The 114,364-nt window shown below is 45.2% G+C and overlaps 1 protein-coding gene across 1 annotated transcript; it reads left to right on the top strand.

Annotated features, from left to right (window-relative positions):
* The first annotated feature begins 20,006 nt into the window (after window positions 1-20,006).
* On the top strand, window positions 20,007-89,237 carry LOC147609801 (putative ribosomal large subunit pseudouridine synthase SVR1, chloroplastic). The gene is made up of 10 exons (XM_086786961.1): window positions 20,007-20,495; window positions 21,689-21,768; window positions 51,250-51,350; window positions 51,500-51,572; window positions 51,723-51,816; window positions 51,954-52,002; window positions 68,375-68,525; window positions 68,605-68,661; window positions 69,068-69,123; window positions 88,732-89,237. The coding sequence occupies exons 1-10, from the start codon at window positions 20,105-20,107 to the stop codon at window positions 88,805-88,807; spliced, it is 1,128 nt and encodes a 375-aa protein (XP_086643087.1). The 5' UTR covers window positions 20,007-20,104; the 3' UTR covers window positions 88,808-89,237.
* Window positions 89,238-114,364: the final 25,127 nt, after the last annotated feature.

Here is a 114,364-nt window from a genome sequence, read left to right as displayed (position 1 = left end):
GAGGATTGATTTTTGTTTGTTTTCGCTTAGTATGAGCCTTGGTTGCCCTTAGATCTATGAATTGCTTCAAGTTGAGAGCAAGAACTATTCAAAGTTGCAGAAAGTAGGTTGCTTTTCTTTTTCAAACATGCAACTCTCTCTACTCTCTCTCTCTCTCAATGCTCACACACAAGAAGGTGAAAATATGGATAAAAACACAATGAATCTCTCTCTATCACTCCACACACAATGAGAGAAGAGAAAAACACTTAAAGACTACTTTGTTACGTAGTGTGGCCTGCCTTGGTGGACATTGGAGCTAATCACAACATATTTTCCATGAGTGTAATATAGTTCCATATGTATTGTATCCCCTGGTAACCGGTTTTGTACGTACCTCCCAAAACGAAACTCATTAGGCCATATGTCCTTAACACCATTTGTAACTACCATGAACAAGGTAAACCATTACCATTGATTGTTTTTTAAAAGTAGAGTTGTTTTCCATCGCAACTAAACCTGTCTTGCAAGTTTTATGTGACCCCTGCAAGCAAAATGAAAGAGAGCATCATTCTCACGGAAGAGGATGGATTAAAACCACTAATTATGTAGTTAAAGAAGAAGCACATTGATAGTGTCATTAGTTGGCAAAGAACCACCACACTCGAGCTTCTCCATAAGAGAGTTATACCCTTGGTGGTGGATGATGACCCTTGATCTTCTCCATGAGATAGTGTGCGCTTTTGCCGCACAAGTCGTAGCTGGGGACTTGCCGGACACCGTATGCGAGCCACGAATGGCTGCAAGCATACAACCAGGGAAGGAAGCTCAAAATAGAATGCAAAAGGTGTGTCACTCACCGCTTAACTGCCGCCTTGAAGGATTCCCGCGTCGCAGCTATGAAGGAGGAGCCGCCGTCGCCGCTCTACCGCCTCGCCGCCGCCGCCATGCCGCTACACAGTGCGCTCGATCGCTCTCTCACTCTCTCTCTCTCTCTCTCTCTCACACACACACGCAGGAGAAGGAAACCAAGGAGATAAGGCAAGAGCACTCTTGTATTCACAACACATGAGAATGAGGATTTTAGGGTTACATTTGACTCTTATAGGTGACTTGGCCGTTCGCACTTGGGCGCCCATACATGGCCGGCCGATCCTAACCCTTATCCTACTGACATTCAAGGTGCGCCTCTCATCGGCGATCACCCAATCCCTTTATCCTTAACATATGGTGCCGACAAGCCCGGCCCATGACTCAGAATATTTAAATAAATGACGTAAAACATAGTACATCTCAATGTCCGTCATGGGTTAACATGCCCCCCTTCCTGATGTAGATTCCGTCCTCGGAAGCTATGGTATGGTAAGCTCGATAGGGTTGTTGTGGTGGACCGTCTGCAAGATAGGAAAGTAGAGTGAAAGTATGCTGGAATTCAAAAGATATAAAGTGTGTAAATTCAAGCATGTTAAACCACAATGGATGTTGCTATGAGAACTTAGTTTAAGGGTCACATGAATGAGCTAGTGTAGCAAATTAACAGGAGTTTAAAATTATTGAAAGTAAATCAAGAGTAAGCAAGGTGTCAAAGGTTAATCAAGGTTTATAACTGGCCTAAGTCAAGGAAAATAACCAAGCTTAATAAATAAACAGATGACCACACTGTGTCTACTCTAAGAACAAGTTAATACCACAAGCCTTGGGACACAAGAAACATCAGAGTTACAGGAGCTTTTTGCCTTCTTCTTTTTTTTTTTAATGCACGTGACAATTTTTACACACAATGGCCTCTCGCTTGTATCTTTTTAAGCTCAGCTTGTTCTTTAGCTGCCTTCTTTTGATGGATTGCATGTAACTCCTCTTGGCTCAGGGGGTCATAGTATCTTTTGAATTTACTCCCATTAAGGAATCCAATGGTTTCAACTCCGTCGAGAGTCTCCACTCTAATGGTACCTTGCGGGGTAATTTCACATACTCTATACGGTCCCTTACCAGCATATTTGAGCTTCTTCTTTTCGTTACGCACTCCATACATCAGGACTTTATCCCCAACCTTGATGTCCTTGTCCTTTAGGTGGCAATCAAACCATTTTTTCCTTCTATCCTTCTCCACAAGAGTATTGTACACAGCCAATTGTCTTTCTTCATTTAGCCGCTCAAGGATATACAGACGCTCTGCTACGGGATTACCATCCCAACCCTCTTGAGTAGCAACACGAAGACTAGGAATGACAAATTCCCACGGCATGACTGCTTCTTGGCCATATACCATTTTGAATGGTGTGCAATTAATAGCCACTTTGTACGTAGTACGATAGGCCCATAAAGCTGTCGTAAGCTTTAGATCCCAATCCGTGCGGTGAGCTTCAATTGTTTTTGTCAAAACAGAGATTAAAGTCTTGTTGGTACTCTCAGCTTGGCCATTCGCTTGCGGATAGTAGATTTATGATGGGATATCATGAAATTTGTTGTGAGCTCCTTAATCACTTCATTTATAAAATGTGTACCATTGTCGCTCACAAGTTCAAAAGGACAACCGAATCGTGTGATTATATTTTCAAAGAGGAACTTGGCTGTTGTCCTCGCATCTGCCTTACGTGTCGCTTTCGCTTCAGCCCATTTGGTCATATAGTCAGTGGCCACAATAATAAAGCGAGATTGTGTGTTTCGGGCCGCTGGACTAATTGGACCTACAAAGTCTAAACCCCACTTTTCAAATGGTTGGTTTACTTTGATCGGATGTAGGGGCATCTGATCTTTCCTCTGGGGTTTCTTATATCGTTGGCATTCATCGCAACCCTTCACAAAGAGTGATGCGTCTTGGAACGTAGTGGGCCACCAATACCCTGATTGTAAGATCTTTCACGCAGTTAAGTCTCCTGAGAAGTGACCACCGGCTACACCCATATGTGCCTCTTGCAAAATGTATAGATACTCATCCTCTCGGGCACAACGCCTAAGAACGTCATCCTTTCCTCTTTTATAAAGAGTCCCTGCTATCAGGCAATAGGGTTCGCATTCTTTGATTAGCTTTCGAGCTAGATCTTTACGAAGCTCTTTGGGTGGAAAGCCATTAACCAAAAAGTTAACAATCTTCTCACTCCATTCAGGCATTGTCTCCACCATGAACAGGGAAGTGTCAGGTAAGTCATCATCAACTCCCGTAGGAGCCTCACCATTAGGTATGCGAGACAAATGATCAGCCATAACATGTTTTTTGCCAGGTCTCACAACAACAGTGAAATCAAACTCAAGAAGAATCAATAGCCATCGTGTGATTCTTCCTGTGGAGCATGGTTTGTTTACCAGATACAACAATGCTTGATGATCTACATAGAAAACAAACTTGGTGGCAAGGAGGTAATAACGAAATTTCCTTACTGCATATATCATTGCCAACCCTTCTCGCTCCGTAGTGGTGTAGTTCATCTCAGCATCGTTCAACTGGCGACGACTGGCAAAGCTAATGGGGTAGTCTAGCTTGTGTTCTCCAGGTTGAGTCAACACACACCCAATAGCAAAGTTTGATGCATCAATATGCACATGGAAGAGTAAATCCCAGTTAGGCATTCTCAAGATTGGAGCACTCACCAAGGCCCTCTTTAATAGCTCATAGGCACGGACACATTCTTCGGTCCAAATAAACTCGATGAGAAGCTTATACAATGGTCGAGCTATCTCGGCGAAGAATAGAATAAACCTTCGATAATAACCAACGTGGCCCATAAAGCGTTGGACTCCCTTGTAGTTGGTGGGTGGGGGTAATTCCAGAATGACCTTGATTTTACTCTCGTCAGTGGAAATCCCATTTTTGGACACTATATGCCCTAAGATAACTCCGTGTTTAACCCAGAATTGCCATTTGAAAGGATTCAAGGAGATGCGATATAATCTACACCTTTGAAATATTTTTCGTAAACACATCAAGTGCTCATCCCAAGAGGAATGAACACAAAGATCGTCCAAGAAAGCTTCACAGAAGTCCCTTAGATATTCCTTAAAGGCCGTGTTTATCAATCGTTGGAATGTTGCAGGTGCATTGGTCAAGCCAAAGGCCATGACGCGAAAGGCAAACACTCCAAACTCCGTGATAAATGCTGTTTTAGCTTGGTCCTCGACTGCAATTGTGATCTGATTGTAACCCGAGTACCCATCTAAAAAGCTGTATGCCTCCTTGCCTGCCACTCTTTCAAGCACATGTTCAGAATATGGCAAGGAGTAATGATCCCTTCTGGTGGCTGCATTAACCTTTTTGAGATCAACGTACACTCTAAGTTTCCCATTCTTCTTTGGCACGATGACTATCGGAGAAACCCATTCTGAGTGCTCAATTGGGTATATGAATCCACATTTTACCAGCTTTTCAATTTCCTCTTGTACAATCTTTGCGTACTTAGGATTCATTGGGTAGGGACGTTGCTGGACTGGTTTAGCAGTGCTAATCATTGGAATCGTGTGTTGCACCACCGAGGGTGGAACACCCTTCATATCATGATATGTCCAAGCAAATATGTCCTTGAATTCTTTAAGAAGCTTCGTAAGTGCAGCTTCTTCCGCCTTGGTGAGGTCTTGAGCAATAAAAACTGGTTTAGACTCCTCACCCGGATCTGCTAAGTCTATCTCCTTGACTACCGCAGGGCCATCGTAGACACCGCTACTCCCATTGGTAGGCGTTCGTTGGGCTTTTGTGTAGACTACTTTACGTTCCCTTGTGGTGAATGATTTGAAATGCTCGGGTGCAGGGTGTAAGTCTACTGGTTCTTGTTGTGCTCGATTTTTTTCTTTTAATTCCGTCTCCTTTTGTTGTTGAGCCAACTCTTGGTTTTGCCGCCTTCTTGCAGTACGACTTAGTTTTGGCTTCTCTTCGATTTCTAATTGGGCGACGTCATGAGGTTGCGGAATACACCACATGACACTTTGGAGGTATTGTCCCCAATTATCCGCTATCTTCCGATGAGCGTCAATGGCTCCTACATAACTAAGCCATTCTGCAGTGGATCTCTCCTTATTTATTGCAGTTCGTACATTAGCTCGATAGCGTTGGCGCTTATGTCTCGTTTTCTTCTTACCAAGTTTTTGATTTTTGTTTCTATCCGATTCGGACTCACTTGGTCGATCTTCACTTTCGGATGAACTGCAGGAGGCCACTGTCCTAGGCCTTGAGCACCTTGCTTCCACATTTGGGTGAATATTTAATTCATTTTTCCCATCAGGCTCAGGGTCAGTTTCTTCTTGAGATTCATACTCAGATTTGCATTGGTCAGAGTCTTCGCTACTTTCAGTGTCGGTGGAGTTTGCCACATTCTCGCCATCAGGAGTCAAGTGCATAACACCTATCATGTTTATTGGCACTAACGGTGGCATATCTTGCCCCTCAGGTGTTACCCAACTTGTGCCTCTATTTCCCCATGTGTCTATGGTTGCCGCTAGGTGTACCCAATCCACGTTATCCGACTCAGTCATACCCGGTAGGACATCCATGTAAGGAGAATCTTTCCCATCATCAGTCTCTTTTTTGCATGTATAGCAATACCTTAATGGGGCGGAGTGAACAGTGGTATCCGATTATCAATGATAACCTTGCTTCCTAAAGGATGCGCACGACCATTCTCAAGATCAACTCGAATGACAGAGTCCTGGAATTGTAGATAGACATGGTTTTTCGACCAGTCATGCACCATTTGTGCTTCCCTCATGAAAGGACGTCCTAAGATCATTTGATATGACTTAGGATGCTTGGAGAAATCCATTACAATGAAGGTATGTCTTACCTTGTACCCTAGAACCTTGATCTTAAGGTCCCTTAACATTCCAATAGGCTTAGCAATAGTTCCGTTTGCCATCTTAACCACTATGTTTGTGACTTCGAGGTGAGGTCTTCCCATAGATTCCCAACAGTTTTTAGTCACAATGCTCACGCCAGCACCACCATCAAGGATTCCCTTTAGAGTTAACCCCTTGGTAGTAATGGAGAGGGTTGCATTAGATTCGTCCCCTTCAAAGTACTGTCCCAACCTGTTCACAGGTATTTCAACGACCGAATCTTCATCTAGGTTGGGTTGTAGATCCCAATGTCCCCCTTCATCTTGAAGCGTGTCGGGTCTATCCATATTTGCAAATTGTGGTAGCCCCGCCTTTAGTTCTCCATTGAGAAATGCCCGAAGAGCTAAGAATAGCTCAGGATCTCCGTATAATTTGGATATGATCGTGGTTCTGATTTCAGAGGACATGAAATCCATTAGCTTAGACACATTCAACGGTACTTTTCGAGACATCGCCCCTTGACTAGGGACTGGTGAAGATGGAATCACTTCCTCTTCGATGGGGTCAGGCATTCCCTCACTAAACATTCTTTCAAGCAAGAAGGGTGTTTGCCCACTTCCTGATGTCCTATCCTCACTTTCTTCCCGAATGATACTAGGTATAGCTAACGGTTTATGGTTCCGGTGAGGCTGAACTTGCGTAGGAAACAGTGTGTCTGGAATTTTGATTTTTCTCGGGTTTGGCTCCAGTTCTCTTTGTGTTTCTTCCACCAAACCCCTTAAGTGTTGCACTTGTTCAATCTCCTCAACTGGGTTTGGGTAAGTTCCAATCTTTTTCTTGAGGGTTTTTGGCCCACGTGGCTTGTCTTGGGGAGTCTCAGTCAGTTTGGGTGGTCGAGAGGGCATTAACTGACTTGGTTGTGGGGCCGAGGAAGTTTCCTTCTGTTTCCCCTTATTTATGTACTCGCTTGATTCTCCTTCATTGAGCTCCCGAGTGGGTTCTTCCCTTAAGGTAGTGGCTTTGGTCCCCATGGTTTCTATTGAATCGGAATCATCTTCAGGATCATTCATATACATGGGGTCGTCTCCTGTCCCTATGTTAGTCTTTGAACTAGGCTTGGAGCTCGTGGCATTAAGCGATCTCTTCCGCCGTGTTTTCTTTTTCTTTGCCTGAGCGATTGATGCAGTATCCCTCTCTTCAAGAATGTAGTTTTGATTTTGAAGCATTGACCGTGTAACTACATTCGCGGGTACAACGGGTGTGGTTCCTCGTGCTTGGTTGGTGACCTCAACCAAATTCAATGGCGTAATCTTGGGTGTATTAGGATTATGTGGACATTGAGCAATCAAATGATCTATGCCACAACGATTACATGTAAGTACCGGCATTCCCGATGTGCTCCCTTGATTTGGTTGCATTTGAGTAGCGATCTTCTGTAGCCTATTAGGGCACTCCGCTACACGATGCGGTCCACCACAATCATAGCATTGAAGAGGTGGTCTCCTTGCCATGGTATTAAGGTTTTGCCCTCTTGTGGCGAGAGCAGCCGCTTGATATACAGGCTTGACTTGCCCGAAATGATCCTCCATGTAGTACTGGGAAATCATTTCAAACGTATCAATCCCGTATGGAGCAGTAGGGTCTATCTCCTCTTCATAATCCCCACATGCACTATGTGACTCACAACCCATCTGGTTTATTGGGGTAATCCTTGGATGTGGAGGTTGTGGTCCTAGCACTGGCGGTGGTAACAGCACAGACTGGACTACATTCGGATTCCTTGGAACCATGTGCTGTGACGGTTGCTCGTCAGGTTGTGTAGGCATTAGCGCGGGTACTTGAGGTGTGTTTGACCAAGCTAGTGGTGCCTGGTTTGCCAACATTCGCTTAAGTACTAGGCAATCTTTAGATTGATGGCCATACTTACCACATGCATTGCAATTCCCATTGAATTTGACTCTGAATGTGGGACATTCACTCGTGCTATGTGGTCCTAAGCACACCGAACACCATTGTTGCTCTCTCCTTGGGTACATATGGCTATTCTGAGGAGCTCGATTACCCCTAAAGTATTCTTGGAGAGCCTTAGTAAGGTCGGTCACAGACATTTCAGATATCTTGGTCTCCTTGGCAATAGGTTTTACCGTCATTGGCTCGTGCCCAGATACTTGCGAACTAACGGATTTTGTTTCTGAAGACACCTTTTTACCTGCAATCATCAAGTTGTCTTCTAACTGGATTGCATTGGCAGTGACTGCTTCCCACGTTGTAAGACCTCTAATGACTAGGCCATTGTAAATGTCCTCGTGGCGCAATCCTCGGATGAATCTATCGAGGAGTTGGTTGTTATTGAAGCGTTCATCGGGAGTGCAGCGAGAATTTAGATGCTTCAATCGACTTATAAAGTCTCTCACTGACTCCCCTTCCTCGCGCTCAGCTTTTTGGAGTTGAGATGCTACTCCCCAAAGCACACCCTCGCGTATGTATTCTTTCAAGGACAATCTCTTGAGAGTGGGGTAGTGAGTGCGCTCTTCAACCCTTAAGATTCGATACCAATCTCCGGCCTTCCCACTCAAGGTTAAGCCTAAGGCTTTACACTTATGCAGCTCATTGTGCTCTTCCAAAGAATCACACACGTGTTCAAAGACTTCAATGTGCTTCCTAACATCCTCGTTACCACTGAAGTTTTGAGTGAGCTTAGCCACTTGTACTGCCTTGCTTCTAGGTTCTCTCTCACGCATACCCCGCATGTTTTCCGCAATAGATCATCCGATCGTCTGAGCAAACGCTGCGAGATCACCTAGGTGAGCAGGCATAGCTAGTGGAGGCACTTCTGGGATAGCGTGGCTGGTAGGAGTTGGCGTTGGTCTGAGTATGTTGGCAAATGACGTAGGATATGATATGTGGCTAGGCCTAGCTCCTCTTGGATAATGGTTATGATAAGGTGGTCGTGGAGCATACGCCATTGGCATACTAAGAGGCGTAGGAGCTACATGAGCATGAGTAGCGATAGGTACATATGGTTGATAGGCACTGGCACGCACTGTTGTAGGTACTGTTCCACTAGTAGGTAGCGGTGTCGTACTAACTACAGTGGTAACAGGTGCACTTTCAGCTATGCTCATCATTGGGGTAGGCATTGCGGATTCCCTAATGGAAAGTTGAGCCAAGGTTGGAAAGCTAAAGTTACTACTCGTGGGCTCAACTTGCATTGAGACTCCAGGCAAAACAACATACGAAGGGTCTATGGGACTCACCGAGGGAGTCTCCAATTGTGATAGGGTTGGTTGTTTGGCCTTGCCCGTATCCAAAAACCTCATAGGGCCAGTGGAAACTAGGTTCACTCCCCTATTTTGCCTCTCAATTTGGATAATCCTATGAATAACCTCACATATCATTTGCTGTTGCTCTTCTAGATTAGTGGCGCTAGATGTAGATCGTAGGACTTCTAACCAACCCACATGGTATGTGTAACCCGTGTATAGGTCCGTTAGAGTCTCTGTGTGTAGATCATATTCCCAATTTTCATTGAGAAATATCCCATCCAGACTTGGTGTGCCAAACGGTTCTCTTGAAGTGGACGCAAAGTCACTTCTTATGGGTTGGCTTCTAGGGACCTCTACTTTAGGAAGAGCATCGGAAGTTGGTAGCTCAGTAGGGCCCTCATTAAACGAAGTGGGTAGAATATCCACATGGACACTCTTTGGGAGGGTAGGGTCTACATAAGATGTGAATGGTGAATCTACTACCCCTCCTTCTTCATTTACTTCGCTTGTCGCATGCTCAGAGCGTGTAGCTCTACTAAAGGTCTCTATTAGACGACTAAACATGCTAGATCCAGGTTGTGGGGCCCACACTGGCATGTTTTGGCTTGTCTCCTCAGGGTTCTTGGTAGGGTGTCCTTCCATGGCTTCTGAGTCGGAAGACGAGTCACTATCCACTATTCGTGGATCTTGGGTTGCACTCCCTTGGGTCCCAGCCGAAGGCCAAGATGCCAACGTGGAGGGATGGTGTGAGCCTGCGTAAACTGAAACGCTTTCTAGTGGCTCAGGCTCTAGTACCCGACCAGAACGTAGATGCATGTGACGTGGGTACCCTACGTGCGTTGGTAACTACCCTTAAAGCCCACACAAGTGGTTTCTTGGGTATTTCGCACCCCGTTTTTACTTGTTTTTAGATTGTTTTTAACTCGTTTTTGACCCCCTTACTTACGGTCGACGAACTTGGACTAGGGCGTGTGATAGCTCGAAATGAGCGTATCGTTCAAAGGGTCCTAGTGTGCTTTACAGCACCGTGTTCGCCTATCTAGAGCTCCTGTAGTCCTCAAAACAGTCCGTTTCCCTTGGGGGGAATGGGCAAAAGCCTATTTGCTTATGGAGGAAAGGGTGAGGGCTTTATCCCACATGCTCACTTTACTCCTTGGGGAGTGGGCTACATATAGGGCACGACTTCCCATAAGCTCTCACTTGAAAGAAAGCTATGGAGGCTCACTCTCCTATATATATATATCAATAGACCGAGACCGAGGCCGCCGGGGTCGTGGGTCGTGGGTCGTGGGTCGATTGGGGTTCTTGCTTTTCAAAATTTTTTTCTCCAATTAGAAAATCTTTCCTCTCCACACGTTTGGTTCTTTCTTTAAAAATAAAATTTTAATTTTTAATTTTTTATATTTTTTTAAATTTTTATTTTCTGTTTTTTTTGGAGATAAGTTTTCTAGGGTTTCTAGCCTTGGCCGCGGCGCAGTTCGCGCACACAGCACAGATCTGGGGATTCAGAAACCCCCCTCACACGCAGAAAACCAGATAACCGATCGTGCGCCCACACGCGGAGCGGAAAAATAACAAAAGAAACAGAAATGCAGAAGACAAATTGCAGAAACAGAGATTGCAAACCACAGAAACACCTCAACAGCAAACACACAGTCGCTTTCCTACAGTGTAGATTAAGCTTCACGCAGCAGTCGAGCTGCAAACTGGAGCTTGGTGCAGGGCAACTCCCCGGCAGCGGCGCCAAAAATGTGCGCTTTTGTCGCACAGGTCGTAGCTGGGGACTTGCCCGACACCGTATGCGAGCCACGAATGGCTGCAAGCATACAACCAGGGAAGGAAGCTCAAAACAGAATGCAAAAGGTGTGTCACTCACCGCTTAACTGCCGCCTTGAAGGATTCCCGCGTCGCAGCTGTGAAGGAGGAGCCGCCGTCGCCGCTCTACCGCCTCGCCGCCGCCGCCGCCGTGCCGCTACACAGTGCGCTCGATCGCTCTCTCACTCTCTCTCTCTCTCTCTCACACACACATGCAGGAGAAGGAAACCAAGGAGATAAGGCAAGAGCACTCTTGTATTCACAACACATGAGAATGAGGATTTTAGGGTTACATTTGACTCTTATAGGTGACTTGGCCGTTCACGCTTGGGCGCCCATACATGGCCGACCGATCCTAACCCTTATCCTACTGACATTCAAGGTGCGCCTCTCATCGGCGATCACCCAATCCCTTTATCCTTAACATATGGTGCCGACAAGCCCGGCCCATGACTCAGAATATTTAAATAAATGACGTAAAACATAGTATGTCTCAATGTCCGTTTATGGGTTAACAGATAGTTACCATACCCTTGGTGGAAGAGGGACATCCTGAACCCTTCAACATCCTAGGGCTTCTCTTTCACTTACTTGCACTTATAGGCCATCACCTCATATAACACTCAACACTTCTCTTGCCTTGATGTGGCAGAGTTAGCCTTTATAACCCCTGCAAGCAAAATGAAAGAGAGCATCATTCTCACGGAAGAGGATGGATTAAAACCACTAATTATGTAGTTAAAGAAGAAGCACATTGATAGTGTCATTAGTTGGCAAAGAACCACCACACTCGAGCTTCTCCATAAGAGAGTTATACCCTTGGTGGTGGATGAGGACCCTTGATCTTCTCCATGAGATAGTTACCATACCCTTGGTGGAAGAGGGACATCCTGAACCCTTCAACATCCTAGGGCTTCTCTTTCACTTACTTCCACTTATAGGCCATCACCTCATATAACACTCAACACTTCTCTTGCCTTGATGTGGCAGAGTTAGCCTTTATAACACTCATCACTCCCCTCAACACTCTTGCCTTAATGTGTCAACAGCCAGCCTTTCTAATAATCGAGATCCAAAAACTCCTCATCAACAGAGACCACAAAGAGCACCCCTTAAATGTCAAACTTATCAACATGAGACCATGGAGAGCACCCCTTAAATGTCAAACTTATCAACAGGAGACCATGGAGAGCACCCCTTAAATGTCAACCTCAACAACCCTTTAGGGAGGTCACCAATAAGGAGTTGGCACCCAAGAGTATCATGGCTATCATGGGTAGCCAAGGGTACGATTCCCCTTAATGTGGATAAGGGACACCCTAAATCCTTCAGCATCCAAGGCCTCATCTTTCACTTATAGGCCTTGTCTTCCACTTACATGATGCTATCACCTGAGGTAACCCCCAAACACTCAATACTCCTCTTGCCTCGACACAGCCACCCTCTCTAACCATTATGGAGATCTAAAACCTTGCTAACAAGCAGAGAGACAAAGACCGAGAAAAGACCACCCCCCAAATGCTACCCTTGTGTATATATACGTGACTAGTTTCCTAATCAAGTAATGTTACCCTTATGTATATAATTATGATTAGGACTAGTTATCATTATGTATATAAATGTGTTTGGTTTCCTAATCAAGGATTGGTTACCCTTGTGTATATAAATGTGATTGGTTTCCTAATCAAGGATTGGTTTCTCTTGTGTGTATAATTGTGATTGGTTACGTATATAAATAAGATTGGTTTCCTAATCATGAACCAATCTTACATCATCTTGCATGTACGACTTTCCAAGGATCATAGTATGAACCTCTTCTCTAGAAATCCATCACCACCCACACGAATGAGTGTGGTGGAAGCTTAGCCTAACATTCTTAATTTTTACATCCTGAAGAACATTTAATGGTGGTTATTTATGTTCCCCCATTGCCAAGCTTGACCGCGATAGTGGTGCCTAAAAGTGGTGGTTGGGCTTGTGGTTAGGCTTCCCCAACCATAAGAAAATCGTTGGTGATTATGTTGACATTAGCACCACCATCTAAGATCATGGGGGACAATCATCATTCCCCTATAATGATAAGTAACATCTTATTCATTTCACCACTTTCAAAGTAATGTCCCATTATTTTCATGGCTTGGGAACCTTTGGTTGTTCGAGTATAGAAGGGAGTGCTCACTATGGCAAGGCTTATCCTCCTCCTCTTTAGGCAACTATATGGGATCTTAGATTCCCATTCATCCACACACTCTCTAAAGTTGAGAATTCCCTTTAAAAAGAGAACTAATTGGGACTCAAACTTCTAAGGATAAGAAGGTTGTGAGGTGGTCTCCTGTGGGTGATATTTGCACTTACTTAGGGGTCATGGGACTGGACATGCCATGATGCAAGGGACGCATACTAAATCTTCCTTTAGAGGCCCGCAAAGGGGGACAAAATGAAGCTATCGCCAATCACCTCAGAGATATTGTGATGACCCATGGGGAAGTCCAACTTTCACCTCCCACTGTCCTCTTTCACTGCATCTAGCAATGCAAAGTCTGATTGAATTATTTCTAAAGGCAGAGGCTCGAGAACTAGCTCTTTTTGTAGCCTTTTAAGGATGGTTACAGTTTCAATCAAGGCTTTTGCCAAGCTTTGAGATTTCCTTATAGGTTCAATGTGATTAGCTTTGGAATAGGGTTTGGGCTTGTGCTGCCTCATGCTCTTTAGTTACTTACTTCCAAATTGAAGCTTGAGCTTTATGTTCTGTTAGCAGCCTTGGATGTTTCCCTTAGCTAATACCCTTGCCTTGGTCATCGTGTGATGGCATTAATTGTGATAAATCCTCTTTGTACACTCAACAAGTTAAGGCTTGTCAAAGTGGTTAATGATACTAACATTGGGATAGTTGTCACTCTATTGGGACAATCCTTGAAAGCATGTTTGAATCCACACTTGTAACATTCATGTGCCTCCATAAGGAATGACATTAGGATATGCACTAGGTTTGTGGATGGACTTGGGATATTTAGTAGAGCGGCTGCTTTACGAGGACACTTGGTAACATGGTGCAAGCCCTTGTATTGAAGAGGTGGTAGAGGCGACCTCAATGTCATGTTATTGAAGTCTCTTACTCTTTGTTGCACCATAGCTTCAAACAAGGAGGTTTTTCTTTATTGCACCACATTTTAGATATCAATATGAATTGTATTGCTCATATGACTCATAGCTCTCCTATTCTAGACTCTAAAAGTTTGCTGGTAAAGTCATTGAGTACTATTATACTGGTGCTATTTTGGGAGGAATGATTGCGGTGGTTGTACTAGAGGTGGGTATGGCTTGAGTGGCAATCTTTGTATACCTCTCAATAAGGGGTTTTTATAAACATGCACTATTTTGACAGAAGAAATGGTTGGGGTGGTAGTAGTATTGGAGGTGGGTTTGGTGTCGGTGGTGGCCTTCTATACATACCTCTCAATAAGGAGTTTTGATAAATAGGCACTAGATTATGTTCTGTTTCATGACCATTTGGGTATGGCTGGTAGGGCTAGTGGTTTCTTTGGGAGTATGGGTTGTAATGCCAAAGTTTACCTTGTTGGGTAGACTGTATCATGGTTCTTCCCATGGCATTTGTAATGACTATCATATTGTTATTATCTTAGCCTTAGTAATGGACACTGTGTGCTTATATGGTTTTGGTGACACATTACACACTATATCATATCTCTTTGTGGAAATCAGTGCGGCTGTTCGCTTGAGGAACTGCCTTAGTTGGCCCTGCCACCTTGAGGAACTAGTTAGGGTTGGCCCTGCCCACTATTGGCTTATTTATTTGAGAAGAATGTCTGATAACTTATCCATGCTCATGTCCTTGATTAGGGCCCTTTTTGTGTTGTTGAGATCCCTCAAAGGCTTTGGATGATGCATCCCCTATCTCTTAGTTTGGGTGGATGGTTTTTATATTTCTATCTTGTGTAGATTGCCTACTAGGTCTATTACTACCTAGATAACATTCCCAGATGTAGTGTCTAGACCTATAGAGATGACCGCCGCCGTGAAGCCTCTTACTCTTAAGACTAATCATAAATCAATCAACCTTCTGTGTGGGGAGTGTATCATCTCATATGAAGATACTTGGTTATGGCAATGTAATCCCATATGATCTCACCTTCCTCTTGCTGGAGGTTGTAGCTTTGAGCAATGGGGGTTCATCTGGCACCAATGGGTAAGAATCACACAAAGAAAGTGTCTCAAGACCTCATAACTAGCCTTTTCAAGTGGGTTTAGTGCCGTAAAACGATTGGCCAACTTTACCTTCAACACAAAAAGTCCAAATGGTGGTAGTATGGGTTGTAATGCCAAAGTTTACCTTGTTGGGTAGACTGTATCATGGTTCTTCCCATGGCATTTGTAATGACTATCATATTGTTATTATCTTAGCCTTAGTAATGGACACTGTGTGCTTATATGGTTTTGGTGACACATTACACACTATATCATATCTCTTTGTGGAAATCAGTGCGGCTGTTCGCTTGAGGAACTTCCTTAGTTGGCCCTGCCACCTTGACGAACTAGGGCTTATTTGAGAAGAATGTCTGATAACTTATCCATGCTCATGTCCTTGATTAGGGCCCTTTTGTGTTGTTGAGATCCCTCAAAGGTTTTGGATGATGCATCCCCTATCTCTTAGTTTGGGTGGATGGTTTTTATATTTCTATCTTGTGTAGATTGCCTACTAGGTCTATTACTACCTAGATAACATTCCCAGATGTAGTGTCTAGACCTATAGAGATGACCCCCGCCGTGAAGCCTCTTACTCTTAAGACTAATCATAAATCAATCAACCTTTTGTGTAGGGAGTGTATCATCTCATATGAAGATACTTGGTTCTGGCAATGTAATCCCATATGATCTCACCTTCCTCTTGCTTGAGGTTGTAGCTTTGAGCAATGGGGCTTCATCTGGCACCAGTGGGTAAGAATCCCACAAAGAAAGTGTGTCTCAAGACCTCATAACTAGCCTTTTCAATTGGGTTTAGTGCCGTAAAACGATTGGCCTACTTTACCTTCAACACAAGAAGTCCAAATGGGAAGATCTTGGTGGGATTATCGATCCTTCCCATGGCTTCGCAAACTTGGTCGAACTTCTCTAGGCATTAAATAGAATGTCCAATTTGATAAAATTTGGTCTCATCATCCTTGAGATGTGAATTGGATTAGTATTGCCTAAATCTAAGCCTCTGGGTGCTATGTTCTTGGCAATTGCCCTTTCCATTTCAAACATCATCCTTAGCATATCTTTGCATATTCACGATACAATGTAATGTAAGAGGAGGGTTACACAATCATCCCACATGGGGATAGGCTATGTGGTTTCCAATAGCACTTGTTCTACGTGTGCCTAACTTTGAGGTTGTAGGCTTGCACTGGTGGGGGTTAACACATTATGCGATTACCCCTAGGGAACATCGGGGTTTGAAGTAGTCCCTATCATTGGTTATTTACATTTCCCCTAATTTAATGTTCCTTGTCCAAATGGAGAGGAACTGGAACTTAGTTCCGTGTGAAGAAGATTCCATGTAATGAGCTCCTCTCTAGGAGATAGGAATCATGTTTACATATTGTGTGCTTGCTAGCCAATTTGTGGATTGCTTGCCCCCCCCCCCTTGATATAGTATTGTAAAAAAGAGACATGTCCCGATTGTCAAAACAATGGTTGTTAGGCTGCTTGGCGATGGGGCATGCCAATTTAGGTTACTCCTAACTCGAGATCAACACCAAAAGTTTGGAAGAGTGTAGAATCTAACATAGTTTGAGCACTTCTGATAGGAAGAAACCTTGAGGTTCATGTTTCTACTCATGCTCTCTCACTAAGCTTTGCCCAAAGATAGTGTAATTTAATGGCCTTTTCACCAAGTTAATAACATTATTCACTAAGCCTATTAGCAAATATGGCACTCAAAGGACAATGGCACCTCCCCTTTCTAGGGGTTTCATTGTTCCTACACTCATATCTACATTTATTTGGATCATTTTTTCCAGGGATAGGGAAATTTAATGCCCTCACAAAATTAATGACATTATTCATTGAGCCTATTATGGCAAATCTAGGGCCCATCTACTAGGGCTAGGAGGACCATGGCACCTCCCGTTTCTAAGGGTCTCATGGTTCCTCCACTCCTGTCTACGTTTTTTTGCCTCATTTCTTCCCAAAACTCCTTGATTGAGGCAGATCTGAATGAGTATTGCCTTCTTAATAGGGGAGCACTTTGTTGAGTGTTGGTTGTTTAATGGGGCCAAAGACTCAGTGGGTTTGAAGTTATAGTCGACTACTAGATAATTATTCCCACCAATAAATTAGTCTGGATTGAGTTTGCATCAAGGGTTCCTCTCTCATGAATCAGTCTCTATAGTGCACAAATATCAATGGATTCGCACGTGTGTTCTGATCAAATTGCAAAAAATATAAATTATTCTTTTGAGTTAAGAGCTATGTAGAAGTCTCCTTCTATGAAGAAGGGATCATGACCATGAAGGAGAAATCCTTGGAATCCTTGAAGAAGGGATCATGACCATGAAGGAGGAATCCTTCTCCAAGGAAGGGATATGGCTATGTCAACCAAGTAAGAGGTGTTGAGCATCAACAACTGTTGATGGAAGAGCATTGTAATGTATGTACAAGAAGGAAGGGATATGGCTATGTCGACCAAGTAAGAGTTGTTAATGCTCGAAGAGCATTGTAATGTATGTACCAGGGGCTCTTGGGTGTAGTTCGAGGAGCTATTCTAAACTGCCCCCACAGTCCTGCAGGATGTGGAAGAAACATGATGATATCTGTGTAATGTATGTAGTACCAAGACATATGAATCATGTTTGCAACTTTACCACACCGGCTAGCCTGGTAGCCCCTTTTTGAACATCCTCAAATGTGATACGATCCTTGCCAGGAGTTATGTCATGTCATAGTAGGCATAACATCTTTGTGCAGCATAATTGTGGATATAAAGATGTTTTGCATATCCAAGCATATCCTCTTTTTAGAAATTACCTTTGATATCCTATATCGGTCCTTTCTTAGACTTCTCCTATTTAAATAGCTATGCCTTCCTCCACTCTTTCACCAAGTCATGGAGTCTCTTTTTTCTATAAACATGCGAGTTATATTAACATTCAGCCTCTCCCTCATTTGTATGTTGTAAGGCCTTATAGGCTGCATAAGACTCTATAGCAAACCACTTGTTACATGAAAATAATGGTATTCACCTCACCCCTTTCATGACCATGCCAAAATGCTTATAAGACCAAGAAGATATAATGTGTGTACAATTTCTTAATAGGACATGTGGTGCATCTCTAAGAGCTATATTAATAAAGAAATAGAAGGTGAACTAGACAGGTTAATTTAAGGAAGTTACTAGCCAAAGAAAGCACTAGAGAGCTCTGGTGCCTTTGCTAGGATTACAAGCTCACTCTTTCTCAGGGAAATCGGGTAATAAAGGCGAGTGAAAAAAATCATTATTTGAGGAATGAGATGGACTCCATCTCACGATTCTCAAGGTCAGACTCTAAGCTTCATTACATTTATTACTCTAAATGCATTATTTATTTGTGAGACTCTGTCTTCACATAGTGTTAATTGCTTAGTGCTAATCTTGCATCATGGGGTGCTTAAATTTTAGGGGTTGAGGCATGTCTATGGTGGCATCATGGGGTGCTTAAATTTTAGGGGTTGAGGCATCTCTAGGGTGGCATCATGGGGTGCTTAAATAAGGATCTTGGTATAAGGAGAAATCTCTCACCACACTTACCTTTTTAAGTACAAATAAATGGCCATGTGCAAATAAATCAAACCATTGACAAGCACATGAAAGCGCATAAAAACACGAAGAAAAATATCACAAGACAAACATTGGGTGCAACCCCCCCTCCTCTAACGTGAGTGGCTCCACTTCCCACACATGGGTAGTTTTTTATATTTCTTACAAATTAGCTCGAGGAGCCATACCAAGTTGGGCTTGTATTTTACAAAAATAACCATCACTGCTTTTTTGCTTCAGTTGTGCTAGAGCTTATTGGAGAAAGGATTATGTACCTTTCAGTTTCCTTGATTGTTTAAGACATCCACCTTGTTGACTCTTGTATTGTAGGAAAGGATTATGTGACGACGAATCTTTGTCTCAAGTATTGTTATTGTTGACTCTTTTCATTGAATTTTTGGAACTATAAGACATAATCCCTCCCACCTATTAATCTTATAATTTTCCCATCCTTTCCCCACCTTTCAATCTTATAATTCTCCCATCCTTTTGATAGTCCCCCAACTCTGATTTTAGGGCCACTAACTCCCTTTTTTTAAAACTTTTTTTGATTTTTGTGTTGACCATTGTCCTTAGGTTACTAACTATTTCCTTCACCTCTTCCTTAATCTCATCCTTCATTTATGCCTTCACTTGCATGATGATTTCCTTTGTTTAATGCATGATGATTTCATTTGTTTGATGAGTCTCAAGTGTTAGGCTCGGTTTGGTTTACTTTAAGGGCACAACCTTGCCCCTTTATTAGCAAGGTAATCGACTCATAAGATATTATGTATAAAAAGGTGCATGGCTAGCTACAACTATATTTGACTATTTAAGAAGCTCTTTAGCTTCTACTTCTAAATGTTTTTTTTTTTGCGACGCCTCTTGCTCTTGCTCTTTTTCCCTCAATAATGTTTCTCTATGTCTCTTTCTCTTTGTTTCTCTCTCTTATTACGCGCACATCTTAAGCCTAATGGTAGTACTTGAATCGCTTGCTCTATAAGATCTTGAGTTTAATTCCCATATTTCACTATATCATGCTCCTCCATAGAGTGCTAGGCTTGTGCCTGTCACATTGAAAGTCTTTTCTTACCAAGGGTGTGTTTGGGTGTGTGTGAGCTTGGGAATTTTCACTCGCAACTCTAGCGTAGTGGTAGTAATTTGTTGTTCTATAAGGTCATGAGTTCAATTCCCATATCTTCCTTGTTATGCTCCACATGAAGTGGTGGGCTTTGCCTATGATGTTAAAAGCTGATGCCTTTTCATCATGGTTGATGATAGTCATGGTATTCACCTTAGTCCACGATTAGGAAGAATTCCATGATCCTACACTTACTTGTCACAATAAGTCGTGAGAGATTCACCTTAGCTGTACAATCAGGAAGCTTTCATGTAGAGAATTCCACAATCCTACACTTACCTATCAGGCGAACCTTAATTGATTTTCAGGAGTTTCGGTTTAGCAAAGGCGCTAACAAACATGCGCTAGCGAACGGGGGCAAGAATGGCGATTGTGGCTGCGCTGCCGCTGGCGCGCTTGCCGAATGTGGCTGAGAACCTCTGCTTCGTTTCGTCTTTCCGCCTCAACAGGTTGCAGTTGCTTCCCACGAAACTAACGACATCCTCCTCCTTCTCCTCCCCCCAGGCTCTCATTTGCAGGGCCGCAGTAGCAGAGCAGGCCAAGAAGAAGAAGAAGAAGAAGCAGGTCTTTACTCCATCGCTGGCCCAAGACAAGAATGACGCCGGATACTTACAGGTCTCTCCAGCCCAGCGTATCATCCGTGAAAAGAAAGCAGCCGCTGGACCTCCGAAGTTCTCTAAAGCAGCTCGGCGTTTCTATAACGAAACATTCAGAGAACCTCAACGGCTCAGCAAGGTTCTGGCAGCTGCAGGAGGTTAGGCTCTCTCCTCTCATATCTCTATTAGCCTCTATCACACATGCACATGCACATAGACATCCCCATCCCCATCCCCATCCCCATCCCTACATCCCACATAACATACTACAGCCACATCCCTATCCACATAGCATTCAGACCTCTACATGTGGGGAACTTGTTTTCAGAACCATCTTTCTACAGCTAGATACACATTTAAGGAAGGTGACATCTACATGTATGTGTGGATTCCTAAAGCATTCTCATATACCTATAGTCGTATTATAGCACAAGAAAATTCTAGGTTTGTAAAAAGCTTCTGAAATGTACATTCAGCTGGGACGTTTCTATCCTCAAGGGGAATGTTTTGTACGTCTAATCAATGTACATGATAATTCTTAGGACACAAAGGTTAGGGCTTGACAAATTGGTTGTAGGGGAGTTTTAAGTTGCCTTGATGAGTCTAAGAATCCTCAGAGGACGGAGTTAACAAACTTGAAGTTTAAAGATCCTAAAGGGGGGAAGTTTTCAACAACTGCAGAGTCACAGTAAACAAAAAAACTCTGATCATTTCTAAAATGCTGAAAAGCCTCATGGTGAAAATATTTCATGGAATTTTGAGTGAATTTTCTGTTTTTTGTTTTTGCCTTGTTTAATCTATGACTTTTCGCTGGATTTGTCACGCTGTCACTTCCCAATTGCAGATCACAACCTTCTTTTAGAGACTCCTCTCTTCTTCCTCTTCCCTTCTTCTTTGACTTTTTCCTCATCCATCTTCTCCCTTCTCCCTTCTCCCTTGTCTTTCTATTTCTCTTCCTTCCCTTCTCTTTTGGATAAAGCTTCACAAATATATATTTTCAATATTTTTTCAAACCTTACTTTTTTTTTCTGGTTGGAGGAACAAAATGTTTCTAGACAAAACCTAAAAGAATTCGAAAGAAAAAACATAAAACTTTTCCTGTGTCTATGGATGGAGTTTGTTTGAGTGCTTGAGTTTGAAACATGTTCCAAAAAAACTTAGTAAATGCATCTACATTAACATGTACTGATTACATAATATGTATATTTCATGTATGTCACAAAGATTAAGGCTGCATGCATTTCTATATGCATGTTGCTTGTTTATATATACTCATAGGGAATCGGCTCAAGCTTCTAGCCTTGTGGTCTATGTACTTGCTCAAACTTCTAGCATAATTTTTGTGGTGTAGTGGCCTCAAGGCGCTCGTGTGAAGAGGTCATCTTTGAAGCTAGAGTGACGGTCAACGGCGATGTTTGTAAGATCCCTCAGGTTTGTCTTGTACTTAATACCAAACAATTTGTGCTATTTACCTATGTAGCAGATTGTCTTGCATGGGAAGTTGACTAAAGGATCAAGCAACTTCAGTAAGTTTTAACAACAATGAAAACACTAAAAAATGATGGAGATCCACCCACACAAGCAGGACAATAACTAGATCCGAATGGCCATGTTTTTGCTTGGCAGTATTTACTCAATACGAGAAAGAGGTACAAAGTGAAGAGTGACAGTTAAACACAATTCAGTTCTCTTTGCTGTGTGCAATTAGGCCGAGAAAAAGAGCAACTGGACTGGATTTACCTATGAAGGCCCTGAAGGTTTGCTGCCGCTCTCATGAGTTTTTGGGCTCTGACTGCTTTTATGCAGTTGAATCCTGCCCAAGAGGGCTGTGGGCTGAAGAATGGAATGGATGTGTAAATTAGAAGTGTGGTCTCCTTTATAGGATGGAGTTTTTTTTTCTCCTATTGCTTGTAGGCTTTGTCCTGATTTCCTCCTTTTGGACCGTGTCACATGTCCAGCCCTTGGCTTGGCCTTAGACATCTTGCCAGTCTGTTTCAGGCTGTCAAAGAAAGTAGACCCACGTGAATCTGGTACAGTCATCAACAAGCAGCATGAAATAGAGAGATCCTCCCAATGATGGTGTTTGCTGAGGTCCACACAAGTAAGTGTGAATCAACTCCAATGGTTTTGAAGCCCGCCTGGAAGCCTGCTTCGGAAAGGAATTGTGCTGCTTACCACGTATGCAAGACCTGCAACGTCCTTGCCTGCTGCCAACATCTGGCAAGCCAACCACCATCTGGTCCCGGAAAGCTCGCCGCAGAGCATCCACATTTAAGTGGCCATAACGAAAGTGCCACAGATCTCCGACCTGAGAACCTGTCAATGAGGAGAGTGCAGAGAGGTTGTAGATACCATTCTCCACACCGCCTTCCCAAACAACTTGGCCAGTCTCACGGTCCCGTAGAGCAACTGAATGCTCCTCAAATTCCACCCGAAAGCCAGTCTTTCATACTTCATGCACTGACAGAAGATGAAACCCAAGAGCAGGGACATAAAGAACACGGGAGGAATGCTTGCCACCCTTTCCGTCGGGAATAATCTCCATCCGGCCCTCACTGTGTATCAGAATGGTGAAGTTGTCGCCAATGAAAATGCGACTTGACTGTCGTTTCAGATCCAAAAAAGAAGTCTCGGGACAGAGTCATGTGCTTGGAAGCACCACTGTCAAGAATCCATTCCCGGGTATCCTTTGCGGTGAAGCCAACTGCCTCCTCGCTCGAAGATGATGAAGCATCTAAGTCCATCATCTCTAAGTGCACAAATGCAGGAGTCTTTGCAGCTGAGGTTGAAGAATCAGCACTCTGCCCAGTCCGCTCAGGACACTTCCTCCAATAGTGGCCTTTCTCGCCACAATCATTGCAAGACCTCTCGGCCTTCAGTTTCTCTCGATCTGTGTCAGGCTTCTTTTCAGAAGACTTCTCCGGTGAAGCCTTCCCTTTGCCCTTGTTGTTAATCCGGCCTTTCATCCGTTGGCCAGTTAAGGCCTCCGAACCTTCGCTGTGAGGAGGATTCGTGAATCGTTCCTCTGGGTCCAAGACCATGGGCACAAGCTCCTCCTAGGTAATGGTGCTGAGCCTGCCACCACTAGTAATCAAAGAAGAGTAGAAAGCGGAATACTGTGCAGGCAAGTGGGACAGCAAAGTAATGGCCATATCTTCTGATGATATCTCCTTCCCAGCCTGGAGGACTTCCTGCTGAAGGGCTTGCATCTTGTTAATGTGCTCCCGCATCGTCAACGACTTTGCAAGGTTCATAACCCGCATCTGTACTTCCAAGGAAATCCTCTTCATGGGCGATACCCTATTATAAAGAGAAGCCAAGTGCTACCATATGCCTCTGGCCAGCGTCATATGCTTTACGTGATTGATTACTTGCGGTGTGCAGTTGAGGAAGATAAATGAACCGACCCTGGCATTGACACGATCCCACATCTGTGCCTGTGCCTCGCGGTCCTTCCTCGTTGACTGTAACTCCCCTTCTTCTTCCGGCCGTGGAACCCCGATAACGATGAAATCAGCAAGGTCATATGACTCCAGCACAGACTCCATCATAACCTTCCAAATACCGTAATTGTTCCCGTCCAACTGACGGTCCACAAGGAACGTGGGGAGTGTTGGGATCTTCACATGCTTCTCAGCCATCTCGAACAAATCTGCCATCGCGGGGATGTAATTGAAAAAGGGTGGGTCGGTGGGAAAAAAAAAACTTTAAACCTGCAAGTGGCTGTCCAGCAACTCAGCCCGCCTTCCTCTTGCTTCTTCGCTTCCTGAACTGTCCCTAACAATCCACCAATCAGCAACGCAACAATCCCCCTCTTGCTCAGAAAACTCCCAAGATCTTTCAAGAGCCTAGGGCTCTTACCATGTCAAAATACGCAGCGGAGATGATAACCAAATCTGAGACCACAAGAGCAAGTAGAGTGCAGAAAATAGACAGCACAAGAGAAGGAGAGAGATAGGTGTGTAACTCTTCTCTATACACGATCCCAAAATGAAAGCAAGATACAATGGTGTGGGGGCCATGGGGCCATTTTATATGGCCCCATACATGCAATCGGCCTGTTGAAAAGGCAGCCGACTGGGCCTACATGTCCACAACCAGCTCCATCCACCAGTCGGCTAGCTGTACACAATCGGCCAGCATGCATGAGAGGTCGGGGACTAGAAGGGGCAGTCGGCCAGCATCCAGAACCTCCTGACCAGCAGTCGCCCAGTATCTGGATCAGCTAGGGTGCAAAAAACTACCTCCCACACCTGGTAAAAATAGGGAAAAATGGAAAAAAAAAATACGAGGAGTGACGAAAAATGAGAAAACACCTACAAAGGGCGGGCACACCCACAACAGAGGCCCTGGTGCCTGATAAAGACAGGAGATGACTTCTAACATACACTTCAACGCACTGCGGACCTTCGAGCCAGACGGAGACCGAGAGCACTAGGCTACCAAACTACATCAGAGGGAGATCACAGAGATACGGGCTCGACATCAGCACCATATCCAGGAGTGGCTAGCTCACGTACACTCACACCTGGAGATCATGCTCCGAGGTATTTTTGCCTCGCCATCGCCTATGTATCACATATTACACCCCCATTATGGTACTGGTTGGAGCTAGACAGATCTGCATCGCATTCTTGTATACCCAATGCATATAGGTTGCATACTGAGCCTCTAGCGGTAGTGCTCCATCCATCACACCCCCCCACTAGCTCAGTACTTTCATAGTTTATTTCATGTTCATTTTGTCCTTTTTTTCTGGACATCCAAAAGACATTGATAGTTGTACATTGATTTGTCTCATAGGTCGAGTTCGGCCTCTAGTAGACGTTAATAAAGGGAAAGTGGCCTTCTATAGAGATGGTAAGAGTAGTGATTATGGAGAGGCGCTCTTCATGACAGCGCGAGACCTATGGGACTACACTCAAAGTTGCTACTTGGAATCGTAATGGATCTCTACGCCTTGATGTAGGGGCTTTTGAGGATAGTTTTGTTAAAATTTCTTTTTTGCATGCATCTCAAGTGAGGTCGGCCAAGTCCATTTGTGGATATATAAGCACCCTAGCTCCATTGTAAAAACTCATCTAATTCATTGCTGTTGTGTTGGTTCGAATACTCTCTCTCTCTACCTCTCTCTAGCGTTTGTGCACCCTCTCTCTCCCTTTCTCTGCCAGCGTTTTCTCTCATCCTCTCTCCCTTAGCGTTTTCTCACTAACGCAATACTGCTTCCGCATTGTCAACTTTGACATGGTATCAGAGCCAAGGCACGTCAACGCCCAGGGGACCGGAGCGCAAGGAGAAGGCAGATCTCGGCTGCGTTTCTCAGCCGGCAGGAGAGCGATTGATTTGCTGCGTTTTTCATCGTGAAGCACCCTTGGACCATCGTTTTTGCCATAAGAGGGGGGCTGATTGGATCTAGCAGCGTTTTCATCGCGGAGAACCCCTTCAAATCTGCGTTTTTCAGCCGGAGGAGTGCTGCTGATTTTCAGCGTGAAGTTGGACGAGATTTGGGCTGCATTTTTTGGAGAGGTGGATCGGATTAGGAGATGGGTCTCCCGTGTTCGAGCAAGGACGACAAACTGAATGGTGACAATTATGCGCATTGGAACTTGATCATGAGGCTATGGTTTAGCAGAAAAGGCTTATGGGACATTGTTGATGGCTCGGAGGAACGTCCCCGAAGGGATAGCAATTGGTTCACACGTCTTCAGGTTTAGGAGTTTCTCAAATCTCTTGTGGATTGGGATGCTCACAATGCGAAGGCGATGTCGGCGATTGCAGAATCTCTCACCAAGGGAATTTCCCCTGCCATACAGACTTTGAAGACTGCCAAGGAAATGTGGTCAAAGCTTGCAGGAATGTTTGATCGAGACTCAACAATGCGAGCAGTAACCCTTCTCGGCCAATTGTTTTCCATCAAGTTTGAAGCCCGGACCTCTATGCAGTCAGGCAAAGGTTATCCATGATCAGTTATCGGCTATGAATAGTGCGTTAACTAGTACCCAGTTAGTTGCCTTGGTTCTTACGAAGTTGCCTAAGGAGTACGAGATGGTCTCGAGGGCATTACGCTTACAAGTCACAAAGGAAAAGCTGGAATTTGATGATCTCAGCTCTTTTCTCATTGAGGAGGAAGCAGTGCTCATTTCCCAAGGCAAGATTCGAGTTCCGAAGGATGTAGAATCGGCACATGCTGCATCGGAATCCAATAAGAAGTCTAGGAGCCGTTGTTATAAGTGCGTAAAGTGAGGGCATTTGGCTCGGGATTGCAAATCCAAAGCTAAAGCTCAAGGCTCGACGAATGACAAAGGCAAAGGCAAAGGTGACGAGGATGACAGTGACAGTGATACTACCAGGGATGATACGGCTTCTGCCGGTGTGGCGAGGATTACACTGGCACATGCTCCAACATTCTAGCTTGGTGGATGGATGCTACCACGTGCTTCAGCCAGAGAGAGGCATGTGAGTGGCAGAGAGGGGTAGTCTGTGCTGCCGTTTGACGACTTGGACCCGTGTGTCGGAGTTCAATTTCTGGGTGTTTGGATCCGTGTGTCGGAATTCAAAGCACTAGGCATCTGGCAAGGAACCAACATGGCGTATAAAACACTATGGATGTGCTGCAGTCATTCATTGTTGTTTTCGGGATTATGGACAGGGTGTGTACCAAAGTTCATTATCTTGTGGAGTTTTTTTTTCGACGTGATGTGTTCACAGTTCATGAATGGGGATTCTTGGACGTAGTGTGGTCTACAATTCAATGTTCTTTGAGGCAGTTGGTGCTCAGGATGGCATTTTTGGTGGTGACAAGCTAGTGGTTGCAAATCCGAGGTGTACCTAGTGGTTGGCCACTGCTGGGGTGTCCATGGTAGCTTCTTCATCGACTTGGTATTCCTACTTATGTCCACTATGAGCTGCAGAGAGGGTGTTAAAATTTCTTTTTTGCATGCATCTCAAGTGAGGTCGGCCAAGTCCATTTGTGGATATATAAGCACCCTAGCTCCATTGTAAAAACTCATCTAATTCATTGTTGTTGTGTTGGTTCGAATACTCTCTTTCTCTCTCTCTACCTCTCTCTAGCGTTTGTGCACCCTCTCTCTCCCTTTCTCTTCTAGCGTTTTCTCTCATCCTCTGCCCCTTAGCGTTTTCTCACTAACGCAATACTGCTTCCGCATTGTCAACTTTGACAAGTTTCACTGGGAGGGACATCATCTTCTACTGTGAGACGCATCAGGCTCCTGGACAGTCCATGCCACATGTTAGTGGATACCGATGGGAGACAACTTGTAGACATGAGACTTGTTCAGAGCATAGAGGACGGGGCTCAGGAGGAGTGGCAGTATTGTTTAGAGAGGAGCTGGAGCCACTGATACATATAGTCCGCAGAGATGAGCAGGCTAGGTACATGTGGGTTAGACTAAGGGCAGAGACGGGCAGATATCTCTACATTGCTATATGCTATTTTGCTCCTAGTACATCAGTGTATGCATCACCTAGCGGGCAGTCTCCCTTTTCTATTTTGGATGATGACATTTGGGAGTTCTCCAGGGATGGTGACATCATTCTCCTGGGGGACTTCAATGCGAGGACCGCCCATAACCAGACAGTATTTTATGATACCTCAGAGGAGATGTTGAGGGAGCTTGATGTTAGGGATATGGGCCTATCTAGACTCTCACATGATGAGGAACATACAGTGTATGGGCGGTATTTGATAGACCATGGGGACTGCACATGGATTGGCCATCCTGAATGGCCTACAAAGATTCCCGACAGCGGGCGGTTTCACTAGCTTTCCACATCGGCATGGTGCTAGTACAGTGGACTATGTTATGGCTCAGCCCAGTCTCATTCCCTCTTTTCAGGATTTTATGGTAGGCACTAGGCCGGTTGGAGTAGCAGTGGATCATGCTATCTTGTCCTTCACTCTCACATTTCAGTTCAGCACCGCTCCATTGGGACAAGTCTCCACACACACTCGTTATACCTTTACGAGGGAGACTGACACCATGTACACGGATGAGATATACAGACGCTTATGTGCCGAGGAGCCGGGACAGCCATTAGATGAGCTCACTCAGATATTGATAGAGACGCTTCATGCTGCAGCATCAGAGGCATATCCCCATAGTCAGCCTACACGGAGACGATCTGGGAATATGCCCCAGAACAGCTGTTATGATGAGGAGTGCAGAGAGATGAGGATCAGATTACAGAGAGAGGTGCTCATGGGTGTTACCACTCACAGACAGTCACGGATTACCTTCCAGCGCCTAGTGCGACGGAAGAAGAGGGCTTATCTTGCTCAGTTAGAGAGGGATTTGTATCAGTTATTTATGAGTCAAGACTCAGGCGAGGCATGGAGACTATTCCATGAGCATTCACCATCACCAGCCATTACCTCCACAGAGATTTGGGGTGAGTATGCAGCATCCCTGTACACAGCACCAGGACAACCGCCCCTGCCAGACCCATCGGAGCCATGCCCAAAGACATGTGCTTTCTTTACTGCTGAGATGGTAAGGAAAGCTATTGACAGGATGAGGACAGGGAGAGCATATGATCATGATGGTTTGGTAGCAGAGCACTTTATTCATGCCAGAGATATGCTTGCAGAGCTTATTGCTATGATGTTTAACCGAGCCATGTGTGAGGGTTTTCCTGAGACTTGGAATATGTCCACGATTGTGCCTATCTTCAAGTCAGGGGATCCCATGCTTCCTGGGAATTATCGTACCATCATGATTGGTCACACATTGGCTAGATTATATGCATCTATTCTTGAGCAGGAGTTGAGTAGATGGGCAGAGAGAGAGGGCATACGTGCATCAGGAGGGCAAGCAGGGTTCAGGAGAGGTTTCTCCACTCTTGACCATATCTTGACACTCAGAGCTATTATTGAGGAGGGCAGATTATATGGCAGGAGGATTTATTGTTGCTTTGTGGATTTCCGCAAAGCTTTTGACACAGTACCGAGAGCCAGACTGATGCGCAGACTACAGGAGCTGGGAGTGCCCACAGAGCTGATTTGGGGAATCATGGCTTTATACAGGACAGTTGTGGGGCAGGTACGTACTACTCAGGGTATATCTGAGATGGTTCACTCCACTATTAAGGTGAAACAGGGCTGCCCCCTTTCTCCCACCTTATTTGGGATGTATGTGGATGAGATTTCGGACTATGTAGAGCAGGAGGGTGACAAAGGAGCACAACTAGCAGGGACATGGATTTCGTTGTTATTGTATGCTGATGATATTGTGCTGATCTCAGATTCTCCAGAGGGGATGCAGTGTCATTTGGATGCATTGCACACGTTTGCACAGGACAGTGGATTGTCTGTTAACCATGGTAAAACCAAGGTGATGGTGTTTAACACCATCAACACAGTGGGTTAGGAGGTCAGTACCCACCTTTACATATGGTCAGGAGACAGTGGAGTATACAGATGCATATACTTACCTTGGTGTGGTTTTTAGTGGTCCACTATTTTTCTTGAGGAGAGCAAGCGGAGACCAGATTGACCAGAGCTTATGCAGCATTGGGGAGACTAGAGAGGATGTGTTCGCAGGTTCAGTTTCAGGAACCTCGAACAAAGCTCTGGCTCTTTGACACTTTGGTCACTTCAGCCATGCTGTATGGAGTGGAGATATGGGGACCCTCAGTGGATCACCACAGCCGAGCTGGTAGCACTGATGGATGGAGATGTATGGAGAGGCCCTTGGTTTCTATGATTTCCCGGATGATTAGGGCCAAGGCTTCCGTACCACATGATATTATCCGTGCAGAGATGGCTGTGTTAAAGTGAGTATCTCAAAGTGGGGTGGTAGTCGGCCATTTCCATCATGAGGGTATAAATACCCATGCCCACCATTGTATTATTCAATCTATTCATTGCTAAAGTTAGCTGTTCGTCAATCTCTCTCTCTCTCTCTCTCTGTTCGTCAACTTCTCTCTCCTTCTCTCTACGTGAGTGTGAGTGTGGCTTCCGCATGCACTAACTCTGACATGGTATCAGAGCTGAGGCTCTAGGGTCCTTGGACAAGCGCATAGAGAGGTGGAGAAGAAGAAGAGAGTGCGGTTCGCTGCCGACGTCGTGGAGCCTGCGGGTGACGGCCGAGAGTACAGGCTCGGGTTCGATGCTAGGAAGAGGCTAACGGGGAGACCCCGCGGAAGAGGCTCCTGCATCTAGGTGCCGCCAGAGCGCCAAACGTCGCTAAAGCTACATGCAAGAGAAAGAGCACCCCCAACTTCGAGCGACCAGTAGCGTGAGCGAAGACGTGCTCAGGGCAGGCCAGGGGACTCAGCCAGGTCCCCTCATCTCCCGAGATCAGAGTGTGCTGTTTGCTCGGGCCGTTGCACTGGCAAAGTTTCCCGCTAAAGGAAAAGCGAAGAATAATTGGCGTGCTCTCCCGGTTTCCGGCTGATTGGAGGTTTGCGTTTTGCTTCATCGAGCTGTTTTTCACCTGCGTTTTCAGCTTCAGTGCTGCATTTTCTCCTGGTTGGCTGTGGGCTTGCGTTTTCCTGCCCTGTTGCTGGTCGGCCAGTTTTTTAGAGCACTTTGGAGGCTGGTTTTGCTTTGGACAGCATCATAGCAGGCCAGGAGGGCACCGGTGACGCAAGGGTGGAGCCTCGGGAGTGGAATCCAGGACGCGGCCAAGACTTGCAGGTCAAAGTGCTCGAGGACTCGGGACGAGATTTCAACTGTGTTGACTGTTACAAGAGGAGGAACGAGAAGTGCGTCGGCTACGGAGAGGAGGTTTGGATCGACTGAGAAGATCTTGGACGGAGTTTATGAGATGGGTCTCCCGTGTTCAAGCAAGGACGACAAACTGAATGGCGACAACTATGCGCATTGGAATTTGATCATGAGGCTGTGGTTTAGCAGAAAAGGCTTATGGGACATTGTTGATGGCTCGGAGGAACGTCCCCGAAGGGATAGCAATCGGTTCACACGTCTTCAGGAGGAGGAGTTTCTCAAATCTCTTGTGGATTGGGATGCTCACAATGCGAAGGCGATGTCGGCGATTGCAGAATCTCTCACCAAGGAAATTTCCCCTGCCATTCAGACTTTAAAGACTGCCAAGGAAATGTGGTCAAAGCTTGCAGGCCTGTTTGATCGAGACTCAACAATGCGAGCAGTAACCCTTCTCGGCCAGTTGTTTTCCATCAAGTTTGAAACCGGGACCTCTATGCAGTCACTTCTAATGAAGGCAAAGGTTATCCATGATCAGTTATCGGCTATGAATAGTGCATTAACTAGTACCCAGTTAGCTGCCTTGGTTCTTACGAAGTTGCCTGAGGAGTACGAGATGGTCTCGAGGGCATTACGCTTACAAGTCACGAAGGAAAGGCTGGAATTTGATGATCTCAGCTCTTTTCTCATTGAGGAGGAAGCAGTGCTCATTTCCCAAGGCAAGATTCGGGTTCCGAAGGATGCAGAATCGGCACATGCTGCATCGGAATCCAATAAGAAGTCTAGGAGCCGTTGTTATAAGTGCGGAAAGCGAGGGCATTTGGCTCGGGATTGCAAATCCAAAGCTAAAGCTCAAGGCTCGACAAATGACAAAGGCAAAGGCAAAGCTGACGAGGATGACAGTGACAGTGATTCTAAGAGGGATGCTACGGCGTCTGCCGGTGTGGCGAGGACTTCACTGGCACATACTCCAGCATTCTAGCTTGGTGGATGGATGCTACCACGTGCTTCAGCCAGAGAGAGGCATGTGAGTGGCAGAGAGGGGCAGTCTGTGCTCCCGTTTTGGTGATTTGGACCCGTGTGTCGGAGTTCAAGGCACATGCATCTGGCATGGAACAGCTTGACAAATCTATGGACGTGATGTGTTCGTAGTTCATTGGTAGTAGACTATGGATGGGATGAGTTCCTAGTTCATTGTCAGAGAATTTTGGGCGTCATGTGTCGATAGTTCAATGTTCAGGAGATCTTTTGGACGTGTGTGTTCTCAGTTCAACGAATGGGGGATCATGGATGTGGAGTTGTCTGCAATTCATTATTCTATGTGGCAGCTGAAGCTCAAGATGGCATTCCTTGAGGAGACAGGTTTTTTTTGGTGCATTTTCCGAGGTGTATTCGGTATCCGGCCGGTACTGAGGTGTCCATGGTTGCATCTACATCAACTTGGTTTCTTCATCTATGTCCACTATGAGCTACAGAGAGGGTGTTAAAGTGAGTATCTCAAAGTGGGGTGGTAGTCGGCCATTTCCATCATGAGGGTATAAATACCCATGCCCACCATTGTATTATTCAATCTATTCATTGCTAAAGTTAGCTGTTCGTCAATCTCTCTCTCTCTCTCTCTCTGCTCGTCAACTTCTCTCTCCTTCTCTCTACGTGAGTGTGAGTGTGGCTTCCGCATGCACTAACTCTGACAGGCTGCCCCCCCCCCATTGGTAGTAGAGGCACTCACTCGATCAGTCTCCTTTATACATAGCACTTGGGCTCTCCCTAGAGACAGATATGCTGGGCTCTCCCTAGAGACAGATATGCTGGGCTCTCCCTAGAGACAGATATGCTCGCTTAGCCCTGGAGTCTTCACGACAATTGGCATCACAAGGAGACGGATCATGTTGGTATGCACAGATGACAACTTGGTTCCAACTGCATGGCTTTAGTATGGACAGAGGCTACCTCCATTTCAATACTCCCTGGATGCACCCTCCCTCTCTCTCACACGGGCAGAGATTACCAGACTTATCAAGCAAGACTTGACTCAGCTGGACACTAGGAGGACATGGATACAGCCGACACACGAGCTTGGTACGAAGATGGCTTTCTATAGAGATCATCTTCTCCAGCTCACGGAGGATGGGTTTGTGATTAGACCCAGCTACATGGATAGTCATCTTTCTCATGGGGTACAGTGTGCTATTGGTCAGATGCGCACATCCTCACACCAGCTAGAAATTGAGACTGGCAGATTCAGAGGAGTACCAGCTGAGGCCAGGATTTGTCAGTTGTGCCAGATGGAGCCAGAGACAGAGTTACATTACATATGTCACTGTCCAGTATTATGAGATACGAGGCCGTTTTCACTGCCTGTTCAGAGAGGGTTTTGGACCACTTTCCAGAGTCATGAGATACCAGGATCAGAGATGCCTCCGATTATACTTGCTGGAGCTGGGTAGACATAGAGAGGGTCTCTTGAGAGGGAGGGGATCAGAGAGGGAGACACCTACAGAGGCAGATTACAGACTTCTTTCGACCAGTAAGGCCCATTGCAGCTAGCACCAGAGGTACATTGATTGATCGGGCTATAGAGCTGGGGCGGTCCAGGCGCCCCAAGATGAGAGGCCCATCCCAACATCGGCGGAGACTACAACAGAGGATCAGGACCATACTAGCACGGCATGGGAGACGTCCAGACAGAGTACTCCTCATGGAGGACATTGAGGATATCCGCCATCGACCGATGAGAGACATCTTTGGATAGTGATGTATATGAGGCTTACCTTTGTTACTGGAGTTTTCCTTCCCAGATGTTATCCATTAGGAGCTCCTAGTACCTTACTTTTCCTCATAGTTGTTTCAGTTTCAGTTAGTTGTTTAGTTGTTTTAGCTTTTCTTACACAGACATTGTATCAGATCCACCAATTGTTGTAACCTTTTTGGTCTCATAGGTCATTTTGGCCTTTTGAGGACGTTAATATGTCATTTCATTTCATTTTCTCTCTCTCTCTCTCTCTCTCTCTCTCTCTCTCTCTCTCTCTCTCGTGGTGTTCACTAGGCCCACATTTTCCACGAGGGGGGCAGCAGAGGCCAGATTGACTAGAGGATATGCAGCTCTAGGAGGTCTAGAGAGGATGTGCTCACAGGTACAGTTTCAGGAGCCACGCACTAAGCTGTGGCTTTTTGACACGCTGTTCACATCGGCTATGCTATATGGAGTACAGATCTGGGGGCCTAGCCTAGATCATCACAGTCGATCAGACCAACATACGATGGATGGAGATCGATGGAGAGACCACTTGTGTCCATGATCTCCAGGATGATTCGGGCTAAGGCCTCCGTACCCCATGAGATTATCAGAGCCGAGATGGGAGCACCGCCGATCGAAGTCGAGGCTCTTGCCAGATCAGTGTCCTTCATTCATAGCACCTGGGAGCTTCCTCGACACCGATATGCACGACTTGCTTTAGAGTCCTCTCATCAGCTAGCCATGGAGGGAGACACTTCATGTTGGTATGCGCAGATAGCATCCTGGTTTGAGCACCATGACTGGCAGGGAGTCCACAGAGACAGATTACTGACTTCTTTAGAGGGACTACTCGGGAGGGGACACAGCCGACAGCCCAGCAGTGGGCACCCCGTGGGACTCTAGTTGAGAGAGCTATCCAGTTGGGCAGATCCAGACGCCCGAGGGCTCGCGGATCCTCACATCGGAGACAGTGCCTACACCAGAGGATTCAGAGCATCATTGCAAGGCATCGGGCTCGTCCGACCAGGCATCTCACTATGGCAGATATCCAGGCCATCCGGCAGAGACCCATGCTAGAGCTACTAGGATGATTACCACTCCAGCCATATACTGTTGTACTCACTATCACTTTTGTACTCCCCCATATTCATGTATTCATGTATCCATGTACTCATGTACCCCATTTTGACTAGTAGCATTAGCTTCCCACTCTCCCTAGTTGCTGCTTCCAGATGCTCCCTACTGATGTATTGTAGGGCTAGATACTTACCTTCAGTTCTTTCTTTTCTTGTCCAGACAGTGTATCAGATGTCACATGGTTGTAACTTTGGTCTCATAGGTCACTTTGGCCTTTTGAAGACGTTAATATAACATTTCATTTCTCTCTCTCTCTCTCTCTCTCTCTCTCTCTCTCTCTCTCTCAATTCCACCCATCCATGTCTATGCACCAAGGCACCATGGCTTGATCTCTCCATCTCTTCTTCCACTCACTCTCTCATGGCTGAAACCATGTTCACTTACATGGTATCAGAGCAAGGTTGAATCTGTCAGAATACGCAGCGGAGATGATGACCAGATCTGGGAACACAAGAGCAAAACGCATGCAGAAAAAAATACAGCACAAGAGAGAGAGAGATGTAGGCGTGTAACTCTGCTCTATATACACAAGAAGATCCCGGGTATGATACACAAATGGTATGGGCGCTGGGGGCCTATTTATATGCCCCCATATGAGCAGTCGGCCTGCTGAAAAAGGCACTCCACGACTGCATCATCAGTCGGCCAGCAATAAATGAGGCCCACGACTGCATACATCCAGTCGGCCAACAGTACAGAGGTCCACGACTGCTGTTGGGCAGTCGGCCAGTCACATGTCTGCTGATGGGCCAGTCGGCCAGCCACTCAGTGCTCCTGCCAACCTCTGGCATCCCTTCACACCACTGGAAAATGGGAAAAAATAGGGAAAAAATACAGGGAGTGAGGAAAAATGATAAAACACCTCATAAGGGCGGGCACACCCGCAACAAAGGCCCTGGTGTATAAAAGTAGACATGAGATGACTTCTAACACCCCCTCTCAACTCCTGGGTGTGAAACCAACCACCGGGAGCTGGGGTGCCGCCTGAGCAAATCCTGAGATAGCGACTTCGTGAAAGAGGTCCACGGTACTGTCCTCCGTCGAACAGAACTCTAGCAAGATGTCATCAGCAACGATCTGTTCACGAACAAAGTGCCTCTGGATGACCATGGGTTCCTCCAGTGGAAGCCCAAACTTGCAATGCAACCTCTGCATCCTCACCACCTCATAAGCAGCATCACAAACAGCTCGGTACTCTGCCCCTGTCCGCAACAAGGCAAAAGATGACTGCCTCTTACTGCTCCGTAAAACTGCTCCTGGGCCTGAAGTAGATCTCCTCGTGTCCGGATCTCCTCCCCAAACTGAGTCACTCCAACCGTGGAGTCGGACTCCATCCAACAATCCCCCTCCTGTGTACAAGAGTCCATGATCCTTCGCATGCCGCAGAAACCACAGGAAACGCAATCCTGCCTTCCAAAGAGTCATCTGCAACCATGAGCTCAACTCCCTCATCAGGAAGCTTCCGTCCAATCTGGTGTCCATCAACCAAATCAATGAACCTTCTGCTTCTGAGTCAAAGAGGCATCACACAACCCACACAGCATTCCTCCCACGTGTTGTATGTTCTGTCACTTGGTTTTCATCTGTTATCAATGCATCAGGTTTGCAAGACTGGCGTACGGGTGGAGTTTGATGAGCATTTTGTTGCTCTCCGGGACAAGACAACAGGCCAAGTAGTTTGGGAAGGCACAGTGGAGAATGGAGTTCACAAACTTTCAGCACTCTCTCTCCCAGGTCCTCAGTTTTGTGATGAGTGGTAGTCTGGTAATGGCCACTTAAGTGTGGATACGCTGCAGGTGCAAGCTTTCCCGAACCAGATGGTGGATGGCTTGCCAGTTGATGGCAGTAGTTGGCAGGAACTTTCCAGTATAGATGTTGGTAGTACTTGTGTTCGTCAATCAAAGGAAACTTTACAGGTAACCTATGCTCTGATGTCTCGTAGTATTTGTCAGCACAAAGAAACTCTTGTAGATGAGGAAGTTCTTTCCACGAAGACCTATTGGAATTTGGAAAGCCAGGCAGGTGGCAATTGATTACTTGCAGAAGGAGGTGGATGTTGCACATTCTCCGGGCTTTGTGGTTCCGGATTCAGAGGGGATGGTTTACAGGTTTCCGAAGGCCTTGAGTGGTCTTCAGCAAGTTTCCAAGACTTGGCATCCCACCGTAACAGGTGTTGATCCTTGTAAGCAATATGATGCCTCCTTGACTTGGAAGCAGAATGGTTCATTGATCTGGTTTGCTAGATACCAGATTGGACGGGAGCTTCCTAATGAGGGTGTTGAGCTCATGTTTGCAGAGGAATCTTTGGGAGGCAGGATTGCGTATCTTGTGGTTTCTGCAGCATGCGAAGGATCTTGGACTCTTTTACACAGGAGGGGAATTGATGGATGGAGTCAGACTCCACGGTCGGGGTGACTCAAATTGGGGAGAAGAGCCAGACACGAGGACCTTGACATCAGGCTACAGTTTTTCCCTTAGCTCAGGAGCAGTTTTATGGAGCAGTACGAGGTAGCCATCTATTGCCTTGTCGTCGCGACAGAGGCAGAGTACCGGGCTGCTTGTGGTGCAGCTTGCGAGGTGGTGATCACTACAGGATTGATATGAGATTGATATACTTCCCACCCCGACAGATCAACAAAGCCCTGGTCTCCGAGCACCAACCCGAGATGGGAAATCATCAGCATGCCAAATTTGACGGGCCTATTTGCAGTGAGTCCGTCGAGGGTACTCTCACCCCTCCGGCTAAGTCCATCCGCTCCATTTGGACCGACATAAATCATACCCTCCGCAGTCAATGGGGAAGCTTCATGGCAGGATGGATCGCAAGCATAGACAGCAATAGGCCTTCCTGAACACGTGGTGCACGGGTCCCTTTCTCATTGATCAGGCTAGCAAGATTACTTGGCATTACATGTTGCGAGTTTGGATCCCCCACCCCCTTCCCCCTTTCTATTGAGATAGTTTCCCTCCGAGAGCGGCTAGCCATGGAGGGAAACACCCCTCCCCATTTTGTTTTTTGCCTCTTTTGAGGAATGCTATTTTTTAACTAATAGAAGGATCTCTTTCCCGAGGAAACATAAAGCATACTATGCAGGAGCGTGCTTAATGATGATTAAGCACTGAGCTACAAAGATTAATGCCAATCACAAGCGCAAACTGACACAAAGAAGTACAAAGAAGGAGAAGAGAGACTATATAATCTACTCCTACTATATTTTACTAAATGAATGCGTAATTACAATGGATTGTGAATGCTATGCATGAACATCATGCTTACTCTCCTCCACACACAAGGTGTACTTTGGCTGATCCAAATGTTGTGACTGCATGCCCGAGGTCTCGGCTATCTTCCCCTTGGTCTTGGCTCTGTAATGTCTTTGAATGCTCAATATGAGCCTTGACTTGCCCTTTTATAGGGATTGTAGTGTTCAAGTTGGGCAGCCCTTTTTGGCCCACAAAAAGTGATCAGAAACATCATAAAATGCATTTATATTGTGCCCATAATAAGTCCTGACCACTGATGCATGTCTTGGGTACCTCCGAGCACCTATAGGGCTGTCAAAACTGCTCCAAACCGCCCATATACAACCTCTAACTTTGCCTCTAAGGCAGCTGCAAGGAATAACCATGTCTATGTGGCACCAGATTAAGGTGTGCATGTGACAAACATGAATTTAGATAGGAGAAGAGGCTGACTAGGACTGTACAAGCTGCTGCCATGACCAAAGACACACAATGTAGATTAGGTGTGCCTGTCGTGAGTTTCAAGTCCCTAAGGCAATGGCCTATGCATGCCAGAATAGAAGGAGCAATAATTGGACAACAAAGAATGGTAAAAATCAGCACGGTAGACTTTGGGCAGGTTTCAGCCACCCATGCATAGAAGGACCAAGCTTTTGCATGGTTCAAGGATTGGCACGTGATGGTGGAAAAAGAGTCTGGATTGCAGGTAAAGACTCTCAGGGCTGACAAAGGGGGTGAATTCTCCTCGAATGTTTCTCTCAGATTTTGTGCAGACCATGGCATCAAGAGGGAACTGGTTGTACTTCCAGAGTTTTTTGGATTTGGATTAGAATCAGGTTGGGCTTGTACCAGTCCAACGACATCTTTTTTCAGAGGGGGATGCGGAGTCCTTTCACCTTGCGATGCCCACCCCACCTCAGTGGTGTGTACTTATGTACAGCATTGGGCAACTCATGGTACAACGTTTGAGCAAATGGACTCCATCTTTTCTACAGAGTCTTTACATCTTGAGTTGCCGACCTTTTTAGAGGATGCTTTAGTACAGCATTTGGCTACTCTTGGTACAGAGTTGGAGCAGATTGACTCTTTCTTTTGAGGTTTCCAGTGAGGAGCAGTTTGCTTCTCCCAGGATTGATTATATAGAGGATCTGATCTTGGTTGGTTATGAGGTTTTTCATACCTTCTCCAGGCTGGATACACAACGTTCGACTTCGGGGAGTGTTCTTACACTTGGGTTTGGAACCATTACTTGGAGTAGCACGTCGCAGCCTACATGGTTGTTTTCTTCCAGAGGAGCGGTATACCTGGCAGCTTGTTCTGTTGCTTTTGTAGCTAAGTTGCTAAGGAGATTGCTTGTGGAGCTTTCTTGGTACCTGTTTTTGCAGTCTTTCATCTTTGATCGAGGACGGTGTCTTTGGCTTCTTGGAGTTCACTCAGCATCCGGTGCTGAGAGGGGGTGTTAGACATCATCTCCTTCTTGTTGGCTTCCTGTTTGGTGTCCTATTATAGCCTCTAGGGCTGACCATGTTAGTCAGAGGGGCTGGTCACCCCTCACATATATTTTCCCACATTATTCCCCATTTTATGGAGTCTTGGGTATTTTCCCAATCGTGGAGGACTTTATCACCAATCGGCTGCCTACTCATGGGCATATATATAGCTGGTTTGCCTCCCTCATTTCTCACTGCTTGCTTAGCATTGTTTGCTGCAGTCCCTCACATACGAGGTTTTCTCCCCTCTTACTCGGGACATGTATTCCTTTGGATGATGATATTGAGAGCAGGTTCTCACCTATGTTTCTCTCTCTCTCTCTCTCTCTCTCTCTCTCTCTCTCTCTCTAATCAAGGAGAACAAGAAGACATCCGATTGCAACCTCAATGAGGTGGAGAACAAACTACACCGGCACATCATGGCCCTCGAAGCACGGGTCACAGGCCTTGAACAAGAGAACACAGCACTCAAGGAGGAGGTGAGTGCATTGAAAGTGGAACTGGTAGCCGTCAAGAACACCGAGAAGGAAGAAGGGGAGATCAATGAGAACACTCTCACGGCCATCAAAGAAGAGATCTCCAAGGAGATCACAAAGGACATGGAGGGAAAACTCGAAGCCAAGCAGTCAGGATGGGTTGAGGTGGTGAAGAAGAACATCCGCAGCAAAGAAGTGAGGGAGGAGACTCAAAGGGAAGAACATCAAATCATTCACACCACCATTGCGGAGGAGAAGATGATGTTAGAAGTCATCTCCTGTCCGGTTTCATACACCAGGGCCTTTGTTGTGGGTGTGCCCGCCCTTATGAGGTGTTTTATCATTTTTCCCCACTCTCCGCATTTTTCCCCTATTTTCCCCATTTTTTCTGCGGCTTGGGAAGCAGCCCTGTAGTGGCAGGTGGACCCTGAGCCTGGCCGACTGCATCTGTGAGATAGCCGACTGCACCTCATGAGTCGTGGGACTCTCCTGTTTGCTGGCTGACCCATCTTGATGCTGGCCGACTGTGTTTATCCAGTCGTGAGGCTTCTTGTGTCCAGTCGGCTGCCTACAGCAGGCCGACTGCACATATGGGGGCATATAAATAGGCCCCCACCCCCATACCACTCATTGTACCAATACCGGGATTTTCTTGTGTATATCAGAGCAGAGTTACACGCCTACTTCTCTCTCTCTCTTGTGCTGTTTTTTGCATGCGTTTTTTTGCTCTTGTGTTCCCAGATCTGGTCATCATCTCCGCTGCGTATTCTGACATGGTATCAGAGCCCTAGGCTTTAGATAGGTCTTGGGATTTGTGTGAGCAAGAGGGGGACTGCTGTGTGGCTGATTGGTGGACTGTTCGGGAAGAGGAGAAGCAAGAGGAAGGCGGGCTGATTTGCTGGACAGCCACTTGCAGGTTTTAGTTCTTCTTTGTTCCCACCCACCCACCCTTTTCAGAGTACATCCCCGCAATGGCAGATCTGTTTGAGATGGCCGAGAGACATGTGAAGATCCCGACACTCCCCACGTTCCCGGTGGACCGTCAGTTGGACGGGAGCAACTACGGCATATGGAAGGTTATGATGGAATCTGTTCTGAAGTCCCACGATCTCGCTGATTTCGTCGTAGTTGGTGTTCCACGGCCGGAAGTTGAGGAAGGGGAGTTACCGTCAACACAAAAGGACCGGGAGGCCCAGACACAGTTGTGGGATCGTGTCAACGCCAGGGTCCGTTCGTTTATTTTCCTCAAGTGCACACCACAGATAATCAATCATGTAAAGCATATGACGCTGGCTAGAGGTATATGGCAGCATTTGGCCTCACTTTACAACAGGGTATCGCCCATGAAGAGGATTTCCTTGGAAGTACAGATGCGGGTTATGACTCCTCCAAAGTCTTCGACGATGCGGGAGCATATTAACAAGCTGTAGGCTCTTCAGCAGGAAGTTCTTCAGGCTGGGAAGGAGATATCATCACAGGACATGGCCATCACGTTGCTGTCACATTTGCCCTCTTCGTACTCAGCATTTTACTCGTCTTTGATTACCAGTGGCAGGCTCAGCACCATCACGTGGGAGGAGCTTGTGCCCATGGTCCTGGACCAGGAGGAACGATTCACGAACCCTCCTCAGGGTGGAGGTTCGGAGGCCTTAACTGGCCAACGGTCGAAAGGCCGTAACTCGGGCAAAGGGAAGGCTTCATCGGATAAGTCTTCTGAGAAAAAGTCCGACGCTGACCGCGAGAAACTGAAGGCAGAGAGGACTTGTAATGATTGTGGCGAGAAAGGCCACTATTGGAGGCAGTGTCCCAAGCGGAAGACTGAGAAGGGTGAAGATTCCTCAGTAGCAATCATGAAGACTCCGGCTTTTGTGCACCTGGAGGTGGTGGACACCGATGTTTCATTTTCTTCAGACAGGGAGGAGATTGGAGGATTCTCTGCAACGGATACTCGATAGTGGTGCTTCCAGGCACATGACTCCCTCTCGTTCCGGTTTACAGGATCTCTGCAAGCTTTCTGGTCATATTCTTACTGGGGATACGTCCACTATCCCAGTTCACAGTGAGGGCAGGATGGAGATAGTTCCCGATGGCAGAGGGGGGAAGCATTCCTCCCAGGTGTTGTATGTTCCGGCACTTGGTTTTCATCTGTTGTTAGTGCATCAGGTTTGCAAGACTGGCCTACGGGTGGAGTTTGATGAGCATTTTGTTGCTCTCCGGGACAAAGCAACAGGCCAAGTGGTTTGGGAAGGTGGAGTGGAGAATGGAGTTTACAGGCTTTCAGCACTCTCTCTCCCAGGTCCTCAGGTTTGTGATGAGTGGCAGTCTGGTAATGGCCACTTAAGTGTGGATACGCTGCAGGTGCGGGCTTTTCGGGACCAGATGGTGGATAGCTTGCCAGTAGATGGCAGCAGTTGGCAGGAACTTTCCAGTACTGATGTTGGTAGTTCTTGTGTTCGTGAGTCAGAGGAAGCTGAAAAGGTCACTTATGCTCTGATGTCTCGTAGTGTTCGGGACATAGAACTTCCAGTTGTTGAGGATGTTCTTTCCACGGGGACCTTTCGGAAAGCCAGGCAGGTGGCAGGTGCTTACTTGCAGAAGGAGGTGGTTTCTCCAGGCTTTGTGGTTCCGGATTCAGAGGGGGTGGTTGACAGGTTTCATCAGGTTTCCAGGACTTGTTTGTGCACCGTAACAGGTGCTGATCCTTGTGAGCAGTGTGATGTCTCTGTGACTCCTCAGAAGCTGTATGGTTCATTGATCTGGATGATGGACACCAGATTGGACGGGAGCTTCCTGATGAGGCGGTTGAGCTCATGGTTGCGGATGACTCTTTGGGAGGCAGGATTGCGTTTCCTGTGGTTTCTGCGGCATGCGAAGGATCATGGACTCTTGTACACAGGAGGGGGATTGTTGGATGGAGTCCGACTCCACGGTTGGAGTGACTCGGTTTGGGGAGGAGATCCGGACACGAGGAGATCTACTTCAGGCCCAGGAGCAGTTTCACGGAGCAGTAAGAGGCAGTCATCTTTTGCCTTGTCGAGCACAGAGGCAGTGTTTGTGATGCTGTTTGTGATGCTGTTTGTGAGGTGGTGAAGATGCAGAGGTTGCATGGCAGGTTTGGGCTTCCCCTGGAGGAACCCATGGTCATCCAGAGGCACTTTGTTCGTGAACAGATCGTTGCTGATGACATCTTGCTAGAGTTCTGCTCGACGGAGGACAGTACGGTGGACCTCTTCACGAAGTCGCTCTCTCAGGATTTGCTCAGGCGGCACCCTAGCTCCATGTGGTTGGTTTCACAGCCAGGAGCTGAGAGGGGGTGTTAGAAGTCATCTCCTGTCCTGTTTCATACACCAGGGCCTTTGTTGTGGGTGTGCCCGCCCTTATGAGGTGTTTTATCATTTTTCCCCTCTCTCCGCATTTTTTCCCTATTTTTTCCATTTTTTCTGTGGCTTGGGAGGCAGCCCTGTAGTGGCAGGTGGACCCTGCGCTTGGCCGACTGCATCTGTGAGATAGCCGACTGCACCTCATGAGTCGTGGGACTCTCCCGTTGTTGCTGGCCGACCCATCTTGATGCTGGCCAACTGTGTTTATCCAGTCATGAGGCTTCTTGTGTCCAGTCGGCTGCCTACAGCAGGCCGACCCCACATGTGGGGGCATATAAATAGGCCCCCACCCCCATACCACTCATTGTACCAATACCGGGATTTTCTTGTATATATCAGAGCAGAGTTACACGCCTACTTCTCTCTCTCTCTTGTGCTGTTTTTTTGCATGCGTTTTTTTGCTCGTGTGTTCCCAGATCTGGTCATCATCTCCGCTGCGTATTCTGAGAGATGAGGCATGCTCGCTGCCTCAACATTCGAGTCACAGGTATAGCCGAGACACCCAACTCCACTCCCGAGAAAGATGGACAGCTTCTATGCATGAAGCTAGGCTATAGGGAAGAGGACCCTCTCCCCTTCACCAAAGCATGGAGATCCAGGATAGACCCAACACGCAAGTGAGCCCTCATCCTACAGTTTGCAGGAGAGACGGAGAGGGTCAACCGTCACCTTCATGAGGAAGAGGGTCATGCTACGAGGCTTAGAGGGAGCTCCTATTTTCTTGGATGATGATCTCACGAGGATGCAGCTAGAGCATAGGAGAGCTTGCATGCCACGAGTCTTACACGCGAGGAGAGAAGGCAAGAAGGCCTTCTATCGAGATGGTCGGGTCATCATTGATGGCCGGCCCATGGATTAGCGGTTTGGGGCCTATGGGACACAGACCAGGCCACTGACAGAGATACACATGGCAGTATGGAACTGTAATGGTTCACTATGGGTGCAGCCTGGACGACTGGGAGAGACGTCATACTTCTGACAGAGACACATCAGAGCCCAGAGAGAGGGCTACCTCGAGTAGAGGGATTCCAGTGGGAGTCAGCATACAGGAGGACCACACGCCAGGGTACCTCGAGAGGGTCGGGGGGAGTAGCAGTTCTATTCAGACGGGAGCTACAGGGGAGATTGAGAGTGGTAGCACAGGATCCAAAGGCCAGATACATGTGGATCAGCTTATAGCTCTCACAGGACAGGGTTATATACATAGCCCTATGTTACTTTCCTCCATCAGGATCCTCATATGTCATTACAGAGGACATGCCACAGGAGGAGGAGACAGGAGCCTCGCCATACACTTGTCTGTCAGAGGAGATTATGCATTATTCTACACTAGGGGAAGTATTTCTTACGGGTGACTTCAATGCCCACACATAGAGCAGATAGTGTGAGGTGTATGACTGATGACATGGAGATCCTCCACCTTGTGGATCCAGAGGAGATAGGGGCTAGTCGAGCATCAGAGGACACTGGACCAGACATAGGACATTATGGGGACCACTTACTAGAGTTGGGAGCCAGGCATTGTCTCGTTATTTACAACGGGATGCTACAGTGGCCGGGATTAAGAGGGCTGACATGCTTCTCCCATGGGGGACATACACGGACCGGAGGCACAGTGGTAGACTACATTATGGGGTCTTTGGAGGCATCACAACTTGTCACCTGATTCTCCATCCCACCTTGTCCTATTGGGGCAGATCATACATACTTGTTGGCATTTTCACTAGCCGGATCACCGGTATCACCAACCCCCCACATACCGACGCCACACACTACCATCTACTTTACACATCACATGGCAGACATATACATTGGCAGAGTAGAGGATGGGCTCCTACTCATGGATCCCCTGGCACCTATGGATACCATTATAGTCGAGTTGGCATCACTCCTACACACGGCTGCATTACAGAGCTTCCCACATCGTGTCCACTCCTACACACGGTTGCATTACAGTCTACAGAGCTTTCCACATCGTGTGTCCACTCAGAAGAGCGTGCGAGATCCAGGACTATGCCCCATAACAGATGGTATGATGACGAGTGCAGAGCCCTATACTCACGGCTCCGCATACAGAGAGCCTTGGGAGCCATCACAGAGCAGGAGTCGAGGAGAGAGATGAGGAGACTTACTCGCCGCAAAAGGCGGGCCTTCGCAGAGATACAGGAGCTAGAGATCTTTCATTTCTTCATGAGTAGAGATAGCCCTATCTCATGTGATGGATTTATAGAGAGGCCTAGATACATGGAGGGCTTTTTACCACACTGCTCCGGAGTGGCTATTGGTCAGCTTAGAGTTTCATCACATCGATTGGAGATCGAGACTGGCAGAGCAGCACGGATCCCCCGAGAGGAGAGGGTACGCAGATTGTGCAGAGAGGAGGTGGAGAGTGAGGAGCATTATGTATGCAGATGCAGAGCATATACAGCCATCAGAGAGAGATCCATTTTATTCAGAGAGCCACATTCCCTACGCCAGATCTTTGAGGCAGTAGACCAGCGCATACTGGGGAGATTCATTCTAGACATACAGCGTTACAGAGAGACATCATTACAGGCTCTGACAGCTCCAGAGGGGGGACGACAGACACATATTACTACATTTTTTCAGAGATCCATCCCGCTCCCAGCCCCTACACGGCAGGGAATTACTCTCCAGAGAGTAGACACTCAGAGCCCGCAGGAGACAGAGGACACCTGGCTTTCGGACACCATGCCTATACCAGAGAGAGATGACAGAGATCAGAGCTCAGTTTCACAGAGGGTGTGCGGGAGCGATTGGCTCGCTTCAGAGCAGACCCAGGCGTGTTCTTCAGGGAGCTGTGGACACCCCCTTCATTGATGTATACCATTTTATACCCCCAGTATGGTACAAGATGGAGCTAGCTAGGTTGCATATCATGATTGTATACTCCATGCATATAGCTTTGCATTCTCCTAGTAGTAGAGCTTCATCTCCTTCCCCACTCATTGTACTTATTGCACACCCAGATTCAGCTTTTTAGTTCAGTACTTTTTCATTTTGTTGGGATGACAGAGGATACCCCATATAGGTACACCGATTTGTCTCATAGTTCGAGTTCGGTCTTTTGGAAGATGTTAATAAAATCTTTCTTGCTCTCTCTCTCTCTCTCTCTAAGCACATGGTGATTTTACCATTGTAACATGTAACTCTCATGAGTCATGAGAGCTTTGAAGTTAGTTTCTTTTTGATCCCACATGCACTTTTCTTTAACCGATACCCCGAAGTGGATTGTAACCAAAGATGTATTCTGATCTGTCCTATAGGTCAGCTTTGGCCTCGACAGGACGTTAATATATCTTTCTTTCTTTCTTTCTTTCTCTCTCCCTCTCCCTCTTATGGCACTGGATGGAGTTAGACATAGATCTGCATAGCATGCTTGTACTACCCCTTCAGCATATAGAGATGCATCTTGCCTTAGCACTCCATCCACATCCGCAACCCCCTTTATATTGTTTGTATATGGGCTCCACCGATCCATGATGATTCACAGTTGTATCCAGACACATGCACACTTTTTCTTTTCTTTCTTTTCCCTCTTTTTCTTTTTCTTTTCTTCTGATGATCGGAAGAGCACAGTTGTATTATTTTTGGTCTCATGGGCCGACTTTGGCCTCTCGTAGACGTTAATATATCTTTCTTTTTCCATGTGTGTGTGTGTGTGTGTGTGTGTGTGTGTGTGTGTGTGCGCGTGCTGGCGTTTGCACCTCGCTGCTCGCACGTTGCCGCATCTCCCCGCTTTGCACCCACCCTCTCTGCTCGCTGGCGTTTGCACCTCGTTGCTCGTAGGCTGCCGCAGCTCCCCGCTTTGCATCCACCTTGTCCGTCTCCCTGTCCGCCTGCACCCTTGCTCGCGCCGCTAGTGTTTGCACCTTGCTGGCTGCACGTTGCCGCACCTCCCCGCTTTGCACCCACCCTGTCCGTCTCCCTGTCCGGCCACCCGCCTGTGCGTTAGTCCCTTCGCTTCCCTTATCCCACCCACCCTTGCTCAGCCCCCCAAGGCAGCAACATAACTCTCTCTCTCTCTCTCTCTCTCTCTCTCTCTCTCCTCCCTGCTTGTGGGAAGCGCTGCATAGTAATCTCGAGGAATGGCCCTGAGTCTCCAAGAGAAGCTCGAGGCCCTTGAGACGGCAATGAAGGCACTAATCAAGGAGAACAAGAAGACATCCGATTCCAACCTCAATGAGGTGGAGAACAAATTACACCGGCACATCATGGCCCTCGAAGCACGGGTCACGGACCTTGAATAAGGGAACACGGCACTCAAGGAGGAGGTGAGTGCATTGAAAGTGGAACTGGTAGCCGTCAAGAACACCGAGAAGGAAGAAGGGGAGATCAATGACAACACTCTCACGGCCATCAAAGAAGAAATCTCCAAGGAGATCACAAAGCACATGGAGGGAAAACTCGAAGCCAAGCAGCCAGGATGGGTTGAAGTGGTGAAGAAGAACATCTGTAAAGAAGTGAGGGAGGAGACTCAAAGGGAAGAACACCAAATCATTCACACCACCATTGAGGAGGAGAAGATGAGGTAGGCCCACCGCCTCAACATTCGAGTCACAGGTATAGCCGAGACACCTGACTCCACTCCCGAGAAAGATGGAAAGCTTCTATGCATGAAGCTCGGCTACAAGGAAGAGGACCCTCTCCCCTTCACCAAAGCATGGAGAGCCGGGAGAGACTCAACACGCAAGCGAGCCCTTATCCTATAGTTTGCAGGAGAGACGGAGAGGGTCACCTTCATGAGGAAGAGGGTGATTCTACGAGGATTACAGGGAGATCCCATCTATTTGGATGACGACCTTACAAGGATGCAGATAGAACACAAGAAAACATGCATGCCGAGAGTCCTACACGCCCGGAAAGAGGGCAAGAGAGCATTCTATCGCGATGGCCGTGTCATCATCGATGGCAAGGCCACCGATTAGCGCCAGGCGGCCTATGGGACATCGGCTATGGAGGATCAAGATTCACAGATACACATAGCAGTTTGGAACTGCAATGGAGCACTTTGGACACATCCTGGGAGGATGAAGGAGGTCATGGAGGGACGGGACATCATACTACTTACAGAGACGCACTAGAGCCCAGAGAGGGGGCTACCCAAAGTAGAGGGCTATCAGTGGGAGACACGACAGAGAAATTCGATAGGATCTGGAGGTATAGCGGTACTCTTCAAGTGAGAGCTACAGGAGCGCATACAGGTGGTAGCACGTGACCAGGAGGCTAGATACATGTGGATCAGACTGCAACTCTCGGTAGACAGGGTGTTATACATTGCTCTATGCTACTTCTCTCCTAGAGGATCGAGATATGCCATGACAACAGAGGAGGAGAGTAGAGGGGAGGAGGAGAGTAGAGGGGAGGAGGAGGACACAAGGCCATTGGGAGAGTCACCATATGCATCCCTTTCAGATGAGATCATACACTACAAACTAGGGGAAGTCCTCCTTATGGGGGTGTCACAACCCTGTGTTTTTCTCTGGATAGTATGCAGGTGGGCACGGGGACATGGTGGACAGTGTGAATGGCATCAGATTGGAGTTCAGAAAGAAACCCATGTGTGGACAACCCCAAATGTGAAGGGGACAAAGAGATTTTAACTCAAAAGGTTTTAAAAACCTTTAAAAACATTATAATGCCCTTGGCCCATATGCTATTATTGGAGCCACGTGTGTGCTTTTTCTAAAGAGGGGCTGGCGGGCAGAAAAGAGGCGCCTCTCTTTTGTTGAAGTGGTGCTTTTCTGCTTAGGAGGGCTGATCAGCTGGTTACACAGGAGGGCACGCTGATCTCTCTCTCTTTCTCTCTTTCCCTCCCACGTTTCTGTGAAGGGCAGGGCTGGAGACACCGGCATACAGGCTGCTCGACTGGTTCTCTCCATAGGCACATAGTCAGGCTGCAGAATCAGCAGGGTTTTTTCTCTTCGCAAGTGGCAGGGTGCAGGGTCCTTTTGTGCGCAGGCACATACAGGGCTGCAGGAGGCGGACAGATCTGGTGCAGGCTGCAAGGTCCTTTTGTGCGCAGGCACATACAGGGCTGCAGGAGGTGGACAGAGCTGGTGCAGGCTGCAAGGTCCTTTTGTGCGCAGTACACACACAGGAGCTTTTGCCTGTGGGAAGACAGATGCGCTTCAATCTTGGGGAAAAAGTAGGGCAGCTGCAGAGGGGCTCTCTCTCTCTCTTGTTTGGAGGAGGAGGAGGGCTGGAGCTGCGGCGCATGCTCTCTCTCTCTCTCTCTCTCTCTCTCTCTCTCTCTCTCTTTCTTGGTATGGACAGATGACATCTTGGTTCCAGGCACATGGTTTTAGCATGGAGACAGATTGCCTCCCTTCCAGTATGGACAGATGACATCTTGGTTTGTTGGTATGGACAGATGACATCTTGGTTCCAGGCACATGGTTTTAGCATGGACAGATTGCCTCCCTTCCAGTATTCTCTGGAGGCACCCTCTCTCACTCTCACACGGACAGAGATTACTAGACTCATCCGTCAGGATTTAGTTCAGCTGGACATTAGGAGGACATGGATACAGCTGACTGCACGAAGATGGCTTTCTACAGAGAGCATTTTCTTCAGCTCATAGCAGATGGCTTTGTGATCAGACCCAGTTACATGGATGTACACTTGTCTCATGCAGTATGATGTGCTATTGGTCAGATTCGCACATCCTCACACCAGCTTGAGATTGAGATTATAGCCGATATAGAGGTATACCAGCTGAGGCCAGGATATATCGAGTATGCCATGGGGAGCCAGAGACAGAGCTGCATTATATATGCCATTGTACTGCATACTATGAGATACGTGGTCGTTTCCACTGTTTCAGAGAGGGTTTTTGACCACTTTCCAGAGTCATGGGGTACCAGGACCAGAGGTGTTTGGGATTGTTCTTGCTTGAGCTGCGGAGATATAGAGATAGCCTGCTTAGGCGCACAGAGAGCCAGACTGAGAGGCACATTACAGACTTCTTTAGTCCAGCCATCACTGCCCAAGATGGACCACACCCCCCCACTAGCTCAATACTTTCATAGTTTATTTCATGTTCATTTTGTCCTTTTTTTTTCTGGACATCGAGAAGACATTGACAGTTGTACATTGATTTGTCTCATAGGTCAAGTTCGGCCTCTAGTAGACGTTAATACAGCTTGCTTTCTCTCTTCTGTGTTTCCACTTTCCCTTCTTCCGCTGCACATTCTATCAATAACACACACAAGAAAGAAAGAAAGTTGTATTAACGTCTTCAAAATGCCAAAATGACTTGTGAGACCAAAATGTTACATCATGTCCATGGAATACATCATCATGGTATGGAAAGTAAAACTAAAAGAAAATATCCGTAACAAAACAAAGAGCCTCAACCTCTCGTATCAGCCAAGAATATCTTGCATAGGGCACTGCAACATGGTACCCAATGTAGTAAGGCTGAGCCTGTGGGAGAAAGAGAGAATTGTTGCACAGCACAAGAATGATTGTATTATGATAATACTTCCACCATGTACAATGCTTTATATAGGCACTGAGGCCCTATCTTATTTCTCTTAATAAGAGGGTGCTCACACGTAAAGTGTTTACACACCACTGGACACTTACTAGGCTCCGAAATATCCAACAGATACGACTTAAGTTGTTAAGTCATCATTTGCTGTATGCAAGTAAAGCTTTGAGAACAGAAGTTGTATCATTTTATGATTACCTTTTCAGTTCATAAAGGTAGAAAATGTAATGCTTATTACTGTCTTGGCAGACTTTAGTTGATCCTTTGAAAGACATCATATATGTTGATGGACGGTCCTTGCCAAAGAAGCTTGCTCCAAAGCTGTATTTTGTTCTGAACAAGCCTAAAGGGTAGGCAATGGTTTCCTCTTCTCTGTACAGAGCATCGCCATATGGGATACATAAAAGTCCATGATGCTGTTCCATTTACTCTATTTTATTTTCTTCTGCTGCTTTAGCTACTGAGGAGTGTATTTAAACAAGTCCGCGTACTCTTGCAGGTACATTTGTTCAAGCAGTGCAGACGAAGACAAGTCGGTGGTGACGTTGTTTGATGACTACATGAAGATTTGGGTTGGCTTTGGGCTTTGACCGAAATTTGGATTCTTCTGTAGAGTATTTTTTATTAAAACCTTGTTTTGTTAGTTAAAGTCTAGTTATGTGCATAGATTTGCACATGGCTGTGAAATCAAAGTTTGTAATTGGATGTTTCTCTTTGTTTAGGTGCAAAGAAATCCGGGGCTATTGAAACCCAGATTATTTACGGTGGGGCGGCTTGATGTTGCTACGACAGGCTTGCTATTTGTGACTAATGATGGTATCCCATTAACTTTTTCGTTTGTTTTCTTTCCTCTTTTCTTGTCAACTGTATTCGTGGAGATTTTTTGCAGCATCATACTCATTGGAATCCTATTGTGTATATCAAAGCTTTATTTATCACTTTTTTCTTTGCAGGAGATTTTGCACACAGTGTTTCTCATCCCTCTTCTGGCTTTACAAAAGAGTAAGCATGTTTGCTGAGTAAAAAGCTTTGGCCCCCCACCACACACATGCAGGCACATGCACATGCGTGTGCATGCACGCACCCACCTTTCACTTTATGAATGATCTAGCTTTGTGGCCGTGGCTGTGCCTCACAGTTTAATGAGACATATTTCTGTTGTGTGTGTGTGTGTGAATGATCTAGCTTTGTGGCTGTGTCTGTGTCTCACAATATGGCAAGGCATACATACCTTTGTCTCAGGAACCAAATTGATGTAAACAGCACATGGTGTTATGCTATGCATGAGTACAATACAGATTACACCACTAGGGATGTGAACTAGGCTGGTCGCCCTTAGGAGTATCTTGATCTCTTGTGTGTAAGAGTTCCACCCATAGAATTATTGAGGTCAGTAAGCAATTCAAAGGATTTGGTTTTGGATGGTGTCCAGGATTTATCTCTTCTTTTGCATAAAAAGCACATCTTTCTTCAAGCTCAGATATATATAACCTTGAACCACATCAAAAGTAGCTCGGATTTCTTTATAGTCTTCTGTGGTTTCTAGGTTACTGCTTAATCTCCTTGTTGGCTAGTGTTTCCATACAGAAGAAAATTAGTTCCAATTATTCGAATCTCTTTGTGATGGCTGAGTTTGAGCCTCCATAGCTTGCTGGCTCTGTGCAGCTGTACCCTTACCCTAGCTAGGAACAACAAATGGTATCAGAGCTGGCCTCTGCCCGCATGCTTCCTAAGTTGGAACTTGGCTCTCTGCTCCCCACATAGCGCTTGGCGCATCATCATTTTGCTGCTAATATCTTTGCCCAATTCCCAACACTGCTTCTGCTGACGTGGCTTCATCTGCCAATCACCCATAAGCTACATGGGCCGCCATTGTTCTCTTCGCGTCTCTCTTCTCTTCGCACAAACATCCTGCACCTCTGCTCCCGCACCCTCTACCACCAGTTCCCCGCTGCTGCTCTGCCTGTTCACGCCTCTTTGCTGCCTTGTCACAGGCCGGTGTATGAAAGCTCTAAGGCTTTAAGCCTTAACTAAGGCTTATCAAATCCTTATATTAAGGCTTATCAAGCCTTAATAAAAAGGTCTTCGACAGCAGTCTGTCGGCTCGCCGACTCCATTGTCTAGAGCACCTGCAGAGAGCAGACATCATCAACGACATCATCTCAGCCATTAAACTTGTACCTTCAAAAAAATCAGCATCAAATCGACTGTACCTGCAAACACACAGTCCATCATGAGGTAAAATTACCAAAATTGAAGGTCTTATATTTAAGAAAAAATGGGGGCTTTTGCAGATGTTTAATACAGTTTTCTTTCTTTCACACACACACACACACACTGTAATCAGTAAAAATCAGGGGTTTTCTCCAAAATCAGTAAAAATCAGCTAATTAACCCCTCTGCAATAAACATAATTTCGGGGGTTTCCCAAATCGGCCAAAATTGGCAAAATCAGAGCTGAATTCAGCACTTTGAGGTTTCATAAGGCCATGGATGGGATGGTAACCTGGAAGAGACGCCAGAAAAGGCCACATCATGGCATTGAGGGGGGGGAATCATCTTCCTGTACATTTAATTTTCTGTGTGAGTGTCATGGGTTCTTTACCTGGGATGTCCCCCAAAAGGAGATGTAATAGTCTCTGTGTGTGTTTTTCCGCCTTAATATTATAAAAGGCTTTGTGTTTCCATTATGCCAGTTAGGCGCCAGGGGGGTGAGTAAGTGCTGGCCTCGCTACCTCGGTCTTACCCTGATATGAGAGACTACCATGGCACGGGAGGGAGGTGGCTCATTTTTGTAAGTTTTAGATCACTTAAGGACATTTGGTCTTTAACATTCTACAAAGCAAGGTTGTTAGAGGCGTCAGAGGCGTTTGGTACGAGGCGGGTATGGTACGCGCCTCGAAAGACTCGTATTTTTTAGAACCTGAGGCGTCTGATATATATATATATATATATATATATATATATATATATATATATATATTGAAAGTTGAGAGAGAGAGAGAGAGAGAGAGAGAGAGAGAGAGAGAGAGAGACACTAGAGTGTGTATGTATGAGCTTGAGGGAGGGAAAGAGAGGGTGTGCATGAGAGGGGGAGAGAGTGTGTGTGTGAAAGAAAGAAAACTGTATTAAACGTCTGCAAAAGGCCAAAATGACCTATGAGACCAAAATAGTCCATCCTCATCATCTGGATACATCATCAAGATTCAAGGGTACAAAGTAAAATGAAATGAACTGAAATGAACCGGTAGAGTATAGAGAGAGCTCCCAAAGTGGGTATAAAAAACATCATCATCCTAGTGTGTGTGAAGTTTGAACTTTGAACTTTGGGTCTTGAGAAAGGCTTAAGGGAGGGAGCCTGGAGGGAGAGAATGAGGGAGAGAGAGAGAGTGTGTAAGAGGGGCTGCCTTGGGCCCTTAAAGCCCCCGTCTAAAGACTCAAACCAGCATTTTTTTTGGTCGTACGCCTCGAACGCCTCGAACTGTTAGAGGCGCGCCTCGTAACAACTATGCTACAAAGGTCTAGATCTCGCACATCATCAGGAGTAAGCCTGCACTCGAGTACCATGATGATGTATTCCATGGACATGATGTAACATTTTGGTCTCATAGGTCATTTTGGCCTTTTGAGACGTTAATACAACTTTCTTTCTTTCTTTCTCTCTCTCTCTCTCTCTCTCTCTCTCTCTCTCTCTCTCTCTTCGTGATGCCTGCATAGTGTACTGGCTCTGTGTAGCTATACCCTAACCCTAGCTAGGAACAACATTGATGACTTAGTGCTTATCTCAGATTCTTAGGCTGGACTACAGCACAATATGGATGCACTGCAGGATTTTTGTACACAGCGGGGGCTCTCAGTTTAACCTTGGGAAAACCAAGGTGATGGTTTTTCACACTTCCCGCAAAGTGATGAAGGATATAGTGATCACATACAGAGGCAGGAGAGTGGAGGTGACTAGTTCTTATGTCTAACTTGGGGTTACCTTCACCCCAGAGGATATGCAGCACTAGCCCTCCTAGAACACCAGTGCCATTGGTCTCTGGTGGCTCTTTGACACCTTGGTCACTCTAGCGATGATGTATGCAGCCCCCCTTTTGGGCATTGGGATTATCTGCAGGCAGATTGACATCGGATTGAGCGGCCTCTGATCCTCGTGCTATCATGGATGATTCACAGCAAACCATCTGTCCCACATCATAGCATTCGAGCAGACTTTGCTGCATCCCCCATGGTTATAGAGGCACTCTTCCAGACATTGACCTATATACAGAGAGAGAGAGAGAGAGATGGACCCCACACGACTCCCTCACCTAGCCCTGGAGTCTTCACAGGCGATTGTTGCGAGAGGCACACACTCATCTTGGTATGGCTCCATTATCACATGGTTTATGACACATGGGCTTCAGATTGACCAGCTCCCTGCATGCTAGTATGACCCAGATTCACCATACCTCAAGCTTTCCCATGTGGACCGTAACCGAGTGCTCCATTATGATTTGCTTTAGGCACACATAAGGGACACTGGGATTACCCTGGCACAGCCCTTGCCCGTCAAGATGCGTATTATCTGGATCATTTCCTTAGGCTCACTGAGGTGGGTTCATACAGAGACTAGGCTACATGGATGTCTTTATGTCTCATGCCATGAAGATTTCCATTGGCCAGCTTTGAGCTTCATCCCATACCCTAGAGATTGAGGGCGACAAAGCATACCTAGGGAGGACAGGATTTGCAGATTACGGAGCAGAGAGGTGGAGTCCGAGGAGCATTATGTATGCTGATGCTCAGTCTACTATGAGATCAGAGGGAGGTACCATTGCCTTTTGAGAGAGGGGTTCGGTCCTATTAGCTGTATCATGGATTCAGAGATGCCTGGGCTTGTTCTTGCTGGAGCTACGACGACACAGAGAGAGCCTCCTCAAAGCACAGGTTCAGCCCAGCTCAGGATCACCAACTTCTTCCATCCGCAGCATGCCGTACCTACTTCACTAGCAGATCTGGCCCTTCATCAGACCACGTTCATGGTATTCCATGATGAGTTTCCATGGTCAGTTTTGTATCACCCAAGTGAGATAGCTATGTTTTGTTTCTATTTTATTTTCCATTCCATGATGAGATATGCCATGGACATTATTGTCTCACTTTGGTCTCATATGCCTAGTGGGTCTTTAGTAGGCACTTAATATATCTTTCTTTCTTCTTTCTTTCACTCTCTCTCTCCCTCCCCGGAGGGCTTGTAGAGGCATCTAGTTGTAGTACATGCCTTCTACGAGGACGGGGACCTCACTGTGAACCTTGGGAAGACCAAGGTTATGATCTTTAACACTACCCCACAATGGATAGGCAGATATGCGCAGCAATTTACTTATAGTGGGGAGCCCGTGGAGCATGTCACATCATATGTATACCTAGGGATTGTTAGCAGTCATCTCTGGTCTCGTTTGTACACTATGTCAGGGCCTCTATTGTGGGTGTACCCACCCGTTTTAGTGTCTTCCCATTTTTCCTCACTCTCCGTATATTTTTCCTACTTTTCTGGAGAAGTGGATGGGCTGTCGGCTGCCCCCAGATGCTGGCCAACTGTGTTTTCTTGCTGCCTGACTGTTCTGGTGCTGTCCGACTGTCCCTCAGTGCTAGACGACTGCTTTTCTTTTGGCTGACTGAGCATTTTGCTGGTCGTGGGCAGCCAGAGCTGCTGTCGGCTGTTTATGGGCTGGCCGACCAGCAGCTAGGGGCCATATAAAAATGGCCCCTTGCCCCCACAGTATGTTTCTCGGGATTTTATTGGTGTATATAGCAGAGTTACACAGCTTCTCTCTCTCTTTCATCAGTGTAGTGCTCTCTACAGCAGTTGCCTTCATTTCCGCTTTGCATTCTGACATGGTATCAGAGCCCCAGGTGGCTTGAAGCTTGGAGACAGTGGGACATGGAGGGTTTGCTGATTTGAGGTGGAGGATTGGAGACTGTTTGGGCTGTACGGGACTTGGAGATCGGGTAGAAGGCGGCCATCACCGTTGGACAGCCACCTTGCATATTATTTGCAGCCTCTTCTTCTTTTTTCCCACCCACCCTCCCTTCACAAGACCTTGTGAACCCTTGAGATGGCAGATTTGCTTGAGATGGTTGAGAAGCATGTGAAGATCCCAACACTCCCCACGTCATAGTCACATGGGTCGGGGGATGGGAACGGGGACGGGGGGTGGGACGGTACACAAAAAATGCATCAATATATCCATCAAATGTTAAGTATTTATATTACATTTGAGTACTTTGAAAGAAAGCACACAAAATGACACAATTCATGATTCATATTACAAAAATAGTGTATTGCTAACTGTGTACACAAAACACAATACAACTATCGAGACTCACGGCTGAAGCATAGTGCCATAGTCTATTGTCTCTAAAATGGAGATACTAGAAAATAAACCATGTCTACATAAATATACCTTGGGTAGATGGCCCTAAAGGCTGTGCTGCACATGTGACATCCAAGATTGAAGCCTATAGCGTTGCGCTAATCAATCAGAATCCATACTGAAGGAAACACTGGCCTCATTGTCATGAGCATCAATCTCTGTGACCTCAACTTGCACATTCTCCTTCTCTTGTTTCTGCTCCCACTCCACAAAAGGATCAGCTTTTGCAATCACCCCCTTGCCCAACATACGCAAGTTGGCACTTACAAAAACCAAATCACGGGCTTTTTCTACGCCAAGGCAGTTTCTCTTCTTTGATGCAATGTGACTATAGGAGCTCCAGAGTTGCTCCAAACAAGAGGAGCCAAAGCTTGGTTGAGAATGCGAATAGCTAATTGTTGTAACTCTGGTCCATCTGATCCAAAATCCTCCCACCACAAAGCTGCCCCAACCTGAGTCCGATCCTCCTGTGCATCAGGGCAACCATACATGCCATGAAAAGATCTATACGTTGCAAGTGAGTCTCTTATTTTGCGCCTTGCACTAGGCTCTGGCACCAATCTCTCTAAGATAATCCACCAACCACTATTCACCTCTCGGTCATTTTCTTGACCCTTGCCTTGAAACTCGGGGTCGAAAATGTATGCTGGTGCATGCAAAGGGGAATGATATGCATTCCATCTTTTGTTTGACACAAAGATCCTGAACATAGTAGCAGTGAAACCCGTTTCAAATCATATGAAACCGACCGAAACTTTTACGAAACGTTTTAGAATATGAAACTTTGTTTTTTATTCACCTAAAATTTTTAAGGCCCAAAAACCTTACATGCCAATTTCATACATACGCATTTCCAAAGCGCATTTTTTCTTGTTGCTTGCTACTCGACTTGCACGCGCTCGTCCTTTCCTGCCTGCCGATGACTGGTCGACCATCTTGAGAAGGACGCTTTAGCCTTGGCCATGGCCTAAATACATATTTTCATGTATATTCTAAACTTATATTTTTTGCATTTTTTGTATGAAACTTTTTTTTGACATTCCTTTTTTGCTTGGTAGTGACTAGTTGACCATCTCAACAGGGACGCTTGAGTCTTGGTCATGGCCTAAATACATATTTTCATGTATATTCTATATTGAAAAATATATATATTTTGCATTTTTGTATGAAACTTTTTTTGGACGTTTCAAAAAAATATGAAACTTCTGAAACCTTTTTGAAACCCGTTTCAAATCAGGCGTTTCTGAAACTCCTGGTAACTATAATCCTGAACCATCTCATACTTGCTCTTGAGAGTGTCCTCCTCGTCCTTGTCATCATGATCAAATTGCTCTTGCTCTTTAATGAGGGCCTCATACACTTTCCCAATGCATGGCTTCATGCCATCCACAAACCTCAACAAATGCATTATGGGCTGCACCATTGCATCAATGCGATGCACATGCTCCCGAAACTCAAGATCTTCAACCTTATCTTTGCATTTCCACCCTCCAGTAGTAGAGGCTAACGGAGATGCAGTGAACTCATCACTAATGAAAACATGCCTCAATGCGGCACTACATGTACTCAGCCGGCCCAACATCAGAAAGTTATACGCAAACCGTGTCTCCGAGTACTTCAAGAGCTGCTTGCTTGATTTCTTATGAAACTCATGTAGTAAGAATTGATGATTCAACACAAAAGGGACCATGTGACTTGCCCTCTCAATGATGGGCGCAATCCAAGGCAATGATGGCACTGGGGCTTGGAGGCTGGGCAGCTTAGATGGAGACTGCACTCTGGAGTAGTGGGTTGTGGCAAGCACTTGTGCTGCAGCCTGTTGTGCAGTCACTACACACTGCAAAGCAGAGATGGAGGAGTAGAGACGGAGGAGAGGCTGAGAGCAAGTGTGCACAGGTGACAGCAGAGACGGAAGAAAGCGCATAACAGCACAAACCTGGACGGAGGAGAGCAGAGACAGAGGAGAGAAAGTGCACAGGTGACAGGTCACATCAGAGACGGAGGAGTCTGGACTCTGGAGAGCACTCGATCGCACACGGCAGAGACGGAGGAGTGCAGAGATCGCTCGACGCTCGCATGACTAGGCCTTTTTTTACAAAAAAAAACATAAAATGAGGCGATCCCGATGCTTGTTTGTTTTTTTCCCTTCCCGTCCCCAACCAACCGTCCCACAAGTTTAAGGCGTCCCTTGATAGGGGACGGCCATCCCCTGGTGAGGGACGGGACATGGGACGTCTCCCCTGTAGAGGGACGCGTCCCTGTGTGAAAGGGAGGGCGGGACAACGTTCCCCCATCCCCAAGGCCTAGGACGGGCGTCCCCTGTGACTATGCCCCACGTTCTCGGTGGACCGACAGTTGGACGGGAACAACTACGCCATATGGAAAGTAATGATGGAGTCTGTTTTGGAGTCTTATGACTTGGCTAATTTCATTGTTGTTGGGGTTCCACGGCCGAAGTTGGAAGATGGGGAGTTACCCTCTATACGGAAGGAATGGGAGGCACAAGCACAACTATGGGATCGTGTTAATGCCCGCGTCTGGTCTTTCATCTTCCGAAATTGCACACCATAGGTGATTAATCACCTAAAGCATATGACGCTGGCCAGAAAGATTTGGCAGCATTTGGCTTCTCTGTACAACAGGGTATCACCCATGAAGAGGATCTCCTTGGAAGTTCAGATGCGGGTGATGAATCCTGCAAAGTCGTCGACGATGTGGGAGTACATCAACAAGTTGCAGGCTCTTCAGCAGGAGGTTCTCCAGGCCGGGAAAGAGATATCGTCAGAGGATATGGCCATCACGTTGTTGTCCCATTTGCCCTTTCAGTACTCAGCATTTTACTCCTCTTTGATCACCAGTGGCAAGCTCAACACCATCACGTGGGAGGAGCTTGTGCCAATGGTCTTGGACCAGGAAGAGTGATTTATGAACCCTCCACAGGGTGGAGGTTCTGAGGCCTTGATTGGCCAGCGGTCGAAACACCGTAACAACAACAACAAGGGCAAAGGGAAGTCTTCATCGGAGAAGTCTTCTGAGAACAAGCCTGATACAGACCATGAGAAAGTGAAGGCCGAGAGGACTTGTAATGATTGTGGCGAGAAAGGCCACTATTGGAGGATTGTGGTGAGAAAGGCCACTATTGGAGGAAGTGTCCCAAGCGGACTGGAAAGAGTGCTGATTCTTCAGCTTTAGCTGCAAAGACTCCAGCCTTTGTGCACTTGGAGATGTTGGACACCGATGCTTCATCTTCTTCGAGCAAGGAGGTAGTTGGCTTCACCGCCAAGGATACTCGGGAGTGGATTCTTGATGGTGGTGCTTCCAGGCACATGACTCCTTCCCGTGACTTCTTTCAGGATTTGAAACGGCAGTCATGTCGCATTTTCATTGGCGACAATTCCACCATACCGATTCACAGTGAGGGCCGGATGGAGATCATTCCCGATGGCAGAGGAGGGAAGCATTCCTCTCGTGTTCTTACGTCCCCGCACTTGGTTTCATTTGTTGTCAGTGCATGAGGTTTGCAAGACTGGCTTCTCGGTGGAGTTTGAGGAGCATTCTGTTGCTCTATGGGACCGCGAGATTGGCCAGGTTGTTTGGGAAGGCGGAGTGGAGAATGGTATATACAAACTCTCAGCACTCTCCTCATTGACAGGCTCTCAGATTGGTGATTTGTGGCACTTTCGGTTTGGCCACTTGAATGTGGATGCGTTGCGGCAAGCTTTCCGAGACCAGATGGTGGTTGGCTTGCCAGATGTTGGTAGCAGGTAGGGACGCAGTAGTTCTTGCATTCGTGGGTAAGCAGCACAGGGAATCTTTTCGGAAGCAAGCTTCGAGGCGGGCTTCGAAACCTCTGGAGTTGGTACACATTAACTTGTGTGGACCTATGCAGACGCCATCCTTGGGGTGTTCTTTGTATTTCATGCTGCTTGTTGATGATTGTAGCAAATTCACTTGGGTTTATTTTCTTTCACAGAAGGACCAAGCTTTTGCTCGGTTCAAGGAGTGGTATGTGATGGTGGAGAAAGAGTCTAGCTTGCAGATAAAGACTCTTAGGGCTGACAAAGGAGGAGAGTTTTCTTCCAATGCATTCATGTGGTTTTGTGCAGAACATGGCATCAAGCGGGAGTTGGCCAATACAGGTTCGCCTTCTAAGAATGGAGTAGTTGAGCGAAAGAACAGGACTGTGGTGGGGATGGCGAGGACGATGCTGGAGCATCGTGATCTTCCTTGTCCACTTTGGGGACAGGCTGTGGCTATGGCTGTCCATATCCTCAACCGTTCTCCGACGACTTCAGTACTGAACATGACTCCCTTTGAGGCATATTTTGGTAGGAAACCAGATGTCTCCCATTTCCTTGTGTTTGGGAGTGATGGATATGTTCACATTCTAAAGAAGCAGAGGGAAGCTTGACTCAAAGTCCCAAAAGCTTGTCTTTGTGGGATATAACTCTCTTTCCAAGGATATAGGTTGTATGATCCAAAGAGGAATGAGGTCGTCGTCAGTAGAGATGTGGTTTTTGATGAGCATGTTCTAGTTTCCACTGTTGATGAGCCGCCACTTCTTGGAGACCCAGATGATTCTAATGATGATTCCCAGTCGATTGTTCCAGCTGGATAGCCTCAGTCAGTTGAGGAGGTTGAGCCCGCGGTTGGAGAAGAGCCCCTGCAGCAGTAGCAGGGGGCTCCGCGTTCTATTCGAGTACCCAGGTGGTTGGTAGACACCCTTCGAGAGTGAGGTGTTACGGAGCTTCCCTCCAAATGGACCACAGAGGACGGACCTCGCAGATCGCATAGAGTTCGTGATAAAAGTCATTCAACGGAGCTTTTACAAGTAAACTATGCTTTGATGTCTCGTATCATGCGGGACAAAGAGGCCACTTCGTCAAGGAAGCCCTTGCACAGGATACTTGGAGGAAAGCCATGTAGGTGGAACTGGATGCCATAGAGAAGAATAAAACTTGGGAGTTGGTTCCGAGGCCGACGAAACGGTCTGTCATTGGTGTCAAGTGGGTCGTTAAGACCAAGTATACGTCAGATGGGTCGGTGGACAAACACAAAGCCAGACTTGTGGCTAAGGGTTATGCTCAGCGGCCAGGCATCGACCATGAGGATACCTTGGCACCAACAGTGAGGATGACCACGATTCGGACCGTTCTTGCCCTTGCTTCTTCTCGGCGGTGGCCCGTATTTTAGATGGATGTGAAATCTGCGTTCCTTAATGGTGACCTGCAGGAGGAGGTGTATGTTGAGCAGCCTCCAGGATTTGAGATTCCAAGATCAAAAGGGATGGTTTTTAGGTTGCGGAAGGCCTTGTATGGTCTTAAGCAGGCTCCCAGGGCTTGGAATTAGAAGATTGATTCCTTTTTTCTACGGATTGGATTTCAGAGATCGATTGCAGATCCTAACCTATTTCTCTTTCGGAAACACGGCATGGTCACGTTGATCATCCTTTATGTGGATGACCTCATTCTCATTGGCGGTCATATGGAACATTGCAGTGGACGAAGGGTGCCTTGTCAAAGGAGTTTGAGATGACCGATTTAGGCTTGCTCCACTTCTTCTTAGGATTGGTTCTTTGTCTCTCAGCAGCGGTATGTCCATGAGTTGCTTGAGGCCGTTCGGATGGAGAACTGCAAGCCTATCATGTCACCGATGGACCCGAACACAAAACTTACGGTCAATGATTCTTGTGAGCCAGTTGATGCCTCTTCTCCTCTTTGTCTCTCTCTAAAAGGCACGATATTGTGAATATTTTGTGTTTGATGACAATGTGAAATGGAGAAAAAATGAAGGAAAAATATACTCAAGGAACATCCAACCACAAAGAATAAGTGATTGGTTAACGAGCTCAACAACCCCACAGGAAAGCTCAAGTCCAATCTGGTGTTCAGCAACCAGATCAATGAACCAACCAGCTTCCGGTATGCAGACGCCGTTGAAGTCTCATTAGGACGCAGGATTGCGGATCTTGCGGTATGTGCAGGGTACGAAGGATCTTGGACTCTTCTACACCGCTGGAGGCGAAACCAAGGATCGAGTTTGACTCCAAGGTTGGAGTGACGCAGATTGGGGAGGAGATCCAAACGCGAGGAGATCTACATGAGGCTACAGTTTTACACTCAGCTCAAGAGCTGTGTCATGGAGCAGCAAGAGGCAGCCAACTATTGCCTTGTCGTCTACAGAGGCATAGTATCGGGCTGCTTGTGGTGCTGCTTGTGAGGTTCTGTGGTTGTGGAGGTTGCTTGGCGAGATTGTGTTTCCACAGAAGGAGCCCACGGTCATCCAGTGCGATAACCAGAGCTGTATTGCTATTGCTCGGAACCTGGTCTTCCATGCCCGGACCAAGCACATAGAGATACAATATCACTTTGTTGGTGAGAAGATCTTGGCTGGTGACATCTTGCTTCTTTATTGTTCGACGGAGGACAATGTGGCGGACCTCTTCACGAAGTCTCTACCTCAGGCTATGCTCCGGCAACACTTCAACTCACTGGGGTTGGTTCCACATCCAGGAGCTGAGAGGGGGTGTTAGCAGTCACATCTGTCTTGTTTGTACACTATGTCAAGGCCTCTGTTGTGGGTGTGCCCACCCGTTTTAGTGTCTTCCCATTTTTCCTCACTCTCCATATATTTTTCCTATTTTTCTGGAGGAGTGGGACTGTCGGCTGCCCCCAGATGCTGCCCGACTGTTCTAGTGCTGCCCAACTGTCCCTCAGTGCTGTCCAATTGCTTTTCTTCTGGCTGACTGAGCATTTTGCTGGTCGTGGGCAGCCAGGGCTGCTGTCGGTTGTTTATGGGCTGGCCAACCAGCAGCGAGGGGCCATATAAAATGGCCCCTTGCCCCCACAGTCCATGGATTTTATTGGTGTATATAGTAGAGTTACACAGCTTCTCTCTCTCTTTCATATGTGAATTGCTCTCTACAGCAGTTGTCTTCATTTCCGTTGTGCATTCTGACAAGGATCACCTTTTCTGGACCCAAGTTCTCCATGAGGAAGGCAACTATGCAGCCCTAAACTCACTAGAGAAGCCAGATTGACATGTGGCTATGCAGCCCTAAACTCACTAGAGAGGCAGTGCTCATAGATACAGTTCCAGGAGCCGAGGACGAAACTGTGGCTATTTGACATGCTAGTCACACCTACATTACTGTATGGAGCTCCCATGTGGGGGCCCAACCTACAAGAGGAGACAGAGGGGGGAATTGTCAGAATACGCAGCGGAGATGATGACAAAATCTGGAAACACAAGAGCAAGTGCAGAAAATAGACAGCAATGGAGAGAGAGGCATGTAACTCTACTATATATACACAAGAAGAATCCCGAATAATGATACAATGTGGCAAGGGGCTGTGGGGCCATTTTATATGGCCCCCAAACATCAGTCAGCTTGCTGTAGGACAGCCGACAGGACCTACATCTCCACGACCAGTATAAAAATACCCAGTCGACCAGCATCATCAGGGTGTCCACAACCTGTACCACAGTCGGCCAGCACCAGAACTGAAGTCGGGTATTGCAGGTACAGTTGGCCAAGATAAAGACATCCTGCCACCTCAGGGCTGCCACCCAAGCCACAAAAAAAAGGGAAAAGATGGGGGAAAATAACGGGGAGTGAGGAAAAATGAGAACAACACCTAATAAGGGCGGGCCATAGTCACAGGGGATGGAAGGGACGGACTGTTGGGACGGAGGGATGCCGAGTCGGGACGGTTCAGGACCGGGGACGGCAGGGGACGGTCAGACGTCCCCCCTGGAGGCGTCCCTCACAAGGGACGGTGAAGGGGACGGCAGTAGGAACGGGGACGGTTGTGGGGGGATGGCAGGGAGCCATGCGCAGTCAGACTGGTTTCTTTTGCCCGTTTCTAGCCGTTTGCGGGGCCGTTTCTAGCCGTTTGCCTTGGCTGTTTCTAGCCGTTTGGCTTGGCCGCTTGGGGCGGCCTTGAGCCTTTGAGGCTTGGGCCTTGAGGCTTGGGGGCCTTGGCCCTTGCCTCTCTCTTGCCTTGAGGTTTGGCCCTTAGGCTCGAGCCTTGGGGCCTTGGGCCTTGGCCCTTGCCTCTCTCTCTCTCACTTGCCCTTGCCTCTCTCTTGCCTATCTAATATCTATATAAGAACAAGGCTACAAGGCTACAAGCACACACACACTCACAGCCACAACTAAAAAAACAGGAAACAAGAACTCAATAAAGTATACGAAGCAAGGAAACAAGGAAAATGGACAGTCTACCGTAGAGGTAGTTTCAGGACAACCAAACATGGTAGTAATGAAGAGTAGCTGCTAGAGAAATCCTTCATGTTATCTAGGATTCTCCTACGGTCATGTAGGGAATTTGAACTATTTTTAGTTTTATCTCTATTTTCATTTTGTTGCCCCGGAAGTGGAATGTAATCACATGGATGTATCTAATTAGTCCTATAGGTCAGATGTGGCCTCTAAAGGACGTTAATATAGTTTTCTTTCTTTCTTTCTTTCTTCTCTCTCACCTCTCCCTCAACCCTCTTGAGTCTTCCAACTTCCAAGCCTCTAGGCCTCTCTCTCTCTCTCTCTCTCTCTCTCTCTCTCTCTCTAGTGGACGTTAATACAGCTTTCTTTCTTTCTTTCTTTCTCTCTCTCATTTTGTATTTACTTAATTATTAATACAATGCCTTCACTCTTTGATTGGCGTATTTTGTTAATATGACTAAAAGCTTACCATTTTATGTAAATTTGTGCTCATTTTGATGTACTTCCAAAGTAGAATAAGTGTAGAGTAGAGGAAGCATATGATGGATGGAAGCTGATGGAGAGGCCCTTGGTGAGGAATCAGGATGATGTCGCACATGAGGAGTAAGCCAGCAGTGCAATATGAGATTGTGCGAGCGGGGATGGGGGCTGCACCGATAGTGATAGAGGCTTTACTCCAGACAATGACGTACTGGCACAGATTATGTGAGCTCCCACAAGACAAATACCCCCCGCTTGCCCTAGAGTCCTCGAGACAGCTGGCACTAGCTGGAGATACACAGTTGTGTTATGCGTAGGTGGTATGCGTAGGTGGGCATGTCATTCAATTTACATGGCATGCAGATGGAAGCACTCCCCTCTTTTTAGTACAGCATAGAGGCACCTTCCTGTGATCTCAGCTGCGCAGAGTTGATGGGTCATGACTCATTAGGAAGTAAATAGTTAGAATGGATACTCAAAGGACCTTGCACTCACCCACTTAGCCTCCGGGGATGAAGATGGCCGTCTATAGAGATCACCTTCTTCACTTGATGGAGGATAACATTATCACACACCCACACTACGTGGACACACATCTATCATTTGGAGTGAGATGCGCGATCGGCCAGGTCCACACCTCATCACACCAGTTGAGAGTGGAGCCAGCCAGATATGGGCTAGGGACCACTGCACTAGAGGATAGGATGTGTCAGCTTTGCCATACAAGGCCAATACGGAGGAGCACTACATATGCCGATGTCCGGTGGGTTTGGACCACTCTCTAGGATCATGGACTTCCTGGATCAGAGATGCCTAGGGCTCTTCCTTCTGGAGCTTCGTAGACACAGGGACTCACTATTGTGGCCCAGACCAGCAGCACCTACATGAGGACCAACGCAAAGAGCTCTCACTGATTTTTTCCAGACTCGAGCTTCAAGGGAAGACCCACCCACCCTATCTGGACCCCAGGCTGATGTAGGAACTTGACCGAGAGGAGTGACACTGGACAGAGCCACCGAGCTATGCAAAAGTTAACGACCTTGACCTAGAGGCCCCTGCCCATGCCTGCATCACCATAGGAGTTCAAGGCCATCATTCTACACCATCATAGGACTCCCTCACGCTGTTTCAGCTTTACCACTCTGAGTGCCATGTTGCAGTGCCCCATGCGGGATATCTTAGGATGATATGCGAGCCTATGCTCTTTGTACATGGATCAGCTCTAGCATTTTAGCTTTGTCATTTTCTTTCATTTCATTTTAGTACCTGTGATGATGTATTCCACAGACATGATGTAATCCTTTTGGTCTCATAGGTCATTTTGGCCTTTTGTAGATGTTAATATAACTTACTTTCTTCTTTGGCCTTTTGTAGATGTTAATATAACTTTCTTTCTTCTTTCTTTCTCTCCAATCCTCTCTTGCATAATTTCAGATTTGTGAATGATCTCTGCATGTCAAGTAAAAAGGTTCCTCATGTAACATGCAATCATGTCATCATCTATCCAAAGCATAGGGGAACCATACAGTAAGTACTGGATGTGTATGGTATGAGAATGGAAAGTCTTTAACAAATATGCTACATATGGTATGCTAGTATTTTTTAATACACAATTCTCATGCATGCATGTACACCCAGGTTCTGTAATAAGACTGTTCTTACTTGAAAGTTACTTCACACTATCCAAACAATACGCTCTTCTGTGAGTTATGTTTGGCAGAAGAAGCCTTGTTTTGAAGACATAGAGAGCAAAATACCATAGAAATACTGAAGATGAAGCAAGGAGCGGGTGCTAGAGACAGACACAAAGAGGTGGGTAGCAAACGGGAGCAACCAACAGAAAAGATCCTCCCTTGTATGCATCATCATCCATAGAGTATGGCATGGCGGGTTTCGTGCATTCTAACTGTGCTAAACTTAAAGCTTACTCAACTCATGAGAATATTGAAATTACCCCATATGCTACTGTAAACATTGTAGCATATAGGTGGGCTAAGCAAGAAGTGAATATACCAAAGGATTAATGGATGCATGTGACATGTGCTTGGGGATTTTCTTGGGTGGGGTTGAAGTGGTTTTTTGCTGCGCATGAACCACTTCCTTTTGTACGATGGTAAGAATCGAAACAAATTACAATTGGAGGGTATCTTGAAAACTCATTTTGCTGTGTCTCAGGGGAGTTATATGTGTCTTGCAGCTTGAATTTTTCCATGATAATGTTGCGATACTGACTTGGAAAGTGGTTGTGTAGATACATTGCAACTGTTGGTGATAAAATCACCAAGCGGCAGCTTCAGACTATACTTGATGGTACTGAAGTACAGGGAGTGCAGTGCATTCCCGATTCTGTTGAAGTGATTGATGGAGATCAAGGCGATTCCAAGATTAGATTGCGGATTGTGGTACATCAAATAAAGTTTCTCATTAGTCATATGGCTTATATTTGGTATCATCACTTCTGATTATTTCTTTTTGACTCAGGTGTCTGAGGGAAGAAATCATGAGGTTCGCCACCTTGTGGAGAATGCAGGTTTAGAGGTGTGTAGCCAGCTTAATTTCAATCAATCTTTCTTGCATCGGTTGAAAAGTAGACTTCTATTCACTATGAGAATGGTATAGAGATCTAGGATCATTATAGGGAGCCATCATATGAAAGCAGGAATAGCTTCTATGCTTACTCTCTTCTTTGATGTATGCCATTACAAGTTTTTGCTTTTAATGTGGACCATAAGGTGTTAACACTTACATTAGGTTTCCTGTGTGACCATTGTGAAAAACATATCCAGCTCCTGATAGACCCAGTGCATTGCATGCAATTTTTTCAAATGCAAAACAAGATGTGTTGTTGTTTGTGAAAGTATCGGCTTTCTTTAATTTTGGCATAACGGTTTTACTCTAGAATTTGGGGCTGCAATTTGATGTTGGTTTTTGTGTTTCTTTGAAGGTCCATGGTCTAAAGCGTGTGCGTGTGGGGGGATACCGGCTTCCTCGAACATTGGGGTATGCTTCTTGAAGTGGTATCTTGTGGTTTTTAATACTGCATTGTAAATCTGTCCTTGGGTGTGCCCATGTTTAAATGAAATTCCCCTACCCTTCCACCCCCCTCTTCACTTTCACCTGGGAAACAGCTCGATCAGTACTTTTGCCAAGGTGATTATGAATGCATCTGAATGTCCCCTTCTGACTCTGGCATCAATTAAAGGAAGCAAGAATAATGCTTCAAATTGCATATGAGGTGTCAGACTTTCAAATCAAGAGTGAGGGTTTAAATCTTGCCATCTATGCAGAGATATCAGATGTTGGTCGTGTGTCCAGCAAGCCGGACTTAGAGAAACTTGCATTGACTTGGTGGGCTTTCTTCTGTGGTAGGCGTGCCCACGTTCAGAAGGAAACCCTCCCCTTCCCTTTTCACTTTCTTTTGGGACAACAACTTGATTAGTACTTTTTTTCCTAGGTGGTCATGGGTTCATGTGACTGCCCCTGTCTGACCTTGGCCTTAATTAGGGGAAGCAGGCTTAATGCTTTAGACTGCATATAGGGTTACTAAGAGGTTTCTTTCTCTCTCTCTCTCTCTCTCTCTCTCTCTCTCTGAGTAGATGGGCTGAGACACATGGACTCAGAGCACCTGGGCAGGCAGGTTTCAGACGAGGTTTCACGACTTTGGATCACATATTTACCCTCAGGGCTCTCATTGAGGGTTGAGCACGGGGGAAGAGGATATATTGCTGCTTTGTGGACTTCCGCAAAGCCTTTGACACGGTGCCACGTGCCAGACTCATGAGGAGATTGCATGACATTGGTGTGCCCGAGGAGATGCAGTGGGGCATTTATGCATTATATGAGGTGGTGATAGGCAAAGTACAGACTCCCGGAGGCATGTCGGATACAGTGACTAGCACCATTAGGGTGAAGCAGGGATGCCCACTGTCACCCACCCTTTTTGGACTTTACATTGATGAGATATCCGACTACATTGACACGATGGGGGGGCAGGGGGCCAGTGTGGCAGGGGTTTGGATACCCATACTGCTATATGCCGATGACATTGTACTTATTGCAGACTCCCCTGAGGGTTTGCAACAGCATTTGGATGCTTTCAGTCATTTTGTGTAGATAGGGACCTCACAGTGAACCTTGGGAAGACTAAGATTATGGTCTTCAATACCGCACAAGCCTGGGTGACTAGATCCGACCATCAGTTCACTTTTAGAGGTGAATCAGTGGAGTACACCAGATCATATGTGTACCTAGGAGTCACATTCAGCGGACCACAGTTCTCCATGAGGCAGGCGAGGCTAGATTGGCACGTGGATATGCAGCCCTAGGGGCACTAGAGAGACAATGTGCCTACATTCAGTTTCAGGAGCCGCGCACCAAACTCTGGTTGTTTGACACATTGGTTTGTTAGCAGTCAATGGTCATCTCCTGTCTGTATATTTACACCAAGGCCTCTGTTGTGGGTGTGCCCGCCTGATTTAGGTGTTTTCTCATTTTTCCCCACTCTCCATATTTTTCTCTATTTTATTCTGGTGTGGTAGGCTGTCCTGTGGCTCTTGGATGACCCAGTTGTGATGGCCAACTGCTGATGAATCTTGCAAAGTCGTCGACGATGCGGGAGCATATCAACAAGCTGCAGGCTCTTCAGCAGGAAGTTCTCGAGGCTGGGAAAGAGATATCATCGGAGGATATGGCCATTAGGCTACTATTGCATTTGCCCTCTTAGTACTCAACATTTTACTCTTCTTTGATTACCAGTGGCAGGCTCAGCACCATCACATGGGAGGAGCTTGTGCCCATGGTCTTGGACCAAGAGGAAAGATTCACGAATCATCCACAGGGCGGAGGTTCGGAGGCCTTAACTGGCCAACAGTCGAAAGGCCGGAATAACAACAACAAGGGCAAAGGGAAGGCTTCATCGGAGAAGTCTTCTGAGAAGAAGCCCGACGCACGCAGACTGAGAGAAACTGAAGGCCAAGAGGACTTGCAATGATTGTGGCGAGAAAGGCCACTATTGTAGAAAGTGTCCTAAGCGGACTGGGAAGAGTGCTGATTCTTCAGCACGAGATTAATGTATAGGTGTAAATGTACACATAGTCATTTTATGTAACAAGGCCCACTAGCAATTTTAATTCGCCATCAGAGAATGGAGTAGTAGAACGCAAGAATAGGACTGTAGTGGAGATGGCGAGGACGATGTTGGAGCATCGTGATCTTCCTCGTCCACTTTGGGGATGTTCCTTGCGAGGTTGTGTGGTTGTGGAGGTTGCTTGGCGAGATTGGGTTTCCATAGAAGGAGCCCACACTCATCCAGTGCGATAACCAGAGCTGTATAGCTATTGTTCGGAACCCGGTCTTCCATGCCCGGACCAAGCACATAGAGATACAATATCACTTTGTTGGTGAGAAGATCTTGGCTGGTGACATCTTGCTTCTTTATTGTTCGACGGAGGATAATGCGGCGGACCTCTTCACGAAGTCTCCATTTGATTACAGCCTGGAGTGCCCCTTCTTAGACCTTAGTCGCTCTGTGCAGAATAGGGTGATCAGGATGGACATCGTGAGGCTAGATGCAGAAAGGACATGGTCCAGCCCCCCCTACCACTAAGCACGAAGATGGCCCACTATCCGGACCATTTTCTACCTCTCTCCCCAGATGGCTTTGTGACACGGTCTACATACATGGACACCCAACTCTCACATGGCATTCACAGTGCCATTGGACAAATCCATAGTTCATCACATCAGTTGAGGGTAGAGACTGGCAGATACGAGGGGATGAAGCCAGAAGACCGCATTTGTCAGCTATGTCACCAGGAAGTGGAGTCAGAGGAGCACTACGTATGCCGATGTACTGTGTACTATGAGATACGAGGGAGATACTGGTGTCTCTTCCGAGAGGGTTTTGGACCATTACGACATGTGATGGAGTTTGAGGATCAGAGGTGTTTGGGGCTTTTCTTATTGGAGCTCAGACGCCACCGAGAGGGTCTCCTATGAGCCAGGACAGCACACCAGGATCCACCCCGCTAGTGAGCCATGACAGATTTTTTCAGGGCCAGGACCACCCCGACAGATACGATCAGGATTTCCACTACCCCCTCGATGAGCCAAATGTCCCATAGACGTCCTTCAGGAGGAGTCACCCTTGACAGAGCCATAGCACTTTGTCGAGCGAGATGCCCACGCTTACCAGGACCTCATCCACGGCCGCTTCATCACCGGTGGATTAGAGCCATCATCACCCGCCACAGGAGATGACTGCCCCACCTTTTTAGTTTATCTATCTTATAGCGCCCCATGAGAGAGATACTGAGATGAACAGATTACACCAGTCTTATGCTAGTTGTAGATATTATACACTTTTGTTGTACCTTAGTAAGAGTATTTTCCTTTCATAGCTGTTTAGGACTGTTTTAGGACTTTTTTAGTCCTTTTTGTCTTCCTTTTGATGAGACACCATCAGCTGTGTACTATGTTTTGGTCTCATAGGCCACTTTGGCCTTTCGCAGATGTTAATATATCTTTCTTTCTTTCTCTCTCTCTCTCTTTCTTTCCTTTTCTTTCTTTTTCTTTTCTTCCGATGACCGGAAGAACACAGTTGTATTATTTTTTGTCTCATAGGCCGACTTTGGCCTCTCGTAGACGTTAATATATCTTTCTTTCTTTCTTCTTTCTCTCTCTCTTAGACCCACTGGGTCTTTTGAAGACGTTTAATATAACTTTCTTTCTTTCTCTCTCATGGCATGAACCTCCGCGCCTAGTCCTAGCCCTACCCTCTCTCGCGCAGTGGCACCCTGCCTGCGCCGCCCTGAACTGACCTGCCTGCCCACTCTGTCCGCGCTGCTATGATCCCCCCCCCCCAGCGCGTGCTGAGCTGCGCTGGTTTGCTGTTCGCGCTGCGTGCATGCCCTCTGCACCCCTTATCCCACCCACCCTTGCTTAGGCCCCCAAGGCAGCGACTAGGGGGGAGTAGCCACAATGAACCTATAGGAGCTGGAGGCATACATCAAGACAGTGGAGGACAACACCAAGAAGGCGCTGGACAGGGTCCTGAACCAACATCAAAAACAGTTGGAAGGCCTCAACAAGGAGATATAGGGCAAGAATAACAAGATTGAAGAATTGGCAGCAAAGGTGAACCACTAGGAGGAGGAGATTCAGACCCAGATGCAACAACAAGAAATGCCAGAGTCTGCTCCAGTGATAGGGGAACTCCGGGCAGAACTGGAAGCCCTAAAGGCTACGCTCGATCATGTAGTACCCAAATCAAAGGTGCCTTGGACTCTTCCTACTTCAGCTTAACCGACACAAAGAATCAATACTCAGAGACCCTCTCCCCCAACAGTCCTTGTCTCAGCTTACCATCAACAGTTTTTTCCAGCCTAGAGGGTTGGATAGGGAGGCACCAGAGCCCATCATAGTGGATATGGGAGCCTATACCACAGTGCCCCCTTGTAGCAGGCCCATGGGAGTCACATCAGATCGAGCATGCACATTCCAGAGAGCTAGATGCTCTCGTCCCATCAGACCTGACCACCCCCAGCTCATCAGGATTCAAGAGATCGTGGCCCTCTTGTATCATGACCCCTCACAGCAGGCCCATGGGAGTCACATCAGATTAGGCACGCACACTCCAGAGAACTACACCCTCGACCCTAGCCACCCCCAGCTCATCAACCCCAGATTTAGGAGATCCTTGCCTGCCCCATGCTCAGAGAAGACTATCAACATCTCTAGCCCTCTTGCATCACCCATGATGGACATCCTGGATGGGCCCTTGTCTGGCATATAGGGTTGATTGACTTTTTTCAGCTCTCCCATATCCCATCAATTATTGCACATTATACTTGGCATAGTAGGATCTAGATTTTTCATCTTGTATATCTTAGAGTCTAAGATCTTAGCTTTCAATTTACTGTTGCTTTTTCTTATTTCATCCATGACAAGATTTCATGGGCACAATGTACACATCATTTTGGTCTCATAAACCCTTTGGGTCTTTTGAAGGCGTTAATATAATTCTCTCTCTCTCTCTCTCTCTCTCTCTCTCTCTCTCTCTTCATTTGCAGAAAGCAAGGTCACCGCGAAACGTTTCGCTATCGAAACGAAACGATGCTGAAACGATTTATTTTGGAACAAAACGTTTCAACACGAGGTAGGTGGATAATGAAATGTTGGACTGAAACGAGCATATACATAAAATGTGAAGGTGCTGGCCAATAGTTATAAGATGATATTAGCATATTTATCATCAGTAAACAAAGAAGACATATAAAAGAGAAGAGAAAAGAACAAATAGGATGAAAGAAGGAAAGAGAGAATTATAAAAGCTAAAAAGCGCACAAAATCACAACCTTTTTCCCCACATGAAACGATATGGTTTCAATGTGCACATGAAACGTTTCAACACTGAGACGTGAAACGAGTTCCAAAGCCATCGAAACGAGTTTCATGGGTGACCATGGCAGAGAGCCAGGGATGCAGAGCCTCAGGACAGGTTGGCTTTTGGAGGAGCTACTCTATCCTTGATCACATCTTCACCCTCCGTGCCATCATCGAGGAGGGTGGAGCACGACATCAGAGAATTTACTGTTGCTTCGTGGATTTTCGCAAAACTTTTGATACTGTACCCCGAGCCCGCCTCCTACACCGTCTACAAGAGATCGGAGTCCCATCTGACATGGTTTGGAGCATCATCGCCCTCTATGAGTCCGTCACTGGACGAGTGAGAGCCCCGGGAGGTACATCAGAGGAGATTTCCAGCACTATTGGGGTGAAACAGGGCTGTGCTCTATCACCCACTCTTTTCGGCCTCTACATTGATGAGATCTTGAGCTTCATTGATGGATTAGGAGGGGCTGGTCCCACACTGGCAGGCATATTGATCCCCATACTACTTTATGCAGATGACATCGTCCTCTCATACTCAGCCGAAGGGCTTCAGAGATAGTTGGATGCCTTACATGACTTTTGCACTCAGCGGGACCTCTTTGTTAACCTTGGTAAAACCAAGGTAATGGTCTTCAACACCTCTCGCCTCTTCACATCCAGATTGGGCTTCACATATAGAGGGGGTCCTGTGGAGATTGTCTCATCCTATGTCTACCTTGGTCTCACTTTCAGTGGCCCACGCTTTACCATGGTTCCCGCAGCACATGCCAGAGTGACGCGGGGATATGCAACCTTGATCTTACTTGAGTGGCAGTGCTTCCAGGCACATTTCTAGGAGCCCACAACGAAGGGCTGGCTTTTTGATACCCTCGTCACACCAGCCTTGATGTATGGAGCAGCCTTCTGGGGGCCAGATTTATCCGATGAGGATTGGCAGCGAGTTGAGAGGCCCCCGGTCATGATGTTCTCCCGTATGATCCGCAGCAAACCATCAGTCCCACACTAGATTATCCAGGCAGAGTTTGCTGCAGCCCTGATGGTAGTGGATGCACTCTTCCAGAAAGTCACATACCTCAGTAACATGGATCCCCACAGGTACCCGAGGCTTGCTCCGGAGTTCTCCCGACAGCTAGCACTTGAGGGCCACTGTGGAGTATGGTATGCACTAGTTTCCACTTGGTTCTTAGTATACGGGCTCTGCATGGACCGCCTACCCCCCCTTTAGTACAGTTTGGACTCCCCTTTTCTCCGGCTGCCTCACGAGGATACCAACCAGGTTATCCGGGTAGATCTTCTCAACCTCCACACATTGCACATGGATCACATCTCCGGAGCTCCCAATGAAGATGCACTTCTACAGAGATCACTTCCTCACACCCACTAAGGATGGATTCATCCAGCAGCTGGGCTACTTGAGTGTTCACATGTCCCATGCCATGTGGATTGCGATTGGCACGGAGGGGATAGATTCAGTCCTCGCCTCGATCCAACTCTTACGGACGCACGAAACGAACCATTGACACTGGTGATGACAATTCGGAGCCCTTAGGCCCCCAGGATTTTGAAGACTTTAAGCTCAATCAAATGCATCCCAGTTCCTAGGATCTGCAAGCTCTACAACGTTGAATTTCGAGGCGGGACAAAAGGGACTTCGGGACCCAAGAACGGCCAGATACGGGTTTCATCCCACCACCTCAGAGTGGAGACAGGTAGAGCTGAGGGCATCTTCAGAGCTGGGAAGCTCATACAGAGACCCATAGAGAAGAGGATCTGCCGACTATGCCACACAGCGGTTGAGACGGAGGAGCATTACATATGCCGGTGCCCAATATACTATGAGATCTGCGGGAGGTTTCACTGTCTATTTCGTGAGGGATTCGGTCCACTCTCCAGGATCATTGACTTCCAAGACCAGCGTTGCCTGGGCCTCTTCCTGCCTGAGCTCCGCAGACACAGGGACACCTCCTCGGCCCCAACCACCCCGCCCCCTCCCTGGCCAGCGAACCATCACCAGTTTCTTTTGGGCCCAGGAGGTGGAGGACACCGACATAGTGGATCTTGTGGACTCTCCACGAGCTGCTCTGGGCCTACCTTGCCCGAGAGGAGTTATCTCGGACCGAGCCTCTGCACTCCAGCGTGCCCGACGTCCTCGGCCCCCCCCCCCCCCAAGCCACGATCTCCTTAGCAGCTCGAGACCCAGGACATGCTCCACCGCCATCGAGCTACCTTTCCACGTGACATAGTGGAGGGAGACCTCTCGGCCATGTTTAAAATATGGAAACAAGAGCTAGAAACTGAAAACTAGAAGTGAAATAAAACAAGACTGAAAGACAAAGAGTTACCTTGAGATGAGTGTAGACAAGACACAAGCTAGATACTTTCATTGATGTGACACCCACAATATATATGTGAGAAGTACAAGATAGAGTAGACTGACTTATGGGACAATTATAGAGGTGCCACATGGCACTAGACTCAAGACACAAAGACTCAACTGAAACTAGACTAGAGAAATAGTACACCTAGTGTGCACTTATTTCCAACAGGCCATACTCATTAGCCCCATGCTTGATATTTTGGAGAGTGGTATACCATCTACTCGAAGCTGGTGTTGCTCTCATGTTTCTATGTTCTTAGTATTCCATGATGAGTTTCCATGGACAGTTTTGTATGACCCCAGTGCGATAGCTATGTTTATGTTTTCTTTCTGTTTTATTTTTCATTCCATGATGAGATATGCTATGGACATTATTGTATCACTTTGGTCTCATAGGCCCATTGGGTCTTTAGTAGATGCTTAATATATCTTTCTTTCTTTCTTTCTCCCCACGAAGATGCACTTCTACAGAGATCACTTCCTCACACTCACTAAAGACGGATTCATCCAGCAGCCGGGCTACTTGAGTGTTCACATGTCCCATGCCATGCGGATTGCGATTGGCCAGATACGGGTTTCATCCCACCGCCTCAGAGTGGAGACAGGTAGAGCTGAGCGCATCTTCAGAGTCGGGAAGCTCATACAGAGACCCAGAGAGGAGAGGATTTGCCGATTATGCCCCACAGAGGTTGAGACAGAGGAGCATTACATATGCCGCTGCCAAGTATACTATGAGATCCACGGGAGGTTTCACTGTCTATTTCGTGAGGGATTTGGTCCACTCTCGAGGATCATTGACTTCTAGGACTAGCGTTGCCTAGGCCTCTTCCTATTTGAGCTCCGCAGACACAGGGACACCTTCTTGAGAGAGCTTCGGCGCCAGCCACCCCACCCCCTCCCTCGCCGGCCAACCATCACCAGTTTCTTCTGGACCCAGGAGGTGGAGGACACCAATATAGTGGATCTTGTGGACCCTCCACAAGTTGCTCCGGACCTACCTCGCTCGAGAGGAGTTACCTCAGACCAAGCCTCCGCACTCCAGCGTGCCGGACGTCCCCGTTAGCCATGATCACCTCATTAGCTCGAGATCCAAGACATGCTCCACCTCCTCCATTGAGCTACCTTTCCACGTGAGTGACAGAGTCGAGGGAGACCTCTCGGCCATACTCATTAGCCCCATGCTATATATTTTTGAGAGTGGTATACCATCTACTCGGAGCTGATGCTGCTCTCATGTTTCTATGTTCTTAGTATTCCATGATGAGTTTCCATGGACAATTTTGTATCACCCTAGTGAGATAGCTATGTTTATGTTTTCTTTCTGTTTTATTTTCCATTCCATGATGAGATATGCCACGGACATTATTGTATCGCTTTGGTCTTATAGGCTCATTGGGTCTTTAGTAGACGCTTAATATATCGCTTTGGTCTCATAGGAGCAACAAAAGTAGTGGACATCCAGCAGAAAGAAATCAAGAAGGAAGAGATGGAGGAGGTCGGCGGCAAACAGGAGCGGCAAAAACAGGCGAGCAGCTGGTTCTTTTTTCATAGTGATGCACGAAACCCAGAGATTGCAGGCGCAGGCGAGCAGGGAACTCAGAGGTTGCAGGCGCATGCGAACAGGAAACTCTCAGATCGCAGCTCTGCACACTCTCTCTCTCTCTCTCTCTCTCTCTCTCTCTCTCTCTCATAGGTCATTATGGCCTTTTGAAGACGTTAATATAACATTTCATTTCATTTCATTTCTCTCTCTCACACACACACACACAGGAGTTGTTATTCAACACGTCTTGTGTTCGAATCTCACTCCCGTCGGATAGATCATATTTGGTCTCTTGGGATTGTTCCTACGACGTTAAAAGAGCTTCTTCTTCTTCTTCTTCTCTCTCTCTCTCTCTCTCTCTGGCCTGCCTTTTGCACTGTTCGCCATTTCGCCTGCCCATTTCGCCTCTGGCCCCCTTTCGCACTGTTCGCCCTTTCGCCTCGGGCCCCCTTTCCCCACCCACCCTTGCTCAGGCCCCCAAGGCAGCAACATAACTCTCTCTCTCTCTCTCTCTCCTCCCTGCCTGTGGGAAGGACTGCAGAGTGATCTGGAGGAATGGCCCCGAGTCTCCAAGAGAAACTCGAGGCCCTCGAGATGGCAATGAAGGCACTAATCAAGGAGAACAAGAAGACATCCGATTCCAACCTCAATGAGGTGGAAAACAAACTACACCGGCACATCATAGCTCTCGAAGCACGGGTCACGAACCTCGAACAAGAGAACACGGCACTCAAGGAGGAGGTGAGTGCATTGAAAGTGGAAATGGTAGCCATCAAGAATACTGAGAAGGAAGAAGGAGAGATCAATGACCACACTCTCACGGCCATCAAAGAAGAGATCTCCAAGGAGATCACAAAGGACATGGAGGGAAAGCTCGAAGCCAAGCAGTCAAGATGGGTCGAGGTGGTGAAGAAGAACATCCGTAAAGAAGTGAGGGAGGAGACTCAAAGGGAAGAACACCAAATCATTCACACCACCATTGAGGAGGAGAAGATGAGGCATGCCCGCCGCCTCAACATTCGAGTCACAGGTATAGCCGAGACACCCAACTCCACTCCCGAGAAAGATGGACAGCTTCTATGCATGAAGCTCGGCTACAAGGAAGCACCCTTTCCCCTTCACCAAAGCATGGAGAGCCGGGAAAGACTCAACACGCAAGCGAGCCCTCATCCTACAGTTTGCAGGAGAGACGGAGAGGGTCACCTTCATGAGGAAGAGGGTCATACTACGGGGTTTAGAGGGAGCTCCTATTTTCTTGGATGATGATCTCACGAGGATGCAGCTTGAGCATAGGAGAACTTGCATGCCACAAGTCTTACACGCGAGGAGAGAAGGCAAGAAGGCCTTCTATCGAGATGGTCGGGTCATCATTGATGGCCGGCCCATGGATTAGCGGTTTGGGGCCTATGGGACACAGACCAGTCCACTGACAGAGATACACATGGCAGTATGGAACTGTAATGGTTCACTATGGGTGCAGCCTGGACGACTGGAGCATGTTATGGTGGGGAGAGACATCATACTTCTGACAGAGACACATCAAAGCCCAGAGAGAGGGCTACCTCGAGTAGAGGGATTCCAGTGGGAGTCAGCATACAGGAGGACCACACGCCAGGGTATCTCGAGAGGGTCGGGGGGAGTAGCAGTCCTATTCAGACGGGAGCTACAGGGGAGACTGAGAGTGGTAGCACAGGATCCAGAGGCGAGATACATGTGGATCAGCTTACAGCTCTCACAGGACAGGGTTATATACATAGCTCTATGTTACTTTTCTCCATCAGGATCCTCGTATGTCATTACAGAGGACATGCCATAGGAGGAGGAGACAGGAGCCTCGCCATACACTTGTCTGTCAGAGGAGATTATGCATTATTCTACACTAGGGGAAGTATTTCTTACGGGCGACTTCAATGCCCACACACAGAGCAGACAGTGTGAGGTGTATGACTATGATGACATGGAGATCCTCCACCGTGTGGATCCAGAGGAGATAGGGGCTAGTCGGGCATCAGAGGACACTGGACCAGACAGAGGACATTATGGGGACCACTTACTAGAGTTCGGAGCCAGGCATCATCTCGTTATTTATAACGGGATGCTACAGTGGCCCGGATCAGGAGGGCTGACATGCTTCCCACATGGGGGTCATACACGGACCGGAGGCACGGTGGTAGACTACATTATGGGGTCTTTGGAGGCATCACAGCTTGTCACCTCATTCTCCATTCCACCTCGTCCTATTGGGGCAGATCATACATACTTGGCATTTTCACTAGCCAGATCACGAGTATCACCAGTCCCCCACATACCGACACCACACACTACCATCTACTTCACACATGACATGGCAGACATATACACTGGCAGAGTAGAGGATGGGCTCCTACTCATGGATCCCCTGGCACCTATGGATACCATTACAGCCCAGCTGGCATCACTCCTACACACGGCTGCATTACAGAGCTTCCCACATCGTGTACACTCAGGAGAGCCTGCGAGACCTGGGACTATGCCCCAGAACAGATGGTATGATGACGAGTGCAGAGCCCTATACTCACGACTCCGCATACAGAGAGCCTTGGGAGCCATCACAGAGCAGGAGTCGAGGAGAGAGATGAGGAGACTTACTCGCCGCAAAAGGCGGGCCTTCGCAGAGATACAGGAGCTAGAGATCTTTCATTTCTTCATGAGTAGAGATAGCCCTGTCTCATGGCGGCACTTTAGAGAGCCCCGGGCCGACACCTATTGCAAACCCACAGACATGGCACACATATGCAGAGGGCCTATACCATGCCCCACAGTAGCCACCTATACCTCAGCCACAGGAGCCCCGACCTACCACAACTAGCTTCTTTACCCACTCGATGGTACAGGAAGCTATCCGCCGCCTACAGCATGGACGGGCCGCCGACCATATGGGCTTGCAGGGTGAGCATCTCATATATGCAGTAGATTCTTTAGCTCCTTTTCTTGCACACCTGTTTAACAGGGCACTAGCAGAGGGTTTGCCTGCGGAGTGGACGATGCACACCATTGTGCCGATTCACAAAACAGGGGATATGCTCGATCCGAGCAACTACAGGACGGTTATGGTTGGCCACGTGCTGGCCAAACTCTATGGTGCAGTGCTGGAGCAAGAGCTTAGCTTATATGCGGAGCGAGCAGGTTTACGCTCATCATGCTCATCAGGGCAGGCAGGCTTCAGGAGAGCTTTCTCTACCACTGACCATGTATTCACTTTGAGATGTATGATTGATCAAGCCAGAGTGAGGAAGAGAAAGCTCTATTGCTGCTTTGTGGATTTCCGCAAGGCATTTGACACAGTACCACGAGAGAGGCTCTTTCAGCGCCTGCAGTCGCTTGGCATACCAGCAGATATGACATGGGGCATCTATGCATTATATGAGCAGGTTTTTGGGCGAGTCAGATGTCCAGGAGGTATGTCCGAGACTATTACTAGCACCATTGGTGTGAAGCAAGGATGCCCACTTTCCCCCACGCTATTTGGGTTATACATTGATGAGGTGGCTGACTTCATTACACGGGGAGGCGGAGATGGAGTTGATTTAGCAGGTACCTCAGTACATATTATGCTCTATGCTGATGATATTGTATTAGTGTCTCAGTCTCCAGGTGGTCTACAGCAGCATCTACATGCACTCGATGATTTCTGCACACAGAGGGGTCTTACTGTGAACCTTGGGAAAACCAAGGTTATGGTCTTTCATACATCGAGACAGGGCAGGAGTCAGCTGACATTCACTCTCGCAAGATGCCAGGTGGAGGTGGTGACATCATACGTGTACCTAGGGGTTACCTTCTCTACAGCAGCCACACGCTTCACCATGGGTTCAGCAGCCAGAGCTAGATTGACACGGGGATATGCAGCATTGGCTATGCTAGAGAGACGGTGCCACCAGGCGCATTTTCAGGAGCCCCGGACGAAGGGGTGGCTATTTGACACATTAGTCACACCGGCATTGATGTATGGAGCAGCGGTATGGGCGCCAGGCCTTGCTACCCATTGGTGGACACAGATAGAGAGACCACAGGCCCTCATGATGGCACGCATGATACGCAGCAAACCGTCAGTACCTCATGACATTATCCGAGCAGAGTTTGCTGCGCCTCCTATGATGGTAGAGGCCATATTTCAGACTATATGCCTGCTAGACAGATTCAGAGAGATGCCACAGGACAGATTGTCATACAGAGCTTTGAGGCATCTAGACAGCTGGCTGAGGCAGGAGACAGAGGATCATGGTATGCACAGGTCACACATTGGTTCTCACAGCATGGCCTAGACATGGATCATCTACCACCATTCCAGTATGACAGGGATGCACCACATATCCGTCTCTCTCATAGTGAGAGGAACAGAGTATTGAGACAGGATCTATGGCAGCTCTATACACGAGAGACATGGATATCGCCTACACAGCCTCTTCCACCGAAGATGCTATACTACAGAGATCACTTCATGAGTATCACTGATGATGGATTTATAGAGAGGCCTAGATACATGGAGGGCTTTTAACCACACGGCTCCCGAGTGGCTATTGGTTAGCTCAGAGTTTTATCACACCAATTGGAGATTGAGACTGGCAGAGCAGCACGGATCCCCCGAGAGGAGAGGGTATACAGATTGTGCAGAGAGGAGGTGGAGAGTGAGGAGCATTATGTATGCAGATGCAGAGCATATACAGCCATCAGAGAGAGATATCCCATTTTATTCAAAGAGCCACATTCCCTACGCCAGATCTTTGAGGCAGCAGACCAGCGCATATTGGGGAGATACATTCTAGACATACAGCGCCACAGAGAGACATTATTACAGGCTCAGACAGCTCCAGAGGGGGGGGCGACAGACACAGATTACTACATTTTTTCAGAGATCCATCCCCCTCCCAGCCCCTACACGGCAGGGAATTACTCTCCAGAGAGCAGAGACACTTAAAGCCCGCAGGAGACAGAGGACACCTGGCTTTCGGACACCACGCCTATACCAGAGAGAGATGACAGAGATCAAAGCTCAGTTTCACAGAGAGGGTGCGGAGCGACTGGCTCGCTTCAAAGCACACCCAAGCATGTTCTTCAGGGAGCTGTGGACACCCCCTTCACTGATGTATACCATTTTATACCCCCAGTATGGTACAGGATGGAGCTAGCTAGGTTGCATATCATGATTGTATACTCCATGCATATAGCTTTGCATTCTCCTAGTAGTAGAGCTCCATCCCCTGCACACCCAGATTCAGCTTTTTTTGTTCAGTACTTTTTCATTTTGTTGGGATGACAGAGGATACCCCATACAGGTACTCCGATTTGTCTCATAGGCCGAGTTCGGTCTTTTGGAAGACGTTAATAAAATCTTTCTTTCTTTCTTTCTTTCTCTCTCTCTCTCTCTCTCTCTCTCTCTCACACACACACACACACACACAGAGGTTTCTGCCCAGCAGCAATGTATGGGCTTTCTCTTGGGGACCGGATCTTAGTGATGCAACATGTTAAGAGCGTAGAGAGACTCGAGGTGATGATGCTCTCACGTATGATCAGGAGAAAGCCATCTGTGCCACATTAGATCATGCTAGCAGAGTTTGGAGCCGCTCCTTTGGTCATAGATGCCTGCTTTCAGACCGATTGGCCAATTGAGGGTATCTTCACATCACGCCTTTGGCTTAACCACACTTATAGCTTTGTGAATTTTTTGGTTAGCATCGTTTAAAGGAAAGTTGTGCTTTGATACCAATGTTAATTGGTATCAAAGTAATATAATTGGTTGGGGAAGTTTTCAAATATGACTAATAATGCGATTAAACACTTAAAATAAAGGCACTAAATTTATTCACTTAAAACCACAAGCACACTTAAGGTTTTGACACCACACTGGGACCGGAATGGGCTGGCTCCCCTCTTGGAATTTAGGTGATATTGCCAAGGAGTATTTATCTATCACAAGCTTCGACGGTGCTTCAAGAGTCTAGCACGAGGTCATCCAGATGCAAGTGCAAAGTCCCAAAATATGTCCACAAATCCATAGATCTCGTGTAGACCTCAAGGAATTTATAAACCATGAAATCCTTTCTTTAATCTCCAAATTTTTTGTAAAAGAGTGATTTTTAATAGAATTAAATTCTATGTATAGAAAGATGCATATTGATTATTATTTTTTTATAAAAGAGTGATTTTTAATAGAATTAAATTCTTTGTATAGAAAGATGCATATTGATTATTTTTTATTATAAAAGAGTTATTTTTTTTAAAAGAAAATTCTATGCATAGGAAGATGTATATTGATTTTTCTTAATTATAAAAGAGTGATTTTCAATAGAATTAAATTCTATGTATAGAAAGATGCATATTGATTATTTTTATTATTATAAAAGAGTGATTTTTAATAGAATTGAATTCTATATATAGAAAGATGCACGAGATTTTGTCGAAGTTCAGGCCAAGAGATAGGCAGCCAAGAATAATCTCCAAAACTGGTGGTGGCCAAGAGAGAGGCAACCAATAGGATCTTCAAAAGTCCATTTGAATCGAAGTAACACTGTTCAACATGTACATCCAACAAGTACAACGTACAATCAGCGGGCACAAATGGTACTGCAAGTACTAAAGGTACACTTAGTACTAGAAGTACAATTGGTACAGTGGGTATACATGGTATTGCAAGTTTGACGAGGTGCAGCCAATACAATGGTATTGTCATCAAGTGCAATCAACAAGTACATGATGACATCAGGAGGTACAAGCTGGCTGTAGGTAAAGTAGGGTATAACGGTGCCACATCAACATTTTATGACGTCGATTGTGGAATTCACCTCGTCAGGTGTGAGCACTAATTGGGCACCATCTCGTAAATAATCAGTACTTATGAAATGGAAACAGCACAAGACAGTGACAAGGCTGAAAATGAAACTTAGCACAAATACACCACACTGGGTCCGGAACTAGGCTGACCTCCTCCCCCCCTCTTTTTTCAATACCAAGTATATCATTGGAGTATTTTATTTTGTACAATGTTCCACGGGCTCTCAAGCCAGATTTGCTATGATGTTGCGTAAACATCAATGGACTGGTCATGGGCGTCACCCACAGGTGCAAATAGGCACTATGGATGCCCGAAACAACCCTAAATCAGCACAACCAGTCCCCGGAAGGATTTGACAAGCTCAAAACAGGTTGTCAAGCAGCATGGGCTGATCATACAATAGCAACTCAGCCACTTGCTGAGGACAGGTTGCCTTGGTGAAGTAGGGGGAATACTAACGGAGGATTGTACCAGGGTGCTCTTTTGATGAGGATCATAGCTATGTGCTCGGTTTTGCAAATGGATGGGTGGAGCCTCCTCTATGAGAAAAAATGATGGAGAGACGGAGTGCAGGAAAAAATGACGATGAAGCTTGTAGAGGGAGAATGAATCGTGCATGAGTTTTTTTGGAGGGGTGCCCACCAGGTTGAGCTTTGGCACTTTAATAAATTGTCCACTCAAATTTTAACGAGTGTGAACTTGCAAAGGTTATAAACCTTACAAAGCATTTCAATGGATTAAAGTAAAGGTTTAGAGCACACTTACCACCTGTTTACATGTCACAAAACACATTAGAATATAGGGCATTCACATGGTTCACGGGTAGGCGTCCTAGGCCCGTGAACTCGACATTCATAGCAGGAGTCATAGGAAAACAGTTCACGTGAAAACAATTTCAAACATGCAAACATGCAAACCTTCATATCAAGCAGTCACACAGGAAAGTAATTCATATGAAAACAATTTCAAACATGTGTGCATGTGCACTTTGTTATGAACAAATCTCCAGGTTATGGAACATGTACAATAGTGGCATTTTCACACGTAGGTCTAGCACATCAGGTCATGTGGAACTGGGATCCCTGACACTCAGATCCACACAACTGGCCACGAATGGGTGTGAAATTTGGGATCCTAGGTGCTGAACACACTGGCCTCAATACGGGCTCGCGAAGGTTGCATGCCCCCCGTGAATTGGTGCAAAACTAGAGAAGAACTTTTGGATGGCTACCTGGTGACATTTCCACTGGCTTCCTCAACTGAAAAGCATTGAGGTACGCTTGAATAAGCTATGGATAGTAGGTGAAATATTGTCCGTCAACGCACTTTGCATTGATAGGAAGATAGTTTTTGAATTTTGTGAGGTATTGCCTCGAAAGCTTGCCATCAGTTAGCTTTCGCTCCTTGTGAAATACCAGATGCTTTGGCTCAAGTATCTTTTCATGCTCATCAACCTTTGAGGGCTCTTCCGTGACACGCCCTTGTGGATTTGGCCCGACATACTTCCGCAATAAACTCACATGTGCTTGCTTGCTAAACCTGTCCACAATTGTCTGTATAGCATCATTACCCTATTGGGTCCTTGTAGAGGGGTAGGTTGCCCATTGTATCCACACGTGAAATCACGAGGTGTGAGTGAGCTATCCTACATGAAGGGATTGTAATACCTGCGGGCTTTTTGTATAAAAGGGGACTTCCCAACGTCGAAGGAATCAATCGAATTCAGTCTCATTTCTTCCTGTTGTTCATGGGCATTTAGTTTAGCTACAGGTTAGCTAAATTCTGGCAATCCTGGTGGGAAGGGGTGAGTTTCCATGGCTGCCTCTCCCCAGATCTCGGTGTGTTTGTGCTTAGATCCCTACTCTAGCCCTTTAGCATTGCCGCCTGCCTTGCCCACAAATCGACTTCATGCTGATTCCTATGAAGGTTTTACTCACCGGACCCCCCTTCGTAGCAGCTTGCAGTCCACTGTCACCCACACCTACTGGTAGCACTCCTTACCTTCCTCAGGCTGACAACTGCTTCAAATGTGTCGTTTCAATCGCTTCAACTCACTCTGGTTACCACCTGCTCGATGTCAGCTGCAACTATTCCTCAGCATCTTGCCATCTCCGCTTGTCCTCAGGCTTGTGGCCTGCACCGTTCTTACTCATGGCTTGACGGTCCTCCATGTTGGCTCACCATGTTGTTTGGCAAGCTTCACACAGTGGCGACCGTTGCACCCACCACTTGGCGCTCTTTGTCAGCTGCCTGTGTCCTCACCCCTTCACACCTTGCTTGGCCGTTGCTACCCGCCCATCCGCATTGCCTGTCTGCACCCTTGACACCCAGCCGATTGTCTTACACCTGCCCCGCTCCCACAGTCCCCCCTTCCTACTCATTATGCACGCGTCCACGTTACATCTATATAACCCACTTCATTAACTTACCAATTCCCTTCTCACCTGCTTATTGCCCATGCTACACCTACCTTTTGCTTTTCTTTCATGCCCTTATCATCTTTGTCTGCACGTATCGTTCTCACACTATTACCCCCTTGCCCACCTATCGCCTTCTCACCCTATCACCCCACCCTGCACATATCACCCGTCTACTCACCCTATCGCCCTCCGGACCACCCTGTGCAATGCACACCCTTGCCTTCTGTCAGCCCCACCTACTGTGAGTTGATGCCAAGCCCAGGCCCAAAATTGCAGTTTGCTTGCCTGCTGTTGTGGAGGAGGTTCCAGTTTTGCAGGTGGCACATACTATTGCAGAGCCGAGATCAGCCATTGTTAGTTGAGTCCCCTCTGAGGTAGCCACAACTGAGGGCCTGTGGCAATGTTCTGTTCACGGGGTAGGTAGCTCCTTCAAGGGCGGACTTGTGTAAAGTTTGCGACACTGTATTAGGTCCATGGTTGTCATGAAGCTTCCAACTGGGTCTTACTACTCTGTCTGGGTCTTTTGTGTAATAAGTCTGGGTTCTCTGTGTTAAGGCACCCACATAAATTATCATGCTCACATCCAAATGGGAAGGTTTGGTAATTCTCTGCACTTAGTCCACAAGCTCTGGTGTAAAAGTAGAAAGTGTGAGAGCTCATGGGAAGCTCTTATCATAAATCTTACTTGGTTTGATATCTGTGAGAATATCTAGTATTGTTATTATCTTTGGTTATCATTACCTGTTTGTTTATGCTTGGCAGCCATGTAAATTATCATGCTCACACCCAAATGGGAAGGTTTGATAATTCCCTGCACTTAGCCCACAAGTTGTGTGTAAAAACAGAAAGTGTGGAGCTCATGGAAAGCTCTCACCACCACGAATCTTGCTTGGTTTGAATTGTTGCTATATGTGAGATTGTCTAGTATTCTTATTCATCTTTGGTTATCATTACCTGATTTTTATGCCACCGGGGTGTGTTGAACCGTAAGTGCTGCATTTTTCTGCTGTGTCACAGCCCATGCACATTACGAACTGGCTCACAAAATTTGTTGGTTTCACAGGATAGGAAAGCACCTGCTTCTTACAGAAGCTAATCTGAGAAAAGCTCAGTTGATACCCGGAGGCACAAAGGATTGATGCTACATGTACACATGGAAAGGTAAAATACTATGTTTGCAGGGGGAGGTGTGATACAATTGGTCCACAAAAGGTGTTAATGAAGCACTGAAAGTCAGACGCACATCTGGTGCTGAAGGCATTCAAAGCAAGAAGTCTTACATGCAAAGCATAGCACACAAATATCAGGTCAACATGCAAGATGATGCTGGGGGAGGATGCAAGAGAGGCAGAAACGTACATGAAGGATGCCTGCAGGTTGGTAGCCCTGTAGGCATGGACATCATTATAGATTGATAGTGCAGTCAGTCAAGTCACAATTGGCTTGATAGCCTAGTGTTTTTAAGCGAGGGCTTAGAATAAACGTATGTGTCAGCTCTTGTTTTTCCAAACAAAACTCATTTTATAAATGAATTTTAGATGGAATGCTAAGGTTTTAGATCTTGGAGTATCTGTAATACAGATAAGGCATTGAATTTAGAAATCTCCTTTGATATGTATATTTAAATGGCCAAGGTAATCAATAATCTGAAGGGCTGTTCACATCCTATGTGCATGGAAGCACACCTTTAATTGTGAAAAATAAATCCTATCTACAAGACCAATACAATGTTTCAACAAGTTACGTCCTTGTCAACACCACAATCTTAGACAAAATGTACGATAATGAGAAAGTCATTACCAAGGTAAACTAGGAACCTCATCATGAAAGGACAATTCACGCAACAAGGGCAGGGGACACGTGTGTTATGGGAAGGGTTGGCATAAACACGGAGGGCTCTACTTTTGGTAGATGGGAAGGCAAACCACAAGGCTACTTATGTCATTTCATCTTTCAAGTCTTTACCATTTGTAGGACAAACTAGAACCTCCTTCACTCTAGCAATCCCTGCCCACATGAGATTTGCACCTTCCAGCATCATGATACAATTGTCCACCATTAAAAGCTCTTCGATCGAGCTGGACTTTCAAGTTGAGCTAATTTGTGTCAATGGGGTTGGCTAGAGGTCTCGAATGCAAGTGTGAGGTCATCAGTTTGACTCTTGGGTACCTCCACTACATATTCAAGGAGTGCCAATCCTTTGTCACCATGCATGGTGATGTTGGTTGGAGAAAAACCAAAGCCTCAATGCAGTCGCCATTGGTTGCTTCTGTGTTCACAAGATCATTTGTCACAGTTGTCCTAGCATGGTTATCGTGGTGGTGGTTCCATTTTATGATCTATGGTCGTTGTCTCCTCACTTTAGCTGTCAATATTTGGTAGTGAAAGCAAAAAGGTTGTAAGGGTGTCTTAAGGATGTAAAAGTCTTCAAAAGAAAATGAGCTAATCTGGGCTACAATGATCCTTAATGAGCATGTTACAAGGTTTGTGAGAATATTGGAAGAAATGTTAAAAGAACACTTATGAGTCAAGCTAGGTGGTCAATTATTTTGAACTCTTTCTGCAATTTATATTAGAGGTCACAAGAGATCAATTTGCCTTATGATAGACTCATGTTGCTATTTTGTGTGATTTCCTCTTCAACACTGAAGGGGCTTTAAGACTAATTTAGCACACTTGAAATCTTTTGTTAGTGAAAGAATGTAGTGGTAAACCCTCAGCAAAACAAAGGTGATGATTTTGATGCCTCGAGGATGGTTTTAAATAGGTGCGAATTCACATATAGGGGAACAAATGGAGGTGGACGAATCCTACACATGCTTGTAGGTATGTTTTTCTACCTTTAGCTCTGTTGAGAAAAGTGGTGGCAAAGCGTAGTACTAGGAGATTTCTACAAAATGGATAGACCAGAGGTCCTCCATAGCCTTAAGGTTTTGGGATATGGATGCCAATTTGAGGAAATATGCAGTTAAGCGTGCATTAGTGCAAACGCAACCAAGATGGGTGACCTTCTAGGACTTGGTCCCCCATCCAATTTCGAACATAGTATCAGAGCCATGGGTTGAAGTATAACCTCTGACTCACTAGAGAAGCCAAGTTGAGTGATATGGATGGCTAGACCAATTTGAAGAAACCTACAAAATGGATAGACCGGAGGTCCTCCATAGCCTTAAGGTTTTGGGATATGGATGCCAATTTGAGGAAATCTCCAGTTAAGCGTGCATTAGTGCAAACTCAACCAAGATGGGTGACCTTCTAGGACTTGGTTCCCCATCCAATTTCGAACATAGTATCAGAGCCATGGGTTGAAGTATAACCGCTGACTCACTAGAGAAGCCAAGTTGAGTGATATGGATGGCTAGACCAATTTGAACAAATCTCCACTTAAGCATGCATTAGCGTGGACGTAACTGGGATGGGTGATCTCTTAAGAGTTGGTCTCGCCACCCAATTTGTAACATGGTATCAGAATCGTGGGTTGAAGTGTACCCACTAAGCCACTAGAGAAGCCAAGTTGAGCCTTTGATCCAAGGAAACATGAACAAGTTCAACCTTTGAGATAAGAAAAACCAGACAAGTTGGCACCAAGGGGGGATGTTGAGAAAAGTGGTGCTAAAGCATTGCATTAGGAGATTTACACAAAATGGATAGACTGGAGATTCTTTGTAGCCTTAAGGTTTTGGGATCTTGATAGCTAGACCAATTTGGGGAAACCTCTTGTTAAGCGCGCATTGGCGTGAGAACTAGGATGGGTGACCTCCAAGGACTTGGCCGCCACCCAATTTCCAATAGGCTCTACCATGATAAAAATAGCTAAATCTTTCCTTAGTGAGGCATATGTTCTTTTGAATGATTGGATGCAACATTCCCTCTTCCATTTTCAAAATTTAGAAACAAAGAGTCCCTCTTCCATTTTAGAAAAATTTAGAAACAAAGAACTTACTTTTTGACTCCATGGTTTGGCAAATGTTTATATGTCGCAGTTAGAAGGGGGTTGGGCTTGTCTCTTGTCAAAAAGTATCGAGCAAAGATTAAAAGATTACAAATTATGAGGCTAATTAGAAACAAGTCCTTAGTGGCTCATGATATAATCCTTGTAGAGTTTGGAGCTTCACCTCTTGAAGTTAATGTAAGCTTTCACTTAGCGTCATAGGTTTGATCCCATCCATTTGAAGTTAATGTAAGCTTTCACTTAGCGTCATAGGTTTGATCCCATCCATTTGTTCATCGATCTAGGATTGCACTTGCTTTCTCAATACAACTGGTGAGTAGTGGGGAAGGTTGGTATTATTGAGTTGGTAGATGGCTCCGCTTTGGAGGCCTCCAAATAGATAAATTGCCACCATTTAACCTTGATGTGCCAACAAGTAGAGCTAAAACCAATCATCTGCATGGACACTCCAACTATATATCTTTCACACATGTTAACCCCTCTCATTTTCTAACAAAGGTAGAGTTTTACGCACATACATGCATAGTTCCCCTCTAAAAACCAACCAACTCTCCCCTCCTCCCCCCCGCCCCTCCTCTTTTTTTCGAAACATCCCCTCCCTTGGAGAAAATTTCTACACATACACACAAAACCCCAAAAAGAGGTTACATAGCCACATGGTGCGTCTCTAAAAAATCCTTGAAAATAATAATATAGGGTTACGTGTGCCATGTGGTAACGCAGCCCACGTCTGTGACACTTCTCCAAAAAAATCTTAAAAAATTTAAGATTGCATCATGTGCCACATGGCAACCTAGGCCACACGTGCCATGTGGTACACCCAATAATGTTTTTGAAATAAATTTAATAAAAAAACAGAGTTACATCTAGCCACGTGGTAATGCAAGCCTCAGGTGTCACATGGCATCCCAAAAAATATTTAAAAAATAAGGTTAATAATAATAATATAGAGTTACATGTGCAGTGTGGCAATACACCCCATGTCTACCACATGATACTTCCAAAAAAAAAAGAGTTGCATGTACCACGGCCACGTGCCACTTGGCACCCCACCAATTTTTTTTAAAAAATAGAGTTACGTGTCATGTAGCAACATAGCTACAAGTGCCATGTGGCACTCTGAAAAAATCTTTTAAAAAATTAGGGTTACATGTGCCACATGGCAACACATGCCAAGATGCTATGTGGCACATTTAAAAAATACTTTGAAAAGAAAAAATAGGGTTCCATATGCCACGTGGCATTGTAGGCCCCACAGGTGTCACATGACATCCAAAAAAATCTTAGGGAAAAAAAACATATTAAATTATATATATATATATATATATATATATATAATTTTTATTGTTATTGTTATTTAATTTTTAGTTTATAAGAGGAGAGAAAGACAAAGAGAGAGAATGAGAGAGGAGAGAGAGAGGGGGGGGAAAAGAGGGAAGTAAAGGGGAAGAGAGAAAGAAAGGAAAGAGGGAGAGGAGGTAAAGAGGGGAAGGAAGAAGAGGAAAAATCCAATGCTCTAACCACTATGCCATAAGCCTTTGATCGCTATGCTCACAGAGATAGAGAGAGAGAGAGAGAGAGAGAGAGAGAGAGAGAGAGAGAGAGAGAGAGAGAGAGAGAGCAGGAGAACCTCCCCGAGAAGAGAACCTAACTGGGGAGATGGAGTCAGCAATGCAACTGAAGTCGGCAACTGAAGTCAGCTAAAGCCCAAGAATCAATTGAGCTTCGCATGTCCCTCCAAGGCTCAAAATATCCTTACAATCATGCTAAAATCAAGTGAGGTAGAGATGCCCTAGAGGTCAATACAAAGCCACATGCCAAGATCAGCATTGCTTTTGACAATCCTAATTTTCACCCTCGAAGCTGTGCAAGCTCTAAAATGCTTCTTCACTTCTTTCCATCGCCATTGCCATGCTTCAAGCAAGTGAGCCAAGTAGCCACCAAATTTTCAAAAGAGGCTAAAAAACGGACCCATCCGACCATGTCTAGCAAGCTACCCTTAGCTCGCAGTTTACCAATGTACGTACTATTCTACGTCTTGTAAATTCTTCCATTCTCATGGACAACCCTACCTCATTCACACCCACCTTATCGGCCCGCCTTGTTACACACATCAACACTCAATCTCGTACCCAAAAGCATGTGTAAGAGTCGAAGAAAGCAAACAAATAAATGTCAAAGAAAGTGGTGTTAGAGTTTTCACTAAACGGAGCTTCTACACGGTCACACATTTAGCCTAACGCCCATACATATACACACGGGCTCTCCATCTAGTAGATACATCAATAGGTACCGACACCTTAAGCACCTGCTTTAAGCCTCATCGTAAGTAGCCACCTAGGTATATTTTTGGATATGGGAGATCATGATGGTGAAAGCTTGGCCTATGGTACAACCCATCGCTTGACCTTCCTCAAATCAGCAGAAATCTTCCATGGACTCTTTTTCAGCCCCACTACCCATTGATCCCATGTCATTGCTTTTATCGTGAGTGCTCGCTAACGCTAAACTTCTCAAGCCACATAAGTTGCTCAACTCCATCAACAATCTAACAACTTTGACTCCCCAAGAAAGGGCATATCAAGTAAATGTCAAAGAAAGCAATGAGATCTTTGAGGTTGGAGGAGTATACACACGGGGCACATGTTCTGCCCACTACCCATGCACATCACCTGTATATTTCACGTCAGATGCACATTTTTTTTCTCATGGTATGCACGCACACATCCTGGAACTAACCTCGTCAATACCAACCCTCCACATACATCTCTAGATGGGGGGAACTCGACTGGCCCATGGTATACCCATGGTTATGACCCATCGCTTCGAAAACCCTCGACGTTACAAGTACCTCCAAAGAGCTTCAATGCATGCAACCTCTGCTTCAACATCAACACAATCGACATGTTCGCCACAAAGGAGCCCAATCTCTAAGCACATACTGGAATTGAGGCATAATACCATGTCACGTTGAGAAGCTCTGGACCACCATTTTCTCATACAAATCATTTGAGGTGGTCCTAGTGCTCATTCTACAAATCGGAGGGCATGGGCCATTTCTACCAATTGCCCGAATTTAAAGGGCCCATGCCATTTCCATAATAAAAGGAGGCCTCGCATGACAAACTTCTAATTCTCATCTACCTTTCATATCGCCTGGACAAGCTGCCTATCACTAGGGATACCCAAAGCTTATTACCAATATGTGGCCGTGGATTTGTCAGCTATTTACAGTACCACTACATGCGAGGCCATCCATGTCCTTCATCGGGGCACTTTTTCCCACTGGTTTTCCCTAGACATCTAGGTGGTGTGAACGGACACCTTAGGGTCAGTTAGTATATAAGAAACCTCTCACATTGTTCAAGGTTCGAATTCATTTATCCTTTCTTGATTTGTACTAGTTGAGAGCTTCACATCTCTCCCTCTCTCTCTCTCTCTCTCTCTCTCCCCTATTGAGCTAGTCATTCTACACATCACCCCTTATGCTCCGCTACATGCGTGTGAGTGCACGCGTGTTTTGATCTTATCACATCCAACAATGGTATCAGATTGGATCCTTCCCTCACCACTGGAGTTTAAGCTTTCTCTATTGCTTGGTTAGAGGAGTTTTCTACTTTCATGTAGAGATGGTTGTGTTCATTCAGAGAAGAAGGTGAGCGAGGTGACACTGTCTCTTGCTTGAGCGAAGTTCATACTGGAGGTTCTTCAATAAGCTGAGGTGACACTCTCTCTTGCTTGAGTGAAGTTCATGCTGGAGGTTCTTCAATAAGCTTTTAGCCCTCTGTACAAGGCGGCTTGATCAGGTTTGCTCTACTGCAAAATCTCTTGGTTCAACAGACTCCCTACAGTGGTCGTCGACTGGAAGCCCTCCAATGTCTGCAGATGGCAGCCTCACAAACGGCCACCTCAGGGTGCTCACCACCTCTCCAAGGAGCCCACAATTTTTGACTTGGCACCTCACGGATTAATTTTTTTTAAAGGTTCTCTAGCTCTCCTAGATTTATTGACGCTTTTCCACACACAGCTTTTCAAAAGGTTTAAGATCTTCTTCAAAGATAGACTTTCATTCTAACCAATTTTCAAGCTTTTTCAAGCATCTCCCTTCCCCACATTCATTACACCAACAGTTCCAATAATTGTTTGGGATTCTTGCAAAAGAAGACAAACTAAATGGGTCAAATTACTCTTTATGGAGTTTCATTGTTAGAAACGTTCTGCTAGTCAGTGGTGATGAGCCCTATCTTGGCCCAATCGCTCCTAACACTCCTCAATGGGGTGAGGGCCAACAAACCCATCCATATGCTCCTCAAATTACTATTGCGATCAGAGCAGACGGGATTCAAATGATGCACAAGATTTGGCATTAATTGCTTTGTCTTTTAAAATAGTAATTGTTTTGCACATTCATTCTTGCAAAACTTCTAAACTTTCACTTTAGCGACTATGTATCAAGATAAAAATAATGCACTAGTTGCTTTTTTCAAAAGGCATAGCTTAATAAAGGAAAAATGTAGAAGAAGGGGTCCATGAATGAACACTTAACCAAGTTATAGGACTTAAGAGATCAACTACTCAACATTGATGAGATCAGTTATAGGACTTATCCAAGCTATAGGACTTAAGAGATCAGCTACTCAACATTGATGAGATCATTCCTTACAAGGAAATGGTTAACATCACCCTTAACTCTTTGCATGAATCTTATTTTCAATACTTCTCTCCAACTTTCTTTGAGGCAATGCAGTCCCTCTTACCTACTAGGAGCTTGTTAGCTTATTGTTTACAGGAGGTGTTTACAGGAGGAGCAATTCTCCAGAAAGAATGTATATGTCAGTTCTAGTAGTGATCAGGCTCTTATTCTTTGAGGAAGAGTAGTTATCAAGCTCTTATTCTTTGAGGAAGAGTAGTCCTCTAGAAAGAATGTATATGTTAGTTCTAGTAATGATAAGGCTCTTATCACCAAGGACAAAGGCACAAGAAGTTCCTACAGTAGAAGAAAAGTTCAAACAAATCTTCTGAGGCTAAGGATGATCCCAAGAAGCCAAAGAAAACTTATCGGTATTGCAAGAATCTTAGCCATGCATTGGAAGAATGTTATAAATGGTAGGCTAAAGAAAAGAAGAATATATATGTCAGTTCTACCAGTGATCATGCTCTTATCACCACGGACAAAAGCAAGAAACTCCAGCTCTGCAGAAGAAAAATTTAAACAAATCTTTTGAGGCTAAGGATGATCCCAAGAAGTTAAAGAAGGTTTCTTGTCAGTATTACAAGAATCTTGGCCATGCGCTTGAACAATGCTATAAATGGAATCTAACAAAGGTTCAAATAGTTCCTCCCCAGACAATGAGAGTGCCAAGAAAGAGGATTTTGCGAATGTTATCCTTGAAGACTTCTCACTTATGGCTATGTATAGCTTTAATACTGACTAGGATTCATGTCTAAGTGCAATTTTCTATGATAATTGGTATTTTGGCAGTGGTGCATCTAAGAACATTACTTCCCAAAAAAGAAGTTTGGTAAAAAATATGGATTATGTGTAAGCTGGTCACACAGAGATGTGTGCAAATAATGCCTCCTATCTAGTCAAAGGTATTATTAAGATTTGCCTTACTACCACTAGTGGTGAAGTTCTTTGTCTTCAAAATATACCTTTTGTTCTAGGTATAAAGAAGAATCTATTTTTAGTGCCCAAAAGGGGAGGGGTCTTAATGTTGATCATTGCCTTACTACTCCTAGTGGTGAGGATCTTTTTCTTCCAAATGTACTTTTTGTTCCAAGTATAAAGAAGAATCTACTTTTAGTGCCCACTCTAGCAAGGGGGTCTTAATGTTGAATTTATAGATGATAAGTGTATTGTCCGTGATAGAGAACAACACCAATAGATTGTGATTGCTAGAACTATGACCAATGGTTTGTATGACAAGTGTGATGATACTTATCTAGGAGACTCTTCACATGTATGATAAGTCTGATGATGCATGTAAAGTGTCTGGTATAGGCAGTTCACATGGTTTGTATAAATTGGATATACAAGTGTTATGATGCTTGTTAAGTGTCTGGTAGTAGACACTTCACATGTCATGAAAGATGCCTAGCTGTGGCATGCTAGGCTTGGCCATACATCTATTGGTGGATTGATGCTTTTACAGAAACATACGATGTTAGAGGACCTTCCTTAACTTGACCCACATCCCATATATGTTTGTGAAGGATGTATACTTGGCAAACTCCCGCGCCATAATTTTCCAAAGAATGCAGCAAATAGAGTGACCATAATGTAGCTTATACACAACAATGTGTGGTTCAATATGCAGACTCCATCTTTGGGAGGATATCTTTACTTTATGACCTTCATTTGATGATTATAACAAATTTGGTTGGTCTTACCCCATGAAAGCAAAATAAAAGGTATTTTCTCATTTTCAACACTTTCTTGCTTTGGTTGAGAATGAAACTGGTTTAAAAGTCCAAACCTTCCATACAAATAAAGGGGGGGATATTTGTTTAATGCTTCTAAATACTTTTTGGCATGAAAAGACATTAAGAATCAATGCATAGCTCCCTATACACCACATCAAAACGGTGTTGCTAAGAGAAGAAATAGGACTCTCATGGATATGTTAGATGCATGGTTAAAATTCAATAGCTTCCACATAAATTTTGGATGAAAGCAATTCTTTTTGTGCTACCTATGTGCTGAACAAGTGCCCCACTAAATCTTTGAAACCATTACTCCTTATAAATCTTGGTTCAACGGTAAACCTAAGGTTAAACACATGCGTATTTTTGGTTGTTTGGCATATGCCCATGTGCCAACACAAAGCATGACTAAGCTTGATGCTAAGACAATGAAATACACATTTATTGGCTATAATTTTGAAACTAAAGGCTATCATCTCTCCAAGATAATCATTGTCGCTTTATGCTGATGAGGATTATATATATCCTATGCTGGATCTGAATAAACATACCTATGTTAATTCCTCAGACACGTTGGATGGTTTGTTTCTAATGCCAATATCTATTGATACTCAATAGATTTTGCCTACTGATCTTCGTTTATTGCAAAGGCAGAATGCTCTAAGAAATTGATACACCAACTTCTGATTAACTTGGAAGATGCAACAATATCTAAAAATCAGCAATAAATGAGTTTAGGCTTATGCCTAAGTGGATTAGAAGTACCTTGAAGCTTAATACAAAACATTATTCATAGTGATAGTTAATTGTGTATGGTTGAGAAGATTGATCTTTGTGTCCCTTTAGACATTCCTACTGTTACTCTCACTTGATAGCTAAGTGCAATAATGGAAGTTGCAAAGAATCCTTTTTTTAATTCCAATACCAAGCATTGAAGTGCACTACCACTATGTCAGAGAGAGACTCCATGTAGGTAAGATAAATATGATATATTGTAGTATATATGATAATGACATGGCAAATCTTTTCACTAAATCCCCTTCAGAGAGACTGATCTGTAGTCTCTATGAGCCTTGTTTTGTAAGCTATTTACAGTGGCATTCTTCACTAGGGTACTTTTTCCCATTGTGTTTTTTCCCCGAACGTCTAGGTGTAAACGGACACCTTAGGGTCAATGTTCAAGGTTGTTGCTCATCTGTGCTTTCCTATTTTGTACTAATTGAGATCTTCACCTCTCTCTCTCATATTGAGCTAGCCATTCTACACACCTCCACCCCTTTTTTTGCACTGCATGTTTGTGTGTGTGTGTGTGTGTGTGTGTGTGTGTGTGTGTGTGTGTGTGTGTGTGTGTGTGTGTGTGTGTGTGTGTGTGTGTGTGTGTTCTTTGATGTTGTCTGATCCATTGACATGATTGGCCCTGAACCATACCATTTAACCTCACACGCCAACTTCATGGTGTATCCTGGACCATCCACACTGTTCCACCCCGTCAAAACAGCTTCAAAAACCACTGATTTGGGTGATGCAAGGATGTGATCACTATTAGGAAGGGGGGTATGTTAACCACTCCGTAGGTTAACAAAGTTTCACTAGCCAAACCTATTGTAAAGCACTTGTACCATCTAACCCACTCGAATGGGCACTCATCTTTTATAAGTTGGAATTAGAACATATAAAGTGGCTTTACCTTAAGCTTAATGTTAAATAGCCTAAGGATATCATTGGAACATATAAAGTGGCTTTACCTTAAGCTCAATGTTAAATAGGGATACACATTCATTTCCTTGCAATAGAATACTTGTTCTCTCTTCTCTTCTCTCTTCTTGGTTGCATTTTGAACCTTGCTTGCTTGATGGATGCATATACTAGATAGGTTTATTTATAGGTCTCCCTTTTGCATTAGCTTTTTCCTCTTCCCTCACCTTTTGTGAGAGAGAATCATTGTGAAGACTACCTATTTTTCCTTCCATTAAGGCATATAGAGGTCTACCTTCACCCCATTGGAAAAGGAGCATCCTAGTGTAGTTGCAATTGTAGCTCTTAGGCAAGGCCCAACGACACATGATTTTGGTAAGGCTAAGGTAAGCCCTTGACTTGAATATTGTCCTGATGGGGTGGATGATGAGTGGCCACTCTACAAGTTTCAAATTATGTTGAGCCAGTTCTCCTTGAAGGAAAAGGCCCATACATTGATAGAGAACCAAAATCTTCATATAATAAGAAATCATATCTATCTCACCATGCCATTTAAAAAGTTAGTGCTTTGTTGCCTCAATCTTTATCATATTTTATAGGTTTTAAATGCTAAGCTTGCTTTGTAACTGTGGATTGTGTGAGCAAACCCTAATGCAACCAATGGTTTTCTTTGGTAGTATGTGACATAACATTAGAAAAAACTCTAAATGAAATTATCACTACTAGTATGTGAAGTAGATGGAGCTGCTAATCCGAAGGGCTCCATTTACACAGACATGCAAGGAAATTCTTAGGGAATACAAGATGGAATGTCGCATGTAGTCTATTGCCCTCGAAGCGTTGCAGGAGGCGACGGAGGCCTACCTGGTCACTCTATTCATGCAAGAATTAAGTAACTCAAAATCTCATGTCAATTCTATTCATATTTCCACCTCAAAGTAATCATACCATTTAATTTGTGAAAATCCTTATCTCTTTATTGACACCCAAGCCATCCATGTAGTTCTAGACGCACGTGAGACTATGTGATACACATATCAATGTTTGTGGATTTTTTAATGCATATCAATGCTTTAATATGTGTCCAAAGATTGCTATAGTATGTTTACTAGAAAATAACCTGTGCGGGTGCGGGAGGCCCACACAAGGCATTTTCGCACCCCTTTGGCCCCTTTGGATTTCGATGTTTTGTGTAATGTTTGTTGTTTTTTTGTGCAAATAGTGATGTTTACATTTAAGATGGATCAAAAAACACTAATACATCCATGCAAGAATTAAATAGCTCAAAATCTCATGTCAATTCTATTCATATTCCCACCTCAAAGTAATCTTACTTACCATTTTTTTTGTGCATATCAATGCTTTAATATATTTCCAAAGATCACTATACTACATTTACTAGAAGACATGTCCACATGATGGGCCAGAAGGGTGCGAAAAAGGCCTATGCGAGAGGCCCGCATAGGGCATTTTCGCACCCCTTTGGCCCCTATTGGATTTTTATGTTTTGTGCAATTCGAACACATGAAGAAGCTCACAGAGAAAAAAAAAAAGACGAATCATATACAAACTCCACAAAAGAAGATTTATAATTTGAAAGAGTCCATTTATTTAGATTGCAATATAGTTCGACACCGATTCATAGAGATTGCAACAAAACATTTTGAAAGAGATTGTTTACATAAGACTTTACATATGAGATGGTGGGATTCATCCTACAAGGGACGTCCACACTTTTTAGCTATGGGTAGCTCCCTTGTTAAGACTGCTTTTGCTATCTCCTTGGGCGAGTTTTGGCTTGCGGATTGTGCAATTCCTATTTGGGCCAACACCTTGCCTCTGTAGTTGGTACCAAATGTAGTCATTAGCCACTGTGTCCTCCATGGAATCTGTCGATGATGGCAAGAGGATATGCTTAAGGTAGTTTGTACCTGAATCATCTATAGGGAATTCGCATTTCACTTTGAGCATGCTAAGGCACTCATCCATGAGAATCCCACAAGATTTTTTGATGTTGTGCAAAAAGAGAAAGAGCTCCCTCCCAACCACCATTGGACATAAAGTTTCGATTTCTATTTCTGGAATGGGGGCAGAGTCATCTTCTTCTTCAACCGCCCCTGTCGGCTACTAGCACTGGTGGCCTTGAAAGCGGTGAGGGTTCTCGGCCAATCCCAGTGCAACCTCAGGGAAGTCTTTTTGGATGAGCACTTATTCACTAGGACCGGCAGCAGCAACGGCTACCCTATCTTGCTCACCCTTCTCTCTGTGATGACAAACCCCCCAAGGCGTAGCTAGGGGAGCTCATCCTCTCCTTCAAAAATGTGGAAGCTAAAACATGCCAACCATGAGAGGAAGTGGTGGAAGAGTCATCTTCATCTTCAACCACCCTTGCCGCTATAGCACTGGCCTTAAAGTGGTGAGGGTTCTTGGCCAATCCCAACGCACCCTCGGGGAAGTTTTTTTGGACAAGCACTAATTCATTGGGACCAACCGCGGCTACCTTATCTTGCTCACCCTTCTTAATAATGACAAACCCCCCACCAAGGTGTAGCTAAGGGAGCTCAACCTCACCTTCCTCCTCTCCTTCAAAAATGTGGAAGATAAAACATGCCAACCATGAGAGGAAGCAGTGCCCAATATCCCCTTTGTCGAGCTTGCGAACTTGTTTTTTTTCAAGCTCTATGAAGTGATCTAAGAGTGCCGCCATACGTTCAAATCTTTTAAGCCATTTTTGGAAGGGTTTTTTGGTGTGGGTTATGTGCTTGAGTAGTTTACATGGCATCCACAAGCCATCATCATCCCGTTATGCCAATGAGTTTAGCCTCAAGTGGGTCTCCATGTAGGTGAGCATGTCAGCATAGATCTGAGTGCACTCACGTAGGAAGTTCATGAATTGCTCTAGGGGCGTCGTGATGAGGAGGGTTGTTTAGGTGCTTTGGTACTCTAGAGAGTGCAAAGAAAAAAATGACACATAAAAGGTATTTATAGAAGGTTTGTGTCCTATCACACCACCAGACAAAAAAAACCTCAAAAGGGCCTTGGGTATTTATAGCAGGTTTGTATGAAATTAAACCAACCATACTACAAAATCACAATTTCAATAAACCAAAATGCCTATTCATTAAACGAAAGTACCATAGAAAATAAATATATTTATAAAACTTTGTAATAGAGTGAGATTACAAAACAACTCCAAAATGGAGTGAGATTACAAAACATCTGCCCAAAATGGAGTGAGATTATAAAATGGACACTTCTTGAGCCAAAGTGATGTCATCCTGCCCCGAATCCAAGGACACCTTGGTGCTTGCTTCTAGCCGCCTTCTAACCTATCCAAACACACCTCATTGTAAGTGAACTACAATAGTTATGAGCAAATACATTTGTTTAAAGAGAAAACAACCCTTACCTTCATGCCTTGTAATTTGAAGCAAGCATTGTTGATTCCCTCGTACCCCAAGATGTGTAGGTGATCACGAACATTCAATAGGCTCTAATGCTTGCTTGTTTAGACAATCTCTACCCCCACATTTGGTAAGCATATCGAGAGAGCTATGGGCTCCGCAACCTCCTAAGGGAATCCATGCTCCCTTCTTCCTCATCCACCGCTCAGAACAAAATCGAATGCATAAAGTGGCACATGCTCGCAAGAATCGAAAGGAGACACGGGACTATACTACATTGCACTTGAAATTCTTCCCTTTGTGCTCCCCCTACACAAGGTCCCAACCTTGGCCAAGTAAATTGACCATCTCTTCAACACCCACAACCTTGCACATGTACATGGTGGGCATTTGTGTGCACTCACAGGCATGAAACATGTGAGAAAACACATGCATATGGCATGCCCAAGAAAGACCCACACTGATATTGAGGCCTTGGTGTACTTCAAAGAGGCTTGTATATCACTAGCCATCTTTGTCTTAAGAGAAATCATAGTCCAAACATCAGGCATTGGCCATTCAATGTGCTAGAGAGAGGAAACTCGTCAGGTTGTGTGGGCACTACATAGTTGTGTGTGAAGAAGAAAACTTTCTAACGAGTAAGGTTAGAAGGGACAATGTTGGAGATTATTCCATCCCCTATATGAGCATGAATGGCATATAATGTCCTTGTTATGCTTCATACTACAGGCTTCTCCTCAATGAAGTTGGAAGGGAAAATATTTGGAAATAAACAAACCCATCAAATGAGGTTAAAAACAAGAGCCCATGTAAACCAACCTACTAGAGAGAAATCCATACAATTACAAGGAAAAATATGAGTGTGCCATTGGGGCCACAATGAAATATCCATTGCTAAGTACACATGTTGTACAAGGGCCATCAACCCATCATGCCTTGATTCCTTGAAACCTAGTAGACGCCCCTTCCAATGGTGCTCAACCACATCTTGACGTCAAACTTGATGGGGTCGAGTGGCACCAGGTTGAAAATAGACCCAATCTCCCTTCTAAAATTGCATCCCAAGCCAAGCATCGTGCTCATCCTGTGCAAGAGCATATACTCTATCTTTTCTCTTGGCCTTCTCCCCTCGATGAAGATGCACTACCCTCCATGGTTGCTTATGTTGTAATAATTGGAGAGAGAGAGAGAGAGAGAGAGAGAGAGAGAGAGAGAGAGAGAGAGAGAGAGAGAGAGAGAGAGAGAGAGAGAGAGAGAGAGGCATGATAAGATGCAGGTCTAAGCACTGTAGAGAGAGAACGAGGGAGAGAGGGAGAGGGAGAGAGATTATTGTAGGCATTCATAAGCTGCAAGACTATGCACAGTAGAGAGAGAGAGAGAGAGAGAGAGAGAGAGAGAGAGAGAGAGAGAGAGAGAGAGAGAGAGAGAGAGAGAGAGAGAGAGCTATGGAGATTTGAGTTTGTTGGTTTTGGGGGGAATGGAGTATAGGGTGATGTTGGAGGGGAGAATGGAGGGTAGATAGAGACGATGGAGGGGAAAAAAGCTCTTTTTTGATACAATATGGTTTGGTTTGGGTTTTTAGAGGAGGGGGGATCACTTTTTTTAAATTTTTGAAAAAACCCATTTTTTAAGGATTTTTTGACCCGCAAGATTGATGGAAGCTGAAAATGATGGAGTCCCCCTACTTTTAATTACCTACCCCCCCCCCCTTCACCCCCAATTCATGAAGGCCAGCCCCTACTTTTTGAACCCCACATTTGTATTAATGAAGAAGATAAGCCTAGTTTCCCCCTACTTTTGGAGGACACCAAATGTGCACACTGCTCTCTTCCCATTGGTCCATTGCTAATGAGGGTCATTAGCAAAGGACCCAAAAGATGTCCAAAGGCTTTCTAATGAGAGCTTAGATGGTAATCTAGACATACTCTAGACATTGGAGTGTGTATACTCACAAGCATTGGATACCTTAGCTTGCGATAACTATGTCCATATCTCGGGGGGTGTACTACTAGAAAACCCTAGGTATCACGTGCGTTCAAGAGCTATTGAAAAAACCACTTAACTAAAATTTTCCCCCAATAAAACAACCTCTCTTTAGTTATGAACTAAATGATTTTTTCTAAAGTCGAAATAAAAAACCCCTCTTGTTGAACTCACCTGGTACACCAACATTTTTTGAGGTGAACCCCCCGAGGTCCATATTTAGTGTTGCAGGGGATTCAGTAGGCAGCAATAACACGGCATAGACATGGCTACCCTCAAAATGTGGCCACCAATAATGAACCCATACTGTCGGGCCCCAACACGCTTTCACCCTTGATCATCGGGGCATCTAAGTCAAGGTTCCCACCAAAGACACGTGCACCAATGGCTTTTCCTCATAATGGGGACCTTTACAAATGTGCACCAAACATAGATATAAGATACATGGTGAGAGGCGGGCATTGAGTGTATACTAATAGGAGTCAAATTAATCATATTTTTCAGGATAAACCTTAGGACCCTGCTAATATAGATAATGAAGTGAAGAAGCATATGGAAAAATTAACCTATCCTCACAAATCTTCTTTACCATCAAACTTATAAAACTAAGGATCATACATATAGGTCATCAGAGTGAAAGATAAAATCCAATTGAGTGTGAGGATACATAATGTTCAGTGGGCAGTCTAGAATTAGAGCAACTTTACTAAAGGCTACAAGTGAATATAAAAGAGGACCAAAGCGAGACCTTAAGTACTATATAGAAGAATCCAAGAATGTTTGATTCAAGAATGCCAAGTTCAAACCGAAAAGGTATACTCAAAAATATTAAATCTCTTCTCAAAATTAAGGAAAAAATTATAGATGCAAGAGGATTTCAATCAAGACAGAAATGTGACCTAGTAAATTCTTTGGATCTTATATGCAAAGACATTCATCATTTGAAGAATTTGGCCTTTGATGATGTCCCTTTGTGTGGCAGGATTTTTGTCAAATGTTGTTGAGAAACTTGAGCATTCATTAGAAATGATGAAGGAGAAAAGGCCTTGCAGTGTTTGGAACATTGGGTTGGCAATAACGACTTCTTAACAACACCACTAGAATGATCATATGCTATTAAAATGTCTTTGTGGTCACTATACAGTTGAACTTACAAGATCTGACAAGAGATAATGTGCTTACTTTGATGTCTTAGCTCTCACATTATGTCGTGCCCACACTAGTCTTTGGATCATTCTTGGGTGATTATAGATTCAAAGACATTCGGGATTGTCTACTCCAACCAATGCACCCATTTGTGCTTGATATTAGATCTTGAGCTAGAATCCTCTTACTAACACGGTATGGAATGAAGATGTGGAACCCCTTGCTACTCCAACAAAATTATACTACTGTTATAGTTAACCAAAATTGATACAAGATAGTATTTGGTGGGGGTTAGAGGTTTATGGGCTGTAAGAAGTAAAAGAAGTTTTACTAGCCCTTGCTAGGCAAAGGGAGCTATTTTTATCATTAGAAACTCTTCAATGAATATCTAAACTTTTTAAAGTAAAAGAAGTTTTACTAGCCCTTGCTAGGCAAAGGGAGCTATTTTTATCATTAGAAACTCTTCAATGAATATCTAAACTTTTTAAAGCATATGCTCTTAGGAATTGTAGAAGAAGTGAATGAAGACCTCATCAATACCCATCCATGGGTGGAGGACTCAAAATTTTACAAATTACATTAGGTAAAATTTGGACTAAAAAAGGACCCTCTAAGAAGAGCCACATCATCACTTTGCTAGAAAAAAGGAGCCATGGTGAACGTTGTGAATCTTACATTAAAACATCCACATGTGGCATACCGTTTAAAAAGTAGATTTTACATGTAGCACAGATTTCATAATCATTAAAATCTACCTTTTAGTGGGGAAGGCATAACTTGAGCTTATCAAGTCCAAATTTGTCAGAAGTGGTAGACTTAGAATCTACTTTTCAAAGACTTTCCAACAGTATGTCACATGTGAGGGTTTTGACGTAAAATGCATAAGGTTCACCATGCCTTTCCCCCTTTTTCTAGCAAAGTGATGACATGGATCTTCTTAGAAGGCCCTTTTTAGTCTAAATTTTGCTTAATTGCCACACTATGTGGGATATATCAAGATTATAGGAGGATGCAAAAAGACTTGAAAACCTTACATATGTCACTTTGAACATAAAAACCTAGAAGCTCTTGGTCCCTCAAGTTACATTAGAGGTCTTAAACTTGTATCTTTAGTAAGAGGGAACACAACCAATGATTATTCTAGCCTGTATGAATGGTGGCAAGATGATGATACATTTATAGCAAAAGAAAAACTACCACTGGTCAGAATACAACCAATGAAATGCTAGAGAAGAAATAACTAAGTTTATAGAGTATACAAGGATCAACCAACTTGTATCTTATTTCTAGAAGGAGACACAACCAATGATTATTTTAACCTGATCAGTATGAATGGTGCTAAGATGATGATACATTTAGCAGAAGAAAAACTATCATTGGTTAGAATACAACCAATGGAATGCCAGAGAAGCAATAACTAAGTTTACAGGGTATACAAGGATCAACCAAGTGCACCACACAATGTTGAAGTGTTATTTCTAGGAATTTGTTCCTTGTCTGAAATTTGTTTCTTGTCTGGAACAAATTCCAAACAAGGAATGCTTAGCGGTGATCAAGGAACAAATTCTAGACAGGGAATGCTTGGAGTTGATCAAGGAAGGGAACCCATGGTTGTAACCTCAATTGCCCTAATGAAAGTAATCACTTTTGATCCAACTTGTCCTTATGATCCCAGTCTGGGAGTCTAGACACCGAATGATAAATTCATTGAAAAGAGGTCATATTTAATCTATCCACCACTAGGTAATATGAAAGATTATGTGGAGAAGCATAAGGTGGAAAGCTAGGGACTTATGGGTAACTTTAGCTCAAAATACTCAATTCAAAAACCCCCATAATATAGATTTATTGGATGCTCAATTGCTAGCTTTTTTGATAGAATATTCCTTCAAAAGGTGAAAGAAAAATCATCTAGTGGAAGATAGAGGTGGATACTCTTTGCCACAGAGCAGAGGAATAGGCTCAAAGGAGGATAGCTTTTTTGATGAAATATTCCTTTGAAAGGTGGAAGAACAATCATCCAATGGAAGAAAGCGATGGATACTCTTTGCCCCATAGAGTAGAGGGATATGCTCAAAGGAGGATGGCAAGGTGAACAGCTTGAATGGAGGATGCTTAGTATATCTAAAATTGGACATTATGCTTATGCTTACTTCTATTCACCAAGAAGACTCTGGTGAACCCATGCTACATGCCTTACCCTAGGAGATGGACTAAAAAAGTGTTCCCAAAAAAGAGCAAAAAGAACCCACATTGTATTTTTTACTCTCCTAACTTCAAGCCCTCTATCTTCATAATAATTTAGGAAATGTGCCACATTTGTGAAGGTTTGTTACTATACATTGTGTCAAATATTAGATCAAACCATCCTAACTTCAAGCCCTCTATCTTCACAACAATTTAGGAATTGTGCCAATAATTGTGAAGGTTTGTTACTATGCATATTGTGTCAATTACAAGATCAAGCTTTTGTAGCTACTACACACTTCATACAGCTAATCATAACCACAAAAAGGCACAAAAATTGGGGATACACTTTGACCTAAATGAAGAGCCAAATTTAGATCAAACATAAATAACAATTTTGTGTTGGATGTATGCAACACAAAATTTAGATCAAACATAAATAACAATTTTGTGTTGGATGTATGCAAGTTACAATCTCTAATGGTAAAATTTTATAATATATCTATTGTGGAATGCAGAGGCAAGCCAAACTTTATTTTGAAGCTTGATGAAAGTGAGGTTATCACAGGTCAAAAGTTAGAACGTGTTAGTTTAACTCTTATGAATAGAGTACTGGACCCTAATACCTTGCCTTGTCATCCTGATTACTGTAGTGTACAGTCTGAGACCAAAATATGGTGGCTTTCTACATTTGAAGTACCAAAGGAAGATAATGAGATTTTGAAGATTTTCTTTTACTTGACAGAGATACCTAATATTGTGCAACGTTAAAATCATGGTGAAAGTTTGCATGTTAAAGGTTATGGTGAGTTAAGTGGAATGGCACCTTGCTAGAGATCTTAAAACTTTGAAGTGCATGTTTGGTGTGTCAAATGCAACAAATGCGGAGTTTGTTTGCTTATATTGTATGTAATATAGAAAGAAATGTAAGAATGGGAAGAAACAATGAAATGAACAAGCAGGCGGAGAAGGTTTTCTTACACGTGATCAATTTGTTTGCCATAGGGGAAAAAATGGTATGACTAGATCCTTGACATCCCCTTGAAAAGAGTACATTTTTGCACTTTGCATGCACTAGTGAGGATCACAGACAAATTGGTTTATGAATATGTGTATTTTGCTTATAAAATGCAGCTAGCTTCTAATGCCCAAGAAACATGTAAAAGGGTCGAAGAAGTATAGGATTACATTGAGGCTAGGTAGAAATAAACAAGGATGAAAAGAAGTCTAGAGAAAGCGACAATGTACCATGCAAATTGTGCTCTGGTAGCTCAAAAGCAAGGAAATTCCTCTCTGCACCACAAAATGAAAATGGAGAACTACTAGTACAACAACAAGAGAATTATGAACCATGGAAAAAATTACACATGGTCGTTCCAAATCGATGCAATGGAGAAAAGACTAGAATAGAAAAAGCAAAATGTGTGGATTTTCCTTAACAAATTGGTAGTGCTTTTGTAGAAGATGACATTTGGATTAGATGATTCCAAGGAGTTTAAGGAGGTAATTGGTAAATTCTATGCATCATTTGTTGAAGCCTAGACTTCAAGTAGTATAACACATTACATGTTAAGGTGTGACATTACAATAAGCACCCAATTAATTTATATAATTTTAGAGACTAACTATGATTACATTGTTTATGGATGTAGCATATATTGCACACTCATGGCCCTTAGTTTGCAAATGAAGGAAGTTTGGTGATATGGTCTACACAGGGCATGGAGTGATCTCATTGGCAAGCATATGATGTGCTTTCTAGAAGGAAATTTCTCATGGGGGTGGAATCTATGATGTCAATCCCAATGAAACGATTAGTTCTATGGTGGTATAGAAAGATAGTAATAAGGTTAAAGGAGAAGAATCCTATGTCCAATGGATCATCACGAATATACAGAGCCATATGCCAGGTTAGAAAGACATGATTTGAGAACTCATCAGGTAGAGAGAAGCATGTTGAATGGTTGAGAACTCAAGAAAGAGAGGGAAGCAAGTGGAAAACCTGAGAGTCAAATCCTAGTACTAGTGTTCCAAATGAGAAAATGCAGGTTGAAACTATGTAATAAATAATAATTATGCAAGTATTTTCAATATTAAATGGTGTAATAATGATTTTATGTGCTTTACATTAGTTATGTGTGAGAGCATATGCATACTTGTGTGTGAACACATTTGGTGTGTTGTTTTTAAAGTTGTGTGAAAAGAGTTAATATTCGACTAAACGATTACTTATAAGTGCTTAAGTGGTGAGACATTCACATTTTAGGAATTTTGCATCTATAGTCTTTTAGCTTTCAAGACATGGCACGCACCGAGCAAAGTGCTAAGAGGAACCCTTCTAAGAGCCGCCCAACATAGTCCTAGGACAATATACAATGGAGACTGATAGATTAGGAATTTTTTGGACCCAAAAAGGGCCTCCTAAGGATTCCTAATTTTAAGGGATTAGAGCTTTAAAAGCTGGGCTTAAGGGAGACAAAGGCTATGATGACCCCTATTTTTTGCCTTGCCACATCAACCATACCCCCCTAGTTTCACTTTTTAAAGGGAATATTCTCATACTCTCTTACTTTTTGACTTTTCTCATACTTTCTCTCTTACTTTTTGAAATTTTTATCTTCACTCTCTACAAATTGAATCTTTCTTGTCAGTTTGAAATCTCCTTTCTCATTAACTCCCACCATATCTCCCTTCCACATCAGCAAAACATTCTCGTATTTAGGTGGGTCCCAGAAAGTGAAAATTTTTAATTTTTCTTTTTTTTATATTTTGAGGTAGAAAAAACACCACCCAACCAATATGTATGATAAAAATAATTTTTTTCCTCCAAAAAGCTTGTAATTCAAGGGTCACGTCAAAAGCCTGTCAAGAGCCAGTACATCCATAACTAACTGTCAGGTCCCCACAACCCCATAAACATAACTAACTGTCAGCCAGACAGGAACCACTACATCCATGAGATCCCAAAATTGTGGGGACTCTAAAAAATTATTATTATTTAATTTTTCTCATAAATGTAATTTATTGATGAAAAACTCCATGTTAGTATATTTGTATATAAAAAATATCATTTTCTACTTAGAAAAACGGATTTGTGTTAAACCTCCAACAACAAACCTCCAACATCAAAGTTTTAACAGTCTCTCTCACTCACTCACTCACTCTCTCACTCTCTTTCTCTCGCTCTCTCTCTCTCTCTCTCTCTCTCTCTCTCTCTCTCTCTCTCTCTCTCTCTCTCTCTCTCTCTCTCTCTCTCTCTCTCTCTCTCTCCTCTGAGAAAATCTCTACTTTAGCTTCTTCCTCTGCTGCTTAGCTATGGAGCCTTTGCAAGCTGTGTGTGTAGCTCCTTGTGAAGCTAGAAAACAGAAGGTTGATTTACACATTCGTATTCCTGAAGAGTATGGCAGCTTTAAAAAACCCATCCTACTGATAAATAATCTGTCCAAGCTCGTAGGATAGCTAAGGAGAAAAATGTAGATCTTTGGGTTGATGGGCATCTCTATCCAATTGACCCTCCATTAAGAGCAAACCCTCCTTTCCGCGATTTATCATCTTTTATGCAATTTGTTGGTGAAGGAGAGCTTGGCTTGTTAGGATACGACAGAAGATTAACTACAAGTGGAGCTTGGCAAACCCATATTCTCCAATCTCAATTGCAAGCATCACAATTCACCCTTCTACAATGTCAAGAAGGACTTAAAACATCATCAGATAAAATGAAAGAGATCCTCGTAGAGAATATGGAGAAGGATGCAAAGATTCAAAGGCTAGAGGAACTTATCAAATGACTCAAAGCAACGCCAAATGGTGCTCGTGAACGCAAAAAGACATTGGCTGGTATAGAATCTCTTGCGTTTAAAGGTGGAGCACAAAAGAAAAGGATTCGTACAACAAAGTAAGTAACATAAACTTTCATTATACACAGTGATTTAAATAAAATAGTCATGATTTCTGCCAAGAATTGCAAGAGGTGTGTGGTTCTATTGAAGAGGGATGGAAGGATTTGGTCAAAGCCATTCTGAATACCAAGGATATTCTCTCAATTATTACTGACCCTCATCATCCTAAAATACGCCAAGCTGTTGTCAGCAATGTGGTGAGCGAGATTACCACCTCCATCGATTCTTCATTAATTCAACATGCTTGTGATGCGGCTGGAATCAACATGAAAGGGTACTAAGCAATCCGTCAGGTTGTAAAAGATGCATTTCTAAGACAAGGAATCACTAGCACTTTATTTCCTACACTCAAGGTGATTCACAATGTCAAGCGTATCAATAATGATGATGTGCAACGAGCTATAGGACAGTTTTATCACATTAAGGGCACACTAACATTAGACACAGGGTTGAGCACAAAGAAAATCAAGACAACAAATACAGAATTTCACTATGATGTTTACAATAACATCTTTGTTCATATTGAAAGACTACAACAAGCTGTGGTGAAGTTCTATGGTCTTTCACCAGAAGGTGAGAACTTGCAATTGCTACTATTCATGTTTTTCAGTAGAAAATGAAGACAATTATTTTGTTTTGAATATTGTAAATTATCGTTTATTTACAGTTTTGGGGAGCACACTTTTATTTGTGCTCAAGCTAGATGAGTGCTAAATTGTGAAAGGTCAGAGGGGCTAGAACGTATGAGCATTACGCTCATGAATGAGGCCATGATATGTACATGGGAAAAGACTACCAAACCAAGTTTTAGTGTGCAATCTGAGAAAGAGGTGTGGTGGCTTGGTGCATTCGAGGTACCGAAAGAGGCACATGAGGTATTGACATGGATGTTTGAAAGGACTCCTTGGATAACAGATGTAATCAAAAAGAAAATTGATGGTCAACTTTTAGATGTAGAAAACATAGGAAAGTTCAAGGTGGATTGGCATCTTGGGGGAGATTTAAAGACAATTAAATGCATGATGGGTTGTGCTCAAGGCGCGACAACAAGATGGCCTTGTCCATACTGCAATGCTCAGATTGATATTCTTAGGCAAAAAAAGGCAAATGGAAAAGGTATGCAAAAGGTTGGTTCTGTTGGGAAGGATGCCTCGAAAGGTCCCAAGAAAGTGAAGAAGCAACAGGAAGATGCAGTAGATCCAACCGAGTCAACTGATAATGAAGATGAGGAACAACCAAATGCAAGATGGGTGGAAGGTGTCATGTCTCCTAATATGCTAGGAGAACCAAACAAGAATTCAAATTGGAGCCCCATCATTAATTTTCCACCAAAGAATATTCACTTTTGCACACTTCATGCATTCATGAAGTGTGCAAAGAATATTCACTTTTGCACACTTCATGCATTCATGAGAATCTTCGATCGATTGCTTAAGTGCCATATCGATTATGCATTCACAATGCCTACACAAGAGAGAAAAGTTACAGCCCTTGGTAAAATAGAGCATCTTTTGAATTCTCTGGGCTGCCATGGCAGAAACGTGAAAATTGAAGTGAATAAGCAGGCCTCTGGTATGTCATACTACGAGGTTGCTCAAAAGGTCTCCATGACTAGAGCATGTTCAATTGGTTTTATCGCACAACCTTTGGAAGGGTATTAGTTAGGGAGCGGGCCCAACAATTAAAGCTTGCGCGCAAGAGGGGTTTATTTCAAAAATACAAGACATGGAGGTGGAGCTTCTGTAGGAGGAACACGTACAAACTATCTACAGGAGATGTTCAATTGGTTTTATCGCACAACCTTTGGAAGGGTATTGGTTAGGGAGCGGGCCCAACAATTAAAGCTTGCGCAAGAGGCACGCAAGGCTGCAAAAAGTCATGCTCGGCTTGAATGGTTGTAGACCAATGCTCCCCTTAGGCATGGTGCGCTTGGCATGCACGAATGAGGAAACAAGGGAGACATTGGGTTGTGCACGCACCAGCACAAATCTAGATGTAATAAGG

Source organism: Cibotium barometz, chromosome 50, assembly GCF_041138505.1.
Source record: "Cibotium barometz isolate CiBa-2024 chromosome 50, ASM4113850v1, whole genome shotgun sequence".
Lineage (NCBI taxonomy): Eukaryota > Viridiplantae > Streptophyta > Polypodiopsida > Cyatheales > Cibotiaceae > Cibotium > Cibotium barometz.
This window is presented reverse-complemented; position numbering and strand designations above follow the sequence as displayed.

Bases quoted from the DNA above. Each gene is read 5' to 3' on its own strand.
- LOC147609801 (XM_086786961.1), top strand. From the start codon at position 20,105: ATGGCGATTGTGGCTGCGCTGCCGCTGGCGCGCTTGCCGAATGTGGCT. The intron at 51,351-51,499 runs GTAGGCAATGGT...GTACTCTTGCAG, and splicing joins GTTCTGAACAAGCCTAAAGG to GTACATTTGTTCAAGCAGTG. The intron at 69,124-88,731 runs GTATGCTTCTTG...TTGGTTTCACAG, and splicing joins CGGCTTCCTCGAACATTGGG to GATAGGAAAGCACCTGCTTC.